General features: G+C 39.5%; 4 protein-coding genes and 1 long non-coding RNA gene across 5 annotated transcripts; 3 read left to right on the top strand and 2 right to left on the bottom strand.

Moving 5' to 3' along the window:
- Positions 1 to 35,132: 35,132 nt before the first annotated feature.
- Positions 35,133 to 57,278, bottom strand: LOC145450973 (uncharacterized). Its single transcript, XM_080329469.1, has 3 exons — positions 57,049 to 57,278; positions 36,850 to 36,977; positions 35,133 to 36,592 (listed from the first exon to the last, which is right to left on the bottom strand). The coding sequence occupies exons 1-3, from the start codon at positions 57,199 to 57,201 to the stop codon at positions 36,382 to 36,384; spliced, it is 492 nt and encodes a 163-aa protein (XP_080185595.1). The 5' UTR covers positions 57,202 to 57,278; the 3' UTR covers positions 35,133 to 36,381.
- A 7,863-nt stretch (positions 57,279 to 65,141) lies between these two features.
- Positions 65,142 to 73,390, bottom strand: LOC145450970 (splicing factor U2AF 35 kDa subunit-like). The gene is made up of 7 exons (XM_080329466.1): positions 73,257 to 73,390; positions 72,579 to 72,666; positions 71,728 to 71,788; positions 70,905 to 71,068; positions 67,914 to 68,047; positions 66,576 to 66,677; positions 65,142 to 65,423 (listed from the first exon to the last, which is right to left on the bottom strand). The coding sequence occupies exons 1-7, from the start codon at positions 73,298 to 73,300 to the stop codon at positions 65,375 to 65,377; spliced, it is 642 nt and encodes a 213-aa protein (XP_080185592.1). The 5' UTR covers positions 73,301 to 73,390; the 3' UTR covers positions 65,142 to 65,374.
- A 597-nt stretch (positions 73,391 to 73,987) lies between these two features.
- On the top strand, positions 73,988 to 79,374 carry LOC145450983 (uncharacterized). Its single transcript, XR_013918662.1, has 2 exons — positions 73,988 to 74,266; positions 74,321 to 79,374. It is a non-coding gene; the product is annotated as an uncharacterized LOC145450983 (long non-coding RNA).
- Positions 79,375 to 90,750: 11,376 nt separating this feature from the next.
- LOC145450962 (dynactin subunit 4-like) lies at positions 90,751 to 96,135 on the top strand. Its single transcript, XM_080329456.1, has 2 exons — positions 90,751 to 92,326; positions 93,264 to 96,135. Exons 1-2 carry the CDS (start codon positions 91,078 to 91,080, stop codon positions 93,422 to 93,424), a joined length of 1,410 nt encoding a protein of 469 aa, XP_080185582.1. The 5' UTR covers positions 90,751 to 91,077; the 3' UTR covers positions 93,425 to 96,135.
- LOC145449903 (uncharacterized) lies at positions 95,775 to 101,235 on the top strand. The gene is made up of 8 exons (XM_080328343.1): positions 95,775 to 95,908; positions 96,024 to 96,134; positions 96,202 to 96,261; positions 96,317 to 96,653; positions 97,106 to 97,386; positions 97,537 to 97,638; positions 97,693 to 97,767; positions 100,642 to 101,235. The coding sequence occupies exons 1-8, from the start codon at positions 95,802 to 95,804 to the stop codon at positions 100,982 to 100,984; spliced, it is 1,416 nt and encodes a 471-aa protein (XP_080184469.1). The 5' UTR covers positions 95,775 to 95,801; the 3' UTR covers positions 100,985 to 101,235.
- Positions 101,236 to 117,541: the final 16,306 nt, after the last annotated feature.

The raw sequence follows: 117,541 nt of genomic DNA, 5'->3' as shown, positions 1-117,541 counted from the left end.
ATGAACGACAGAAAATATAATTCAAGTCCACATGAACAATGATTATATTATCATTGAGTTTTAAAATAGGCAATCGCACAGTGCACCCTGCACATTCGTCAGTCATTACATGTTGGAATAGAAAGCGTAGATATCATCGTTGACTGGAAACTCCTATTATTTCAAAATAAGCTGATTGCAAGCTACAATTCCACATTCGCTGCAGATCTAAAGCTTACACAAGACTATGATCGATGATGAATTGATAATACGGAAAACATTCGAGATATCAACAACGTAACATTAATCTTCTAGTTCGGCTGTGATATTTCAAACAGAAATCACCGGCATTAATTTGGTCATGGACATTTACGATTCATATATATATATGTGTGTGGTGGATAATAATAATTCCCAAGACAGGAGGTACCGAGTCGCAAAAGTAAGTCTTTGATACTTAAATTTGACTGAAGTCATGCTCAGTTGTTTTAATGTGTCACAAATCACATGCGGTTCAATTCTTATGATTTTAATCTGGCGATATATAAGGAATCACCATGGACCCGATGTATTCAATACATATACCTCGTGATGACAAAGACAAATCAGACTGAAATACATAAAACGTTTTCATTTCGACATTTGCGAGCTTCGACGACAGTCGTGATATGAAAACCGTGATATGGAAATTACCAAGCTACCAAGATAATTTTTATTGTTATCCATTGTGAATTAGAACTAAAATATAAATATCTCAGATTCACTTGTTGGTATAACACAGGGGTCACCAACACGCGGCCCGGGACCTGATTTGAGATTTAGAAAGAACGATAAGTAAAGCATTTTTAAATTCTAAAATTGATTTATTGGCGCATTTTTGTTGCTGTTCAAGATAAGCTATTCTCTTGCGCCCAACATCGCTATTCGTCACTAGCTGATACGGTATGGTAATAGCACTCCATGGAGGGAGAATTATAGCTGATATGAATGGGGGTATTGCCTTGACGTGTAATGGCCCAAACAAGGCAATAACCAAGTCAACCAAGTCGCCTTGAAAGCAATAACTTGTGGCTTCCCCACAGAATCAAGCTTTGCCAGGAGATTGTTTTCCAGCAAGTAACGTATCTATCTAACCCCGATATCGATTATTTCGCCGCTGACAAGTGTTGTATCTGTGGTGTTATGAAATGCTTGATTGAGCATAGCGATGGGTTTCGTATTGTTTTGATGACAAACAAGCATGTGGTCTGCTGAGAATACACTTGGAGTTCGGCTTGTAAAGGTATCTGTCTAAGCTAAGTAGTCAGTCTTACAGCTAGAAGCTCGGTGTTAATACTACAGTATCCGGTGGTGGCCCTACGATTTGGGGGGGGGGGCTATAAGTATGTAATGGCAGCTACTGGGATGCTCCGCCCTCCAGACCCCCCTTTCACATCTATTTTTACAAACTTGAGATTAGTGCGCCGTATGGGACGGGATTACGTGATATGTATATGACACTATAACAAGGCTTTCAACCGGGCCGGAATGTTGAATTGCTCTAGCTGCCGAGCCTTCCTTTTTCATACATTGTCAAATTATAGAAGAAGTGAACCAGGTAAGTATACCCCATACCTTCATGTTGAAGATGTATGCCATGTAGCGTGAAACAATAGAATAGCGATACAACTGCTGCAGGCTAAATAGATGCACACTAATCTGGAAAGCTATCGGCTGACATTAGTAATGAGCCAGCACACCACGTCAAGGTTTGAGCCAGGCGTTGGATTAGGTCATATCTATTATTGCATGGTTGCAAGGATAGACTACATTAAAACTAAGTACCTCTACCGCATGCAGAGACTTGATGATTATCGGGATGTGGGACTTTTCTAACAAAAGCAGAGACTAGGGGGGCGGGCGACCGCCCACCTCGCCCACCCCCAAAGCCACCACTGGTTGTATCGTGTGCCGCTAATGGCCAAAATAAAATGAAAGTCATGAAAATAAAAATTTTTGGTGCATTTGTATTTATTTAATAAGATATTATTTCTATTGTGGTAACTATGCCCGTCGCCTATGTTAGAGAGCACAGCGTTGTACTGGCGTAAGGTTTTTAAAACGTCGTTATTAGTAGTCTATAGTCTATAGCAGGGGTTCTCAACCCGCGGCCCGCAGACGGTTATTTTGCGGCCCGCGACGTCTTTCATTATGAACGCAATTACTACTGTCACTGTATTGTTACATATTATCTGTATTTGTAATTGTAATTGCCAACTCATTCTTTGTTCTGTTCTAGTTTTTAATATATGCCCGAGTTGATTGTTATTGTCTTAAATCGGTATTCGGCTGGACTCTTGTTCCAAGAGAATCCCGCCGTAGTGTAGTACACTTTTAAAGAGTGATTCACTCACCGCGAATGGTTTGAAAAGAAACAAGAACAAGGAACGGGAAATTAAACAGCGAAAGCTGGGTTTGTGATGTAACTCTGCGTGGAGAAATGAATTTGCTTTCTCAGATATAAGTGGAATACCGATGTGTCATATTTGTCTAAGAACAGTTGTCGTAACGAAGCGTAGAAGCCTAAAATGATACCTCGGCGGTTTCTTCTGTATAGTTATACATAGACATATCGCCTGATCTTAGAAAAAGTTACCAACTAGGTGTCAAGCCTGAAATCCATATTTAGAGGCGTTGTTAAAATTGCGGACGATGTTACAGACACATCGTTCAAAATTGCTCGGTATATCGCGAAACTCAAATAAAATGCTAGAGAAGGTGTTATATAAAACTTTAACATACTCGGCGAATATATTCGCTGTTTCCGAATCTTAGCAGCAAGGACAACATCACCTGGCAAATTTCAAAGCTACAGTTATCCGATTCAACCGTGGCTAGAAGAGTAACAGCAATGTCAGACGATCTTTTATCGCATGTTCTAAAACACGTTGCCGCGTATAAACTCACTTTAGCCACCCAGCAGCCACCCGACAGTCGTCGAGCATGTCCGCATTCAAGTCGAAATACAAACAATTTCTTCTAAATGAATACTAGCCAGCCTTCAGGATTACCGGACCGCGATCTAACATCGACCTCGCCCTCCGCCACATGCCACCTCATTTTGTCGCTTGCGTCTTATATTCTCTGCATTACTTTTCATTCGATGTGCATGCCTCTTCTTTACTTCGTCTAGGCTAGGGTGGATGTCTGATCTTAACGGCTACTCCAAGTTGTTTCGACACCTTCCTATCTTTTCATAGTATCGCTCTCTTGTGATGTTTTGAAACGATGAAAATATTGATAAACCCGATTGATTGACAGCATTGGACAAATCCCCCGACTCCACTGACATTGCATAGCTAATTATATGGGTGCATTTTATCAGACTCGACATATTTGCAGAGGAATTGCTGGCAGGGCAAACATGGGGACGGGACCAGCGTAAATTATCAACTTGACCAAGCTGACTTCTGGAACTATTGGTGACGTCATATTTTGTGATACGATTGTTGATATACAATGTTCTTTCCAATTCTCTACTAGTTGCTGACGATTACCCCTGACGAGTGTCAGCCGAAAATATTCCGGTTCATTTCAATATGAATAGCCTATACCAGTGCTTTTCAACCTTTTTGAGCTCCATTCGCACTTTTTTTGTAAAATAAATTTCATTCGCACAGAGTAATCGGAAATTGTTTTACAAAAAGAAGATGAAGCTACTTCACAACATTTTGTTCAGGTGAAACAAATTGACTACTATGTAGCTTAAGCTATCAACTTTCTCATTAATAGGGCAACTTTTTTCGCTCGTTTTGCTTTCAAATATTTCACTAAAACCCTTCTCGGCCAATCCATGTTGTTGGGAATTTGTACAAGAACGTCTACTAGTGCTTGGATGGCCAGGTCTTAAAATCTGTTCTGCTTTACTATCCGAAATACAGTGTATTTTTCGCGAGTGAAAAATGCTTGCTGGCAAAAATCGTTTTTGAGAGCTAACACAAAGTTCCCGGAGGCTTCAAGTTGTCGAAAGGATGAAAACCTACATGTTTGTGTTGAGGCTTTTGCCTGATGTCTTGGAACACAAGGTGCAAAACGATCAAGGAGAGTATAGGCACGTTAGAGCTCGCTACCTGATGATACGTTGCTCCAACTTATGTCTCGCGAGTATATGAAAACAGCAAATTAACTCACGATACTGTGTGTTCTGCTCTTTAGCTCAATCTAATTTGAGAATTCATAACAGTTTAATAACGGTAAAACAGCATTTAGACTACCACCAAAATCTGAGTTTTTGTGGCATCTCGCGAGCGAAGCCTCACCCATGAAAAGAAATTTATTTTTAATATTCCAGTTGTATGCTGCGATTTTACGGGCATGTATGATATACTGAACGCGCAAACCACAATTCTACCCAACACAGCTCTACAAAACATGTCTGACGCACGTGATTGCAAATTAGGGCGAATGGCGAATTAAATTCCTCTGCGTATCGCAGTTGTAGCCAACTACTGTCTACTCAGATTGCAAGAACGGGACTATTCCGTGCCGACAACGGAGCATATCCATCTCGAAAGGTTTGGCCATTGAGCATCGGTCATTTTTATACCGAGATTTTGTCGCTGCTTATGTTTTTAGCACTGCATTTTATCAGCCATTTGTTCTCCGAAACTTCACGTCTTCATGTGCCCAGACGCAAAAGGGGTTGGCCTCGAAATCAATGAGTCTCATAGGCCTGAACTCACTCGTTGCTCACCCCTGCACTAATTCAATCAATCAATCAATCAGGTTTATTTCTATTTTCATCATTTCAAAACATCACAAAACTGCGATACAATGAAAAGATAGGAAGGTGTCGAAACAATTTGGAGTAGCCATTAAGATCAGACACCCATCTTAGCTTAGGCAAAGTAAATAAGAGGCATGCACACTAAATGAAAAGTAATGCAGAGACTATAAGACGCAAGCAAGTTCATCCCAACGGTATTCGACCATGTTTTCCAGAAAAAAAAGTCGGACAAATCTTATCATGAATTCTCATGATGAAGCCATATAGCCTAGTTTCTGAGTGTCTCGCTTATTGGCTACAGTACCCAACACAGCGACCTTGGATATGTAAAAAGTATCGTAGGATGTTTTGCAATAAATTCAATAAATATTACATACAGATGCTCTGGCACCTAATCCACAAAAAATTATACCCTTTGCGGTCCAAATTGACGTCATTTTTCAGCTTGTCGCAGGCTCAGACGGGCTGATATACTGTCTGCCACTGCACCAGCTTTTCGTTACGTAATAATGATAGTGCGAAAATATTAATTCACTACGGCTTGTGAGAGCTACGATTAGTGGTGCGTCGTAAGTTAAACAAGTTTTTTCAATTACGTCGCCACTATAAAAGTTACACTGACGTTAAATTCCCTATTAGGTTTATTTGAATTATTCCACGTCAGAACAATTAACAATTATGTACAATTTTCATTCGCACTTGATCCGGATTTTCATTCGCACTATTCGCACCACCTTCGTCATTCGCACTGCAATTTTTTTCATTCGCACAAGTGCGAATCGTCACACAGGTTGAAAAGCACTGGCCTATACTATTCAATTGTATAATGCCTTAAAATGCATAAAAGAAGTACTAAATGCCCGTATACGACTGGTAAATAGGCTACAGTAGCCTAAATTTATTAGTAGCCCATAAATACATGGTAATAATGTTCTGCGGCCCGCATCGTTTTTTGCTGTTGAAATGCGGCCCGTTATACAAGGGAAGTTGAGAACCCCTGGTCTATAGTCTTGAAGTCTTATAGTCTTATAGTCTATATGCGGACAATATTTTCTCGATACTGAATTCATGCGACCCGTGGACGGTACGAAATTGGAGAAGTGGCCCCCAACCCGTTTTGAGTTGTTGACCCCTTGTATAACATAAAAAAAATAGATCCAATATAGTAATGACAATCAAGTTTTTGTAACGCATTGTAGGAAAATATGCGAAATTGTAACGTTAGCGTACCGTGAAGTCGTATCAAGCAATGGACGCATAAGTGTATTCACCTAGACATGCTGTGATGTGTTTTAGTTCTTGATTAATTGGTACTGGGGTGTACCATAATTTGTAACAGATGTACCACTTTCTAAGGGTGCACTGGGGCGTACCAGATGCCGATGACTATATCACAATAAATAGACAGGTTTATTTTTCAGACCGGGCGGACGGGATGTACTTGAACAATATATGGTACAACCTTAATCTCAATGCAACCTATACGTAGCTTGTAAATTATTACATTATTTAATTTGAATAGTATATTTATATTGAAATGAACCCGAAGATTCTCGGCTGTATATTGAAGTTCTGTACGTCTAAGAAGCTCTTCAATTATTTTATTTGTGATGTCACAATAATCCTCTTGATATCTCCGTTGGAAATGGTTCCTATCGCAATAGAACTTGAGTTTACCTAGCGGCTTGTGTCTTCGATCAAGATCGAAGTACCATCACGAAGAACCGCGACTCTTCGGATAGGTAGCCTACCCGACGTTTGTAAATAGTGCAAACTAAGTTTAGGTTACAGCTTTCATTTAGTTGTTTGACGGCTCATATATAATATTAGAAATGCGTAAGTTCTTCAAGAAGTCCAGTGTTGGACTAGAAAATATTAAGAAATAGTATGCAAACTCAATTGGAAGTAACAGAGGATAGCGTACATGGCCGATCCTAACTACGGATTTAGGTGAGTTAGCCTAGCGGTGGCTACCTCTGTTATAGCTTAGCACAGAGGTCTCAAACTCAAATGTGCTTGCGGGCCATTTTTCCAGTTTTGACGACGCCGCGGGCTGCAGCATTTATAGGGATATTCTATGTCTTTCCAAGTAGGCCTTATTTGGCGGGAATGAATTTTCCTATTGAAAGTGAGCCGATCCAGCAGACTGACAGTAAACACACATCGTCAAAATGTGATTTATGTTTGTATCAATTTAGGCCTGGCACGAAAAGAATCATCACATTTATAACTATTTGAATAGAATTGTTGTTGTACTTGATATGCATTAACTATAAGATATAGACACCATATGGGCGGACAAATGTATGATGCCATCATAAAAGCTATCAGGTTATAATTTTCAGCTACTATGAATATTTTGAATCCAACAGACTGATGATAGAGACTGATCTGATATCAAAACATTTTTAAGTTGAGCATTGTAATTCCAATCCAGGATTCGTGTATACTTCTGATAGGTAAGCTATTAATCTCATGGCCAAATATCTTCAGATATAGGAGCAGAAAAATATATATAAATATAATATAAATATATTAATGAATGTGTCCAAGTGATTGAAATGTCGGAACGCCGAACGGCCCATTGCTGTTACATCGTTGGAGCGTACCACTACCGTACTCGGTACCTTTAAGTGGCCTTAATAACATGGTTTAGCGACCAAAGATGTAACTAACAGATTGCCAATGGTTGCCATAACTATACTTGCTTAGTTAGCGAAATACGAAGCTGCGACCTTCTGATATATTACTATTCCCCTGATACGCGATTAGTTTGTTGCGTCCATGGTTCTAACAAATTTACGGCATTCCGAGTCACTTCAAGTCCACTCGAGTCATTTTCATTTTGCCATCGAGTTAGCCCGAGTCTGAGTAATTCTAAGAAAGGTCGCGTCCAAGTCCAACTCACAAATTTCAGTCTAGAATCGTCTAAGGGTCCGGTTTTGTCATCATGAATTGGAAATTAGCGAAATAGTGAATGAGCACTGCATGGTAGCGTTGCAATTAATGTGATAGTGAAGTTTGATGAATGGTTTAAGGCTTTCGGAGCAATTAAAGAGGGAATTTTCACTTTATAACCTGAAAAGATATATGTGACACTTATATTTTGTAAAATTAATAAAAATCTAAAATGTCGTCGCGGGCCGCGTGTTTGAGACCTCTGGCTTAGCAGGTGGTCCAGGTTAGATTCACGCTGGTATAGCAGAAGCGTCGGGGGTTCATATGACTTCCTCGTCCCATTTGTCGCAGTTCTCACGACGTCATAAAAGCCCAGAGGAATATTGAATCGAATGGAAAAGAGCAAGGAAGATCCGTCTGAGAAGTATCAGTCACGAAAAAAATTAAGATCGACAGCAAATCGGGCATTTGGCAAAAGTTGGATGCCATATTGCTCGAACGAAACTTGTCGCTTCGGCATCCTCCCATCTGTTCATTACATCGCATTGTGTCTTGTATAACGCATTGCACAATGATGTGTGTGTCTCGATCGGATGAAAATATATAATCGAGCGCGTGAATGGTATTTCTGTGAAACCGTGACAACATTGTAACAAAGGCCAATGCATTAGATATGATCGAAAACGTGTCAAATTATCTTTATAAGGTGTAGAACTGACATATTTTCTTTATATGGTCGCATAAAGGTGCATATTTTAACTTTCCAAATCACCCTTACTCTGATTGCTGCATAATTGGTGATATTCGAATACTCGATTCGGCTCCCTGCCTGATACTCGATTCGAAATCGAATCACTCAGGCAGCCTACTCACTTTTGCTCAGCCTTATTAATATACGCTATGTGTCAATAAATAGAGGATATAATGCATTCGAAGGCTACGCGCCGCTACACCGCCCCTTAAGTCAATATAAAATTTGACATCCCAAAAACGCTTGTTTAATAGAATGAAACGATATCGAAAGTGCAGAAGTAGTTATGCTTGATAAAGAGGAGATGAGGAACCGATGGACCGAATAATGTAAAATACTCTTTAACCCCCAAACCTTCAACCGAGAATAGAAGATCATTTGGTTTCTCGGAACTCCGGTACAAGCGCTACCTCGCTTGAGCGTGCTCAGGTATCTCTGCTCCCTCAACGACCAGATAGTAGTATTATTATCCTTTTTATACGCAGGCCAATCAGAGAGCGCCACGTCATCCTAATTGCCACGCCCCTTTTCATGCCCAACCCTAATCACCACGCCTATATGACGCCCATTGCCACGCCTAGATATTCTAATGTTTTGTGAATTTCAATACCGATTTTCCATGTGTATTTTGCAATATGTATTGAATAACTTGCTTCCGAGAAATAAATATCATTCATTATACGTTAGAATTCAGCGCTTTTCATATCTTCTAACACTTTACTCAGTCTCCTTGAAATAGCATTGTATAGTGTACGAGTTCATTTTATTTCGAAAAAAGAGCATATCAATGATATCGTTGATCGTTATTGCGTCGATTCACTAGCTGAAATCCTCCAGATCGGTTGATGTTTCGAGGTACACCGCTTTGCTGCCGTCCGACACTGCGATCCGAGTTCTTGCGTTCGATCTGACCGTTTTGTTTGATGTAGCGATCACTGGCTTGTAGTATATACGATACGAGCGGAAGGTCGGGATTAGGAACAACTACGCTGGGCGAATAGATGACGAATTCATCAGCTCGCAGTATAACCGCTACCTGTATAATGTTTGCATGTCGAGTATAAGGGTATTTAACTCAGCACTAAAATGCCAACGGCTAGCCGCAGGGGTCCGTTTCTCGTTGCTATAATTAAACGGACAGCTTCGCCGCAGGTACGCGATCACCGACGTTATAATGATAGGGGCAAATTAGCCGCATGAAAGCGAGTCTAATGAATATAACGACAGACAACAAGTTAGTTGAAAAGTAAAACTAATCGTGACCGATGCAAGACGGCGTGAAACAGCGCTTTCGCTCGATTCTTGTAGTGACCACATTTCATACGATTCAGTCCTTTTCATGTCACTAGAATAAGGGTGATGAAGCAACTTTATTTAGGTGTTCCCCACACGCATCAAATGTAGGCCTACTCAAGTGTTTATGAGGTGGCGAATAGTTCGACGGTTGTTGGCATGCAAGGACGTCACATAGAATTGTGGAGTTTTCTGTAAACTATAATCCAGTGATCTATTTTCAATCACTATATTTTTCATTAATCTAAACTAAGTACTGTTAGTAGGCAAACCCTAGGAAAGTATATCCTCTGATAAAAGCAGGAGTAATTTGTTATCCGTGAAATAAATAGATGGTGCGACTCTAATGGACATAAAGAAATGAAAATTTTGTAAAGTAGATATTTTTCGGTATGCTAAATTCGGCTACGCGGTGCTAGACTTCTTGGCCGCATGAAATAGGATGTTTTAGCTTCAACCTCAACGCATTAGCACACCGAATTTAAATATAGGCGATAAATAATATACAGTAGCTCCAATTTTATTGAAAAAATAAAAATAAAAAAGCGTGAAAAATTGCATTTATCCTGGAACGCTCCAAGAAAAACCGTATGAATTTGTAAAGTAGTTAGAAAACTACACTATTCCGCTACACTAAAGACTTAAACAATCCGGATTTTGTATGGTGTATACTAATTTTACATTGCGGAGTATTCAGTAAAGTTCAATCCAGTGAATTCGCGTAGGCTATGCTACTAAGCTGTTACGACTTTAGAAAATTCGATAAATAATATACAGTAGCTCCAATTTTAATGAAAAAATAAAAATAAAAAAACGTGAAAAATTGCATTTATCCTGGAACGCACCAAGAAAAACCGTATGAATTTGTAAAGTAGTTAGAAAACTACACTATTCCGCTACACTAAAGACTTAAACAATCCGGATTTTGTATGGTGTATACTAATTTTACATTGCGGAGTATTCAGTAAAGTTCAATCCAGTGAATTCGCGTAGGCTATGCATACAAATGAGGAAAGTTACATCAGCGCGTGTTAACTAGTTGTATTATGTAGCTTGCAATTCATGCAAGTTTCGAAACTTCCACACTGAGTCTTTTAAAATAGATAGAAACGAAAAAAACTAATCGAAAAAATTTACGAAGTTTGGATGCGGCATATTTAGGTTTTCTAAAAATTATTCATACCCATGACTCGAAATATTGTTAACTAACTTATCATGTTCTGAAGTCTCATACATGCACCGACTCTGTGCATTCAATGTAGGGGTAGCTGACTTGGAGACAGAAAAACACACATATTTGACCGTAACATGGTCTTAGTATGAACCGCAATATATAACGTATAATATTTATTACTTGATTATTCGCTGTACGCTGTAGATTGAATATGTCAAAGATTACTGCTAATGATATATACGTAATAATGGATCGAATTGACCTGATGAACTGGTATAGGTTTGCACGCGAAAAACTTGAGCTATCTGACAATGAAATTACCGAATGTCAATACATGGATTGCTATAACTTAACCGAGCAACGATATCAAATGATACAGTTATGGATTCGTAAAAATGGTCGTTACGCCACAATGAACAAACTTGAAGAATTAGTTCACAGTTGTTAGATACTTTCAAATAGCAATTCAAATGCTCTGTTGAAAGACATAACGTACTAAGAGGGAAATTGCGTGGACTAGAGAATAATGACGATGCTCTCAGAAGACTTCAATATCGGTTTATTCGTAATCATATGCTCATGTATGCGAAACTGTTATTGCTTTTACATCGCAAATCAAAAAAGGGATTCTGATATCAAAAAAGTGTGTCAAGATCTCAAAGAAGCTCTATGCCTTGTTCTGAACGATTAGTAAATGTGCTTGTTCGTTATTAATAAACTACACATGTGTATTCGATTGTGTAAAATGTGTTATAAAAGCTACTTTGAAAATGAGTATCCTAGGATTTGCATAAGTTTCATCTATATCGTACAATGCGTTTTCGCGGTCCAGAATGACTTATGGCGATGAAAAATAGTAAAAATGGTCTCTTAAGCATTGACCACGGTTTTGTTTTCGAAAGATGTCGGGATGTCGGTATCATATTTTCTAAAACCTAAACTAGGACCCGGATCCGGATATCAACTCTGAATCGACAAACCAATGAACAATATTCAAACATGTTACACCCCCATGTTTCCATGAAAATAACAAGACATTACACATCCAGTATACTTCACGATTGTTCATAGATACCAAGTATTCGCGTAAACGAGGTGTGTGACATTACATACATCATGGATAACATCATGGTCGGCACTACAAGCATCATGGATTACAAATTCATGTTCTGAAGTCTCATACATGCACCGACTCTGTACATTCAATGTAGGGGTAGCTGACTTGGAGACAGAAAAACACACATATTTGACCGTGACATGGTCTTAGTATGAACCGACATGCATTCGACTTATGGAAAAATGTGTCGCACACTATTTCACCGAGATTACAACCTTTCACGGTTCACAACTTGATATATCAACTTCACAGGGTGGTTCGGATTCTCAGGTAGACTTGAATCGTGATCCGGATCTCGGAATATAGTAAAATCGGGGTATGTAGGATAATTACTCACTCCCTACTCTATATGTTGGTGGTGGTCATACCCTGCAAACTTTTTTGCTGCGAACGTAGTGTTTCACCTTACATCAGTTGGTTCAATGTATGTATCGGGTTGTGAAAACTGTCGCTGTTTTGACTATGTGTCACAATCAATACCAAATACGAGAATTCGTTACTCGTCGAAACGCCGCAGTCAGACATCGTTAACAGTATTTTTCCACAAGTCGAATGCATGTCGGTTCATACTAAGAGCATGTCACGGTCAAATATGTGTTTTTCTGTCTCCAAGTCAGGTACCCCCACATTGAATGTACAGAGTCGGTGCATGTATGAGACTTCAGAACATGAATTTGTAATCCATGATGCTTGTAGTGCCGACCATGATGTTATCCATGATGTATGTAATGTCACACACCTCGTTTACGCGAATACTTGGTATCTATGAACAATCGTGAAGTATACTGGATGTGTAATGCCTTGTTATTTTCATGGAAACATGGGGGTGTAACATGTTTGAATATTGTTCATTGGTTTGTCGATTCAGAGTTGATATCCGGATCCGGGTCCTAGTTTAAGTTTTAGAAAATATGATACCGACATCCCGACATCTTTCGAAAACAAAACCGTGGTCAATGCTTAAGAGACCATTTTTACTATTTTTCATCGCTATAAGTCATTCTGGACCGCGAAAACGCATTGTACGATATAGATGAAACTTATGCAAATCCTAGGATACTCATTTTCAAAGTAGCTTAGATCTCGACATGCTAAATTTCATCACACATCTAATGATGGAACACCTTTAAAACTAACGCAGTCGAATACCGACTTTTAGGCATATCTGTTTTGCGTGAACATAGCATATACCTATACATAGTCAATTTTAATAGCAGAATTAGCGTGTTAAACATCGAATTCCCACCTTGAAAGTTGGTACGCGGTTATAGGACATTATAAAAATGCACCATACCAAATCCCATCACACATTTCATGATGGAACAACTTTAAAACTAACGCGGCTCTACATCGACTTTTTGCGTACATCTGTTTTGCGGAAGCGTATAGCAAGTACCCATACATAGCCAACTTTAATACCGGAATCACCATGCTTAACATTGAATCCCAACTATAAACTTGACACGTAGTTGTAGAGCATTATGGCAATGCACCATGCTATATTTCATCACACATCTATTGATGGAACACCTTTGAAACTATCGCAGTCGAATACCGACTTTTGCGCATATCTGTTTTTCGTGAACATAGCATATACCCATACATAGTCAATTTTAATAACAGAATTAGCATGCTAAACATTAAATTCTCACCTTGAACGTTAGTACGCAGTTGTAGGACATAATAACAATGCACCATACCAAATTTCATCAGACATTTCATGATGTAACACCTTTAAAACCAACGCAGTTCTATACAGACTTTTGGCTAAATCTCTTCTTCCGTAGCGTAGCACGTACCTATACATAGTCAACTTTAATAACGGAATTACCATGTTAATATTCGACTCCCCACCTTGAAACTCGGTACGCAGTTGTAAGACATTATGACAATGCACCATGTCAAATTTTGTTACGCATTTCATGATTGAGCAAATTTAAACTAACGCAGTTCCATGCCGACTTTTGCGGGAGCGTAGCACGTACCTATGCATACTCAACTTTAATAACGGAATTAGCGAGCTAAACATTGAATGCGCAACTTGAAGATTGGTTCACAGGTGTAGGACATTATGACAATGGAACATATCAAATTTCATCACACATTTCATGATGGAACACCTTTAAAACTAACGCAGTTCCATACCAACTTAGCTTGAATCTTTTGCAGGAGCATAACACGTACCTATGCGTGATCAACTTTAGTGATGGAATTACATATGTAGGCCTAATTAAGTTGCAACACTCTTACAATGATTCGTCTTGCTTCCTATAACATACCACTCGATGCCCTCGTTATTAGGCTGTAATCTCAGCCTGAGCTATGTCTTGAAGCCGTCAGGACTCTGCAAATTGTTTCGATTTATTCTGTCCGTTTCAATTTAAGATAAGGAAGCCCATTTCACTTAATGAATCGATGCCTACGGTACTCTAAAAAAATTTCTGATTAATTCTCCCTATGCTTATTAATCAAAAGAAAGATGAGTTGACACCTAAAGTACGAAATACTTGTTCGCTTGAGCTAAGCCACAGCGCTTGGAGTGGAATTTACGAGGTATGTGGACTCATTTCGTAGGGCGCTATGCCATAGGAGCATACTTTACGCTTCAATTCGATTCCCACACATTCCATATAATTACTAACCGAACCATTGAGTACCAGCCTTGACCCGACAGTACGACGGAGACTATCAAAATATCGAGAGGAGCCCTCTATTCTTTTCTGAAATAATCAAGGTTTTGTCAGGACTTCCCTTCATATAAACTCCAGCAGAATCACTAATAACCTCTCAAGTTTACTCACCTCGTTTAATCTGATACTCGTGTACCAAATCCCTATTTTCCGCAAGTATGATAGAGGCTATCGCTCGACACTCAACGATTCGTAATTTTGCTGGAATACAAGTACAATTAGGGATTGAAAAGTAACTGATATAGGTGGTTATGTTTGTAGGATATTTACACTTCAACTTGCCGCTTTTTCAGGAGAAACTACCTACTTTTAGGACTTTATATTTCAAAGTAGTTTGAGGTTACGTTTGTATCACCTTGATAAGTGCTATTATCAAAAACTGCTTTTGCTAAACTCATACACTTTCACTGAACTTCAACACTGAATCTTGTAAAGTAGATAGAAAAGGAAAACTATCAACATAAGGTAAGTGAGAACCACACAAATTTTGATTGCTTACAAATGCCACAAACTGCGCTAACTTTCAGAGTTGTTAGGTATAGAAGTACTCGTACTTCTTGAGAATACCCAAGTAGGTTTTTTGCCTACATGCACCACATAGTCTCAAGTCCTTATGATATTGGAGTACATCAACTTCATGATAGCTAGAGTATTAAACAGTAATATACCTAGAGTACTAACGTTTTACTTACTCGGAAATGACTACTTCTACCTTATTTTAAAGGATACCTCGTTCGAAGCGAAATTGTATGTGGTTTTGGATAACATCCAAGATGTAGGCTCACTTTGAAGGTTACTTCGTAAAACTCAAATATTGCGCAGTGAGAGTTCGCAAATTCTCGAAGTATTTTTTGTTATTTTTATTGCGATAAGTCATTCTGCAGCGCGAAAATGCGTCGTAGGATATAGATGAAACTAGCACCACTCATCAAGACCACTGAAAACAGTACGTTTCAACATTTCGTAGCAGTAAATTTCTAGTAAAGTACAAGACGTGATGATTTCCGAGTGAGTTAAAAAGTAAGTATTGCAGGTATAGTTTACCTGAAAACCGAATACTCTGAAATAGAAGTAGATGCAGTGTAAATAGTTAATCACTTGATTAAGTTTAGCGCAAGCAGATAAAACCTATACTTGAGTAGTACAAAATGCACGAGTACTTCGCTATCACCTCCCTGCACGTAATAAGTGCTTTTACCGATACTCGTCGGTTTCAGTTTTAGATAGAATTCAGAAACCAAATAATTTCATAAACATAAGCTAATTTAATGAATTTACTCGAATGTACTATGCCGCGCTGATAAGATTAATTATAATATACTTATCATGTTACAGCGATTTTTCTAGCGTAGAAAATCTTTAAAATGTAGTAAGCAGACCAAATGAAGATATTCGTTGAGCTGAATAAACATAAAAAATACTCTAGACCACTTTATCGGTACTTTACAGTTTCAGTTTTAGATAAAAGTTGTCCCTTTCACCTATAATTACAACTCCTCGCTATCTAAACATGTTTAGAATATATTATTTGCGATGATACGAACCCGTGAAGTACTCAAGTAGCTTTTCGCAGGATATAGATGAAACTGACAACACTCACCAAGACCGCTGGTCCACTGAAAAAAGTACATTGTAGCAGTAAAGTCCTACTAAAGTACAAGAAGTAATGATTTCCCAGTTAGTTGAAAAGTAAGTATTGAAGGTATTGAAGTGGAGAGAATCTTTAAAATGTAGTAAGCAGGCCGATGGGTATTCGTTTAGTTGTATAGGCATAAAAAACATTCCCGCGCGCCTTAGTATTAGGTGGTAGGGTTAGGAAGTGTTTTGTTTAAGAGCGCGCGGGAATGTTTTTTATGCCTATACAACTAAACGAATACCCATCGGCCTGCTTACTACATTTTAAAGATTCTCTCCACTTCAATACCTTCAATACTTACTTTTCAACTAACTGGGAAATCATTACTTCTTGTACTTTAGTAGGACTTTACTGCTACAATGTACTTTTTTCAGTGGACCAGCGGTCTTGGTGAGTGTTGTCAGTTTCATCTATATCCTGCGAAAAGCTACTTGAGTACTTCACGGGTTCGTATCATCGCAAATAATATATTCTAAACATGTTTAGATAGCGAGGAGTTGTAATTATAGGTGAAAGGGACAACTTTTATCTAAAACTGAAACTGTAAAGTACCGATAAAGTGGTCTAGAGTATTTTTTATGTTTATTCAGCTCAACGAATATCTTCATTTGGTCTGCTTACTACATTTTAAAGATTTTCTACGCTAGAAAAATCGCTGTAACATGATAAGTATATTATAATTAATCTTATCAGCGCGGCATAGTACATTCGAGTAAATTCATTAAATTAGCTTATGTTTATGAAATTATTTGGTTTCTGAATTCTATCTAAAACTGAAACCGACGAGTATCGGTAAAAGCACTTATTACGTGCAGGGAGGTGATAGCGAAGTACTCGTGCATTTTGTACTACTCAAGTATAGGTTTTATCTGCTTGCGCTAAACTTAATCAAGTGATTAACTATTTACACTGCATCTACTTCTATTTCAGAGTATTCGGTTTTCAGGTAAACTATACCTGCAATACTTACTTTTTAACTCACTCGGAAATCATCACGTCTTGTACTTTACTAGAAATTTACTGCTACGAAATGTTGAAACGTACTGTTTTCAGTGGTCTTGATGAGTGGTGCTAGTTTCATCTATATCCTACGACGCATTTTCGCGCTGCAGAATGACTTATCGCAATAAAAATAACAAAAAATACTTCGAGAATTTGCGAACTCTCACTGCGCAATATTTGAGTTTTACGAAGTAACCTTCAAAGTGAGCCTACATCTTGGATGTTATCCAAAACCACATACAATTTCGCTTCGAACGAGGTATCCTTTAAAATAAGGTAGAAGTAGTCATTTCCGAGTAAGTAAAACGTTAGTACTCTAGGTATATTACTGTTTAATACTCTAGCTATCATGAAGTTGATGTACTCCAATATCATAAGGACTTGAGACTATGTGGTGCATGTAGGCAAAAAACCTACTTGGGTATTCTCAAGAAGTACGAGTACTTCTATACCTAACAACTCTGAAAGTTAGCGCAGTTTGTGGCATTTGTAAGCAATCGAAATTTGTGTGGTTCTCACTTACCTTATGTTGATAGTTTTCCTTTTCTATCTACTTTACAAGATTCAGTGTTGAAGTTCAGTGAAAGTGTATGAGTTTAGCAAAAGCAGTTTTTGATAATAGCACTTATCAAGGTGATACAAACGTAACCTCAAACTACTTTGAAATATAAAGTCCTAAAAGTAGGTAGTTTCTCCTGAAAAAGCGGCAAGTTGAAGTGTAAATATCCTACAAACATAACCACCTATATCAGTTACTTTTCAATCCCTAATTGTACTTGTATTCCAGCAAAATTACGAATCGTTGAGTGTCGAGCGATAGCCTCTATCATACTTGCGGAAAATAGGGATTTGGTACACGAGTATCAGATTAAACGAGGTGAGTAAACTTGAGAGGTTATTAGTGATTCTGCTGGAGTTTATATGAAGGGAAGTCCTGACAAAACCTTGATTATTTCAGAAAAGAATAGAGGGCTCCTCTCGATATTTTGATAGTCTCCGTCGTACTGTCGGGTCAAGGCTGGTACTCAATGGTTCGGTTAGTAATTATATGGAATGTGTGGGAATCGAATTGAAGCGTAAAGTATGCTCCTATGGCATAGCGCCCTACGAAATGAGTCCACATACCTCGTAAATTCCACTCCAAGCGCTGTGGCTTAGCTCAAGCGAACAAGTATTTCGTACTTTAGGTGTCAACTCATCTTTCTTTTGATTAATAAGCATAGGGAGAATTAATCAGAAATTTTTTTAGAGTACCGTAGGCATCGATTCATTGAGTGAAATGGGCTTCCTTATCTTAAATTGAAACGGACAGAATAAATCGAAACAATTTGCAGAGTCCTGACGGCTTCAAGACATAGCTCAGGCTGAGATTACAGCCTAATAACGAGGGCATCGAGTGGTATGTTATAGGAAGCAAGACGAATCATTGTAAGAGTGTTGCAACTTAATTAGGCCTACATATGTAATTCCATCACTAAAGTTGATCACGCATAGGTACGTGTTATGCTCCTGCAAAAGATTCAAGCTAAGTTGGTATGGAACTGCGTTAGTTTTAAAGGTGTTCCATCATGAAATGTGTGATGAAATTTGATATGTTCCATTGTCATAATGTCCTACACCTGTGAACCAATCTTCAAGTTGCGCATTCAATGTTTAGCTCGCTAATTCCGTTATTAAAGTTGAGTATGCATAGGTACGTGCTACGCTCCCGCAAAAGTCGGCATGGAACTGCGTTAGTTTAAAATTTGCTCAATCATGAAATGCGTAACAAAATTTGACATGGTGCATTGTCATAATGTCTTACAACTGCGTACCGAGTTTCAAGGTGGGGAGTCGAATATTAACATGGTAATTCCGTTATTAAAGTTGACTATGTATAGGTACGTGCTACGCTACGGAAGAAGAGATTTAGCCAAAAGTCTGTATAGAACTGCGTTGGTTTTAAAGGTGTTACATCATGAAATGTCTGATGAAATTTGGTATGGTGCATTGTTATTATGTCCTACAACTGCGTACTAACGTTCAAGGTGAGAATTTAATGTTTAGCATGCTAATTCTGTTATTAAAATTGACTATGTATGGGTATATGCTATGTTCACGAAAAACAGATATGCGCAAAAGTCGGTATTCGACTGCGATAGTTTCAAAGGTGTTCCATCAATAGATGTGTGATGAAATATAGCATGGTGCATTGCCATAATGCTCTACAACTACGTGTCAAGTTTATAGTTGGGATTCAATGTTAAGCATGGTGATTCCGGTATTAAAGTTGGCTATGTATGGGTACTTGCTATACGCTTCCGCAAAACAGATGTACGCAAAAAGTCGATGTAGAGCCGCGTTAGTTTTAAAGTTGTTCCATCATGAAATGTGTGATGGGATTTGGTATGGTGCATTTTTATAATGTCCTATAACCGCGTACCAACTTTCAAGGTGGGAATTCGATGTTTAACACGCTAATTCTGCTATTAAAATTGACTATGTATAGGTATATGCAATGTTCACGCAAAACAGATATGCCTAAAAGTCGGTATTCGACTGCGTTAGTTTTAAAGGTGTTCCATCATTAGATGTGTGATGAAATTTAGCATGTCGAGATCTAAGCTACTTTGAAAATGAGTATCCTAGGATTTGCATAAGTTTCATCTATATCGTACAATGCGTTTTCGCGGTCCAGAATGACTTATAGCGATGAAAAATAGTAAAAATGGTCTCTTAAGCATTGACCACGGTTTTGTTTTCGAAAGATGTCGGGATGTCGGTATCATATTTTCTAAAACTTAAACTAGGACCCGGATCCGGATATCAACTCTGAATCGACAAACCAATGAACAATATTCAAACATGTTACACCCCCATGTTTCCATGAAAATAACAAGGCATTACACATCCAGTATACTTCACGATTGTTCATAGATACCAAGTATTCGCGTAAACGAGGTGTGTGACATTACATACATCATGGATAACATCATGGTCGGCACTACAAGCATCATGGATTACAAATTCATGTTCTGAAGTCTCATACATGCACCGACTCTGTACATTCAATGTGGGGGTACCTGACTTGGAGACAGAAAAACACATATTTGACCGTGACATGCTCTTAGTATGAACCGACATGCATTCGACTTGTGGAAAAATACTGTTAACGATGTCTGACTGCGGCGTTTCGACGAGTAACGAATTCTCGTATTTGGTATTGATTGTGACACATAGTCAAAACAGCGACAGTTTTCACAACCCGATACATACATTGAACCAACTGATGTAAGGTGAAACACTACGTTCGCAGCAAAAAAGTTTGCAGGGTATGACCACCACCAACATATAGAGTAGGGAGTGAGTAATTATCCTACATACCCCGATTTTACTATATTCCGAGATCCGGATCACGATTCAAGTCTACCTGAGAATCCGAACCACCCTGTGAAGTTGATATATCAAGTTGTGAACCGTGAAAGGTTGTAATCTCGGTGAAATAGTGTGCGACACATTTTTCCATAAGTCGAATGCATGTCGGTTCATACTAAGACCATGTCACGGTCAAATATGTGTGTTTTTCTGTCTCCAAGTCAGCTACCCCTACATTGAATGTACAGAGTCGGTGCATGTATGAGACTTCAGAACATGAATTTGTAATCCATGATGCTTGTAGTGCCGACCATGATGTTATCCATGATGTATGTAATGTCACACACCTCGTTTACGCGAATACTTGGTATCTATGAACAATCGTGAAGTATACTGGATGTGTAATGTCTTGTTATTTTCATGGAAACATGGGGGTGTAACATGTTTGAATATTGTTCATTGGTTTGTCGATTCAGAGTTGATATCCGGATCCGGGTCCTAGTTTAGGTTTTAGAAAATATGATACCGACATCCCGACATCTTTCGAAAACAAAACCGTGGTCAATGCTTAAGAGACCATTTTTACTATTTTTCATCGCCATAAGTCATTTTGGACCGCGAAAACGCATTGTACGATATAGATGAAACTTATGCAAATCCTAGGATACTCATTTTCAAAGTAGCTTTTATAACACATTTTACACAATCGAATACACATGTGTAGTTTATTAATAACGAACAAGCACATTTACTAATCGTTCAGAACAAGGCATAGAGCTTCTTTGAGATCTTGACACACTTTTTTGATATCAGAATCCCTTTTTTGATTTGCGATGTAAAAGCAATAACAGTTTCGCATACATGAGCATATGATTACGAATAAACCGATATTGAAGTCTTCTGAGAGCATCGTCATTATTCTCTAGTCCACGCAATTTCCCTCTTAGTACGTTATGTCTTTCAACAGAGCATTTGAATTGCTATTTGAAAGTATCTAACAACTGTGAACTAATTCTTCAAGTTTGTTCATTGTGGCGTAACGACCATTTTTACGAATCCATAACTGTATCATTTGATATCGTTGCTCGGTTAAGTTATAGCAATCCATGTATTGACATTCGGTAATTTCATTGTCAGATAGCTCAAGTTTTTCGCGTGCAAACCTATACCAGTTCATCAGGTCAATTCGATCCATTATTACGTATATATCATTAGCAGTAATCTTTGACATATTCAATCTACAGCGTACAGCGAATAATCAAGTAATAAATATTATACGTTATATATTGCGGTTCATACTAAGACCATGTTACGGTCAAATATGTGTGTTTTTCTGTCTCCAAGTCAGCTACCCCTACATTGAATGCACAGAGTCGGTGCATGTATGAGACTTCAGAACATGATAAGTTAGTTAACAATATTTCGAGTCATGGGTATGAATAATTTTTAGAAAACCTAAATATGCCGCATCCAAACTTCGTAAATTTTTTCGATTAGTTTTTTTCGTTTCTATCTATTTTAAAAGACTCAGTGTGGAAGTTTCGAAACTTGCATGAATTGCAAGCTACATAATACAACTAGTTAACACGCGCTGATGTAACTTTCCTCATTTGTATGCATAGCCTACGCGAATTCACTGGATTGAACTTTACTGAATACTCCGCAATGTAAAATTAGTATACACCATACAAAATCCGGATTGTTTAAGTCTTTAGTGTAGCGGAATAGTGTAGTTTTCTAACTACTTTACAAATTCATACGGTTTTTCTTGGTGCGTTCCAGGATAAATGCAATTTTTCACGTTTTTTTATTTTTATTTTTTCATTAAAATTGGAGCTACTGTATATTATTTATCGAATTTTCTAAAGTCGTAACAGCTTAGTAGCATAGCCTACGCGAATTCACTGGATTGAACTTTACTGAATACTCCGCAATGTAAAATTAGTATACACCATACAAAATCCGGATTGTTTAAGTCTTTAGTGTAGCGGAATAGTGTAGTTTTCTAACTACTTTACAAATTCATACGGTTTTTCTTGGAGCGTTCCAGGATAAATGCAATTTTTCACGCTTTTTTATTTTTATTTTTTCAATAAAATTGGAGCTACTGTATATTATTTATCGCCTATATTTAAATTCGGTGTGCTAATGCGTTGAGGTTGAAGCTAAAACATCCTATTTCATGCGGCCAAGAAGTCTAGCACCGCGTAGCCGAATTTAGCATACCGAAAAATATCTACTTTACAAAATTTTCATTTCTTTATGTCCATTAGAGTCGCACCATCTATTTATTTCACGGATAACAAATTACTCCTGCTTTTATCAGAGGATATACTTTCCTAGGGTTTGCCTACTAACAGTACTTAGTTTAGATTAATGAAAAATATAGTGATTGAAAATAGATCACTGGATTATAGTTTACAGAAAACTCCACAATTCTATGTGACGTCCTTGCATGCCAACAACCGTCGAACTATTCGCCACCTCATAAACACTTGAGTAGGCCTACATTTGATGCGTGTGGGGAACACCTAAATAAAGTTGCTTCATCACCCTTATTCTAGTGACATGAAAAGGACTGAATCGTATGAAATGTGGTCACTACAAGAATCGAGCGAAAGCGCTGTTTCACGCCGTCTTGCATCGGTCACGATTAGTTTTACTTTTCAACTAACTTGTTGTCTGTCGTTATATTCATTAGACTCGCTTTCATGCGGCTAATTTGTCCCTATCATTATAACGTCGGTGATCGCGTACCTGCGGCGAAGCTGTTCGTTTAATTATAGCAACGAGAAACGGACCCCTGCGGCTAGCCGTTGGCATTTTAGTGCTGAGTTAAATACCCTTATACTCGACATGCAAACATTATACAGGTAGCGGTTATACTGCGAGCTGATGAATTCGTCATCTATTCGCCCAGCGTAGTTGTTCCTAATCCCGACCTTCCGCTCGTATCGTATATACTACAAGCCAGTGATCGCTACATCAAACAAAACGGTCAGATCGAACGCAAGAACTCGGATCGCAGTGTCGGACGGCAGCAAAGCGGTGTACCTCGAAACATCAACCGATCTGGAGGATTTCAGCTAGTGAATCGACGCAATAACGATCAACGATATCATTGATATGCTCTTTTTTCGAAATAAAATGAACTCGTACACTATACAATGCTATTTCAAGGAGACTGAGTAAAGTGTTAGAAGATATGAAAAGCGCTGAATTCTAACGTATAATGAATGATATTTATTTCTCGGAAGCAAGTTATTCAATACATATTGCAAAATACACATGGAAAATCGGTATTGAAATTCACAAAACATTAGAATATCTAGGCGTGGCAATGGGCGTCATATAGGCGTGGTGATTAGGGTTGGGCATGAAAAGGGGCGTGGCAATTAGGATGACGTGGCGCTCTCTGATTGGCCTGCGTATGAAAAGGATAATAATACTACTCCAGATGCGGTCAAAGATGTCCACAAATTTACTGAAGTCGAAGGAGTGACAATAATTTCTGTCCAAGTGCAAGTAGAAGCAATTATTTCGGAACGTTTCCAAACTATTTCCAGTAGAAGTAGCAGGTAGAAGTAGAAGTAGCAGGTTGACAACTTGAAAAATATTGATGATACAAAAATATAATTAGATTTCCAAACTCAGTGCCCCATACATCAACTAGCCAGACAATAACATTTTTCCATAGTTTAATCTATAAAATTTCGGACTATACTCGGAGTACTTCCAATTCTAATTAAAACATCTCGCCAATATCTGCTCTGATTCTGGTTCCATGTCCCGCTCTAGTATTAATTATTTGTTTATTTCACAACGGCGGATTTATATATTTTACACACGAATACGACAGTAAAATTATACATAACAGTTCGTATCTCTATCTGTCTAGCCCAGGGGTTCTCAAAGGGCGGGCCACAGGAGAATTTGAGGTGAGTCACAAAGCTATTTAGAAAATTTTAGAATTAATGTAAGTTTAGATATATTTGTTATATTAATCGTTAAAAGTATATTCATGTTATCTAATTATTATACGTAGGCTACGTAAAGATTTTCATCCGACTCTGATGAAACGTAGTGGCGCGTATGGAGTCAGCATGTTCAAGTAGAAAACGGGAGGGAGAAACGACGGCTTTTTCCATTGGCTATGACAACCTACGGCTAATAGCAACTAAAATAATTTCGAGTGGGCCTATATAATAACTGGAAGGTAATTCTGAAGTAACCAAGTATTCCGGCAGGGTCATATGTCGTATGCCGTTGAAAGGGGGTTGCAATAAACTAGGAATGGAGTGTAATTGAGGTATAGATTTACTGTACTTAGGCAAGTCGTATTATCGTAAGATAAAAATAGCCATAATTGCAAATTATTAGCAACTTCTAATGGAGGTATCTGCACCACCGCAACAAATCGTAATGGATTGGGGATTTAGCGGAGCGCATTAATCTTTGGAGTCGGTTTAAAATGTCCGCCCTGGAAATCATTGTACATAATGTAAGAGTCACATGAATTGATTGTATCATTGGATTGAATATTCTGACATCGCAACTGCAGTTGGTTTGGTGCAAGACATACAATGTGGATCGTACAGCATGCATATTAAATAAATCTTTCTCCACTTCTCTGTAGTACCCCATTCGCCAATGAATTGTTTGAAGCTGACCCAGAATGATTATAATATTCCCCGCAATAATGGAACCAAAAACCCAATCACAAAGCGGATGCGTGGATTTGATCATTGTGTTTCGCGACGTGAATGAAGCAGCGGACGATTATAATATATACCAGTGGTTCTCAACCGCCGGTCCGCGACGACTTTTTTGCCGGTCCTCGAGGTATACTAAAATTTGATACCTTAATTTTAAGATACAATATGTTGTAGGCTTGTCCATTGGTAAGGTAAATAAGGTAAATACAACAGAGAATTTCAAACTGATTAACTTCGTGAGGTGCGATTAGACTCGGAAACATGCTCAATTTGACATGCGAGCGACTCGCCATAGCGCGTAGTTTGTACGATCATTCGTTTTCGATTCATTGATTTTGTGGATTGCCGTAGGTATCGCTTTTGTCAGGTGTTTTCGTGCGGCGCATATTGTACTAATAGTACGTCTGGTAGAATTGGGAAATGAGCAATGTAGCTCGACAAGATGCTTGGTCTTACTCCAAAACGCTTCTTCTATGTATATTGTCGTGGAGAAAAGTATTGTCGGTTAATCCTTGGCATTCGGCGGGAAAGGATGTTTATCTGGACAAGGCAATTTTATGTCGACTCAGCACTCCACAGACCCACAGACACTGCTGTAAAATCACACGAATACAACATCATAAACATATTCAATTACGATCTAAACCCTCAAAATATCACTCTCTAGTACTGGGGTTCCCAAACTGTGGGCTATGGCCCACTGGTGGGCAACAATAGCATTTTGAGGTGGCAACGGAGCTATTTGCAAAATTGTAGAATTAGTGAAAGTTAAGTTATATTTGTTATGGTATTCGCTCAAAAATAGATCCATATTATCGAATTATACGGAGGCTACATTAAGCTTTTCATCCGACTCTGATGAGACGTGTAGTGGCACGCGTGCAGTCACAATGGACAAGTCGAAAATGGGAGGGGGAACGGCGGCTTTTATCGCTCTGGCTATGGCAACCTACGGTTTACAGCAACGAAAATAATGTAGACTGTATAATACCTGGAAGTTAATGCTTAAGTAACCAAGTATTCACGCGGGGTCATATGCCGTGTGCCGTTGAAAAGGGCGTTCTGCATTACACTGGAACGGAAGTGTATTCGATGTAGCTTTACTGTACTTCGGCAGGTCATATTATTGTAACATAGAAATACCCATAATTGCAACTTTTCGCCAATTCTCAACTTCCTGTGAAAGTTTAGGGCACCACCGCAACGAATCGTAATGGATTGGTGATTTAGCGCAGCACATCAATCTCCGGAGTCAGTTTAAAACGTCCGGCCTTGAAATCATTGTACGTAATGTAAGAGTAACCTGAATTGATTGAATCATTATCTTCCGACATTGCTACTTCAGTAGGTACTACAAGACATACTATGTACATTGTACTTTGTACATAATGCTTGCATATTAAAAAAATTCCTCTTCCACTTCTCGGCTGTAATCCATTCACCAAATAATTGTTTCAAGCTGGCCCAGAGTGGTTATATTAAATTCCCCATCAGAGTCGAAGTAAAACCCCAATCAAACAGTGGATGCGGGGATTAGATCATTGGGTTTCGCGACGTTAGTGGAACAGCGGATGGCCATATTGTCCACTAGAGACATACGATCTACCAAGGCCGTAACTTCCGCACCAAACCCACCCCCCAATTGGCGAGCTTCAAAGGGGCCAGAACTATTTCGATGGTCGTTTATGAGGAGATTTATTCAATTAAAATTTTCGTCGCGCTTCGCCAGCGGTTCAGACTTTGATATTATTCGTAGTAAAATAAAACAAAATGCAGATGTTTCATAGAAATATGCATGTCGACGCCGGCGATTACCGCGCATTGAACAGGACTATGACTCTCTAGCATAAGAGGTGGGCCACAGAACATTTTCAAACCAGAATTAGGGCCACGACCAAAGAAGGCTGAGAGCCCCTGTTCTAGTACCATACTTTCGGAAAAACGGCTTCATACATTACAAATGGACTTGATTTCCATTTTTAAGGTCTACCGGCCCGCCAAATATCTTTTGAAATTTTACCGGTCCGCGAAGTGAAAAAGGTTGAGAACGACTGATATACACTGAGTTTTAGCCTATGATCAACCAGGGCCGTAACTACTACACCCAAACCCGCAATTGCGGGAGCTCGAAGGGACCCAAGATTATTTCGTTGGTCGTATGTTGGAGGATATTAATTTCACATGAAAATTTTCGTCGCGCTTCGCGCGATTTCATGGGTCTAAAGGTCTGCATTTAAATATCATCAGTAAATTAAGAGAAAAATATGCATATTTTAGAGAAATAGGCATATCGGCGCCGTCGATAACCACGCATTGAACAGGATTATGACTCTAGGATAAGAGGTGGGCCACAGCACATTTTCAAATCGGAAAATGGGCCACGGCCAAGAAAGCGCTGAGAACCCATGGTCTAGCCAATAGCACGTTGCCATAAAGTCATACCAAATATAATTCGCGTCTTATCAACATATCTTACGGCAAGCACGGGATCCCATGAAATTCCTATCTGGTGTTCGTTTTTTGGGAATTGGTTATATGTCAAAATAACGTGTGGGAATCTTCGTGTGCTCTATTCCTTCATCGGACCTCGTTCCTGAGTGAGTCACACAATGGCGTCCTCGATATATATATTACGTTATGCTTTGGCCGCTATAATACCAAATCGCTTACTTTTTCGTATCAGCTAAAATCTGGAAACTTGCACTTAGCTCTACCGCTATTAATAATTATGCGCTAGTCGCGAAGATGGAACCTCCAATTTATTGTCCGCGGGTATCGTGTAAGAGTGAGCTACGACACCGCTTTCGCTGGCCGCCCGGGTCCAAGTCCCGCTGCCGTCGGAGGTTAATCTAGGCTCCTCTTCACCTGTATCGCTGTTCTCACGGAGACAAGAAAAGCCCAGAAATAGGCCCCATGAAAAGCATAAAAAGATAAGATCTAGAGTTTAGAAAGGTACACCTAATGAAGACTAACACCGAAAGACTGTGCTTTCGGGTACTAGGCCGTGGCGGATGCTCGATTAAGGGACTGCAACTGGTCGTTTGGGCTTCCTCCGATTTGTTCATTACGGTACATCGCATTGTGTCTTGTGTATCCCATTGTAGGTAGTGCGTGCCTTGATCGGATAATCCGGCAATGATTATTGATTGAAAAATCGGCAACCTCTCAATCCATCTCATCGAACTACTTGCTTGAGTCTACTTCTATATTTAGTTTGGCACTGGAGATATGATAAGCTCGACACTTATGCTTTTTAACTGCTATACTTCGAAATGCATATATATGCCTGCACTGATCCTTCAATGACTTCATACATGTTGCTTATACTCGCCATCGTCACCTTTCACGGCAGTTGGATGAATTATACTGAGTCCATTTAACCATATTTATCCAATATTTAAGTGTATCATTGGGAATTTGAAGAATTGTGTTTAAATAGGCGAAAATAATATTCACTGCAGAGCAAAACTCAAAGTAGCTCCACATTAATGTTACTTCTACTTTTTCTTAGTCAAATTATCTTCCCAGCATAGGGTGGATTTAGCCATAGTACTGCAATATATAGACGCTTTTCCACGTACATTTCACACGTTCGATAGAGAGTGTGAACAGAGTTTAACACGGTTTAAAGGATGCCCCCTATTCCGAAGTGATAATCTCGTACTGTGTAATGTGCGTATGTTTCAATTCGCTGTCGCAGATTCTGACAATAAAGTATCGTGCCGGTTGTTGATCAGCAAACGAAATTGTCGTTTCATCTTTAGTCTTGGTTACTGGAAACAATTACATTTGTAAAGTATTTTCCGATATCCGCGATACGCAGAGTGATTTGTACCAACGTGGAATAATTTTCCAATCAAGAACATTTCAGACACGCTAATCTAGTTTTACAACTCAATATGTTAATAACAATGCTGCTGATAAGTTTGTTGCTGTCATAATAACTTTTTACCACAACGCCGGGTCTAATTAACGTGAATAATTTATTAATCAAGTAATGATCAACTATTACAAAATCTCATATGTCAAATCAATGTGTAAATCCTTATGTTTACAGCATGATAACTTTCAATATAACGCCTGCGTTCGATTGTAAGAAATGAATTCTCAACTACATTGAACAGACATTGAAATCTCGTATACTCAAATATATTATGTCAATCTCAAATCGTGTGCACCGAGTTAATTACTTTATGTTACAGAACATAACGAGTAAAAGTAATTACTTTATCTCGCAGAATAGCAACGACTTTTACAGTTGAATAAAAAAGACGGGTCGTCGGGATATGAATACAACTAAACTTAATATGTTTGCGGTTGTAGTAATTACTGGCGTAGTCTTGTCTACTTTTCAGACGGATACTCTTTGATTTGGTTGGGTGAGTTACAAATGGACTTACTTGACAATGTTTTCGTGCTTAACTCTTTTGAGTATAGTAAGATGTTATAATGTCGAGATGCACTAGCAATTACTTTTCCAGAAACTCAGTTACAACAAAAATAAGTATAGATCACTGATAGAGTTGTAAGTCCAAGGTTTGTTTAAAATCAATGTGTGAATAATCAGACAAACACGAGATCAACATTTTCGATATTCTTGATATCAGGGCTTTGGAGCCGGAACCGGAGCCCGGAGCCGGAGCCCCGGAGCCGTGCATTTTTACCGGAGCTGGAGCCGGAGCCGGAGCTCTATATAAAATTCAGCCGGAGCCGGAGCTGGAGCTGGAGCCAGTTATTTGAGGGGTAGCTCCGGCTCCGACGTATTTCATAAGATGCTATCATATATGCAACAACCATATCTGCCGAGTTCACCGAATTCAACAGCAAACCTTCGCCGAATCAAGAATCTTTTCCTCTTTGGCGCTAACCATGTTCGTGGGGATTTAATAGTAGAGCAGTCGTATGTTCAATGTTGAATTTTCATACATGAGAGTCGAACCTCGATATGCGAAATATGCCTGTGAATATGGTGGGTATTCGGCATACCCGCAATTTCATCATCAGCACAAACTTGTTGGCCAATTGTATACGGTTCGAAAATAATTATCACTATGTATTACGCGAAAAGGGAGAGAATATAAAAACGTGATTTCGTTGCACATTTCGATATGACGAGCACGAGCCGAGAAATTCCATCTCATCGTTGCTATATATGAATCGGATAAGCAAATACTCGTTTTTTCGTGATAGTTCTTTAGTCGGGCCGCGAAAGTGGACAGTGTTATTGCGAGTATGCAATTATGCATGCTAATTGCAATTCATTACTGCGTATCATGGTCATTCAATCCAGTAAGGATTTTCGAGCTTAAATAGGGGATGACAATGACAGAAGAGTAGGCCAAAACCCCATGGTATTCTATGTTGGAGACAAACTACTAATTTGTAGGGATGGTGTGAACCTCTGAAAGGTTCAGGTTCGCGTGAACGCGAACCTTTTTAAAAGGTTCTGTGTGAACGCGAACGTGAACCTCATGACGTCACGTGACGTCATATTGCTAATTCCAGCCCTATATTTGAATGAAGTGATAGCCTATATTGACGTACACGATACATAGCGACGACTCGGGCCACCTGATGCCACAATGCTGAAGTACATATTGACGTCTTAATCGTCGCTAAATGTATCAACTGAGGCAATCAAATGATATAATAATCCCATAAATCAATATCTTCCGTCGCTTCGCCGACAATTTCGACGAGGACTTGCCAGGGAATATACGCTTACGGCTTAACGGTCCAGGCCAGACCGGAAAATGTATCCGTCGTATTGCTACACTAGCAGAGTGGAAAACGGGTTTCTGTAGTTGCTACCGATATTACCACTTTAACAAGTTATACAACAATAGCCAACACCCCAATCGCACGGATTTCGTTTTTATGATACAGTAAGCATATGAAGACAAGATTGACCACGTAAGCTTGCTAGATTTTTACATCAGAAAACAATATCAATTGAATAAGCATCATTCGCTATCTATACATGTAGTGTATTTCGCTCTTGATGTTGTGTGATTGATTGCCGGTCAAGCTCACAGCAGAGAGTCACTAAATATTCACAAACGGAAAGTTGGATATTTCGAGCAAACTTTTGTTAGAAAGCAAGTAAAATTGTTGAACGGTGTTGATTTTTTATGCTGCCAGTGACATGCATAGAGTGGTCCGCAGTTGAAATGCAATAAATTTGAACCAAATAAGTTATAATGCAGTGAAAATTGTAATCTATATGAAAAAGGTTCACAGTGCAGAACCTATCAAGGTTCTGTTGTGAACGCGTACCTCAAAATTTCCGAGGTTCACACACAGAACGCGAACGTGAACCTCACGTTCACACCATCCCTACTAATTTGATATGCGATTTCCAATTTGTAATCATCTGTTTCGTAAACTTGTAAATGTGCAAAGTGCATACTGCATAGTTTAATTCGTTATTGGCATGGCGCAATGTGCATGGCGCAGTGCTTATTTCGATTATTCGATTCATTTCAACGGGAAAATATTATTCCGATAAACTTGATCGACACCGGATGGACTGGTAACGAGTGCACCAATATCGAACGTCAAACCATAGGCCATTTGGTATAAATCGAATTTCTATCATCACGTTGTTATATCCGCCCATGTTGCCCCTACTACAGTTACAGTTGAATAATAATCGCACATTTGAAGATTGAATTGAGCTGTATGGCCTAATGGCAATGAGTACAGTGCCAGTGTTAAAACGTCGAATCAGAATTTTAATGTTGTGGCACGGAGTAAAGTGCTTTTTTAGTTTATTGTAATAGACGACGATTTACTAAAAATGTGACTGGACCCTGGATCTGCCAATGCGTCGAAACTGATATTTTAGTCCAGTCATCAACATCCCAAGTGCCGCGGCCAGACTAATCACATTTTTGGTTGGCCTAGCGACTTCACAATCTGAGCAATTCAATTTCGATAATATAACATAATTTCGATAATATAATGGGAAATTAGCTCGCGGGCTACTCAAAGCCTTCTCGCGGGCCACATATGGTCCGCAGGCCGCGGGTTGCTCACCCCTGATATAGACAGACACCTTCGATAGTTGTCAGAGCCGGAGCCGGAGCTGGAGCCGGAGCAGTGGTAATAATGCTGCTCCGGAGCTGGAGCCGGAGCAGATGTATGGTAGAAGAAAGCTCCGGAGCCGGAGCTGGAGCAATGCAAATTTACGGCTGCTCCGAAGCCCTGGTTGATATAAATCATTACCATGTTTACAGACTTTGAATAATATTATCCTGATGTCAAGGTGGTAAATTAACATATTCGGATACAATTCAACTTCACTTGTAGCGCGAGTGAAATTTCTAGTTGGTAAATTAACACATTGATTGAATATTTTCATGATTCTCATGACGCAACTAAAGTCAATCCTATTCTAGAAGCGTGAAAACATATAGCGACTGTGTGAAAAATCGAAAACGGAGCTGAAAGTTGGTCAAGTCAAGTACTATTCGGTTGCAAAAGGATTAAACTTCTAAAAAAAGATTAGAGTTATACAGGCGAGTGACAATTTGTTGGTATTCAAGTCGCCGCCGGTGTGGTTCTGTTATTCGTTACCCTTGTGAGCGATCTGAAGCTGAAGCATTATCCTGTGAGCGATCGTAGTATTTTACAATTATTTCACACCTTTTAGAATAAGCGTTAACTTCACAAAGGATTAGGGTTAGATCAGAAATAAGTGACAATTTGTTGGTAGTCATGTGGCGGTTCTGTTATTTGTTTATAGACTTCGAACATAAAGCATCAAGTTGTTGTTGTTTTCGAATCCTGATGTCGAGGTGATAAATTTACGCATTCGGATACGGTTCAACTTCAGTTGTGTAGTGAGCGAGAGTTCGCTATATGTCTGGGACATTATCTTGTCAGCAAGCGTTAGATTTGCAATCTATTTCACACCTACTTGAAGTGTTAGTTTGTGAGCGCGGTTATTGTTGGTTTTCGAATCGCCGTCTGCGACGACTCTGTGACAAACTAATTACCAAAATATTACAATGCGAGGGATTCCTAGATTTAGCCAACTATTTCACACCTTTTTGGAGTGTTAGTTTGCGAGCGCGGGTATTGTTGGTTTTCGAATCGCCGTCTGCGACGACTCTGTGGTAAACTAATTACCATGCGACTGATTTTTTGATTTAGCAAACTATTTCACACCTCGATGTTGGAACCATGTGAGCGATCCCTATACCTGTAACACTATCATGCCGCCGCGCCTATATCAGCTACGTTAACATGTCACCGACTCCATAAGAATAACGATATAATGATGTCACAATCACCGTAAACGTTAGGATTAACTCGAATCGGTCATATATAGCAATTTGGAATATTCACGTTACCTAAGGATCAATCACGTGATCAATATACTTGAAACATATTCGACACCACCTCATGACCGCAGCCGGTACCTGAAAGCACGTCTTGCCACCACCGGTTCTCGCGACACCACGCGAGAGATGCCCATAACCGAAAGGGCTACCATGCGAGAAGGCCCATGAGGACACACAGCGCCGCATGCGAGCGACAGCGGGGTCAATAAGGGGTGGTCATGCGAACACGAGTTTTCGAAGCCGCTTGCGAGCGGGCCCATAAGAGCCCCTGTCAGGTCACGACTGATCTATACTACTACTAATCGCACTTCCACATTTGCATCGAATATCTATTTACTACGTGTGGATTCATTTCGCAATGACGAGCAAAGCTATAATACCTGTGATGTAACAATGCGCAGTGGCATTTGAAAGTCCGCCATTTCGTCATTCAATAACCTGGTTTAATATACACTCTTCCTTTTTCGCGAATGTTTAGTTTATATCACAGTCCTTGTACAAATAAAAAGCAATCGTTCTTTCACAATGAAATCGATCAGATATATGAAATAATCTATTGCGATTGCGATTAATTGAAAATGCGGTGATTGTCGTAATCGATTACGATTACGAATCACTAGGGCAAGTTTTTGCAAATTTTGCAACTATTTTTTAGAAATTCCGACAGCTTTCTAAATGCTCAGACTTTATGTAGTATGGTGATTTACGCTGCATGGAGGAATCTTATATTGCAACTTTTTGCAACTTTTACGATTTTTCATGCAACTTTTACAACTGTTTTCGATTTTTCGTGCAATTTTTTGCAAGTTTTTTCGATTTCTTATACGACTAACTTTTTACTTAGATTATTTGGCACTATATGTAAATAAACCACTTGGTAATTTCACTATCGTTTATATTTGAGGTCTTCCTGAATTGACGTACATTCAGGCTGGAGCGCCGATAATCATATTTTCACTTAGTCAACTTTTCCAAGCTATTTATATTTATTACCTACAATTTTTATGAAAAATAAATGCAACTTTCCACGAATTTGAGTGCACCAAAAACTTGCCCTACTAATCACTATAGGGCAAGTTTTTGCAACTTTTGCAACGTTTTTTTACAGCTTCCGGAAGCTTCTTAAATACCCAGAATATACGTAGCTTGATGTTTTAAGCTTGTTGGAGGAATCTTATAGTGCCACTTTTTGCACCTTTTTCTATTTTTTCATGCAACTTTTTAGTGCAATTTTTATCAAGTATTGCGCGAAATGTAATGGAGTAATTTAAAAACCATGATATCAAACTATCTAGCATGGTTCTCTCTCTGATTTGCTTAAGAAAGAGCTATGTGTTGGGTTGGATGCATCTCAATGTTATCTAGGCAAGCTAGAAGTTCAACAATTCCAGTCAGGCACGACATCACATGTACTATGTGTAAAACGATCATTTGATTTATTCACGGTCGTTTAAATTTGAGGTCCCATCCCATTTACGGAAGCCCGGGCGAGACCGCCGAAAATAACATTTTAACCGGGTTGTTGTGTTCTTGATCTAGTTTGAACATACGACGAGGTTGCAATATGAAATCAGGATATTATACAGCAGAGTAACTTTAAAACAGGCGACACGATCCAGAGTGCAGTTAAACGAAAGACCAGTAGACTACAGAACATAGGTTATAAATACGAAGCACGACACACGAGGAAATAATGATTGGCGGTAATTACTAATCCTAGACAAATAAGTGACAAACGATACCAACGTAAAATGCACGAACATAACACGGGTCACCTTTTCAGGTCATTGATTTTGTTAAAGTAGCCAGCACTGAGTTTTGCTGCAATGCCTTCTGCCAAGTTTTCATACCTAGGATTTTGGATTATGGTGCTTGACTTTTTTTATGGACTGACTAAGTTATGTCCACATTGCGTTATTTTCATGCTACGTACCAGAAAAAATGTAATTTTCGGCGGTCCCGCCAGACCGTCCGTGAAATGGAGAAGTACCGAGTTTGACAGCTTTACGGGAGCTGACAGGGAAACGCTGTCATGTAGGTTTGAAACCTGAAGAACATACAAATGTATGCATTATCGATTGAATAGCGCAGAAGGAAACGAAACATGCAGATATGCTGCACAAATCTTAAACTGTTCAGTTATACAACGTAACCTTTCGAGTATTTCATACCTTAATTATTCGAAAGAATTATAAATGCAACTTTTTACTGCAACTTTTCTTATGATCAAGTGCAACTTTTTCACGATTTTAGTGCAACAAAAACTTGTCCTACTAATCACGATTACCCCGTGTCTGGTAAGAGTCAAAATATATTGTAGAGGCCACATTGTATATCTCACGAAGATGTGTAGTTTGTTATGTTCGTGCATTTTACGTTGGTAGCGTTTGTTTCTCATTTGTCTAGGATTAGTAATTACCGCCAATCATTATTTCCTAGTGTGCGGTGCTTCGTATTCATACCCTGTGTTCTGTTGTCTACTGGTCTTGTCGTTTACCTGTACTCTGGATCTGTATCGCTGCCGTAAAGTTATTCTGCTGTATAATATACTGATTTCATATTGCAACCTCGTCGTATGAGTTATTGTTCAAACAAGATCAAGAACATAATATAGTTGAACAACTTGCAAATTTGGATCTTCTTGATCGAAAGGATATTTTCAGAGCTTCATCGCCAACAGTGTCGTGGAATAATGAGGTTCCCTCATGCCCGCCAATGCCTTTTGGTCGGTATAAGCATCCACATACTCGTCGTAGAGTACTTCGCGAATGCGATAGAAACCAATGTTTTCGACAGCTCTTCTTGAGTAAACACTGGTGCAGGCAATCGTTACATACTGGCATTCCAACTGCCTTGCCCGTTGTACACTCCTGAAACAGAGAAAGGGGTTGAATTTCTGTCATTATCAAGGAATCATTGCGATTGCTTTCTTTCCACTCTTAGATCAAATAGATACGGAAAGACTCCATATGCGGCATATGCAGCATGGTTAGAATACCGAACGGTTTTGATACATACAATTTGGCTTGGGGTGATCCGTCATGCAAATATTGTGATGATATGCCATGCATGAAATTAAGATGGCGTTCGCCAGTCACGTGTGACGCTGATAGTCTTCTGAACATACTTTAAACACAGCTGAGTTGCAATGCCCCGTTTGCCATATTCTTCGCCTACTCCCAACAGGGATATCTCCAAATAATGTTTCGTTCCCACGTCTGCGTCGATGCCTTTTGGATATGCTTGTTTCATAAACTGAAAGAATATGGAAGGTGCGTCATCAGCACTCGTGCATTTAAAAATTTAACTCTATATTCGTTCATCGGTTCAAAATCAATGACCACTCAATCTGTATTTCCGACAGCTAGCAAAATGCAATGACGTAATCATGCCTCGTACTTCAAAATGGCAACTTGACTTGAATTTTGACTTGACTCGTGACTCGACTTGACTCGAGTCACCTCCAAAAATTGAGTGACTTGACTTGACTCAAGTCACATTTCAAAATCGATTGACTTGACTTGACTCGAGTCAAAATGTGCAATGACTTGAAATGACTCGTGACTCGAAGGTAGTGACTTGATCCCAACACTGGGTGGAAGTGAGGCGCAAACTGTTTGCAGACAAGGCGTTACGACCAGGACCGTAACTATACCACACCCCCTCTCCCAATTGATGAAGTGATATAGAATTAGACATGTCCTACAATTTCAAAGTCATCACCTTTACTAGATTTACCGCTAAGTCTGTAACATGGACGAAAAAAGGATAAAAATTTCATAGTAATATACGGAACCCATATTACTGAAAGAATTCATTCATGAACTGAGAAAATTTTCGCGTAAATATTGCGTTCACTTTTTCTGGCTCGGATTTGAATTGCTAAATACCAGACTTGTTTCACTGCGGAAAGATTCTAGTTTTGTTTTTACTATAAAAGTGAAGTGAATAATGAACTGTAGGAGAACACAACCACAAAACTGCACCGACCTAAGCCATTGTTTGCTGCGTTACGATTCATTGTTACGTCATAAAGGGCAATATCTCGCTCTATTCAGGATACATAAATGAGAGGACATCGGCTAATATAATGTCCGACTTGACTCTCGAAATACCCTCTTTCGCCGTATATTAGCGGTGTTGACTAAAAAAGGTCAATTTACCTATATCTTGACTCCTGAAATACCCGTTAGGTCGTATTTTTCGTCCTATTTTATATCGCATTTTTACACATTTTATAGTAAAAGAGGAGAAATTATAAATAAACAGGACATTTGGGCAACCTCAGAGGACAATTTCAATTTATTGAACACGGAGGACAAATCCAATTAAAAGAGGAGATATGGTAACCCCAGGTAATAGCTGAAGGCCTCATATGTAGGCATAGGTGGTCAGTAACGAAGTACTTTTTCGAAGTGCTCAAGTAGTTTTCCTCTACTTCTAGTACTTATTCAAGTAGATCTTTCTTTCGCTACTTCTACTTTTACTTCGAAATATTTTGTGAACTACTAACTTACTTTTCGCTATTTTCAGTTTGTCAAGTAGAAGTAGTTTAATCCCCATATAAGAAAGATAGCCTAAGAAGTTTCGCGGCTGTTTTCATGCAGAAAATCGACTGACTTTACTTGACTCGACTCAAAATCTGCAATGACTCAAGATGACTCGTGACTCGAAGGTAGTGACTTGATCCCAACACAGCCACTCACTATATGGCATTTTTACGATCTGCCATATTTTCAATTAACGTATACTAATCGCGCAAAGTGTTAAAGCCGTATCCGACACAACTTCTCCGTATTGCTCTTCGACTGAACTAGCGGCCTCATGATTTGGGGATGGATGCCATGCCATGAAATCTCTAAAACAGGGGTCGCCAACTCAAAATGGGCCGCGGGCCACTTTTCAAAATTCCAAGAGGCCGCGGGCCGCATGACTTCATTATCGAGATTAACATAGCTAACGCAGCTTAACAACCACGTGTGATAACTCTACGTAAGTACAATGCTATGCTCTTTTACATGGGCGATGGGCATAGCCACCACAAAATGAATAATATTTTATTGTACAAACACAAATACAACAAAAAATATCATGCTCATCAATTTCATTATATTTTAAACTATGAGCTTCGCACGATACCTGACAACAATATGTAGCAACTAAACAGGGGTGACAGGTGACCAACCTTTTTGCTATTCACGGCCGCATTTTGATTACTCATGTAGCCCACAGCCGCATTGCGGTACATGCTGGTAATAAACAAACTGGGGCCAAATATCCACGTTAAACTCATCATGTCAATTGCTGGTACACTCCGGACAAATCTATTTACTCATAACGGCTTACTACGGGTACCGAGATCGTGAATATAGTCATGTTGCGAATAGCGATAGGGATTCGTACTGTAGTCGCGCGAAGCGTTCATGAGAGAATTTCGTTATTAGATATTAGTATAGTTTCATATATTACTATCAAATATTCATCGTTTCTCGGCCCATGTGATCAGATTCCCCCGTAGAGTTTATGAAGGGGGTGTCTTCAAAAACTTAAAGAAGTTAATGCTGTGGTGCATCTCTGGGAGGGTCAATTCTCATTAGTCCCCTATGTTGCATGCAGTGATTTCTTGACCTCTCATTAGAATTGTCGTTATAATGGAAATATATTGGATTCGCCCAAACGCAGGACAACCAGAAAAAAAAAATCGGAATGAGGACAACACGATTACAAATTGGTATTTCTTTATGGGGCGCATAATTTTTCTCTGCTGTTGGCATTTGTATTGTGGGACTCAGATTACAAAGGAAACTGCTGTATTTAAATCCAAAATCAACTTGCATTGAAGCGCGCCTAGCGCGAATTCAAGAATAATTGTAACCTCTTATTAATTAGGGAGTCAATTCGAAATTTCAATTTGCATAATATTGACAGCCGCCAACACATCCTCATTCAATTGAGTATCAACGGCCGCATAATTTTTCTTCTACTGCCGCAGATTGGCCGCCCCGGGATTAAAGTATCGATATTGTGGTTATATAGTTATAGACACGGTAGCCTATTTGCTCGAAAACTATCTCCTCGTAAAGCATGGTCTCTTGGTGAGCCCAAAGTCGTTTATTAAGCCTCCCGGTCTTGGCAGTGGTGGGCCATTGCTAGGCAAAGCAATATACCCATTCATATCAGCAAATTATTCCTCAATAGAATGATATTACCATGCCGAACCGAAGGAATAGTGATATTGGGGGCAGAGGAATGGCTTACCTTGAACAACAACAACAGCAACAATATGTTTCAACTGAAATCAATATCGGCATGGTTTACTGAGCGTTATTCTTTCAAAATTTCTCCAAATCAAGCCGCGGGCCGCAAAATATGACCTCGCGGGCCGCATGCGGCCCGCGGGCCGCGTGTTGGTGACCCCTGCTCTAAAACGGGGTGTTCGAGTAAACAGAGGATTAGTTTCGCACTTCCATATCTATACCAGAGTTGGATCAATTGTAATTTGTAATTGATCTGAATGTAATTAATTACATTTTTCAAGTAATTGTAATTATAATTGAAGCATTTCTATTTTGTGTAATTGTAATTGTAATTTGATGAAAATTTTGCTCAATTACAATTTCAATTACTTTGTTATGGAAACCTGACAATCACAACATAAAATAATCTATCAATCAATCATTTATTCGTCACACCAGTGAAAATCCGGTACGGACCAGGATGACGACGAGGGGCCGCAAGGCCTTGCTTAAGGCCTTAGTACACAGTCGTCACCAGTAATATTTAGCCTATTTACATCGGTGTTCTATGCGTGCCTCGCTTTATAAGTAGATAATTCAGCCATGCTATACTGTTTCCCATACTTCAGTAGCAACAGAAAACTTGGTGAATTACATTATAGGCTAAACCAGTGGTTCTGAAACTGGGGGGTCGTGCCCCCCCCCCCCCCTGGGTGGCGTGAAGCTCCGGTGAACTGAAATTTTGATCCGCGCTTGGCGCGATTCACCTCCATTTCATAGCTATTGCTCTGTGTATAGTCCGAATTTTATAATGGAGAATTCTCTCATCAACAATCATAACCTTCCATATCATCAAACTATCTGCCAGGATTGCTAACATTCTGGTTTCATTGTGTTATATGACGATAAGTGGGGCACGAAATATTGTACTGTCATAAAGGGGAGCGTGTCTAAAAAAGTTAGAGAATCAGTGGGCTAAACTAAATCTTAACATTTCAAAAGTGAATGAACAACAAATAAACTCTTCTGAAACCTGTGCTCAACCATTTCCTACACCACGGTCATAGTTTTATTTTTAAATCTCTGACCAGTACCGAGGCATTTGCAAAAGGAAATTCAAGTTTCCAACCAAGGCTTCATCAAACTTGATCACGCATTTGTTGTGATGTTATCCCAATCTTACCTCCAATCTTGACCGAATCTACTGGGGCCAGAAATTTTCGCACCCTGATGTTCATCAAATTCAATCTAACAGATTCGTAATTCGTAGTTATCAGGAGGTTCTTTCCTTTTGCATTTATTTGCATTTTACACATCTTATCGGTATCATCCTTATCGCTGACGCATTACCAATTACATTTCATTATCCTCACTCAGCTCTGAGTAGCCTAATCGTTTGATTACATTTCATTGACTGTCCTGTAGCCTATTCGCTGTTAGGCGCTCAAACTTTTGGTTTTGTAGTGTTCAGTACTCATGATTAGGAATAGTTCGAATACGTTCGAGTTTTTGTTAATAAAATGGTATTCTACATCATGAATGAAACATGAATAGCTTGAGATTGTTGCTAATTACGTCGCTAAGGTTGTCAAAGAACACCTCTCTACCGAATCAATTACGTGTTTAATAGTAATTGTAATTGTAATTATAATTGTAAATAATTACTTGTTTAACAGTAATTGTAATTGTAATTGTAATTTGATATTTTTAGCATTGAGTAATTAGGTTCCTTGTGGTACAGAATTTGAATATTGCAACGAACAACACATTCATATTCGCAATTTATTCACTATAAGCTTTTCAACTGACCCTCGTCGGTAGTGGCCGTCAGTATAATACGGAGATTGCAATTCGAAATATAAAGATGAAATAGGTAGTGTGACGTAAGAATGGTATAACAACAACAACAACGAGAGAAATCACAAAACGAGAGCGTTAAGCAAAAATGCAATTACTTCAATACAAATTGGCTATAATATATAGCCAGAGACGCAACACTAGTGAAATACACGGAGAGAATAGAGTCGGTCCTTTTGCCGACACAGAATCGGTTGCTCGAGTTTTATTATAGTCGACTCGAGAACCTTTAAATGGAACAGACTACGTCCACGAGCAAGAATTGAAGATCTGCTATCTTTATACGATTTTGCACACTCTGGATGCGTAAGAAGGTGCTGACCTATTGCAGAGTTACATGCCATGGTCTGGTCATAGTCGCGCAAGAAAGGGTTACTTGTCTGCGATTGACTGTCTGAAATAGCATTGACGTCAGGTTTTCTAATCTGCTTGGGCACATGTTGGTTGATTCTTTGTTGCAAACGAAGTGAAGTACGACCCACATACCGACTGTCGCAGTGGCACGTATAATTGTAAATAATACTACTCTGTTTTGTGGCAGGTAGTACATCCTTCTGTGTTGCAGGAAAGAGAGATTTTGTGGTGAAAACAATCCTAGGTTGTACCCACATGAAACATTGACTAACAGACGACATGATGTGCTTCTCAAATCTACCAGAGACTTTACCAATCCATGGTAAATGTAAATATACTGGACATTTACTGGGTCCAATGAATTTTGTGGCTCTGAAGTCAATTAGTTTTTTGTCAATGGTGGACTTCACAATGTGATCCGGGTATCCATTAGACTGGAAGATTTTCCGTATGAAATCTAATTCAGATTCAAGTTCCGACTTACTACAAATCATTAGAGCCCTGTGAACAAGCGTTCGCATGAGATTAGTTTTGCGCTTTGTCGGACAAAATGAATTCCAAGCGATGTATTGGCCAGTGAAAGTGGCTTTCCGAAAGACTGACGTTAGAAACCTCTTATTGAACTTTTTTACTAGGACATCAAGGAATGCAAGAGAATTGTTATGCTCTTTTCCCATAGTAAATTTGAGAGACGGATGAAGCTGATTTAAATGGCTCAAAAATAAATCACATTCCGATTCTTTGTTAAAGACCACGAAAGTGTCATCAACGTACCGAAGGTACATCAGTGGTTTATCAATGTTCCGAAATAAGTTTTGCTCGTGATAACCTACGAAAATATTAGCAAGTATAGGACCAAGAGGTGATCCCATAGCCACTCCGTCGATCTGTTTGTATATGACTTCATTGAAGCTAAATTCCACGTTACATGTTGCCATGCGCATTAGTTTGACGAACATGTCTCTCGAAAATGGCGGGGATCGCAAAGAACCACCGTATAACTCATTAGCACAGATTTGTATGGTCTCTTCAACTGGGACGTTGGTAAACAGACTTGAGATGTCGTAAGAGCACATAAAAATTTGAGCAGGATCGAGCTTAGAACTTCTTATGGCATCAGCAAACGTGAACGAGTCACGGATGCCATGGATACCATAAAGAGAACTTACTGGTTCAAGAAAGCGTACAATCCAGTTAGCGAGTTTGTGATATGACGAGCCAACCATTCTCTCCGTGTATTTCACTAGTGTTGCGTCTCTGGCTATATATCAGAGATGAGCATGGATTAGGATTAGGTTTTGAAAAAACAGGATTTGTGAAATTTTGTCGGATTTGGATTGGATTTGGATTAGACATTTTTTTCAGAACGGATTAGGATTTGGATTGGATTGACATATTTTCTGGGAGATTGAAATGTCGTGTGGCGAATGGCGACAAACTTTATTCACATCAGCTATTAATGTACTTATGGTTACTAAGTTATCTTGAATCAAGTGAATCGTTGGTTGTGAAAGAAAATTTTCGAATCCCTCCATTGCATAAATTAGTATTTTTTCTGAATTTCCAGTTGGAATCGGATTAGGATTGGACATGGACTTGAATATGTAAAAGTTATGGATTAGGTTTTGGATTTGGATTTGAAGGTTCGGATTTGGATTGGATTAGGACATAGAAATTTCAAATCCGCTCATCTCTGCTATATATTATAGCCAATTTGTATTGCAGTAATTGCATTTTTGCTTAACGCTCTCGTTTTGTGATTTCTCTCGTTGTTGTTGTTATACCATTCTTACGTCACACTACCTATTTCATCTTTATATTTCGAATTGCAATCTCCGTATTATACTGACGGCCACTACCGACGAGGGTCAGTTGAAAAGCTTATAGTGAATAAATTGCGAATATGAATGTGTTGTTCGTTGCAACATTGAGTAATTGTAATTGTAAGGTAATTGAAACATGCAAGGAAGTAATTGTAATTGTAATTAAACTGAATTATTGTAATTGATCCAACTCTGATCTATACTATCATTTTCATCCCATGATGGGGACGAATGCTTATGCTGTCATAAATTTACACTTCCTGGGATGCATCAATATGATTCAAGCTCCCTACACCTTCTGCATAGCTCCATTTGCAGCTTTTGACAGTTCATGTGAACGAATTACGATAGTTTTCACAACTACTTACTTACTTGAGGAGATTTAAAGCCAGTCAATTCTACTTATACTTCAAGTATAGTTACAAAATAGACAAACAGGCAAAGTGATTTAGTAATTTCAACCTGCATGTCAACGGCCACCAGCACATACTAATTGAATTACGTGACGACGGCCGCACAAATTCCCTTCTACGGCCACATGCGGCCGTACGGCCTCAGGTTGCCCACCCTTGTACTAGAACTAGAACTAGAACTACTCACTTCTAAAATCTGCATTTAGAACTAGAACTAATCATTTTTTAAACTCGCAACTAGCACTAGAACTACAACTACTCAATTTTCAAAATCCGCAACTCTAACTATAACTATAGGCTACTCACTTTGCAATTAGAAATGTAACTAGAACTACTCACATTTTAAAATCTGCAACTGGAACTGGAACTAGTCAATTTCCAAAATCCGCAACTAGAACTTAAGCTAGAACTACTCATTTTTTAAACTCGGAACTAACACTAGAACTCATGGTTACCATACGTCCTCCTTTAAGAGGATTTTTCCTTCTTTTTCAGGTTTTTGAAAATTTCCTCCGAGGACACCTAAATGTCCTCCTTTTTGGGAATTCATCCTCCTTTGCTAAGATAGTGGATAGATTCGAGTGAAAATGGGCATAAACGCAGCGCCAAATAGGAATTTCGTTGATCGAACGAAAGTGACGACCTTCTTTTTAGTCAACCAACCACAAAGCCGGGAAAAATTTACCATTTTTTCAAGATTTTACATCCAGTATAATAAGTTTGAACATTTTGAAAAAGCATCCTCCTTTCCCGAGTCCAAAACATGGTAACCCTACTAGAACTAGAAATACTCAATTGGCAAAATCCGCAACAACAACTATAACTACTCACATTTCTAAATTCGCAACTAGAACTAGAAATATAACTACTCAAAAAACCGTTAGTTAGTTGACCTTCAACTAACGAAATGGGTAGTTTGTACAAGTCTGTCGCTTTACCATTATGTCGTCACCAGGGCTGGATACAATGATTCGAGAACTCGAATCTGAATCGAGTATTAATTTTAATGATTTGAGTCGAGTAATGAGATATGAAATTGTATGCTCATTGCTAGGGATGGTGTGAACCTCTGAAAGGTTCGGGTTCGTGTGAACGCAAACCTTTTCGAAAGGTTCTGTGTGAACCCGAACTTGAACCTCGTGACGTCTCGTGACGTCCTATTGCTAATTTCAACCCTACATTTCAGTGAAGTGATATATATTAATGTACACGATACCTAGCGACGACTCGGGCCACATAATGCCACGGTGCTGAAGTATATAATGACCTTTTAAACGTCGCCAAATGTATCAACTGGAGCAGTCAAATGATATAATAATCCCATAAAATCAATATCTTCCGTCGCTTTGCCAACAATTTCGACGAGGACTTGCAAGGGTATAAGCCATAACGGTCTAGGCCAGACCGTACAATTTATTCGACGTTTGAGTGTCGCTACGATAATGTTGATGATGAGCATAAGTGCAAAACGGGTTTTACTCCATTAACCAGTCATACAGCAGTAGCCTATAAGCCTACACCCCTATCGCACGGATACGGTTAAATGATACAATAAACATATGATATCGAGATGGACCCCGTACGCTTGTTAGATTTTTTTTTACGTCAGACAACGGTATCAATTTCATTTATTGGTTGAAAGAGCATCATTCGCTGACTCCTCACATGTAGCGTATTACGCTCTTGATGTTGTGTGATTGCGGGTCAAGCTCACACCAGAGAGTCACCAAATATTCACGAACAGAAAGCTGGATATTTAGAGCAAACAGTTGGAACAAAACAGGTAAAATTTTTGAGATTGTCAAGGTGCATGCCCGTTTAATCATGATTTTTTATGCTGCCAGCGCCATTCATACATAGAGTGGCCCGAAGTTGAAATGCAATAAATATGAACCAAAGATGTTATGATGATGTTGAAATTGTAATATATGAAAAAGGTTCACAGTGCAGAACCTACCAAGGTTCGTTTGTGAACGTGAACCTCTAAATTTCCGAGGTTCACACATAGAACGCGAACGTGAACCTCGCGTTCATACTATCCGTCCCTCCCTACTCATTGCCACTGATAGTATCGATCAGAATTATAGTTCCGATGCTATTTTCCACTGCGGAAGGCTGTAAATCTCGATTGGGCGTATCACAGTATACGAAACATGTCGTACAAAGCTTCGCACGTTAGTGAAATGAAATATCTGTGAAGTCATAAGCAAACCACAACACTGCCACAAGTGAAATGCAATAGACATAATCGAAAAATTCCGAATAATCTCCAATGTGATATAGGCCTAGATGGTAGATACGCAATAATAATCTTTGCGGTCGCATAAAACGCACACTCTCCGTATAATTCATACTGTTGCGACGCGGTAATGAGCGATAATCAACTCGATCCCTAACACTCGAATCAGAATCGAGTCGCTCAATTACTCGATCTTGATAAGTCCGCGGGTCGCCACGTTTCACATGCGACGGTGTTCGATAATCCGGTTGCATTGATAGTTAAATAATCTCGGTCATTCACCCATACTTGCAAAAACACTTTGCTGTCTGTCCATTTTGCGAACCAGTAATCCATAGTAATTTATTGAATGCGCAGTTAGATGTTCGGTTGGGTTTTTAGCAATTTTATCAGTTCAATACACCTAGGCTTACCATATTTTGGAAATATAAAAAGAGGACACTTTTTCAGAAATTTCAGACTTGCAAATCCGGAGAAGAATTCTCAAAAACCGGTGAATTTTTCCCACTTTGTGATCGGTTGACTAAAAAAAAGAAAAAAAAACGTCATCTTTTCGCTCAGAGCTAAAATCACCGTTTTTCACTCCGAAATACCCGCCGGAGCGTCACTTCTGTGCTAATTTGCGGCATATCACTCGCAATTTGCTCTAAATCTGACCTAAATTTTCAAAAAAGAGGACAAAATCTCAAAAAAGAGGACAAAAGGGCGTCCTCCCCAAGACACTTTCAAAAAAGTAAAAAAAGAGGACAAGTCCTCTTAAAAGAGGACGTATGGTAAGCCTAAATACACCATAAAAGTGCGACACAATGAAAAGATAGGAAGGTGTCGAAACGACTTGGAGTAGTCTTCGAAATCAGACACCCACCTTGACCTAGGCTATCTAAATAGGAGGCATGCACAATTGTACACTGAATGAAGAGTAAAAGAATATATTTTAAAAAGCAAGCGCCAAAATGAGGTGGTATGTCACGGAAGGCGAGATCGAAAGTTCTGGTCGTGGTCTGGTAATCTAGAAGACGGACTATAGTTTTTATCTAGTAGAAGTTGCTTTATTTCGAATTGAATGTGGACATTACGGTTGTTCAAAATTTGGAAAATGTTTGGAATTCTGCGTGTCCATCGCTTATTCTGTAGATTATTGTTAAAAAACAATAATGGGCTTGAAAGAAGCTCGCAGGAAAGCCGGTAATATTTGTCTAAATGCGTTTGAAAGTAGCCGTCGGCGAGTGGGCGGGGAATCGATGAAGTGGGCGGGCAAAGAGAAGCCATTAATCCTGATTGGTTGAAGCCGGTAATAATAAGCAAATGATTGGCTGAAAGACCGACTTTGTGAACACTGCTGGTAACGATTTTTGCGTGCTGTTGTGCAGTCGTTTCTGTTGGTGTCATTACAGACATGATATATTGCCTTTGTTAATGTTGTCATCAAGAGTCCATAGTACAACATTGCAACCGCCTAAGTTAATATCTACCTGCAGAATGTGTATAAGTTCTATGTATTGCACAGGTGCTCTCGCTAGTTGAGATACGAATTAACTAGATGCATGCATCTTGCTACCTTCAACCTTTCCAAAAGTTACTGACAGTGAGTGAAACTCAAAAATTTACCACCAGGAGTCAACATCTCAGCAGTACTTGTTATGACTAGTCGACGTCTCACCCATAAACGAACGCATATTACACTTTTTATTCACAATTGAATGAAAGCGAAAAGCACTATTTACAAAAGACATTAAAAAAGTACGTTGCAGATTAGTGTTGCATTGTTAGGCACAAGTTGCAGATTACAGGCTTTTGATTAGAGTTGACTTCCTGCTGTCTCCAACTGTCTTCCTATGCTGTTCCACAGCTAGAAGCAGACTGTCTCTTTGTTGTTCATTGTCAGACAAGATTGCAGCATAGTCTGTGCTTAGCTTTACACCTCGTTCTGCGGCATCATTAACGACTTTGACAGAACTGATGTAGGAGCTCATTCTGCTGTAGGAATCTGACAAGTGCCAAACATCAACCGGTCGAGCTAGCCACGCCCCAGAGCATTCAAAAACATCAAATATGTACCACGACTGTGGCCCAATAAAATCAGACAAAGTAGTGTCCTTGTTGATGTGTGAAGTTGCATTCAACGAGGGCGGGCCTCTCCTGAAACTTGAAGTTCGCTCTACCTGCAGGAGCGTCTTTGCCATATTTTCTCGGGTTTCATTGCTTTCACTCGGCGAAAACAAGGCATATACAGCGGTTTCCTCCACGATATACCAGTCGTGCTTTAAAAGCTTCTGTGAAGCAGCTTTGGAAACTTGTTCATCATGTTCCTTGTAACTCAACATGTCTTGGATGAATCTCAAGTCATTACCGGCTGCATCACGACCGATGCTGGAAGCAACCCAGGCAGAGATATAAAAGAGAACTAAAAATAAATTAAAGCATATAGGAATAGTCAGAGTCTTGAATTGCTGTTTTCTGTCAAGACTGCTCCAGCTCTTCTTAAGGTGGGCAAACCATGTGTTCTCAAGTCCGGTTGTTGCTTTTCCAAATAAACATTTCCAGACGTCTTTGACTACTAGCTCATACACATGGTAAAAAACCTTCTTTCCTAGAAGGTCCTCAAGGATCTTCGCTGCACCCTTCTTCCAGCCGCTGTTGCTTGCTGTGGTGTCAAAAACCAAAGCTGTTACAGCATCTTGTATCCCACTTTTTAATTATGTCGAAAGTAGTTTCAGCTTGTGTCTGACCTGCCGCATTTTGTATCTTCTGAATTCCAAGTAGTTTTTCTTCCGAGTATTGAGGTTGACAAGATAGAACAATTGACAAAGCTTCATATCGATTTCCTAATCTATCCTCTGTGAGCTTTCCATCCCAATGAATGGCAACATGCCGTGGTCTATTTTTGGCAAATTTTTCCAAAATGTCCTGAGATATTTCCAGGCGATTTGTTTCCCTGGCTCTCTTCGTTGAAGATCTTGACAGGGAGAACATGGCTATATCTCCTCCACAAGCCTTAATAAATGCTCCCATCGGCATCGTTGTCAGTTACTTGCAATCGATCCAGAGCTTGGGACACATGCGTATTTTTCAAAATATTTTTAGGTGCCATCAGTTTAATGGATTGGGTCGAGGTGCCAAGTCCAACATCAGCATCATAGTCAGAACTTGAACTCAAACTGTCACCCTCTTTTGAAGATGGCGAAGATGCTAAAACAACATAGTCACAACTTGAGTCGTGTGAAACGTTTTCAACAGTTTGATCTGCAATGGCTGCTGTTTTCTTTTTGAGGTCTTTAGCCAGAATTTTGTCTCTTCCCAACATTATTGACTGGCGAGATTGCCGTTGATCTTCATAAAATGCAATGTCTTCAAGCTTTCTTTCATGTGATAGATAAATGTCATTTTCTATTGTTGTTATGGCATCTCTACTTCCAATATCCCACAGCTTGTCCAAATTATCAGTGAATTTTCTCCTCATACCCTTGGGATCACTTTCCTGTTTCGGATTGTTTTTCAGATCACGTCATCTTTCGTGCAGGTTTTGAAGTGATCGCAGCACATGTGATTTCTGCATTGTCGCAATTCTCGCCATTTTCCACACTGTCATTACATCATCCACCACCACAGTACATATAGTTCATGATTAGGGGTTGACTGAGGACAATGCTCTTTCAGATGCAGCAAGTAACTCATTACTTCTCGTATAGTAGGTAATCTCGAGCCACAGATGTAATCGCAAGTATATCCGACCAAGTACTGCTCAGATTTGGATCTTGTTCTTCGCTGCGGCATGTGTGCAATCTTTCGCCGTTTTGCCTCTGCCATGACTGCACTATTGTTGCTCCAAATCATAAACTAGTGCTATCGACTCTGAAGCATTCAAAGAACACGTGTTACAGTACTACTAATGACTCATCAACCCACAACGCGCTTGTACAGAACCACAACCGCTACTAACAGACTCTACCTCAGCATAACAGACTTTCAATTTAGTAAAGCCAAGCTCCCGAATCCGAGTCAGCTGTTGCAGTAATCAGTGAAGCTTATGTAGCAGCCCAAGTGCTGCTGTTAACCTTGTTGTTATTGTATCTGTGGTCATGAACTGTGCACGTGGTTTCTTGTAATCATGAGATTCTCTTTTTCTGGTTTGGACGTCGTGCCGGCCGGTCGTGTGACCGCCAGCGTAAGACCGTATTATGTTGTGGTGTCGATACGTTGCAGTTTGCATGTGAAGCTCCGTAATAAAGCATTACCAATCCAAAGACCGGGCCGTTACAGTGGCGAGCACGCCAGGACTTGGGTTGGAATGCTGCGGACGTTATGGAGCTGCAGTTGGTAGGAAGACTTGGCGATCGTTTGAAGAATACCGGTAGTGTGCGGGGACAAGTTTCGAACGTACGTGATGAAGTTGGTGACGCTGATGCAGGTGATATGGGCTATGTCGGTGGACGTGATGCTTGCAGTGACCAGTGAAAGATATAGGACTCTTGGGACGGATATCAGCAGTGTTTTGTATGTGTGACATTCGTTGAAGGAAGACATTAAAAGGGCGCTCCCGGGTGAGGACGATCTCGGTCGATCAGAATCATAGCGTTGGACTCTTGACGTTTGGGATGGCTTTGTCCTTCGTCGACGCTTCATGTGTTGAGTGTGTTGGAGTTATCCCTGTAAGGATGGGATTGACTGAACTGTGTTTATGGTAGGGTATCCCTGTAAGGATGGGATTTATGGGCCGTGTATTGGATTTTAGTTGTTCCTGTGGATGGAATTGGTGGCGGCCTAGAGTGTGTATTGAGTTAGCTGTTGGTAGTGGAAGAAGTCCTAGATCGGGTTATGTAACTTTTCGCTGATTGCTGTGTTGTGTCTGGTTGTTTCTGGCAGAATCCAGGTTCCATGAGTTGTGGTATCATTGACATCTCGTGCTTTCATCCGTGCGCTTTGTTCTTGTTTATGATTAATATGCGGTATATTCATTATAATTTTACATGTTCGAGAGCGCTTTGGTAGCGTCTCACTGATTTAGGGGAAGGTGATGTAGCAGCCCAAGTGCTGCTGTTAACCTTGTTGTTATTGTATCTGTGGTCATGAACTGTGCACGTGGTTTCTTGTAATCATGAGATTCTCTCTTTCTGGTCTGGCCGTCGTGCTGGTCGGTCGTGTGACCGCCGGCTTGGCCGTATTATGTTGTGGTGTCGATACGTTGCAGTTGCATGTGAAGCTCCGTAATAAAGCATTACCAATCCAAAGACCGGGCCGTTACACTTAGCCGATTACCCAATCAAGAACCGTGGTTTCGTGATTGCCCGCCTCTGCTGTCGGTTGCCCGCCCACTCTTCAACAACGACTTTCAAACGCATTTAGACAAATGTTAGCGGCTTTCCTGCGAGCTTCTTTCAAGCCCATTATTGTTTTTTAACAATAATCTACAGAATAAGCGATGGACACGCAGAATTCCAAACATTTTCCAAATTTTGAACAACCCTAGTGGACATGTTCGTCGACTGTCGGATAGCCGGCGAAATACTATTCCGCACGTCAGGTCTGGCATATTTGATAGAGAGATGATCTTTCAGGTCAACTATATGAAAATTAGACGCGCGTGTGTCGTATTTATGTTCTTTTGATTCCGAGGTAAAGAAGTCATTGAAATGTCCGAGGCAATGACCGCAGTGGAACTGATGCATAAGCTTGGCGATTTCTAGTTTCCGCATATCTTTCATGTTTAGGACACCGAATATCATTAGCAGCGACTTGTTGAATGGACAACCAGGCTCCTTTGGGGCCCTAGCTAAAATACGGAGTACCTTATATGTTGTAGTTTTTGCAGTGGCTTGAGTGCAATTTTACTGGCAGCCCCCAACAGAGGATGCCATATTGTAACTTCGATTGGATTAAGGATTTATAGAGTATCAGAAAAACCCAGACTATCATTCAGCGTCTAAGGCCGTAGAACATGCCACAATTCGGTGTCCGAATGTATTTTGCATTTTTCGCGTTGGAAATGAGCTGACCATCGATTTGATGGATTTTTGTTTTTGTGACTCGTAGAAATTAGGGGTTCCCCGAAGACTTGTGGATTTGTGTCAGTGTTCCCAGGTCATTACGGGTTAAGATCCTTACTGACCCGAAGCAACTCATTCATTAATATTTCATCTGAAATAGTAGACATAGAATCACCCTTTCCAAGGGACGCGGTTTCAAGTTATAAGTTATTGGTTTCGTCCCTAAAAACCCACCAGCTGGCTACACCGCTGGAAGCATTGATAACTCTGGGCTAGCAATGGCTGCTAAATTGTCATAGAACAAGACACCGGTATCACGATGGAAGCCATACAACGACATGTGTTTTCTAGTTATTATTGTTCTGCAACTAATATACTTTTTACAAATGCGCAACTAGTACTATAACTAAAACTAATAATTTTTTCAAAATCCGCAACTAAATCTAGAACTAGAAGTATACTCATTTTTCAAAATTAGCAATTATAACTAGAACTGGAACTACTCGCTGTTCATAATCCTCCACTAAAACTAGAGCTACTCGTTAGTTAGTTGACCGTCAACTAACTAAACGGGTAGTTCGTAGAAGTCTGCAAATGAGAATACCAACCCTAGCAGAGAGATCGCGAGATTCCAAATCACAGATGGCCTAATAGGCTAGTGAAATCGCGACAAGACGTTCAAAAATCCACTCCGGTATACAATGGATAGGCAACGCATTCCTAGTAGTGCGGAGCGTATCGAAAAAATTCTCTGGCCCGGCTCCGATCCGGCTCCGGCCGTATCAGGAAAAAGTACTGATCCAGCTCCGATCCGGCTCCGGCCAAAAATGAAAAAGTCCTGCCGGAAATCCGGCCCAACATGGTACGGTGGTTCCGTGAATTTAAAAATATTGCTCGTTTCTTTTCGCACTGGCTTGGCGGTTACCTGCGTGTTGTTTGTTGGTAGTTATTTAGTTACAAACGCCATGCTTATCCGTAAAGATTCTGGCCTTATATAAAAAAAAAAGTACTGATCCGGCTCCGATCCGGTCCGGCCGAATTTGAAAAAATCCGGCCGGATATTCAATCGGGCTCCGATCCGGTCCGGCCGAATTTGAAAAAATCCGGCCGGATATTCAATCGGGCTCCGGACCATGTTCCGCACTAGTTCCTAGTGTGATCTTATTATCGACACTAATGGGTACTAAAGAGTGTCCAAAATTTGGACCACGAAAATATGGTAATCCTAATAGCAGTGGTCGGGAACCTTTTTGGTTGAGAGTAATGTAGACCATATATTTACAATTATAATTCCCAAAGAGCCAAACGTCACAATCGAATATTGGAGACGTCAGTGGTTCACGAAATCGAAGTTCACCATATCGGATTCATCATGCTATAGCAACCGCACTAATCAAGCTGTTTGCCCGGCATTTTAGCACGCGACACAATAAAAAGCGGCAGTTGAGCAATGATCTCGGGAGCCTTTTGCAGCTACATTATAAATTCGGATTCCGTGAGAGCCAAATGATATTTTTTTAAATTTAAGGCAATTACCATGTACATTTTAACGCAAAATGAACATTTTTTGACAGGAATAACAGTGCAAATCAACTGTTTATTCTTCGGTACCAGGTTAATTATATTAAAACCACTTTCAAAGCAATCCGTTGGAAACCAACTTCAGTCGCTGCACTGGCAGTCATGCTCGATTCATTGAGTTCCCATAAACCTGGATAATAACACTTGCTAACTAACATCATTTAGTTGACTTGACTACTTATTCTCAAATACTTTGGTGGATACATAACGATACACTACAAGCCTACATTTTAACAGCATGTTACAACGATCGATAGTGTGGATGGCTAAATTGGCTATGCTTGCAATTTGAATTTGTAATTCAAAATATCACTTGACGGGATCTCATTTCGCACCACGGGATCTAAAACTGCATTGTCGTTTCCTTTGCATGCGTCGTTATGCCTGCTATTCTCTCTGATCAATCAGCGAATCGTGCAATGGACCAATCCGTAATTCCAAGGCGTGCGATGTCGTATACATCTGATTCACGATTGATATCGTATGCCGGCGTGAAATAAACTTTGCTTTAGAAATTACGCATACGTCGTGTCAAAATAGACTTATTGGATTTGTGCAATGTATGCCCCGAGATAACTTGAAGGTACCATTTTTGCCCTATAATAGAATATAATTATTACATTGGACTGATAAATGAGCATTAAGCATTAATATTTAAAAATATGGTTGGCGGTACTGAACTTGAATATTGCTTTCACAACTACATTCATTGCAGTAAAGAATTTATTAACTCGGTGACTTTTCGTGTGCCCCTTATCGAGAGTTGACGGCACAATAATAAGCATACAGAAATAGATTCAAACGAAAACCAAATTGGCAAAGTATGACGTAATAATACAATAATAAAAAATGACTTTACCTAGCGTTAATTTTTTTAATATTGTGTTATTACGTCATACTTTGCCAATTTGGTTTTCGTTTGAATCTATTTCTGTATGCTCGTTATTGTGACGTCAACTCTTGATAAGGGGCACACGAAAAGTCGTCGAGTTGATAAATTCTTTACTGCAATGAATGTAGTTGTGAAAGCAATACTAAGCATTAATAGAAATTATTAGCAGGCAATATTTGATATAAATTTTAGAAACTTGAAGGCTTGAAAACTTAACCTCACATAGACTTATGTCATCTAAGGCTGCGTTCATCGTTCGGTTTCGCCACGAGTGATTGTGAAAACCAGGTACCAAAACCAGCAATGTGAACGCAAGCGAACTTCGCAACGTGACCGTGAACGCATTGGTTTCGACATCGACGTCACAATTGACGGCTAAATGAACGCACTGGTTTTGAGGAGAAAATTTTGACGCCGTTTGGTGTGACGCTTCCCCGTTCATATTAAAGTATTGGAAGGATGAACTCTATGAATGCAGGAAAGTGCCAATATGGTATAGCGCAGTTGTGCGAACCTGATGAGTGCTCTGCTCACGTCTGTTTGTTGATCAATAGGCCTGTATGGATGCTAGCGTAAGGAACCTCTTCTTGATTGCTTCGAAGCAATGAATCATAACGTAACGTACTTGCAGTATTTATGATTGATCAAAGCTTATAGCAACCCCCGTAGCCCCTCTGAGGAATATTTCAACAAGGTAGATACAAACCTGATATGTTGTTGTTTCATTAGGCTAAAATCTAAAGTCTATTTTCAGAAATTATGTTCTGCAAGACGAGTAGTGGAGCAGACATTTGGTCGGCTGAAGCACCGTTAACGATGTTTGTTGAAGAGGTGTGGTGCTTCGCCCGAGAATGCGCTGTTGCAGATAGCATCATGCACCACATTGCACAACTTTTGTGAAGAGAACATGGACTAAGCAGAGTTGCCACCTACAGAAGTACAGATGTAGTGGATGACGAAATTGAAGCTACCAACACTGAAAGTAATCTGGAGTCTGGTATTTGAGAACGCGACATGCTTAAATATGCTTTGTGTTGATTTGACACGACAGTCATTCAGCTTTCTGCTAAGAGCAGTTTATCCTAATAAATAAACGATGAAACGTTCTTTTTTCGTCACTGGCTAAATAGGACTTTACCATATCAGACATAAGCAAGAGCGGAGAATGTAATGGGGCTAGTCAAGTAGCCTTAATGATAAGCAGATGACACTGGTTCTGGTAGTTAACTAATCCGAGGTCTTCAGTCGGCTACACTTATTAGCATTAGCTCATTGACTGATTCATTATACAGTCAATGTAGGTGAGGCCAGTAACGTTACATGCCAATTTAAGCCTAAATGAACGCTGCATTTGGCATGCTCATGCTCAATTTTCTGTTGCTTGTCACATAAACTCCAAGGACGCTGTTGATGAAATTCGTCAGTGCCAGAAAAGCAGAGCTGATCGCGTACCCCTGAAAACTCTGACGCAACCCGATTTGAGAGCCCATGCCATATAGACTTCGGAGTTACGGCAATATTATAAAATAAAATGCGAACTAGGTGCCGAATTGAAAATTTAGCAGAGAGTCATATCATATCCTCAAAAGAGCCATATATGCCTCGCGAGCCATTGCCTCCCGACCCCTGCCTTATAGCATGCATAACACGATGCAACTGCGTAATGCGTATCTTCAAGAGTGCGTAACGAGACTATGATAGCGGGTATGCAATCATGCATCGCAGCTGTGCATCATAGATGTAACGAGGAGTTATTCACATTGCATGTGGTACATGTGGTCTTACTACACAGAAAAAAACAAATAGGATAACAGATCTTGCACTGTCGCCTTCCCAACGAGAATCAAATGGTACGAAATGTGACAATGTGGCTTACCGTTCTATTTGCACGATGCTAGGCTAACAAATAAATATTCTCGACAGCACATTGGCATCCAATATCATTACCTCCACTATATGTTCGCAGGATTCCCAACTTTCTTGCGGCGGAGGCTTGATGTGAGCGTAAACAGGTTCTCTGACGAGAAAGTCTTCTTTAAAAAACTCTTCGACGTGGCATTTATCAGTCAATGTCAAGAGACGGATTTCGATATAATCCATTTTCCAAAATGCGATATACTAATGCAATATATAGATCTAATAGCGGGAATACAGGACTGTGGTTCACCAGGAATGTAATCGAGTGTATAGTTGAATGATGAATGTAGACTGTAGAGCAGGGGTGGCCAACCGTTTTGCCATTCATGGCCGCATTTCGACTACTGATATAGCCTACGGCCGCATTCCAGGCATGGTCGCAACGAACTAGCTAGACGCCGAATACTCATGTTAAAGTGCGGGTTGCCATTTCTGGTGAACTCCAGACTAAGCTATTTAATCATATAGGCTTATTATACGTACCCAAGTCGCGCGTGGTGACTGCGTGGGCATGTCACGAAACTAAGCGAAGTCGCGCGAAGCGCGAAAATTTGTTCAGTATCACAAGTGAATTTCGTCATTAATATTAGACGCTTTATATATTACTATCAAGCATTTATCCTTTCTTAGCATTTGTGATCATAGTCACTGGTGAAGTTGATGGAAGGGGTGTTTTCTAAAATTTAGGGCAAGTTATAAATGATTATGCGTCTTCCGGTCTTCACGTGGGCCAATTGTTATTAGTCACTTAGTTGCATGTCGTTATTTCATGACCTCCCATCAGGTTTGTCGATATAGTGTGGAGCATACGATTACGAGTTTGTAATTCAATATGGGGCGCATCCTTTTCCTCTGCTGTTCGAATATGTGCTGTGGGTGCTGATTGGAAAGAACGCTAATATATATTAATATCCAATAATTGCAGCACGAAAAAATTTCAAGATCAGTCAAAATCTCTCATGAAATCGGGAGTCAATTCTTAAATTCAAATGGCATGTCGACGGCCGCCAACGCATACTAATTGGATCACAATTCCACGGCCGCACAAATTTCCTTCTACGGCAGCAGGTTGGCCACCCCTGCTGTAGAGTGTAGACCAGTGGTTCTTAACCTTGCCTCCAGCGCCCCCCAAGGGGCGCTGGGCTCAGGGGGCGATATGGGGGGCGCTGAAGAAAAATGGCTTTGTAGTAGATGATATAGTAGTAGGACATATCCTTAATGAGTATTCAGAGCAAATTAACATTCCACAAAACATGTCAAATCCCGAAATTTTTGGTCGCGCGGCGCGACGATGTTTGCTACAATTAATGTGTAATGAATTGCGCGTACTTTAAAATCGCCAATTTCACGTTAAAACACTGCCGTCACGCTTGCTAGGGTTATTTTCAAGAAAATGTTCCGAACTAGGTAATATATCCTGCAGCGCACAGCGTGTGGAAATCGAAGAAGGAGGCACTGTATATCACCTTTGATAGTGAGAGCTCCTTGTACATCAAATATGTTTTGATTCTTTGTACACGAAATGAATAACTCAATATACTTGTATTTGAGAGCTACACAATTAAATCGTTAGAATATTTCTTCATCGTATCATAAAGTATGATACTATATCTAGTGTTGAAGTCCACAACCTCACATGGAAGTCATATAAAATGAGTTGCTTTGTTTGGAATACATTCAAAGTAAAATAATTAACTGGGTGTAGTACTAAATTCTATGTTAGCAGATATATTCATCCCATTCTCAGTTGACTTACCTAGTCACATAAAGCACTAAAACAAAATCCAATATCACTAATTTCTCCGTATTGCCAATCGCTGATGTGGATTCGGGATGGTTCGAACCACAGGGTATGACACCGTACCCGATTGTTGTTATAACAACCTTGATTTGACCCCGAATATACCTCATATAATTATTATATGGTTAATTATAGTCGAGTGGTCCTCGAGCGCGATCAAAGCGCGAAATATTTCCAATACTAAAGTCCCGAAAAGACCGACTAGACTATGACCTCTTTTCAGGACCGAAACTGCTGCAACCCAAACCCTCAATCGGCGGGAGGGTGAGCTCGAGGGGTGCGCTAAATTAGTTCGGTGAATGAACCTAAATTACACATCATGTTTTGACGACTCCCCCAAGAAAAAAGACGCATAATTATAGAAAATAGAAATAGGCATTTCAGCGTCGGCCATTATCGTGCCACGATGCACGAAGACATATGAAGTTCCGGTCAATATGGGACTCCAAGAAGTGTACCAAAAAGATCTTCAGCGAGAAAACCTTAGCCGAAGAGGATTGCCCTTATGTTGATCGTAAACTTCGATGTCTAATTGTCCATAGGTGCTTAAATCACTCGTGCCGAATTATCATGCCGTCGCAATATGCACCCGACATGACAAATAACATCTATCAGAGAAAAATTATTTGCCAGTGAAGAAATACCAGTTTTAAATCGTGTGCTTACTTTAGTTTAATACGTTTATGCGTTGCAATATCTTTTGAATATATAGCGGACAAGAGGTAACAAAATATCAACATGTATAACGAAGTAATTGTACCTACGGGCACGCCCGAACATGTTCATTTAATAATTACGTGGCCTTCATTTTCCAAGACACCAGCTCACTCAGCGCTATTGGTAAATCTGATTACGTAGGCTGAGAGGATAAAAAGTTTATATCGACATATATATGCAATTACCACCTATTCATTCATGCATTATTCAAAACTTTGCGGACCATCGAAATCACGCGACGGTGTTCTTGGGGGTGAAGCCTCCAGAAGTTTGGTTTATCACGCTATGGGTGCGCAAGACAATCGTTTTAGAGGGGGCTGACGAAGTGATGTTACGACCCTCCCTCCTACCCATTGTCTTTATTACATTCCTTACAATTAGGGGTGGGGGGCGCTAGAGCACGATAATTTTTGAAAGGGGGCGCTGGAGGAAAAAAGGTTAAGAACCACTGGTGTAGACCTATGGTGTATGAGACTAATATATTTGCTAGAGATAGAATAGAGATGATAGGTTTATATCCGCGGGCATGGATATCATTATGCGTATCATGACATGACCGTCGGAGTACTACGTCGGTTCACTTTACCACCGATTCCTACTCCAGACATTTTCAATACACCGACTCTGACTCTGAATTCGACTCCTGAAACTTTAAACACGTCGACTCTGACTGCAGCTCGGACACCTAATATTGTCTTCATAGAGCCCTGACTCTCGCATTGCTGTGAATGCACTCACAAAATTATGTGTTTATTATATTATTTTATTTAATATTATTGCCCAGTTATCAACCTAATTTTGAACCATTGTTCCTAATAGCAGCGATTCGTCCTATAGCTGATTTGTGTATCAGGCACTAATACCTTGCTTGTTGCGACTTTATCAGTAGAAATACCATTTCCACTAAAATCTCAACGAATTGCGCTCGCATAAAGAAATTAAGTCCGTTGAGGGTCGTCTGCTCGAATAAATTACACCTTCAGTAACCGCAACGATACGTTTTAGTATCATTTCATAACATTGGTTAGAGTTTCAATTAGTCGGAGTCAGAACATCAAACTGCGCCTCTCTACCTAGAGAAAATTCAACAAATTTGCGAATCAACAACACTGAATCCGCAATCCAACGCCATGATCATGACAATAAGAATATAAGATTACAGTAGAAGGTGATCTGGCCATGTATGTTCGTTGGAGAATCCGTTGATCTCACTGGCTTATTTACGCCGAAAACACCATCGCAAAGATCGAAAGGAAGATATACATCACCGGCTTCTTATTTCCATGCGAAATAGTTGTATAACAGATATGCGAGTATATCAACGCTGTCGTATCACAGAAGCCATGCATGTACGAACTATCACAAAACCAACATGCCAGTTCGATTGATTCTTTAATGATTGTATCCGTTCAGCAACCCGGGTGATCGATATTTTGGAGCAACTGGCAGACTCCATTCGTCAATATTCAACCATGCGTTTTATGTATGGTTCTCGCAGTGTAACTGATTCAATATTAAATCCGCTCGCGAGAAGAAAATCGTCAACCTACCAAACTCGACTCCGATCCTATAGACTCTATTGATATCGCAAGTCCATTCACGAAAGTATAGCTGAGAGAAGCTATTGATATTTGTGCTGACGCGGTGTAGGCCTGCCAGACCAGGGCAAACCGCAACGCGCGGAGTGATTCTGAGCGGCCGGCGATATGTTTCTCGGATTCAAAACATAAAAACTACTTCAGAATGGTGCTGCGTGGACTGTGTCAACTGAACAGGAAATTCGCTCACTTTAATGCCTGTTCAATGTTCATTAATATGCCACCATTACGCAGCCTAATCACCTCGCATGTGTAATTCAGATTCATAATAAAGACAATGTAGCCAAGGGTTGCCATACGTCTGGAATTTCCCGGACATGTCCGTAATTTCATCATTAAAACTGCCTCCGGGAGGAAATTCTAAAATACACCTATATGTCCGGAATTATGAAGGCGTTAAATAGGATCAATTTATTTCTCGTAAACTTTTTTTTTTTAAACGGTATTATTTTGGGGCAGATTTCTGTCACTTGATTTAGTGTCACATTCATTGATTCTAGTATGTGAACCATCACCATCGCTAAACATGCAATCAAAAATGAACAAATTAACATCATTTACTGAAATAAGTCTAATTGTAATCGCAAATACAGGAGAACGGTCTATTCCTATAGTCGGTTAACGCCGTTTAGATGCTTTAGTCAAAGAAAGTGGCGTCGAACCTGGGGTTGTTTGCCTTTATTCTGGGGTTCGCCAAGATATCGAACGTAATCAGCTTCAAAAATACGCCCTGAGTAGGTCTGACAAAGGGTGTTGACCGTTTTTCAGTAAACAGTGTTGGGATGACTCGAGTCATGACTTGACTCGAGTCAGACTCGAGTCACCTTTTTTAAATGACTTGACTTGACTCGAGTCACTTTGCAAAAATGACTTGACTTGACTTGACTCGACGTATCAGAAATGTGGATTGACTCGTGACTCGGAGCAAAATTCACGAGTCAATTTCAAGTCATCAATCAATCGATGTAGATAAAAATCATTGTGTCTTGCATTGTGAGAGCGACCAATCATTCAATGATCGTGCGATTTACTGAGCCTCCATTGTTCTCGCACAAATAAATTGATCGCAAACGAAGTGATCCAAGCTTACGCTGTCGTAAACTAGTATAGTCAAGTAATTTTATAGCAAAATGTTTGTTTCTGTTCTCTGTTCTTAACTTAACCGAACCTCTTGTGTTATTGAAATTGAATTCCAATGTAGTTTATATAGTCCTTAACCAATAGCGCAGGCTGGAATTGTATCATATCAATTTGTAACTGGGTATTGTATTGCATCTTATCAATTCGTTTCTCTATTTTCTATTTTGGCTGGTAACTATAATCCGGGGCTATGCTATTTACTTACGTAGTTTAGCATTTCTACGTTTATGTGAGCATAAGCGCCTTCTTGCGTTTATATTTAACTCTTTATTCGCTCATGAGTCCAGAATCAATGACCACTCAATCTGTATTTCTGACAGCTAGCAAAATGAAATGACGTAAGCATGCTTCATAATTCGAAAAGGCAACTTGACTTGAATTGTGACTTGACTCGTGACTTGACTTGACTTGACTCGACTTGACTCGAGTCACCTCCAAAAATCGAGTGACTTGACTTGACTCGAGTCACCTTCGAAAATCGATTGACTTGACTCGAGTCAAAATGTGCAATGACTCGAAATGACTCGTGACTCGAAGGTAGTGACTTGATCCCAACACTGACTATTAGATCAGGGATGGGTAACCTGCGGCCGTGATAGAAGGGAATTTGTGCGGCCGTCGACACCTAATTCAATTAGTATGTGTTGGCGGCCGTCGACATGCAATTGAAATTACGAATTCGCTCCCAAATTTTGGGCAGATTTTAATTAATCGTGAAATTTTCTTCGCGCTCCGCGCAATTTAACATAGCTTCATCTTTCGATTTTTATATAGTAGCGCCCTTCTTAATCTGAACTGGAATCGGAATCGTGTGCTCCTCACGAAAGATATTTGTTTATGGTACATTTGGGCGATTATTTCCACTATTTTCACTACCCATACAATCGACAATCGGGATGGGGGTCAAGAAATAACAGCATGCAACAAAACGAATATTAATAATTGGCGCACCCGATGATGCATTATTACTTATTAGCATTTATAACTTGCCCTAAATTTTTGAAAGCACTCCCTCCAGGAACCCTACCGGTGAATCTGATCACATGGGCTGAGAAAGGAAAAATATTTGAAAGTAATATGTGATACTGCTATACTAAAAGAATTCTTTCGAGAATATGAAAATTTTTTCGCGCCGCGCGACAATATGCAATCCTAGCAACTATCCATAACATTGACACGCGCGATTTCAGCGCGTACAATATGCCGTTGTAAAAAGTAGAATAGTCCGGAGTTCACCGGGAATGGATATGGACTGGACAGACTAAGATAGATATTTTTCGTTCAGTTAGTTCATTACGGCCATGCCCTGAAATGCGGCCTTAGGCTACACAAGCAGACTTGGACAACTAGACAATTTTCAGCTTTACCGAATTAGATTAGAATTAGAATTAGAGCTAGACAGTTTTTTTCAAATTAGATTAGAATTAGAATTAGAGATACACGGTTTTTCCAAAGTAGATTAGAATTAGAGATACACAGCGTTTTCCAAATTAGATTAGAATTAGAATTAGAGCTGTACAGTTTTTTCCAAATTAGATTAGAATTACTTAATTTGCAAAAACTTGGAAATTGAATGAATTGTGAATGAGAAAGAAATACAGCAAAAAGTTCATATCAAATAACAGTGCATTTCTATAACGATGAGAATGGTTTACGTCTGTGCAAAGCTTGGCTCGTTTTGCAATATACCAGGGGTCAGCAACACGCGGCCCGCGAGGTCATGTTGCTTGACGTGCAATGACCCAGACACTACCAAGACCGATACGCTTAGAAAACGGCCTGTGATAACCTCTTTTTCTCTTTGCTGATGTTGTTTGTGATCGAAACTAGAATGTTGTTCGCAGACTACAAGCTACTATGCCAGCATGGATATTATTCGTTGCACAGTAACTACTATGACTGCATGGTGTAAGCAGGCCTACTGCGATAGCGGCTTGGCACTGGATTTCACTGTGCGAGAGGGATATTCTTGTAACTCGCAGGAAAATGCCGCGGACAAAGAGGCATTTTCAGGAAAACAATAAATTAGATTAGAATTAAAATTAGAGGATAGGAACATTTCACGAACTAGATTAGAATTAGATTATTGGCATTTCGCTCTAATTTAGCGAAATTAGACAACTAGATTTACCTAGTTGTCCAAGTCTGTACATAAGTAATCGAAATATGGCCGTGATTAGCAAAAAAGTTGCCTACCTCTGTATTAGATGATGTGCTCTTTTGAACATGACGATAAGTGCAAGGGGGGGCGCAATTTTTTTGACCATCGCCAAGGGGGGCGCATATCCAAAAAGGTTGGGAACCGCTGCTGTAAAGAGTGGATACTATAGGCCATTTATGCCCTGAAAAAGCCATATCCAGGCTGTTTTGATGGTATTGATGGTGCGAACTCCCGAAAGGTTCAGGTTCGTATAAATGCGAACATTTTATTCAGGTTCTATGTGAACGCGAACCTATGATGTCATACTGCTAATTCCAGCCACACATTCAAGTAAAGTGACATATTAATGTAGCCTACTTGTACACGTAACCATATTGCCCTACGGTGGCGTAGGCCCAAGCAAATCTCGCGGCTCACTGCGATTGGGTTACGTCATTCTTTCCGTCCAACCAAAGGCAATTTACGACATTACTTAAACTGGCTTTAAGTCCGCGAAATTTGATAAAATTTGTATCAATCTAAAGCTACCGCTATTGGCCCTGGTCTGACCCGCCAAACGGTCCACCATCACGCTATCTTGTCATTGACGCACAAACCGTCCTATGTCTAACGGAACCTTGGCTGATTTGCACAGTCGAGAGCTATCCCCCTACACTCCACTGCCCAGAGCTGAAACAACTGCAAAAACATACGCGCACAGTCCAAAACGAGTCAAAGGATACCTATATTGTAGCAACGTACTCCCGGGGAGTTACCAATCATGTAAACAGGCGGACCTCTCGGTAACCCGAACCGCATCATTAAAAAAGTTCATCCGTGCGGTCAAAGCGGGTGGCAGCAGTCACAATTCAACGGCCAAGTACATTTACAAAATCTCGGTGACAAGAAGCATTGGATCCAGACGCGCTGACATCTCGTAGCATCGGCCAACTATCCGTGTTAATATCTTTCTCGACTTCTACGTCGTCTTGTCGGTGGAGAACGGGATCTGGGAATGAGCAGAAGATGACGGGTATGCGAAATTAAAGAATGTTTTTTCTGGCTATGTGACATGGCACACATTTCGGAACAGAACATTCTCATGGTTTCGATTTGATGATCACGGCCTAAATTTCAATATGAAAACGTTACCTGGCCTACATATAAATTCGGTATTCTGATTACTTGAAACTAGGTCAGTACCTTCGCAAAGACATGCTGATTACTAAAAAAGCAGCACCACTCGGGGCCTATTCGGCAAGCTAATTACTAGGGCACGTTTTTGTTGCAGTCAAATTCGTGGGAAGTTGCACTTATTTTTCACAAAAGTTACAGTTACAAGTTGCATTAATTTTTCACCAAATTTGCACTAAAAAGTTGCATTTATGGACAAGTTCCTAGAAATTATTAGGGTATGATATACTCGAATGGTTCCATATCCAAGGCACTGTAGAGAAACTCAATGTTGGCGACTTCAACAAAATAAATAGCCTGAAAAAATTGGTCGAGTGAAAATATCATTTTCGGAGTTCTAGCCTGAATGTATGTCAATTTAAAAAGAACCTCATATTTAACTGATAGTGAATTTATCAAGTGCTTTATTTACATATAGTGCGAAATATTTAGAGTAAAAAGTTTGTTGCATAAAAAATCGAAGAAACTAGCAAAAAGTTGCATGAAAATTGAAAACAGTTGCATAAAATTGCATGAAAATTCGTAAAAACAGGAAAAAGTTGCAAGAAAAAATGAAGAAAAGTTGCAATATAAGATTCCTCCGTGCAGCATAAATCACCATACTACATAACGTCTGAGGTCTGAGTATTTAGAAAGCTGTCGGAATTTGTAAAAAATAACTGCAAAAACTTGCCCTATTAATTACCAAACCAACTATATGGGTCATGGCCTATAGGTTGAAAACCTCAGAACTAGTATGTCAAGAGAGATGAATGCAAGGACGACCAACAGAACGATAAATATCGGAATCAGTCCTGCTTCTGACGTTACGATCACGGAACCACAAAAATTCGGTCAGAAATCAACAAGTAACCAGAGACACATTCACACACTTGGGTTAAAAAATCGTACCTTGGACAGAGCAGAAACAAACACTAAAACAGCGCTTCCATTGATCACAGATAATAAGTTGAGAATTGAAACAAACCTTCTCTTCTTCTCTTTTCTGCGTCCGTACAGTTTCCGTCTCAAGTCGCGAGATATCGGTTTGAGATGCATGAAATTGCAAAATCCACCGCGAGTGCACTCTCTGTAACAGACACCTTCTGGGTAATGATTCGAGGCAAAGCACCAGTCACGAAAATGGATCTAATATTCCCAAATCGGAGGTCAGGCAAACTGTGCGACTTGTTTATTCCCATTACTCGGCTACCTTGGACAGACTTGTACAAACTACCTGATTTTACAAATGAGCAACAAGAGCTAAAGCTAATCGCTAGGGTGGTTGTTTTTGACATGACAAAATAAGTCAAAATTTTGTCAAAATTGTTCATAAAGTCAAAAATCTTTTGCAACCTGCATTTCGTTTGTATTGTAGATGTTTGAACTGTAGGTGAACTTGTCATTTGACATTTCACAGCTTGTAGCCTACTTAATGTGCCTACCATTGTGAATCGTAAACGGTCAAATGAGACAAATAGCTTGAAATGGTGGTATGCTCAACGTACCGCAATGTCCTGACAGAAGCAAGACTGCGTGGTCATTGGTTCTTATATCAAGAAGCGCATGATGTAAGATGTGATGTAGATAACAGTGTCAGAGAGAAGCAACAGGGTGTGTCACCAGCAGTGTACGCACAACTTCAGTGTTGTCAGCCAACAACTGCTGCTGTTGAACGTTCTCCATCTAGGCAAGCTACTTAGTAAGCAGAGATACTTTCTACCCGTGAATAAGGAAAGTATCTTTCGCTGTACTACAACAAATTTTAATTATTCCTATCATAATGCGTGATGTAATAACTGGAATTCTTCATAGGTCCAGATTTCGTTAAAATAAAGTTTTTTCATGCAAAAATTTGTCAGTTTTCGAGTCCAAAAAGTTTTTTCAGGTCAACTACTTCGTAAGGACAGACAATTCCAACCAGAAATGAAGATAAGTAGCAAAATTCTAACATCATGTGCGAAATTCGCAACTTAAATTGGATCTGTAACTACTAACATTTTAAAATCCGCAACTACAACTGGAACTACTCGCTTTTCAAGATCCGGAGCTGCGCATGCACAACTACACCAAATAATAGTAGTCAGCTGACCGTCAACTAATTAGAATGGTAGTCTGTAGAAGTCTCTCAAGGAAGTCATTGAATAAGAAATTTGGTAACATCGTCCCAAGGTCAGCACAGAAACACAAGAGTACGCGAGAGGATCGAGTCACAACATAGAAAGCCAATGTCGGCACCACAATGCCAGCGGGGAGGGTATTCAAACAACACGTCAAACTATGCCCTAGAAATCGGAATGAAACATCGACACAATATTCCACGCACCCCATCTCGTATTGACGGCAGCACGCTTCCCTGAAATCCGTTACCGGGCTGAGTTCGGCGTGTATCGGCTGTCCGTTGAACCATCTGTTGTTGAGGTCGTTCACAGCCTTCTCCGCGTCTTCTTCTTTGTGAAACTAAAAGCAAATACTGCCATGTCTTCAGATTGCACACAGTTTCACCAACAGTAGCTAGGAAATTGCACTTGTCACTAATCGCCAGGGTTGTAATGACTTGAGTAATGACTCGACTCGAGTCACAATTTTCTGATGACTCGACTTGACTTGAGTTATTTTCTCAAAATACGGGAATGACTAGACTCGAGTCAATCTGTGTACTCACTCGACTTGGACTCGAGTCATTGCGCACGACTCGTACCAAGTCATATGACTCGAGATTCAGACGGCCAAGACCGACATTTCATTGAGATTTCGAAGAATAGTAAAGTAACCACTCTCCTGGGATTACGTCTATTGGTACTGGTACTTGAAAATGCGACCAGAAACTGCTAAAAGTGAGGAAATTAGTATATTATAAATACGAACCATTCGATATCACCAAACAGAGTTATAAAAAGTGGATTTAACAAGACTTTAACTGAAAACTGATAAATCAACACAATGACTTGGAATCGACTCTCTGTTCGCTGACTTGGACTCGGACTTGAATCGGTGATGAAATGAAAATGACTCGACTTGACTCGAGTCAAAATTATATAAGTGAGATTGACTTGTGACTTGGTTACAACCCTGCTAAAAGCACACAAAAATCCCACACTAACGAGTTAAAGTCTTTAAATCCCAGAGTACAAGTAGAATCTATTTCCAACCATAGACCGATATACAATAAAATTTGGGAGCTGCAAAATATGGAAACTATTTGACGAGTAAATATCAAAACAACTGTCACTAAAAATGCTACCTAGTTCCGACAATCGAATACTTGAGTGATTACATTCTGAGTTGAGTATTGATCGTTGAGTCGCGTATTCGGGTAGGCCTATCACTCATTATTAAGTAAAGAGTTGAAATATGTACCTTATATGCAACCACAAAGAATGTGTTGCCAGTTCTACATAACATGAAAGGTCATTCAGAATTTTTTCGACCATAACCATATCATTGCACATTGTGACAATGCCGCGAGATAACCATGCCCTCACAAAAAGGTCATTTCTGCAAACGTGCGCACTGCGCAGCTCTCTGCTACATGTTTCACACGCCGTCATACCACCAAGCGAGGTTTCAAGGATTACACAGTGGAATATAGTTTCGAAACTATAGTTCTCGTTGATAAATGTAAGGAGGGCATAATTCCAGTAGGCTACCCCAAAAATCATCTCCCACTACTGAATTGAATCTATTCCGATTGGACAACTCGAATCTTTGTGCCCCACCCTACCAAAGAGCAGGGTTGTAATGACTCGAGTCTCGATTTTTTGGCGACTCGACTTGACTCGAGTCATTTTTTCAAATGCGTAATATGACTAGACTCGAGTCAATTTTTGTTTTGACATGTACTCAGTCATTGTGTATGACTCGGGACCAGGATGGGTAAGTCGGACATTTCAATGTGACTTCAAAGAACAGTAAAGTTACCATATTATTAGTAGGCCGATTTCGTCTGCCAGTCCTGATACGGGGAAATAGGGCCTGAAACTGTGAAGACTGAGGAAAATTACTATATTATGAACGCGAGCAATGCTATATCACTCGAGCAGAGTCGAAAAAAGTGTCTTGAACAGGATTGAACTGAAAACGGAACAGTGGACACAATGACTTGGACTCGAGTCAAAACAATATGACTGAGACTCGACCCTCTACTCACTGACTTGGACTTGACACGGTGGTGAATTGAAAATGACTCGACTTGACTCGAGTCAAAACTATAAAAGTGAGATTGACTTGTGACTCGGAACCTTGTGACTAACGCATAACAAGTAATGACCCCTCGAATTCGTACAATATCGGAAAATATATCCAGTCACCATGATACATACGCTATTTCAAGCGGTTATTCAAAAATTCCATTCATAAAAGTGATGCAAAGTTATCCCCAAACTTTTCAAAAACCAAAGTATCAAAAGTTGTCATCTGAAAATTGTGTAAATAAAAACGGAAGTAGTCTAAACACAAAATTACATGAGTAGATAGTGCAAGTATTAAAAACCTAAGTCAGTAGGCTACTATAAAATGTTTTGAGTACTTCTTTAAATACTGATGAGGCAATGACCATCTCTGCCTAACTATTAGCCAACTTCTACAATGCCGGACAGTAAGGTCTTACCCACAAGCCTCGGTTCAAAATTTGGCCAATCAACTAGGAAGTTACCACTCATGAAAATGCCGCCAGCATTAGGGCTGTTCAAAAATAACTTTTTTTTACCGATTCAAGCGTTTCACCTCTCAAATCGTCAGGTTGCAGTAGAAAACCTTGCTCACAAAATTTCACTTGATTCCAACCAGTCAAGGCCTCCGCAGACCCAATTAAAATTTTTAATTTATTATGGAAAATTTAAAAAAAAAATTCTAAATTTTTCTGCCAACCCCATGAAATTGTTGAGCTGTCTTCAAAGACGTTGCAAAACAAATTTATGTCAATTCCGACCAGTAGAAGCGGAGTTATGTAAGTTTTACGTTGATAAATCGTGGATTATCACCGATTAAGGATAATCCGAGGATTATCATCGAAAAACTCACATAACTCCGCTTCTACTGGTCGGAATTGACTCAAATTTGTTTTGCAACGTCTTTGAAGACAGCTCAACAATTTCATGGGGCTGGCAGAAAAATTTAGAATTTTTTTTTTAAATTTTCCATAATAAATTAAAAATTTTAATTGGGTCTGCGGAGGCCTTGACTGGTTGGAATCAAGTGAAATTTTGTGAGCAAGGTTTTCTACTGCAACCTGACGATTTGAGAGGTGAAACGCTTGAATCGGGAAAAAAAAGATATTTTTGAACAGCCCTAGCCAGCATTCATTAGATCACTGCACCTTGATATACACATTTCCGACGAGATGATCTCCCAAGTTGTCGCACACGTTCATTTCCTCGATCTCTCCGTACTTTTCCTCCAACTCGGTAAAAACCTCCTCAAAGAACTCGTCGTAATGTTCCTGCATTTCGACGTCACTCACTTCGCCGGTGGGCGGGAATACTGGAAGAAAATACAAATAGCATTGACTCATTCCATTATAATTTAGCAATTTTTTTGTAATTTGTAATGCATGCCCTCAGAATTGTCCAATATTTACAAATGTTGTTCTGTTTGGAATTCTAAGTAGATTGAAAAAAAAAATTGTAAAATTTCCAACGGTTCAAAAGATAATGCAATTCAAAATTCTTTTGTCACTAGGTGACATTGCATGCAAAAATCTTTATTTAAAAATTTTTTGCTTCATTGATGGTGGAGAACCAATTAAAATGTCTAATTATACAATTCTGGGGCAAAGGAATTGGACAAAATCAACTTTTTTGCTCTAAACTCGATGAAAAGAAGTTATGGATGAAAAATATTGGGGGAGGGCCGGACGTGAAAATCCATGTGGTGTTCTGTTTCCACAAAAAAACATTATTGCAAAATGTACCTCGAAGCAGTATGGTTGATATAAAATTGGAATTTTAAAGTGCAATCTATTCCTCCATGAAATCTAAAAAAATAATTGTAATTGTAATTATTTTGGATTAGTACCGAACACAATATCGAAATACTTCTGTCAAGTGTTGACTAGAAAGGCACTTAGATAGTTGCACACAATCAAGGGCACATATCGTTAAAGTGGACGTAAGCTGATAATTGAATAATTATAATCTTACCATTTGGCACCGAGCAGTTGGTTATTTGAGGATTCTGGTACAGCCCTTGCAGCATGATCGTCTGAAAGAAATAAGCGACATGCATCACATATATATATACGACCAACTGGTAAAAACAACACAAAGCGACCAAAGTAATTTTCATCTGTCATTCATACGGGAGTTGAACTACTTGAAAATTTTAAGCTTTTCCAAATTAAGCTAGAATTAGAATTACAGCTGCACAGCTTTTTCCCCAATTCCATTAGAAATAGCATTGTTGAATTCCCAAAAACTTGGAAATTGAATAAAATTCCAAATCAGATAAAATATAACAAAAACCAAGTTCAGTTCATATCAAATCAGAAATAAATCTCCTAAGCATAAGAATAGCAAATGTCTGTAGGCTACATCATGTTTGGCTTGTTTTGCACTATAGAGTTCAGCTGCAGCATTTTCAGGAAAACCTGAAATTAGATTAGAATTTCAATTAGAGCATAGAAAAAGTTCACAAATTAAATTAGAATCATCTGCATTTTTCTGGAATTACTCCAACTAGACATATCTAGTTTTCAAGTATTGATTCATACTATAATCATCAGTAATGGATAGGCCTACATTGTATATGAAATCAAGGGTTATGCATGTCATTAAACATTGGAAATATTGAAACATAGTAAGCACACAACGTACAAGATAGGCAACCTGTTCGGGAAAATCCAGAACAAAACACATATCACGGATATTACCACCACACAAACACAAATCAACACATATGAAATAATTTGCGAAAACAAACTCAATTTATTTTCAATGACATTAGGCACGAGACTAGAAAATAGTAGTGGTGCACTACTCAGAGCTTGACAAACCTGACTGAAAGTGGGCTTGTTGTGTAAGCGAGAACAACGATCTCCATGACGACATGCACCAATCTTGAAGTAAAATGAGCAGTTGACTCTGCAAGAAAAAAACAAAGATGCCTTGAAAGGTTTCAGAATAAAACATATCAATCCTTACTCGCACAAAATCATGGATGTGGGCTACAGTTAAATCTTGCAAACGATAAATTTACAGAAATGAAATACCGTACTTTAGTTTTTTACATTGACTTGTCATAAATTCATCATTGCTATTTAACCCTATAACTAATATAAGTGAAAGTGCCGTTATAGAAAATGTTGGAATTCAAGACCGGTATCAGATAACACAATCAATAACACAGAATTGCGCTTAACAACTATATACTGTAACAAGTGTAACCCTAGCAATAAAATGGTGCCCACTTGCACACCCCAGCACAATAATCCATATAAATTGAACAATAAATCGAGATTTAAGGTTTAATTTGACATATTCGTTATTAATTGCATCACTTGACAGATGCAAAAGGCATGAGCAACGACGAAGCGGAAAGCTCATTGTGCGCAAACCCGCCAGCCAATGCGCCATACCGGCCCATGGGCCATACGGGTGACGCTACACCTACACGCAAAACAAATCACGTTAACACCAAACGAATGTTTTGAAAACGAGGTAGGTACACTCACTTGTCTTTCTCTGTCCCGAAAATAGAAGCAAGATACTCCGCCATCACGAAGAACTACGTAGTTCTAATATGATTGTCAGCAACTCAACGGCACTCGTTCGTAAAACTTCGTATATCGCTGATATCGGACTGCATGTAGAAAGCGGTACGCTGAATATATATACCCACTAGACTGGAACGTTATTTGTCTCGACCATCGAGAATCTCAATTCCCCACTTGTCAACTCGGCAGTTTTTAAAATATGTCAATGATTATTCCATTAATAAATATTCCACAATCATATGGGTTACAGTAAGATATACAGTATTTGAAATCGTCTATGATCGTCTCTGAGAAATCGTCTTCACATTTTCGTTCGTGAGTTCAATCATTCAAAATATATATAATCGAATATATCATAGCCTCAATCAATCAATCAATCAATCAGGTTTATTATCATCATCATCATCATCATCATTGGTTTATTAGCAATTTTATCAGTTCAATACACCACAAAAATGCGATACAATGAAAAGACAGGAAGATGTCGAAGCGACAAGGAGTAGTCTATGGAATCTGACACCCACCTTGGCCTAGGCGATGTAAAGAGGAGGCATGCACACTGAATGAAAGTAAAGAAGATAGTATAGAAGAAGAATGCGACAAGAAATAGGGCGGCATGTCATGGGAAGCGAGATCGATAGGTCAGTCGTGGTCCGGTAATCTTGAGGATGGACTGTATTTATTTAGTAGTGTGGGACGCCCTGCGCCCTCTTACGGTTCATACACCCTGTAATATAAAACACGCCATTATATAACATTGTACCACGCTGTATATCACGTGACCACGCCCTTCTTCTTGTATCGCGCCATATATAAACGCGCACATTCAGATATCCCACATGGGACTCATACGCTACTACTGTTCATATTCATTCGACCAATACATCTATCTGAGGCAATTGTCGTCGCATGCATCGTTGAGCTGTCAGATCAAGGACTAACGCAGGGCCAGGCGTTCGCCACGGCTAGTTAAGTATTTACGTAAGTCACAACCTACGTTGGACTCAGGCTTACGGCTCTAGCAGGTTATCCGACAACGCTACGTTCTCTACATGGTGCATCTCGTGAGATGATTTCGGCTTCAACGAAAGACGCATCGCCGCCTCAATATCGGATTTAATTCGTCGACCACAATGGACACTCCAGAAACCGCACTCGGACTCCCAAACCTTACGGTACAGTTTTTTGCATATACGAATTGTCGAACGAAAGCAGTTTTGCATTTACAGTTCCATTTAATTCGTGTGTTATTGCTCGCTACATGTACTATGGTTTTTATATCTGCCGCTGCAATACGTAGCAACGATCCGGCCATGTTTCTGGTTTTAGTAAATCAATATAATTTTCCTAACGTTCGAAACCAACATTCGATTCACTACTTCGACGATACCTCGAAATTTCCGCGCTCTAACCGCATATTTGAAGTGCAGAGTTTACTTATAAACGCCGTCATAAGCGCGTTTACGGCTGTGATGTAAAATCCACGTTCGTTCTGCATTTTTTAAACAACCCAACAAAATTTCGAATTTTGATTCGTTATTCCACCATTTTGTTTCGGATTCATGACTTTAACATAAGTCCGCACTGCCTTGATATTACTGGTTCCCACCTTGTTATTGACCAGGTGATATCTTCTTCATTTCAACTTTCGAGTACTCTATAAGTCTATATACTCGGACTATACATTTATTAACAATCAATAGAATTGCCTATTAATTCAAATACGGACTTACGGGATTACTACTCCATCAATTGCTTTGGAGATTTATTCCCCGCGTGCTTTTGGGATTCGCGCTTAGATTGTCCGCTGCTAATTTCAACAGTCATAGTGCACAACTGTCATTTGCTAACAGACGTGTATTATTCCGTCATGTTGTTCTAATTCATTCTCAATTTATAACAGTAATTTCAACTGTTCTAACGTACCGTCACAATCTGGCTCGTATATGACCTCATTGTCGGCACGGAACCATTTTTAATTTGCTACGCGTTGCCTAAGCGCTAGTTAGTACTTAATTCGTTACCGTACATGTGTGTCTGTTTTGATAAACAATAGATTCACAACGAAATATCTTCAGCCATTTTTCCCGCAGATTTAAACGCTATTTAAAGCTAATGTCTGTGGTTATTATCGGTCACTAAACCAAGGTCTAAACTTTGGTTTTTAACTACGCATTTCAATATAGCATTACCATTCTTTCTGTGTAGCGCAGATAAAAAAAATTCAACTCATTCATTCTCCTTAACGCGAAATAAACTTAAAAGTTAAACGCGTTCTAATCACCATGCTTACTTGATATATTTCTACCACAATGGTGATATCATTTTAATTACAATACAGCGTTACTGGAACATATCGTTAAGTATCGTTATTCCCCTTATCTTACCTCAACATTGAGCTTGTATTTATATGAATACGGAAGTTATTTTCCCCTTTTATAACATCCGAGACATCTTATGCCAGGAGGATTCGATACCTTTACACTCCTTGTTTAATATTAACATACAAAACTCGGAAGTTTACCAACAGTTTGTTGAATTTCGGTTCGTTCTTATATATTACGCACCGCTCATTATTTCCCATAACGTTCAACAACTTCACTATTTTCCGCGCAAATGCGATTAGCGCGTACATTATGTCCTTACCAAATTCCCTATTCAAGGAATGTGCTAAATTCACGGACGCAGCTTTATACTAGGTCTTTGACATATTCGCTTACTTCTATTTACCTTTACCTAAATAAGGGCGCTTTAACACGTTGGAATTTTTTTCGCAATACTATGTCCTTTTATCCGCGATACCGTCAACCTAGTCACATGCGATACATATATATTTTACCTGCAATGCCATTCGGACGCAGTAATATCATTTAAACACCCCGTGATATTTGATCACGGACATTCCCGTTTCATATATGCTACTCCGACCTAGGAAATCAAGAATCGCTTCAGTTTTGTGTTGGGATCCAAGGCACTTATTCCGACCCGGGGGTATCCGAGCCTGTTCTAAGAGCGTTGACCACGGGATTGCATATCTGGTCCTGGATTACCGCCCTGATCAAGCGGTTGGACAGAGTCAGTGTTGTAATTAGACTCGTGGTCTCCAGCGCTCAGACTCGCGATACTTACGAAATCTGATGCTGACGTTCGCATCGCAATCTGTTGCATTCTTTGATCAACTAGGAAGTCCGTACTTACAAAAGCGTTACAGTCAATGTATATGATATATATACTTTTAATGTGAAGCACGATTCTTACTTACGCATTTGTGCATTTCCTGTCGCGGCGTGTTTAACGGCACACGTCAATTTATTTCCGGAAACCTTTTTATATCTGGATAGCATATGGCGCGCAGATTCAGCGATATGTCTGGATTTGTGGTATACCATGAGGCGTACATCGCTAGGGACTTTTTTGACATGACTGCGTGTTCGCAGCACTAAATTCGTACATGCCATTAGGCTACCTAACAATACACACATTTTTCATGACTTCAGCTATTGTTATTACATTATCTTTACAATTTTTACACTCTACTTTCTCGACTTACTTCGTTATATAATTAAATGACGAATTCCCCGCGTTACGCTACAATTGCATTCATCTTTCTATGTGAATATTTCTTTACTATACTTTTGAGCTTGTCAACACACCCGGAATATCCGGCATAACTTCTATCGACTTCTAGATTGGGAACTATATTCAACCCGGTTACAAAGTAGCGACGACGTACCGTTATCACCAAGAGGTCGTATTACTTGTCTCTTAATTGACGCTACTCATAACATTATATATAACGCTTCAATGCCTTCGTATAAGCATATTAAGCACTGCGCGTCCGGGAATAATATTCATTATCACATGACACGACATATTCTACGCGCAATGTCTCTTCTTTGTTCACTCGAATAATTGTTGTAACAAATATTAAAAACCTTCGAGTTTGTCAAAATACCCGGAATCTCCGGTATGATTTTCATGTCCCAGCCGCATTATAGTAGTTCTTATTACGCAATGCACGTGGTCTTTACGTCACGCCAGCGCGTCACGAGACATTTTCAGATACAATTGGTATTCCCAACCAAAACATATCTGGTCGCGGCTACGTAAGGCTTCCTTATCATATTGCATTTGCGATTTGCCTGATTTTACACGTCCTGTTATTTCGTGTGTAGGCTTGGTATTAAATGCATATTTTTTTCGCAAATACTGCTTTCGTCTCGTTTTAGATTCGTATATTCGAAAAAACGTATCACTCCGCCGGGGATCGCCGAATGCCGACATGCTCATGCTCATACAAGGACTATTCACTCGCCGCTCCGGTAAAATATACGCCGGACACTAGGAACTGGTACACTATTTTTGCTGCGCGACCCATAAAGGCCTCATTACTCGGGGAATACATGTACCATGTACTGTACGACATCAGCTACGCCTATCGCGCTTTGGTACGATTAAACCCGTCGTAATCGTGAAGCACAACGCGAATTTTTCGTTGTTCGCGTGTATACCAAATATACCAGAATTCCGCGGCAGAGTCACTCTGGACAAAGTGGCCTTATAAAATATATCAAGGAGCACTAACTTTACCGCTTAACCGGCATTTTCGCGATCCCACGGCTAATTTATATATAGCTCTCGCTGTCATACACAGCGGACGAACTGATTTTACTGTCGCAGCCACATGGCAAAGCTGTTATAATCATTGTTCGGTCTTTGCATAAGACACATTCGCATTTTACAACGCAGCGAATTTCGTAATACTTGAAATATTATGATTCAGGACCTTTTCTATATATATCCCTTTGCTGGGGTATTATTATATTATTCCTCGGCCATTGCACGTGGAAAGTACATTTATCTTGTACGACCGATTATCGCGGGAACCATCCTATACCCGGAATGGATTTTGATTGACAGCCATTTCTTGGAACATATTCGGGGTTTCTTTTTCCCTACATCTCAATATACTTGCTACTTAATTTTGTATAATTTTCTCCGCTTCCGTATCGTATCATGTGATAATCGTTCCCGCAGCTGTTATCGTCATGGCATTTCTAGCGGCATACAATAAACACACATCTGGTTGTCCTATTTTCGTTCGTAAATAGGGTTACCAGATTCTTCCCACACTAATTATCACTTCGTCGCAGTGGATAAGTATTGAGAACACAGTGCCGGTTGTTGCCCTATATTAGATCGATTGGCGGCAATTTGAATCCCCTTGTCGGTGCTCGCCGTCCGTTTCCCTTTTTCTCTTTCATTTTAATAAAGCAACAATACAAATTTGCCTTTTTCTTAACCCTAATGCCGTAATGCAAATGCTATCTTGAACCACGTGTTTCGGCTATCACACTTTAGGAATACGGTATTCCCAACATACACATTATTACACACTTGTTATATTGCAATTATTGCCGCTACCTATCCAATTGACCATACGATTGCCCATCGCCATACTCCATACATGTACCCAAATCTGCCCGGCATTTTAGTTCGGTCTCCAATAGGGATGTTGTTTTTACGATATAACGGACACTGCGTACATAATGCCGTTTCCTTTCCGCACATTTATTTTTCGTTTTCGTCCGGTATTGTCCTTCTAATAAAATACAAAATTTTGCCTCAGATACGCAATTCGCTGTCCTTTTCATTTTGATTAGGTTATATTCAATCCAACCCATAACGTGTTAGTTCATTCACTAACTCATACCGTTTCATTGCTACCATGGTGTATAAATATTGCATCATTACATTATTTCATCTTTCGATTGCTGTTATCGCATTCATTCATTTGAATATTATGATATCCACTTTCCTATATATTGGGATTGTCGCTAAAATTAGCTCTTTTTAGAAGAGGACGATGTGGGACGCCCTGCGCCCTCTTACGGTTCATACACCCTGTAATATAAAACACGCCATTATATAACATTGTACCACGCTGTATATCACGTGACCACGCCCTTCTTCTTGTATCGCGCCATATATAAACGCGCACATTCAGATATCCCACATGGGACTCATACGCTACTACTGTTCATATTCATTCGACCAATACATCTATCTGAGGCAATTGTCGTCGCATGCATCGTTGAGCTGTCAGATCAAGGACTAACGCAGGGCCAGGCGTTCGCCACGGCTAGTTAAGTATTTACGTAAGTCACAACCTACGTTGGACTCAGGCTTACGGCTCTAGCAGGTTATCCGACAACGCTACGTTCTCTACAGTAGTAATTGCTTGTATTTCGACTTGAATGTGGACATGCTCGTCGACTGTCGGATGGCCGGCGGGATACTGTTCCACACATCAGGTCCGGCATATTTGATGGAGCGATGATCTTTTCGGTCGATCATATGATATTTGGATATTTGGATATTTGGATATTAATATTTTCATCGTTTCAAAACATCACAAGACTGCGATACAATGAAACGGTAGGAAGGTGTCGAAACAACTTGGAGTAGCCTTTAATATCAGACACCCACCTTAGCCTAGGCGAAGTAAAGAAGAGGTATGCACAGAGCACACTGAGTGAAAAGTAATGCAGAGAATATAAGACGCAAGCGACAGTCACTTACTCGGTTCCTTTTACATTTTCGGCACCGTTGCATTTTTTCATTATATCACAATCGGCTTATGTTTTCATTTCATAGACTTAGCCTTATAAAGGCTATGATCTTTCGACCTGATCTAAAGTCCAATGAAATGAGTGACTGACTACAGTGACCAGTGAGCAGTGACCACTGACTGGTTCGCCTGGTCCGCATTTCCGTCGTTTAGTGTTACGTGGTTCGCTGTTGTGCGGTCCGCCGAAATCGTTTGAGTCTTGAGTCGCTGTGTGCATTTCTGTAATTCAGTGCTTATTATCATTCAATCCGTCCTGTATATGATTCTTGAATAACCGTACAGTCGTTAATTAAGCTGCGCTTATTTATTATTATAAAGTTTTCAGACAAAAGCGGGCTACTTCATTGAAATGAAGGCTAATCACGCTATATTGTTTGGTTTCCGAGTGTTTGTCAGCATTACGAATGAAGGGAGGGTGTCGCGGACAGAGTTTGATAAACCTTTACCCTGAAATCTTACAGAGGTTACAAAATAAACGTAAATATATAGGCAGACGAACATTTGTTAATTACGGTAGCTTGGCATAAACGATCTTAAATTGACACAGTACGGTATGGACTCCTTAATCGCTTTCAAGCTTTGCCACGATTACCAGAGAACCCGGCCCCTGGAGAACCCGGCCCTACCAACTCGGCCCTCGGAGAACCCGGCCCTTGGAGCAGTGTTGCCACTCTGAGTTCCCGGAAAAACACAAGATTATGTCGTGAAAAAACACTAGATTGGCGAAAAAAACACTAGATTAGTAAATTGCAGGAAAAATATGTCGTTGCCATGGATAAGAAGTGTTCCACACATGAATTTGATACATTTGCATGATATAGGCCTACTGCATGATTATTCAACGAAAATTAATGAAACGAATTGATATGCTGCATAATTATTCGACAAAAATGAATGAAAATAATTCAATAGCGCAAAAAAGTATCAAATATTGTCGCTTTCGAATTGTACGGCGTCATAAAAACTGTTTTTCGATTTACACCACCCATCAAACATATAAGTATCTTTTGTGTGGCATCTTGCTCACTACCGTACATCTTCAACCAAACAATGGGGAGGTGTCTATGTGCACTTGTGCAGCATACTTCATTTCCACGAATGCAGTGAAATATGGCAATGCCAAGAGATTCGTCATGAGCTTTCCCAGTAAAGGGAATTTTGATTCACCGAATCAATTGTGCACAGATTTCAAATTTTGCAAAAATTCTGGTGGAGGGCATTGACTGATAATCTGCAGCTCATTTTGCGATCTTGCCAAAGCAGCCCATTCTTCCGACAAATCATCAAGTTCATCAAATAATATCACAGAGGGAAATTGCACAGCTAGAGGAAGGATTGATTTTACTATTCTGTGTGTTGATACGCTGTTAATGGATTCAATACACTCAAGTATGCGGTCCTCGGCAAATGAAAATCTTGCATGAATCTGCAGACTGAGTTCAACAAGAAACGACTGAGCATCAGAGCGAAATCGCTCTTAATTTTTCAGAGTCTTTCGCTCATAAGTAGGGCTGGACAAAATCGAGTGCCTGAGTGATTCGAATCTGAATCAGGTAATGTGCTTCGAGTCGAGTCGAGTAATCGAGTATCACTCATTATGACGTCATAACAGAATGTAGTACCTCAAAGTTCAAATATGTACCGTTTATGTCACGACAAAGAATATAATGCCTGCTATCCATCTCATAAATGATAATTTTATTTTGATAATGATAATAAATGATAATTTTATTTTTTATTATTAGTTATCGACTGTGAAAATTGCTCCTGTCCCGGGTGGCTCGGCTGTAAAGACTATGTCATATCGAGCCTCCCGTCTACCTTGCATGTCGCATTTCAATGTTACGTTTTTGTATTGTTTTTGTTTTGGGGTATTCATGGTGTTTGTCGACTACTATGGTCATTTACACCAGGCCGACATGTAATGCATATGAATAAAGACTCTCTCTCTCTCTCTCTCTCTCTCTCTTTGGTATTTTTTCGACCATACCGAATTCATTGCTCTTGGTGACATGTTGGGGGATGATAATGACTTCGGAAATGGGCTACGTCCAGTAACCTTCGTAGCTTTGTACTATATGTTTTGTATGTTACGATACCGCCAATCAAGGTTTCAAGTCTTCAACAGTGAAAATGAGTATCAAAACTATAATTCTTGTTGATAAATTAACTTTCGGTGGTGACAAGCGTATAATTTCAGTACTCGATAAAATCGTATTTTGCTACTCGACTCGAATCATTAAAATTATTACTCGATTCAGATTCGAGTGCTCGACTCATTGTGCCCAGCCCTACTCATAAGTATGGATTCACAACGCACTGTGTTACGTAATAATTGCTTGTTACTGCATCACTACATACAATTATTGAAAACAAACACAGCCAGGAACTGTCAGCCTGTCGCCTTATCAGCGAGGAATTTTAGCGTATAATTTAGTAGTCTAACATTAGAATATTCATTGTTCGCACGATTGCAGAAAAACACTAGATTAGCATAATTTTGCGAAAAAAAACACTAGAACACTAGGACGATCGAAAAAACACTAGATCTAGTGTTAAAACACTAGGAGTGGCACCACTGCCTTGGAGAACCCGGGGCACTTCTTCGATGGCAGTCAGAGATCAGAAAGTGTTCACCATGATCACCAATGAATGCTTTCCATGAACACGAACAAAAATTTATAAACGTCAAAATAAATTGTTTTTGTGTGTCTTTGGAGAGACGGATATTAGGGTGGGGGAAAGGGAGATTGGAGGTGGATTAGGGTCAAGTTGGGGTTAGGTATCCCAAGATCAGGGTTGGGGGATGTTAGGGAAGGAGGATATTAGGGTGGGGGAAAGGAGGATTGGAGGTGGGTTAGGGTCAAATTTGGGGTTTGGGTATTAGGGTGGAGTGAAAATGACTTTTTTTTTCAAATCAAAAAAGGCCTTCCTCAATCCTGACAAATGACCTAAAACTTCAATCAAAAGTGACTTCAGGGTGTTGCCCCCATTTTCCAGCCGGCAACCCCCCAATTTCTGCGCGTGGGGGGGTAAAATGGCCCATCTCGGCGACCGCTGGTCGTAGAGTCATGATATATAGCTCAAAATCTGCGGAAGCATCATGTTTCTATCTGTCTTCTGAAGAAAGTTTTCTCTATTGTGAACACAAAATGAGTTATAGCCAAAAAACTATATATACGCACATTTTTGTTGAAATTCAGCATTTATTCTGACGAATTGTGATCTGTCATTAGTTTTTTTTTAAAGTAAAGTAACACACTGGCAATACCGAATATTGGGCCCATATTACAAATATATTCACAACACAGTCCTTTTAAAATCGGTTCAAAACATCATAATGAAACATTCACATTGAACGTCTTATAATAAAAATGCATTCTTTTGTCAAGTTTTTTCATCAGTTTACGAGACTTAATTTTTCCGCGAATGAGGCCATCTCGTCTTTGAAATCCCGAAACGTGCCCTGATGCTTCTGTTACGACCTTTACATGATGTTCCATGCACTGTTTGATTGCGGCATGGATGAAACAAAATCAGAGGCTTCTCGCGGCATTCTTCTAACTCTGCATCAGTTAAGTGCTCAATCGCTGGAGAAAGTTGTTGATATAAGGTTCAATATCAACCAACTCGTGGTATACCTTTGCTTCCAAGTTCAACTTTGAGACGCAGAATAAACGAACAGGACCGCAGTTCAATTGGTTGGAACCGCTATGACTCTCAATGTCCAGGAGTGAATTTTATTCAGCGGCATGTTTTCGAATCGCCAGCACCTTGGTCACATCCAATTGAAAAAAACAACGTGGAAGTGTATCTTGTTGGCCAGTTACTCAATTCAAAAAGCTCTCGCCACCACTTATGGCCTTTCAAAAGCTCCCATAGGAAATTGTTAGTGACTTAAGTGAGGACCAGTTATATGCTTATAAATGTGCTGGGCAATTATTCAAGGAAATGCTGATGATGATCTGGCTTACTTGGAGGTTGGACCACCGGTTGCGCATTCAAGATGGCTAACTTTAGGATGCAGTGCAGAGTTTTACGGTATTATGTAACAGTTAATGAACCGCCTTTAAACCTGGAGATTCTGGTTCGTTTTTGCCTTGAAGTATATTTTCAACTTGGTTTGAAATCAAGGGAAACAAACATATAACACATGGACCCAGAAACATCTGCAACTTGATTAAACAGGTTTTGAATTTCTCTGACCGAAACGTTCGAAAAATTGCTCCGAATGTGGTGATAAGAAACGGTTATTCCGCACACCCCGAAAATATTATGATTGCAATGCTGGTAGATGATAATGAAGACATACGAAATAAGGGTGTGACCAAGGTGCTTGCGTTTCGAAAACATGCCGCTGAATAAAATTCACTTAAGGACATTGAAAGTCATAGCAGTTCCAACCAATTGAACTGGGGTCCTATTCGTTTATTCTGTGTCCCAAAGCCAAGGCATACCACGAATTGGTTGATATTGAACCTTATCAACAACTTCCTCCAACGATTGAGCACTTAACTGATGCAGAGTTAGAAGAATGCCGCGAGAAGCCTCTGATTTTGTTTCATCCATGCCACAATCAAACAGTGGAACGACATGTAAAGCTCGTAACAGAAGCATCAGCACTAGTTTCGGGATTTCAAAGACGAGATGGCCTCATTCGCCGAAAAATTAAGTCTCGTAAACTGATGAAACAACTTGACAAAAGAATGCATTTTTAATAAAAGTCGTTAAATGTGAGTGTTTCATTATGATGTTTTGAACCGATTTTAAAAGGACTGTGTTGTGAATATATTTGTAATATGGGCCCAATATTCGGTATTGCCACTGTGTTACTTTACTTTATACAAAAACTAATGACAGATCACAATTCGTCAGAATAAATGCTGAATTTCAACAAAAATGTGCGTATATATAGTTTTTTGGCTATAACTCATTTTGTGTTCACAATAGAGAAAACTTTCTTCAGAAGACAGATAGAAACATGATGCTTCCGCAGATTTTGAGCTATATATCATGACTCTACGACCAGCGGTTGCCAAGATGGGCCATTTTACCCCCCACGCGCAGAAATTGGGGGGTTGCCGGCTGGAAAATAGGGGCAACACCCTGAAGTCACTTTTAATTGAAGTTTTAGGTCATTTGTCAGGATTGAGGAAGGCCTTTTTTGATTTGAAAAAAAAAGTCATTTTCACTCCACCCTATTGGGTATCCCAAGATTATGGTTGGGTTGATATTAGTGTTGCAGGAGGGGGGATATTAGGGTTGTGGGAAGGGGGATATTAGGGTTGGGGTTAGGGGGATATTAGGGTTGCAGGAGGGGGGTTATTAGGGTTGTGGGAAGGGGGATATTAGGGTTGGGGTTAGGGGGATATTAGGGTTGCGGGAGGGGGGTATTAGGGTTGTGGGACGGGGGATATTAGGGATGGGGGAGGAGAGGTGGGCTAGGGACAAAGTTGGGGTTGGGGTATCCCAAGATTAGGGTTGGGGAAGGGTGATATTAGGGTTGGGGGAAGGGGATATTAGGGTTGGGGTAAGGGGGATTGCAGGTGGGTTAGGGTATCCCAATATTAGGGTTGGGGAAGGGGTATATTAGGGTTGGGGGAAAGGGGATATTAGGGTTGGGGTTAGGGGGCTATTAGGGTTGCGGGAGGGGGGTATTAGGGTTGTGGGACGGGGGAGGAAAGGTGGGTTAGGGACAAAGTTGGGGTTAGGGTATCCCAAGATTAGGGTTGGGGAAGGGTGATATTAGGGTTGGGGGAAGGGGATATTAGGGTTGGGGGAAGGGGGATTGCAGGTGGGTTAGGGTATCCCAATATTAGGGTTGGGGAAGGGGTATATTAGGGTTGGGGGAAAGGGAGATGGGTTAAACCCCGGTTAGGGGTAATCTAACCCGAACTTTGAACATAATCCACCTCCAACCCCCTTTCCCCCAACCCTAATATCCCCCTTTTCCCTAACCCTAATATCCCCCCTCCCCAACCCTAATATCCCCGTCCCTAACCCTAATATCCCCTACCCTAACCCTAATATCCTCCCTCCCGCAACCCTAACATCCCCCCTAATGCCAACCCTAATATCCCCCTCCCACAACCCTAATATCCCCCTTACCCGAACCCCAATATCCCCCCAACCCAACCCTAATATCCCCCTCCCACAACCCTAACATCCCCCAACCCTAATATCACCCTAACATCCCCCAACCCTAATGTCCCCCTCCCGCAACCCTAATATCCCCCTTTCCCCCAACCCTAATATCCCCCTCCCCAATTGTAATATCCCCTTCCCTAACCCTAATACCCCCTACCCTAACCCTAATATCCCCCTCCCGCAACCCTAATACCCCCCTCCCACAATCCTAATATCCCCCCTCCCACAACCCTAATAACCCTCTCCCGCAACCCTAATATCCCCCCTAACCCTCTCCAAACGCAAAAACAATAATTTTGACGTTTATAAATGTTTATTCGTGTTCATGGAAAACATTCATTGGCGATCATGGTGAACACTTTTCGATCTCTGACTGCCATCGAAGAAGTGCCGAACCCGGCCCTCGGAGAACCCGGTCCTCGACGAACTCGGCCCTCGGGAAATTTTGTATATCAAGCACGCGTGGTCGACTTGTTGTGGTATTCACGGTGTTTTTCGACTACTCTGGACCTCGGTGAATGCGGCCCTCGAACAATTTTGAATTAAAAATGCATTAAATGTGTACCCGGCCCTCGGGAAATTTTGTATTCACCGGCAATCCTAATATCCCACCTCCAGCAACCCTAATATCCTAACCCTACACTACAAAAAATAATTAGACAAATTTGGTCTTATGGTCTTAAAGTGACTTTTTAGAAAAAAAATGTCTTAAAGACCAATCGGTCTTAAAGACTGATCGGTCTTAACAATGATTTTTCGTCTCAAAATTAAGACTGAAAATGCTGAAAAATAAGACCATTGTCGCCCACGAGTGCTGTGTGGGTTTTCATGTCAGTATTAGGCTCTGCATGAAGGGAAGCATAACATATATACCTGAAGTCGTAGTTCATTATATAGCCTACCCATTATCTATCATTATCATTCTATATAACACTTACCAATTTGTATACAATCCTCCAAACAATATATAGTGTAGTTTGAGTATATAATAGTATTTGTGGTGAGTGCAACGTGCCAACACCATTGTGTCAGTGAAAAGTGACAAGGTACGGTACTTTGAATTTTTGTTCTGGTGCAAATGCATCCTGTATTTGACTTATTTGAAGTGTGACATGTGATCAACGAGAAATGGACAAACATGGCACCACCAAATACGTTTTGGCTCTCTGCTCTCAAGTCACCGCTACATTGTATTTGCAATGACCTTTGATGGATCAAAATTTGTCAAATAAACCTAACTACGTCTTGTGCTGCGGGCTCATGACAATTTCCATTCTGATTTATAAGACTACGGACCATGATGTTTCTTGATTAGCAAAGTTCGTCAAAAAACAAGACCAGAAAAACTGATGCATCATAAACTGTCTCAATATGCTAGACATCATAAACTGTCTCAATAAGCTAGTTATGTCTTAGAACTCCTGGCCCATGTCAACTTTCCGGTCTCATTTTTAAGACCACAAATCATGTCGTTTCTTGATTAGCGAAATTTGTCTTAAAAACAAGACCAAAAATACTGACACATCAAAAATTATCTCAATAAGCTAGTTATGTCTTACAGCTCCTGGCCCATGTCAACTTTCCGGTCTCATTTTTAAGACCACAAATCATGTCGTTTCTTGATTAGCGAAATTTGTCTTAAAAACAAGACCAAAAATACTGACACAGCAAAAACTGTCGTAATAAGCACAATATGTCTTATACGATGCGTTTTATTGGTCTTGATGCGTTTTATTGGTCTTCTTTTTAAGACCAAATAATTGTGACAATTATATTTGGTCTTAAAAAGCTGAATCGGTCTCAATTTTAAGACCAAAAATACTGACACAGCAAAAATTGTCTTAATAAGCACAATATGTCTTATAAGATGCGTTTTATTGGTCTTGATGCGTTTTATTGGTCTTATTTTTAAGACCAAATAATTGTGACAATTATATATGGTCTTAAAAAGCTGAATCGGTCTCAATTTTAAGACCTCAATTCATCAGTGAGACCAAAATTGCTGAAAATGAGACCAAATCATCCTCATTTCTTAAATTTGAGACCAAATTTGTCTAATTTTTTTTTGTAGTGTACCCCTAATATCCCACCTCCGGCAACCCTAATATCCTAACCCTACCCCTAATATCCCACCCCGGCAACCCTAACCCTACCCCTAATATCCCACCTCCGGCAACCCTAATATCCTAACCCTACCCCTAATATCCCACCTCCGGCAACCCTAATATCCTAACCCTACCCCTAATATCCCACCCCGGCAACCCTAACCCGACCCCTAATATCCCACCCCCGGCAACCCTAATATCCCACCCCCGGCAACCCTAATATCCCACCTCCGGCAACCCTAATATCCTAACCCTACCCCTAATATCCCACCCCGGCAACCCTAACCCTACCCCTAATATCCCACCCCCGGCAACCCTAATATCCTAACCCTAATATCCCACCACCGGCAACCCTAATATCCTAACCCTACCCCTAATATCCCACGCCGGCAACCCTAACCCTACCCCTAATATCCCACCCCCGGCAACCCTAATATCCCACCCCCGGCAACCCTAATATCCTAACCCTAATATCCCACCCCGGCAACCCTAACCCTACCCCTAATATCCCACCCCCGGCAACCCTAATATCCTAACCCTACCCCTAATATCCCACCCCGGCAACCCTAACCCGACCCCTAATATCCCACCCCCGGCAACCCTAATATCCCACCCCCGGCAACCCTAATATTTCCCCCTCCGGCAACCCTAATATCCCACCCCGGCAACCCTAATATCCCACCTCCGGCAACCCTAATGTCCCACTCCCCGAACCCTAATGTCTCCTTTCCCAACTACCCTACCCAACCCTAACACCCCACCTCAACCTACAGTTGCAATAACGAGCAGACCACGCGTGGTTGATATGTGAGCAATAACAATCGTTGGGATATATTTTTCATCTGAACAATTCACACACAATGTACAATGCGATAAGACCCAATGCGATGTCATGAACAGATACGAGTATGTCGAACGTCGCACATTCGCCCCTCGCCAAGCAGGGTTGTCAGACATCTTTTGAGAAAAAGGGCCAAACAGCGCCGCAAAAGGGGCCAAAAAGGGCCAAATTGTTCAATAATGTTAATACCGCTTCAAAATTACCGACAGAGCTTTTGTCAATCACCTGGAATTCCAGTATTGTATTGCTGATACTGTTGTAGGACACCAAATCAACAATCTACGATTACACTGGATCCAACTACAATAATTGCTATTATTTCAAGCCTTTTCCAACTGAATATAAAATCGCAAAAGAAAACTTTTTGTGCAATAATATGACAGTGATTAAATTTTATGAATTTTAATTAAAAATTGAGAGAATAGTTTCTTTACATTTGAAACTTATCCAACTTATATACTCAAATTCTAGGTTTTTCACCAAAAACTCTCCGGTTATGTTGAAGTTTATTTTCTTTGAAATCTATATCAATCATTAAGTGCTATAAGGGTACTCTTCTTCAGACTTTTTCTGCTACTTAGCTTCTAACCATGTTCGATGCTTTTACGTCCACCTGTTCACAAATATGTATTTACACTTCCGACACAGTCTACATTCTACAAAAACAAATCCAAATCTTCATCTTCTACAGTGTTTCCACTGAATCTTTGACATTGGCATAAACATTGTCAGCTCAATTCTCGAGAAACATTTTTTTGAATAGCTAGTTTGATGGTATGTCTCAACTGCTTCCAAAAAGGGCCAAATATTGAAAATAAGGGGCCAAGGGGCCAAATTAATTTTTTGGGGCCAACTGCCTCTAAAAAGGGCCAAATTTGTTGAATTTGGCCCCAAAAGGGCCAATCTGGCAACCCTGTCGCCAAGTCAATTCAACACTGAGCCGACCAGGCAAGCGTGATCACGTGATCTGATCACTCCGTGACTGCGTGACCTACGCATGCCCTGACCTCCTTACAAGACCGACAAATCAGTTGATAATAACATTATTACTTTATTAATTCATATTAATACTTGTGAATACACTTAATTTCAAAATTTCCCGAGGAATTCACCGAGGGCCGGGTTCTCCAAGGGCCGGGTTCTCCGAGGGCCGAGTTGGTAGGGCCGGGTTCTCCGGCAACCTTTGCCACACATCAGGTGTGTCTCATTATACAAAATTGAAAATAGAGTGCTCATATTCATGATATAGATATAGCTACGATATTTGTTGATTTTTGTCCGTGTTTCTTCAATCTAAATAGGAAGTAAATACGCCCATTGCAAGAGCTAAACGGTTTGTGCTGAGTAACAACTGATATCGTAGAGTTATAGAGCCTATACCAAGTCAAAGTGTATCGAACTTGTTTACTCGAAATTTATGTTGTAAATTCCATATTCTAATATCGCCCACCTCATCTTCATCATCTTATTAAAACTTTTATCAAATCCAAATCAATACACCACAATATTGCGATACACGGTAATGAAAAGATATAGGAGAGCGGCGAAACAACTTGGAGTAGTTGGGCACCCACCTTGGCCTAGCATGTAAATAAGAGGCATGCATACTGGATAAAAGCCTGCATGGAATCGGAGTCTTGTGCTCACACTTATGTTTTTTTAATTAAATTACTTCAACTTGGAGAATCATCCCTGCTCACATGTTATGTAAGGCAAAACATAGCCTACCAAGATTCCAGTAGGGGATAAAAGAAAGGAAGCGAGTAAAAAGAATGCTACCTATAGCCTTTTAGCGTACCTAAGTTGGAGCAGATACAAGTATGGAGTTGTATGCATGCAGATTGCAGTCTTTTCTGTTCTTGGATGTTTAGATAAGTCTATTAATATATAGAATATACATGGTTGGTTGGCTATAATTGTGACACGTTATTTGTGATTACATGAAGAATTTTGTTTTATAAATTGATCATCTTAGTTTATACCACTCTCGGTACCTGAATTGTCAGACATTAGGCGTATTTCTTTAATTTTCCTGCTAACCTTCAACGCGGCATAATGGTTGATCTACTCCGTGTAAACCGAGTGCAGTACGTTTGGAATGAGGAGACAGGGGACAGACTTCCTTTGTGTTACCTATACTTCTGTAAATACTGTCTCGACATCAGGTCCTCGGACAACTTACTACACGAAGTAGATTCTCATTATTGCCCGCAAACGCAAGACGCCGTTTCCACGACGGAAGCCGCCGCCAAAAAGAACAAGTCAGCGACATGTTGGCAGTGTCCTGCGTGTCCGAATCTGCTTACTACAAAAGGGAGTACGATCACTCTGCCTGACCCGGATGACCCTACTAAGAAGACGGTGAAAAAGACCCATCAACTTCACTGTACTTTTTGCAGATGGTCTACCCGTGATGTGGGAATCGAAGACAAGGCTACCACTACGGGTGGGTGGACAGAAAGAGAAATACCAAATTTTGAAAGGATACATAAAGTTTTTGACTACTATAAGCAAATAGCGCAGAAGGAAATCCTGGATGCTAAAAGCGCGAAAAAACGAGGTAACAAAACTTTAGCGATGCAGTTACAGCAAAAATACGCATCCACAAAATCGTACGGGCGCAAGCCACATCCGGCAAGTCCGTTAAATGCGGTCGTTTCACGATCCAAAGAATTTCAAGATACGAAGGCAATGGATTTGGCCCCATCTCCCACATTATCTCTTCAAGACGTTGAAGCTATTTCGGAAGATGCATACAGTAAAGAAATTGACTTTTCAAAGCTGTCGTCAATCAGTCAAAGATTAAGTCAACCTGAACATCAAACCGTCGATATTTCTGATTTTATGCCTAAAAAGGCGATCATGTTCGTTAAAAGATCTCTCCGATGTAAAGAGTGTCAACACAATCTAATCAAGCCAGAGTATCACCCGACTTCTATAAAATTTAAGATGGAATTGGTGGCGATTCAGTATGTTCCGGAGATCAGAATCGTAAAGCAGCCTGTCTTGAAATCTGGTGAGCGCAAACGCATTACTCTAGTCGCCATTAACAGAACGGACCACACATCGCATATCACACTCAGTCGGATGCACCAGGAAAACTTGAATTACTCGACTGCAAAGTCTTTGTGTGAATTGCCCTCAAACGAGCTGGTGGTTCCGGTGTCGCAGTTTCATGTTCCCGAGTTTGGAATGAATGATGACGAGAATCGTACTGCTGATGATTCGAACGAAATAGCGTTTCGCGACGGTAACAAAGTCGGATTCTATGTTTGGGTGACTCCAGATGAGACCCTGAATGATGGTAAGTCAACTATGTCGGTATATAATTTTTTTCGATTTTATTGCAATAGCTTAAGGCTACTCAGATAGCGAATGGCGGTCCATGTGAGTACCTTTTCAGCATAAAATCTGAACCTTATCTGTCTTCGTATTTTTAGTTTTTTAGCAACACCAAATCCAGTACTGTTGATTTGAGTCTACTTACAGCTGCGAGACAGCGTTTTCGAACATGAACTTGATAAAGAATAGATTTCGCTTCTGTATGGCCAGTTAATAGATTCACCACTGCCTTCGACTCATTACCTCAACTTTAGAAGCAATATACTGCTTTGCTGGATTTGATGCAAAGTAATACCGCATTAACATCTGTGTGACTGTCTATTATTTCATATGAGTTATACTTATAACAGACCTAACAAATTTTTAACTCGACCTTTCATTAAAAAGTAGTCAGATAGCAATGCTGTAGCTGGTGATTATTTGATTTTAATTCTGTGATGATGAGGACACAAGCTAGATAAAAACCTTCACACTAAAAATGGCCAGAGTTGGTCGAAATGGTCAGCATTGCTACTCAAGTAGAAGTAGAGATTTTGAAGACATTCTAAAACTAATTCCAAGTAGAAGTATTAATGAAAAGCCTGAAATATTCTCAATTTGGAAGTAGTTGTTACTGCTTTTACTCGACTAAATTTCTTCAAACCATCAATGACCTAAGATTAGCGGTCTCGTTGCGAAGTAAAATTACTTTGTGTGCTGTGTATGTACACGATCTGATTTTATTACACTCTTGATATAGTATCAGTTAGAATTGATGATATTTTCCAATTCATCCATTTGCATGCCGATTTAGGCCTTGGCATCCTGAAATGGAACTGTGCTTGGTAGTTACTATAATTCCACTAACACTACCTTATCATTTGGGTGCGCTATTTCTTATGCTGCATTTTGTCCTACAGGTGACGATGTGTGGATATCATTCAACATGAAGTACGATTATCACAGCACCCTGGCCTTACTGCTTCAGTCGAAGAATGATGACAAGCCTGCCGAGCCTGAAGTAAACTGGCTTTGCCATCGGATATTTGTTAATCTCGGAAAATTAGGGACAAGTAACTGACTTGGAACAGGACTGCACCAAGCATCGCGGATTTCTCCCCCTATTGTGAACATCCCAGAATCGTTGGACTGTGCACTTTTGTATGGACCGATGATGAACTGAAGAATATGTGCTAGTCAAGTGTTGCTCCTATAAAAGATTGGTGGATTGTATGTGCCGCTGTTGCTTCTAATGTTCTGTGTATTCTATATCAATAGTAAACTTATATTTTGCATATCGTGGCACTCAACAATCTACATATGATTTAGGAATTGACTTTGAGGAATAATGAATGTTGCATGCCATGTCTGCTGTTGCATATATTTTAAATTGGAAGTCGAGGTTGTTATAGACTAGCAACTTGGGAGATATATTGTATACCTTGAAACTAATTGACATAGTACTTGCTCAATATTGCATGAATTAATTAATTCATAATTCAGTCCTTGCCTGTGGGAGTTTCTGTTGTTCGGGTGTGATAATAAAGCTAATCAATGAAACAATCAGTCTCGACTACCGGTAATCCTGTTTCATGCCGATTTGGAACTTCTGTCTGTTTTCAGCAGTTTGTATATAATCTTAGACTAAAACTAGCTAAAGTTGGATCAAATCAAGCTTCCGAATGTGGATTTTAAGGCATCAAGTCTCTCTCTCTCGCCATTACCTCAGGTCGCCTTGAACAAAGTAGCTTACTACCAACTCAAGTCGGTGGTCAAGTATGTTATCTCCCATTGCAATGGCAGGACTGTCTTAGTATATGCATTATTGCATGTATGGGATTTCGAATGTGTACTGCGCTCTAAATATGACATGGTCACAAATTAGGGATCAGACTGGGAAGTAGTTTTTGGCCGCAGCCATATTCTTCGGAAAGTCACACTTATTGGAGTATAGAAAAAAGATTATTGAAATTATCTCCATTGCACTCTAGCTGCATAAATTTATCTACATGGTGTCGCTGCTGCGTGTGGTCGCTTCTTAGTTCTTACCCATTTGCAAAGGTTCTGGCACGATTTCTTCACTGTTGCACTTGTTCGAACCATTTTCTCGGCGCGACCCCCACTCTATAAATCAGGGGTGGCCAACCTGCGGCTTTAGTAGAAAATTTGTGCGTCCGTGGACACGTAATTTAATTAGAATGTGTTGGCGGCCGTCGATATGCAATTTAAATTTACGAATTGACTCCCGATTTCCTGAGAGATTGTAACTGATCTTGATATTTTCTTTGCGCTGCGCGCGATTCAATGATACTTCATTTTTGGATTTTAATATATAGTAACGCCCTTTCCAATCAGCGCCCACATTACAGATTCGCCCCATATTGAAATTCAAACTCGCAATCTTCATTATACCGACAATTCTGATGGGAGGTCAAGAAATAACGGCATGCAACAAAGTGACTAATAACAATTGGCCCACCGAAGACGCATCATCATTTAGGCTATAACTTGCCGTAAATTTTAGAAAACATCCCGTCCATCAACTTACCAGTGAATGTGATCGCATGGGCTAAGAAGGAATCAATGTTTGATAGCAATATATAAAGTATTAATATTAATGACGAAATTCATTAGAGAAACTATGGGCAGTCCCATGACATGACCATGCAGTCGCCACTCGTGACTTTGATGCGTATAGTAAGCCTATATGATAAAATAGCTTAGTCCGGAGTTCACCGGAAATGGCCACAGACACTTTAACATAGGCATCTGGCGTCCAGCTAGCTCATTACGAGTATGCCCTGGAATGCGGCCGTAAGCTGCATCGGAAGTCGAAATGCGGCCTCAGTGCCAAATAGGTTGGCCACCCCTGCTATAAATCCATTCCTTCTGTTATTACGTGGACAATGAACATGGACAACATATGATCTGCCTCTCTCTCTCTTTGCTTCCAAATGATGCGACAGCACGGACTGTAGTTGCCCGATTTTATCTTTAATTCGAGGCTACATCATACTTAGAGCACAGTGCCCCTTCAAGTGCCGCTGAAATAAAAAGCTAACGTTCGATATGTTGTGTAAATGTTAATTGGAAGATGGCATTCAAATTGTGCAGTGAAAATAGTAGCACGAGTTGGAAAAGGATCTTGATAGATGTGCTTGAAGAGTGGACGTTAGATGTGCAGTTAAATAGTACCACTAGTTGGAATATGGCCTTCTTTCATTACACTCGAACCTTGGTTTCTTCAGAAAGATGATCTTGGCAGATGTGCGACTGTGCGTTGTATGCGAAAGCTGCCTGGCGGCTGGCCAGTTCACATCAGTGAACACTAGGATTGGGCACAACGATCTAACCACTCGAACCCGAATTGGTGATGATTCGACCCGAGCAGTGACAGACGACTTTTTCGATTACTGATATTATACGATCCACGATCACTATTACCAGAATTGAAGTAAATGTACCGAATGATAACGGCTAGTCTAACCAACCGACTTGCGTTGTTGATGCCAAGACATTCGTGGATTCGAGGAATGAAATCGGATGTACGAATAACGGATTTCAGGTCAGTAATCGACTGCTGCTTTCGCGGTATTGAATGCTATTTTCGTACAGGCACAGTGGTCAACTGGGCATCCCTATCTTGCCGTGGCCAGGTCATGCACGATTCTGCTTTACAGATTCTATCTACCACTGCAGACGCGTGCTCTTGACAGCGACTTCAACAATCACATCAACAATTCGGTTTACACAGCATTCTGGAACTCGATGCTACAGACATTTCTGCACAGGTTCCCGACTTGTAGAAGCCTCCCCACCATGCGATCGCCGCTAATAATATGCGACGTTAATTTTTAGGCATTGTCCCGCTGGAAACCAATACAGTGGAGTATTTTCATCTGCGTCGAATGATTTTCTGTAAGATTACGATCAATTATGGCCGACTTTCGTTGACCGATATAATGTCCTGCAGGAGATCAGCGACATTCCCGGATGTTTTGCTCGGCGGTATGAAGATTACTGATATCGACAGCTGCTCTATCACGTTGCACTACGCCATTTTCTCTCCCAACGTGAACGTAGCGTCAGATGAAAAATTGGAAAAGAATCATGATCAACTCGGCAGTGGAGGGTTCCTTTTCCACGATGAAGATTGGAGAAGATCTGTCATTGAAAACTTTGAACAATCCCCTTGCATGGTCGCTAATTCTAAATATATGTTCACGGACAGAGTCACGGAATTGCCCAAAAATATCAGTAGAGATTTATTGAAACAATTGGAAGTTATCTGTGATAGAAAGAATAAATTGTAAATCATATACTGTTCATCATTACATATCCCGTCTATTCAACTGATTCGACATTATTACTAGGGCTGGGCAAAATCGAGTACCTGAGTGATTCGATTCTGAATCACGTAATATGCTTCGAGTCGAGTCGAGTAATCGAGTATCACTCATTATGACGTCATAGCGGAACGTGATATGTTAGAGTTCAAATATGTACCATTTATGCCACCACAAAGAATAAAAGGCCTGTTCTCCATCATATTAAAGATACTTTGGTATTTTTTCGACCATACCGATTTTATTGGACTTGGTGACAATGTTGTGGGACGATCATGACTTCGAAAATGTGCTAGTTCCAGTAACGTTCGTAGCTTTGTACTGAATGTTTCGTATGCTACGATACGGCCAATAAAGGTTTCAAGGCTTCAACAGTGAAATTACTGTCGAAAATATTATTCTCGTTGAAAAATTAACTTCCAGTGCCGAGGAGCGTAAAATTTCAATACTCGAAAAAATCGTATTTTACTACTCGACTCGAATCATTACAATTAATACTCGATTCAGATTCGAGTACTCGAATCATTGTGCCCAGCCCTAATTATTACTTGATTATTCCTAAAATGTTAACGTTGTGTATTCAGATGAATTTTTTTAATCAATCATACAGGCTTATAAGATCTTGTCATTGCATTTCCCATCGACGCATGTCTTCAATGGACTCCTTACCACCCGGCGACCCAATCACCAAGTATAGGTAGGTTATTTTCATAATCCGTCTTTAAATAAGATTATGCGGTGTGTTAAAATATGAAATATGGACAATCGATACTTATGACGAGCTGTTTTCCAAGGACTTGATAGCTAAATCGACAAAACAACCAATAACTATTCGGTTGACTTTCAGATATTTCGTGCCAATTCAAACGAGGGTAGCGGACTCGGTTTCAGATACCGGAATGCTGTTTTACCAATACGCCGACACGATCGTCAACAACTTCTTATTCTGGTACGCATTTTGACATTACCCATCGCAATTAGTTATCGCCTTTCTAACGCGCAGGCACTGCGACTTCATTAAAAAGATGGCGTCTGGGGAAGTAAGACACATGATAGTTCATACGGAACATAACTTCAGGTTTGTAGCGAAACACGCAATATGTCACATTAGACTTGAAATAACTTTACGTGAACGTGGACAATTTTATGTTCTATTACTGAGCTCTGTTACATGTATCAGGCCCACCTGAAACCTTTCTACCCACTTATAACTTAGTGTATGTAAGGTTACATTTAAAACAAATGGTGGTTGAAAACAATTTGCTTAAAACATTTTTTGACCATAGTGTTTTAAAAATTCCTTTAGAAAAACATAAATTATTTTTCAAAGTTGTATATGCAGTGGCGGCTCGTGACAATATCGGGTAGTAGGGCAAGGGCTGCGAGCGACTTTTATCAAGATGACGTCACAATGGCGTTTTCCAACGTAAAAAAGTAACTTTATGATGGTCACATGAATTTCCCGACAACAGTGATTTTAACGTAGGTGCCGCGAGAGGTTTGCCGGTGAGCCGTGACTTGAAGTGTGGTAACAAATGTTTTATTCATTTATTTTTAATCAAAGGATTATTTTACAAAATGTACGTGAACTAAGAATCGTCCCTATGCCACGAATCAAGTATCAGGTCATCCTTAGTAGCATGCGTTTTGATTTCATGGTAGAGTTATAGATTACGCAAATCGATAGACCCTAAAATCCGACCGTCACCCCAAATTCGAAATCCGGATCCAGTCCGGCCAGGTAAAAAAACATTGAAATCCTGCTCCTGCTCCTGAACCGGACTGTGGCCATCTCTGGTTACGACCAGGTGATAATAGGCAACCAAAGCGGAGGCACCCGGCGTACGATTGGATCAATAGACTGGACAACTTCTAGACCTCTCATTTTCGCTCTAAAGGCAACTGCGTAAACTACGTACGGAATAAAGATTCAATACGATTCATGTTCGCACTTGACTTGACCTGACTAATTCCAATGACTAGAACTCGAGAGATTGCGTAAGCCTAACTGGAAAGGTCAACGAGTTCGGACACATACGCAATTGTTATCTCATAGATTGGGCCTGTCATATTGAATCCAGAACATCAATTTGAATGGTCTTTGAAGAACTAAGGACAGCAGCCTCGGAACTTCGGTCTCGGAACAACGTAGGACATTTTGGCCTTGAAACTGGAGACTGTGACACAACACATACGGCTCACTGTCTATAAGTCTGCTGCGAAATCGCCGTTGGAAAATATATTAATATATAAATACATGAATAAAAGCCGTAACTTAGTATACTGTTACAAGAAATCATCGAGAAGTAGCATACGTAATCTCATAACCCATTCCGGTATGGTACACTGTCAAAATCAATGCAAACAGACGAACACCGAACTTTGAGTAAAATAGATCGAGGAATAGGCTGATCGAATGATCAGCTGTTAGCCGACATCGAAAATGAAATAGCTATCGCAATTGACAGGGGATTGTAAGCAAATGGTTTGAAGGCCACAATTTCACAGTGAAAAGGACATTGGCGAACATAAAATTATGCGAATACTTGAATGCAAACCGAGAATCTTGGTTAGCTGTTTCATGCGATCATCGAGATATACCATTGGAAATATCATCACCGATCTCGTTATGGAACGCAGACTATAGATTAGCACAGACCGACACCGGCTTTTGCGTGAGATCCGCAATGACGTAGGTAGGCTAAGTATCAGATCAGCGCGCATCTCTACCATACTCGACCTCGAAAACGAAATAACTGCCTCAATCATTGAGTGTCAACTTTAAGACTTGGCACCGCGTTCGATACTAAAATCAAGACATACCGTGTGAAAGCTCATGACAGATCTAGGTATGGAACATCGTTAAAATCAATAGAGACCAATAACGGCTTTTGCGTAAATTTGTTGGCGATAAATGAAGAGTCAGCTCTTACTCGACTTTGGAAACGAAATTACCACCCACATAGTTCAGTGACAAACTTAAAACTTGTTACATCGGTCGATACTAACACTTACCGTGCCAAATGTCATGACCGATCTCGGTATAGAACATCGTCAAAATCAATGGAGACCAATACCGGCTTTTGAGTAAAATCCGTTTGCTGTACTATGTACATGATAGATCAGCACACACTGAACTTCGGAAACGGAATTACTACCATTATCTTTAAGTAGCAAGCCTAAAACTTGGAGCAGTGTTAAATACTACCTTCACGACATATCATACCAAGTTTCAAGAATTATCATGGTGCGAAACACCGTCAAAATCGACCTATACCAGCAAAGGTCGACTCAACGCATATTATGGTAACCGAGTTCAGATATAGATACGATTGTTACATCACACCTTAGGGGCGAGTAGGCATATTTGCCCCGGTTGCTCGGCCATTTTACGAATAGGAGAGAGTAAATCACCGTTTCTTTATTGTGCGCGGCTTTGAGAGAATAGATAGTGAAAGCTTGTTATGAGCGCTACCGGGGCAAGCCCCGGCTAGGCATTCACAAAGCGAAAACACAGAAGAGAATTCGATTTTCGCAGAGACTTCGCTATGTATGGGCGTTTGCAAGCGAAAGCACAAGAAGAACGCGGGTTTCGCTGTGATCTCGGTATATATTGATTGCTGTGCGTCTATAAATGGTTAAATTGTTATTGAACAGAATTTTAGGTGGGGCAATGCCCCAGTTGCCCTATAGGACGAGCCGCCACTGTGTATATGCCATAATTGTGTAAACATATGCTATGAGCCTACGGACGATTTGCACTTGATATAGTCGACGTATACGATATGGAGTGGCTGGAACCCTAGAAATCGTCGCTCGGTTAAGCAGTTATAGCATATAAATATAGATCATTGGTACGGAATGGGTATTCTGATGGTAAACCACCGACCGTAAAAATGTTGCATAACGATGTAGGCTAGTTCCGGTTAAAGTTAACAATCTCATTAAATAGGGCAAAGACCAATTACCCTCAAGTTCTTCTTGGTGCGGCTAGAGTCGACAGACTGGGGAACTCGAGCGTCACATACTCCGTAGCACTCTATTCTCCTGTAACTCACTACGAACCTGCTGAACGTGTGGACATTTTAACAGAGATGGGAATCTCAATGTACGGAAAAGTAATAAATCAAACGGAAGCGTTGGAAGAACTGCAAAGCAAATTCAATGCGGAACCGAGCTCATTTGGCAAACTCGTCCATGCCTTTTTAGATACGAATAATAGGCCTTTGAAGGCTTTGCCCCAGTACGTCGCTACTGGGATGTCCGAAAGTCTCATTACAAAATCGAACCTATAGCATATGTTTTCACAGACACGAAATTATAGCAAGTCAAACGCAGCTGTTGTCTTGGTTAGTTGGTTACTGCTTAGTATTTCCAACCGGGGTTTTCAATGATCGGAAACCCGGGTTTTTATGGAATATTCTGTTGTATACTATGAGTAGGCTAATGTTCGTTGGTATCCCATGTGTCTAGCGGCAATACCTAATTCTGATACATATTGTCATGGATTGCCTTCAGATACCGAAATATAAATAGCGCCAAGATACAGAGTCTGTATTCGCTATTGCACCACGAAACGACGTCGACACAGCATAAACGTTTATTGCAGGAGAGACGGCGCATCAAAATAAAGAGAACCGGCCTGGTGTAAATGATCAAGTTGTCGACAGTCACCATGAATACCTCGGACAAATCTTATGAATTCAAACCAATTTGTGTTATAAAAAGTTTGTCACGTTTTCATGATCAAGCCATATTTTATGCGTGTCTCTCTTATTGGATACTGCACCCAACACAGTGACCTTGGATACGTAAAAACTATGAAGAATTTTTTGCACGAAATCCATCAAATATTGCATACCTGCTAACAGTACGGTTACCATACGTCCTCCTTAAAGAGGATTTTGTCCTCCTTTTTCGGGTTTTTGAATATGTCCTCCGAGGACGCTTAAATATCCTCCTGTTTGGAATTCGTCCTCCTTTACAGCTTTTAGAGCTAAGATGTGGCTAGATCCGAGTGAAAATGGCAGGGTTGTAATTACTCAAGTCATGACTCGAGTCACGATTTCTGATGACTCGACTCCTTTTCTTAAAATACGGAAGTGAATCGACTCCACTCAAGTCAATCTGTGTATTGACTGGACTTGGACTCGAGTCATTGCGCATGACTCGAACCAAGAGTCATATACGACTCGAGACTCAGACGGCCAATGACCGACATTTCATTGTAATTTTGAAGAATAGTAGGCTTAAACTAGCTATACGATTGGGATTTCGTCTGTTGGTGCTGGTAGGCCTACTTGAAAATGCGACCAGAAACTGCTAAAAGTAAGGAAAATTAGTATATTATAAATAGGGATGGTGTGAACGTGAGGTTCACGTTCGCGTTCTGTGTGTGAACCTCGGAAATTTATAGGTTCGCGTTCACAACAGAACCTTCGTAGGTTCTACACTGTGAACCTTTTTCATACATTACAATTTTCACTTCATCATCACCATCTTTGGTTCATATTTATTGCATTTCACTTGCTGGGCCACTCTATGCATGGCGCTGGCAGCATTGAAAATCAACACTAAACGAGCACGCACCTTGACAATCTCAAATGTTTTACTTGCTTTGTTACAAAAGTTTGCTCGAAATATCCAGGTTTCCGTTTGTGAATATTTAGTGACTCTCTGTTGTGAGTTTGACCCGCAATCAAAAACATCACGAGCGAATGATGCTTATTCAACCAATCAATGAAATTGATATCGCTTTCTGATGAAAAAAATCTAGCAGGCGTACGGGGTCAATCTTGACTTCGTATCTTTACTGCATCATTAAAACCAAATCCGTGCGATTGAGGTGTTGGCCACTGCTGTATAGTGTATAACTTGTTAATGCTTTACACTCAGCTCAATATCAATGTAGCGATACTCAGACGCCGAATACATTGTCCGGTCTGGTCTCGATCCTCGTCGAAGTTGTTGCCAAAGCGACAGAAAATATTGATTTTATGGGAGTATTATATCCTTTAATTGCCTCAGTTGATACATTGGGCGAAGATAATAAAGTTGGATTAGCAATAAAGTCGATTAGCGCGTTCGTCAGGATTTATCAACCCAGGATTAAGGAAACCCGTTGATCGCGGCGCATAAAGTGAGTGTTAATCTCATGATTTAACAAACTGGAACAACTATAGATTTCTAGTTATCTATAGAAACTGCATACCATTCCTACGTCTAATTATTCCCGATAAGGACCGTGCCGATTGTCTCCTAGATCAGTGGTTCTTAACCTGGGGGTAATTACCCCCAAAGGGGTAATTTACCAATTTCTGTAGGTAATTCAAATTTTTATACTTGTAACGCTGCACTGAAGTATTTTCAAACGTAAATATGAATGTAGGCTAACATGTGGTTTTGCGAGCTTGTAGGCCTATATATTTCGTTTCACTTAATACACCATGCCTGCTGTGATATCATAGTAACCATTAGTGATTATGAATAACAGGGCCGAAAAGTAGTATGGGTAGCTGGCTTTATTGCAGGCCCTCAGGCTATTTAGAATGTAAACACTCTCATAATATAATTAACGTCGGACTATGGCCGGTCCATGCTTCCGAGAAATAAATAACATTCATTATACGTTAGATGATACTTTCCTTAGATAATAGAGTATGTGTATTTAGGACTAATATTCTAATATGTGTATTTAGGACTAATGCGACTACTTCGAAAACGCGTACTGATCTGTTTTTGGGAATATGAATTCTCGCTTATTCTTATGTGAATTTAGAACTTTGTATTTTCGCGGATCGCTCAATAATTAATTAATGTTCATTTATAAACGCGTAACAGAAATCACGCAAAAGTCGATATTACTTTGTGATGATTTTGATGTTGTTCCATACCGATTGGGAAGATAGCACACGCAATTTCGTAACCAACTACATAATCCCTAGTTACGTAGTCAGACGCATAACGGCATTTACGCAAAATCGGTATTGCTTAGCGATAATTTTGATCACTATGTTTTATCGTTCGCCGCCAGACTATTGCCGTTTGTATTTATGAACAAATTTCGAAAACTATGATGTCTACGCAAGACTATAGTCGCAAGATATTCTATTATGTGTATTTAGGACTGTGTATTTTCGCGGATAGTATGAGCTCTCAGATAACACTCATCCACGTTGAACTATAGGCGTGGTTATTTGATGATGTATTAAAATTCTACGCACATTTCGCGCGATCAACATAATATTAATACCTAGTAACGATTCAACTTCATGAAAATGACTTTGTATTTTCGCGGATATTATGAGCTCTCAGATAACACTCATCAACGTTAATCTAAGCGCGGTTTTTTATGATAGTATATTAAAATTCTACGGACATTTCGCGGATTTGAACTAACTATTGCTCAAAACTGACATACTAAACTGTTTTGTGAATTTCAATACCGATTCTCCATGTGTATTTAGCAATATGTATTGATAATAACTTACTTCCGCGCAGGGCTTTATTTATACAAACTCTATCGATGCCTGTACGCGAACCCCAGCGTTAAAACGATTAGGTCTAATTAACACGTTCTGAAGCCGAAAATTTAGTCAACATCATTGAGATAGCCATGATTTGAAGATGGTGATCGAGTGTGACAATAGCACTCGCCAAGGTTAGACAAACATAACCTTAAACTACTCTCTACTTCACAAAATATAAAGTTATAAAAGTAAGCAGATTTTGTCGATATTGCTTTGTGATGATTTTGATGTTGTTCCATACCGATTGGGAAGATAGGACTCCTAATTCCTTAACTAACTACATAATCCCTAGTAACGTAGTCAGACGCATAACGGAATTTACGCAAATCGATATTGCTCTGCGATAATTTTGACCACTATGTTTTGATAATAACTTGCTTCCGAGAAATAGATAACATTCATTATACGTTAGATGATACTTTTCCTTTATATTCTATTATGTGTATTTAGGGCTAATGCGACATCACTATGTTGGCGACAGGCCTGATTTGAACACGCTAATTTTGCAAATTAAACTTATCACCCAACACGAACACTCAATGAAGAGCACCCCGGAGCACCCACATAAATGCTCCACAATTTGTGACGTATAATATACTGAGCATATAATAAGCTGACAAAACTGATACTTGAGTACTCCGAAATGTACAAGTACTTTACCTTTACACGACGTTTTTGTAAAATGAATACTAATGGTACGCGAATGATCATAGACTAAGCTTGCTTTCAGAGTTGGAAACTAAATGCATATGAAAATTTAACTATGTTTTCCCCTCACGCATCAGATGTAGGCCTACTCAAGTGTTTATGAGGCGGCGAATAGTTCGAAGGTTGTTGGTATGCAAGGACGTCACATAGAATTGTGGAGTTTTCTGTAAACTATATTCCAGTGATCTATTTTCAATCACTATACTTTTATTAATCTAAACTAAGTACTGTTAGTAGGCAAATCCTAGAAAAGTATCCTCTGATAAAAGCAGGAGTAATTCGTTATCTCTGAAATAAATAGATAGCGCGCAATATGAGCGGTGTTACGATGACTGACAAATACTTTGAATTAATGCATAGAAGTAGCGATTTCGAACTACGTAAAAAGTTAGTCGAGCTCACGCATTTTCCATTAAGTTTCGAAGATGCGTTTTATAATTGCTCTAGGTGTGAAATAGACATCGCACTCTTGCGGGGAAACAACATGAATTCAGTCTTCACACCGCAGAAACACAGCCGCTTGGTTAACATCACAAAACCGCAATTGAACTCAAGATTGCCATACACGGAATCGCTGTTAACGATGTCTGACTGCGGCGTTTCGACGAGTAACGAATTCTCGTATTTAGTATTGATTGTGACACATAGTCAAAACAGCGACAGTTTTCACAACCCGGTACATACATTGAACCAACTGATGTAAGGTGAAACACTACGTTCGCAACAAAAAAAAAAAGTTTGCAGGGTATGACCACCACCAACATATAGAGTAGTGAGTGAGTAATTAAACTACATACCCCGATTTTACTATATTCCGAGATCCGGATCACGATTCAAGTCTACCTGAGAATCCGAACTACCCTGTGAAGTTGATATATCAAGTTGTGAACCGTGAAAGGGTTGTAATCTCGGTGAAATAGTGTGCGACACATTTTTCCACAAGTCGAATGCATGTCGGTTCATACTAAGACCATTAGGAATTTGCACAATGACAGGTTATTGAAACCGATGCCAAAACTCAGTATAATAGATTGATATTGACCGCGTGTATGTTTGACATATATGCAGCATCTTGGATCGGCGGTGGAGCACTGAATGGCACTGCAGAAGTCATCTACTCTCCTAAGCTTGGACTGATCTGGGCTATTGCGCCACTGTGTTACGGGTTTAGTGTTCAAGTACTTTATCTTTACACGACGTTTTTTGTAAAATGAATACTAATTTTATTGAAAAAATAAAAAATAAAAAAGAGCGAAAAATTACATTATATCCCGGAACGCAACAAGAAAAATCGTATGAATTTGTAAACTACTTGTTCATGACATAATAATAATTCTACTTGTACACTTTTTCACATTTTATAACACTTTAAGTAATACTTAACAGTTTCAGTTTTAAATAAAATACAGAATATAAACTAATCGAAAAATTCGGTAACCAATTTCGCGTAGGCTATGCATGCATACAAATGAGGAAAGTTACATCAACGCGTGTTAAAGTAGCTGTATCGAGTTATCGAATGATTTTCTCCTTACATCAAAACAACTAGAATGTATACCTAAATTAAAAAACGTATCTAAATGAGCTCCAGGGCATTGTGATTATGCTGCATACCAAATTTCATCACACATTTCATGATGGAACAACTTTAAAACTAACGCAGTTCTATAGCAACTTTTGCCTAAATCTGTTTTCGGTAGCGTGTACATATACATAGTCAGATTTAATAACAGAATTATCATGCTAATATGTGACTCCTCACCTTGAAACTTGGTACGTCGTTGTAGGACATTGTGATTATGCAGCATACCAAATTTCCTCATGCATTTCATAATGGAACAACTTTAAAACTAACGCGGTTCTACATCGACTTTTTGCGTACATCTGTTTTGCGTGAGGGGCGTATAGCACGTACCTATACATAGTCAACTTTAACAACGGAATTACCATGCTTAACATTGAATCCCAACTCGAAACTTGATACGTAGTTGTAGGACATTATGGTAATGCACCATGCTAAATTTCATCACACATCTAATGATGGAACACCTTTAAAACTAACGCAGTCGAATACCGACTTTTACGCATATCTGTTTTGCGTGAACATAGCATATACCTATACATAGTCAATTTTAATAGCAGAATTACCGTGTTAAACATTGAATTCCCACCTTGAAAGTTGGTACGCGGTTATAGGAGATTATAACAATGCACCATACCAAATCCCATCACACATTTCACGATGGAACAACTTTAAAACTAACGCGGCTCTACATCGACTTTTTGCGTACATCTGTTTTGTGGGAGCGTATAGCACGTAGCCTACTCATACATAGCCAACTTTAATAACGGAATTACCATGCTTAACATTGAATCCCAACTCGAAACTTGATACGTAGTTATAGAACATTATGGCAATTCACCATGCTAAATTTCATCACACATCTAATGATGGAACACCTTTGAAACTATCGCAGTCGAATACCAACTTTTACGCATATCTGTTTTTCGTGAACATAGCATATACCCATACATAGTCAATTTTAATAACAGAATTAGCATGCTAAACATTAAATTCTCACCTTGAACGTTGATACGCGGTTGTGGGACATAATAACAATGCACCATACCAAATTTCGTCAGACATTTCATGATGTAACACCTTTAAAACCAACGCAGTTCTATACAGACTTTTGGCTAAATCTGTTTTTCCGTAGCGTAGCACGTACCTATACATAGTCAACTTTAATAACGGATTTAGCATGTTAATAATCGACTCCCCGCCTTGAAACTCGGTACGCAGTTGTAAGACATTATGACAATGCACCATGTCAAATTTTGTTACGCATTTCATGATTGAACAACTTTAAAACTAACGCAGTTCCATACCGACTTTTGCGAGTGCGTAGCACGTACCTATATGCATACTCAACTTTCATAACGGAATTACCGAGCTAAACATTGAATGCGCAACTTGAAGATTGGTTCACAGGTGTAGGGCAGTATGACAATGGAACACATCAAATTTCATCACACATTTCATGATGGAACACCTTTAAAACTAACGCAGTTCTATACCAACTTCGCGTGAATCTGTTTGCGGGAGCGTAGCACGTACCTATGCGTGATCAACTTTAGTGATGGAATTACATATGTAATTAAGTTTCAACACTTTTACAATGATTCGTCTTGCTTCCTATAACACCCCACTCGAGAAAATGCGTCGTAGGATATAGATGAAACTAGCACCACTCATCAAGACCGCTGAAAACAGTACATTTCAACATTTAGTAGCAGTAAATTTCTAGTAAAGTACAAGACGTGATGATTTCCGAGTGAGTTAAAAAGTAAGTATTGCAGGTATAGTTTACCTGAAAACCGAATACTCTGAAATAGAAGTAGATGCAGTGTAAATAGTTAATCACTTGATTAAGTTTAGTGCAAGCAGATAAAACCTATACTTGAGTAGTACAAAATGCACGAGTACTTCGCTATCGCCTCCCTCCACGTAATAAGTGTCTACGGTTTAAGACTGCTTTTACCGATACTCGTCGGTTTCAGTTTTAGATAGAATTCGGAAACCAAATAATTTCATAAACATAAGCTAATTTAATGAATTTACTCGAATGTACTATGCCGCGCTGATAAGATTAATTATAATATACTTATCATGTTACAGTGATTTTTCTAGCGTAGAAATCTTTAAAATGTAGTAAGCAGACCAAATGAAGATATTCGTTGAGCTGAATAAACATAAAAATACTCTAGACTACTTTATCGGTACTTTACAGTTACAGTTTTAGATGAAATTTGTCCCTTTCACCTATAATTACAACTCCTCGCTATCTAAACATGTTTAGAATATATTATTTGCGATGATACGAACCCGTGAAGTACTCAAGTTGCTTTTCGTAGGATATAGATGAAACTGACAACACTCACCAAGACCAGTGATCCACTGAAAAAAAGTACATTGTAGCAGTAAAGTCCTACTAAAGTACAAGAAGTAATGATTTCCCAGTTAGTTAAAAAGTAAGTATTGAGGTATAGTTTGCTCGAAAAAGCGAAAAACTCTGAAATAGAAGTAGATGCAGTGTAAATAGGTAATCACTTCATTAAGTATAGCGCAAGCAGGCCAAACCTATACTTAAGTACTGCAAATGTACAAGTACTTCGCTATGTTCTCCCTCCACGTAAAAAGTGACTAGGTTTTAGAGTACTTTATCGGTACTCGACAGTTTCAGTGTTAGATAAAATTTGGTAAGACTTTAAATTTTAAAGTAGTTTGAGCTTACGTTTGTATCACCCTGACAAGTAACATTATCAGACATGAAAATGATACTATCACCGAATATAGAAGTTAACACGCGTCAATGTGCTTCGGAATTCACGAGAAATTGCTTACTAAGAGAAGTATATTGTTGTATACACAATAGTGGAGAGAATATTTAAAATGTAGTAAGCAGGCCGATGGGTATTCGTTTAGTTGTATAGACATAAAAAACATTCCCGCGCGCGTCTTAGTATTAGGTGATTGGGTTAGGAAGTGTTTGATGTAGAGCCGCGTTAGTTATAAAGTTGTTCCATCATGAAATGTGTGATGGGATTTGGTATGGTGCATTGTTATAATCTCCTATAACCGTGTACCAACTTTCAAGGTCGCAAAACAGATATGCGTAAAAGTCGGTATTCGACTGCGTTAGTTTTAAAGGTGTTCCATCATTAGATGTGTGATGAAATTTAGCATGGTGCATTACCATAATGTCCTACAACTACGTATCAAGTTTCGAGTTGGGATTCAATGTTAAGCATGGTAATTCCGTTGTTAAAGTTGACTATGTATAGGTACGTGCTATACGCCCCTCACGCAAAACAGATGTACGCAAAAAGTCGATGTAGAACCGCGTTAGTTTTAAAGTTGTTCCATTATGAAATGCATGAGGAAATTTGGTATGCTGCATAATCACAATGTCCTACAACGACGTACCAAGTTTCAAGGTGAGGAGTCACATATTAGCATGATAATTCTGTTATTAAATCTGACTATGTATATGTACACGCTACCGAAAACAGATTTAGGCAAAAGTTGCTATAGAACTGCGTTAGTTTTAAAGTTGTTCCATCATGAAATGTGTGATGAAATTTGGTATGCAGCATAATCACAATGCCCTGGAGCTCATTTAGATACGTTTTTTAATTTAGGTATACATTCTAGTTGTTTTGATGTAAGGAGAAAATCATTCGATAACTCGATACAGCTACTTTAACACGCGTTGATGTAACTTTCCTCATTTGTATGCATGCATAGCCTACGCGAAATTGGTTACCGAATTTTTCGATTAGTTTATATTCTGTATTTTATTTAAAACTGAAACTGTTAAGTATTACTTAAAGTGTTATAAAATGTGAAAAAGTGTACAAGTAGAATTATTATTATGTCATGAACAAGTAGTTTACAAATTCATACGATTTTTCTTGTTGCGTTCCGGGATATAATGTAATTTTTCGCTCTTTTTTATTTTTTATTTTTTCAATAAAATTAGTATTCATTTTACAAAAAACGTCGTGTAAAGATAAAGTACTTGAACACTAAACCCGTAACACAGTGGCGCAATAGCCCAGATCAGTCCAAGCTTAGGAGAGTAGATGACTTCTGCAGTGCCATTCAGTGCTCCACCGCCGATCCAAGATGCTGCATATATGTCAAACATACACGCGGTCAATATCAATCTATTATACTGAGTTTTGGCATCGGTTTCAATAACCTGTCATTGTGCAAATTCCTAATGGTCTTAGTATGAACCGACATGCATTCGACTTGTGGAAAAATGTGTCGCACACTATTTCACCGAGATTACAACCCTTTCACGGTTCACAACTTGATATATCAACTTCACAGGGTAGTTCGGATTCTCAGGTAGACTTGAATCGTGATCCGGATCTCGGAATATAGTAAAATCGGGGTATGTAGTTTAATTACTCACTCACTACTCTATATGTTGGTGGTGGTCATACCCTGCAAACTTTTTTTTTTGTTGCGAACGTAGTGTTTCACCTTACATCAGTTGGTTCAATGTATGTACCGGGTTGTGAAAACTGTCGCTGTTTTGACTATGTGTCACAATCAATACTAAATACGAGAATTCGTTACTCGTCGAAACGCCGCAGTCAGACATCGTTAACAGCGATTCCGTGTATGGCAATCTTGAGTTCAATTGCGGTTTTGTGATGTTAACCAAGCGGCTGTGTTTCTGCGGTGTGAAGACTGAATTCATGTTGTTTCCCCGCAAGAGTGCGATGTCTATTTCACACCTAGAGCAATTATAAAACGCATCTTCGAAACTTAATGGAAAATGCGTGAGCTCGACTAACTTTTTACGTAGTTCGAAATCGCTACTTCTATGCATTAATTCAAAGTATTTGTCAGTCATCGTAACACCGCTCATATTGCGCGCTATCTATTTATTTCAGAGATAACGAATTACTCCTGCTTTTATCAGAGGATACTTTTCTAGGATTTGCCTACTAACAGTACTTAGTTTAGATTAATAAAAGTATAGTGATTGAAAATAGATCACTGGAATATAGTTTACAGAAAACTCCACAATTCTATGTGACGTCCTTGCATACCAACAACCTTCGAACTATTCGCCGCCTCATAAACACTTGAGTAGGCCTACATCTGATGCGTGAGGGGAAAACATAGTTAAATTTTCATATGCATTTAGTTTCCAACTCTGAAAGCAAGCTTAGTCTATGATCATTCGCGTACCATTAGTATTCATTTTACAAAAACGTCGTGTAAAGGTAAAGTACTTGTACATTTCGGAGTACTCAAGTATCAGTTTTGTCAGCTTATTATATGCTCAGTATATTATACGTCACAAATTGTGGAGCATTTATGTGGGTGCTCCGGGGTGCTCTTCATTGAGTGTTCGTGTTGGGTGATAAGTTTAATTTGCAAAATTAGCGTGTTCAAATCAGGCCTGTCGCCAACATAGTGATGTCGCATTAGCCCTAAATACACATAATAGAATATAAAGGAAAAGTATCATCTAACGTATAATGAATGTTATCTATTTCTCGGAAGCAAGTTATTATCAAAACATAGTGGTCAAAATTATCGCAGAGCAATATCGATTTGCGTAAATTCCGTTATGCGTCTGACTACGTTACTAGGGATTATGTAGTTAGTTAAGGAATTAGGAGTCCTATCTTCCCAATCGGTATGGAACAACATCAAAATCATCACAAAGCAATATCGACAAAATCTGCTTACTTTTATAACTTTATATTTTGTGAAGTAGAGAGTAGTTTAAGGTTATGTTTGTCTAACCTTGGCGAGTGCTATTGTCACACTCGATCACCATCTTCAAATCATGGCTATCTCAATGATGTTGACTAAATTTTCGGCTTCAGAACGTGTTAATTAGACCTAATCGTTTTAACGCTGGGGTTCGCGTACAGGCATCGATAGAGTTTGTATAAATAAAGCCCTGCGCGGAAGTAAGTTATTATCAATACATATTGCTAAATACACATGGAGAATCGGTATTGAAATTCACAAAACAGTTTAGTATGTCAGTTTTGAGCAATAGTTAGTTCAAATCCGCGAAATGTCCGTAGAATTTTAATATACTATCATAAAAAACCGCGCTTAGATTAACGTTGATGAGTGTTATCTGAGAGCTCATAATATCCGCGAAAATACAAAGTCATTTTCATGAAGTTGAATCGTTACTAGGTATTAATATTATGTTGATCGCGCGAAATGTGCGTAGAATTTTAATACATCATCAAATAACCACGCCTATAGTTCAACGTGGATGAGTGTTATCTGAGAGCTCATACTATCCGCGAAAATACACAGTCCTAAATACACATAATAGAATATCTTGCGACTATAGTCTTGCGTAGACATCATAGTTTTCGAAATTTGTTCATAAATACAAACGGCAATAGTCTGGCGGCGAGCGATAAAACATAGTGATCAAAATTATCGCTAAGCAATACCGATTTTGCGTAAATGCCGTTATGCGTCTGACTACGTAACTAGGGATTATGTAGTTGGTTACGAAATTGAGTGTGCTATCTTCCCAATCGGTATGGAACAACATCAAAATCATCACAAAGTAATATCGACTTTTGCGTGATTTCTGTTACGCGTTTATAAATGAACATTAATTAATTATTGAGCGATCCGCGAAAATACAAAGTTCTAAATTCACATAAGAATAAGCGAGAATTCATATTCCCAAAAACAGATCAGTACGCGTTTTCGAAGTAGTCGCATTAGTCCTAAATACACATATTAGAATATTAGTCCTAAATACACATACTCTATTATCTAAGGAAAGTATCATCTAACGTATAATGAATGTTATTTATTTCTCGGAAGCATGGACCGGCCATAGTCCGACGTTAATTATATTATGAGAGTGTTTACATTCTAAATAGCCTGAGGGCCTGCAATAAAGCCAGCTACCCATACTACTCCGAACGTAGTTCAGTATAGTGCTAGGTAATTCTAATTTATTTTACAGTAGTGCGGATCATATATTGTTGCGCATGCTGACAAATTGAAAGACAACAAGGGGCGTCTAAGTTTAGCTTTACACCTATAATGCTGTAACAATATCGTAGAAATATAGTTGTTAGTATTGAAAAGTGTAGTGGTGGTCTAGTCTAGTCAGTAAAATTAAGTTTGAAATCATCAACATGCCTTTGAAGAAACGAGGGGAAGATTTTGGAAACTTCTGGGTTCTCCTTCAAAAATGAATAACCAATCTTCGTCATAATGGCATTGAACCTTCTGATTGAATTTCCTTCAACTTATTGCTGTGAAGGAGGGTTTTCTATCAAAACTGAATGATTTTGCGATTGACAATTACATGAGAGATGCTGTCGATTATTATCATACCCTTTGTTTATATTTGACCACTGGATAACACGAAAACAGCATCAGCCTTCGCATGGACTTGATATTTTTAACAGTGTAACAGACGTATTATATACTGTTGGAAAAATAATTTTATCAGCTTTTCAATGATGGGTTTTGTCATTTTTTTTACCTTGGGGAAAAAAAATTATGACCAAAAACGTGCCAGGGGATAAAACACTACTTTGCCTAACATTAAAATACAATTATAAGCTAAAATACGATACCTTCGTAACAGAATACAACAGCATGAATTGTAATATCACGATCAGCAAAGCAAACTAACAATCGAACAGCAAAAAAATGAAACATAACTTTATTAAAAGGTATATATCATACGTTAAGGGGGCAAAAGTTGACCGAGATGGAGATAACACTGGTTACAAATTTCGAAAAAAATTAGCGTCAAAAATTTTAATGATTGATGTAGGCTAATTTATGGTTGCTGAATCCGATTCTCTGCAAATAATTTCTCCATCACGTCAGATTTTTTCCGTAATAATTCTTCTCATTTTCAGAAATTAATCAAATTTTAGCTTTCGTTAGTGACATCACGGTTAGCATACAATAGCATCAGATCAAATATTGTTATTGAAATCATCTATTACGAAACGTGGGTTGTTGTAATACAGCATGAGTGAGTTTTCGGTGAACTTGAATACAGTGATTCTCTATCATCGTACAAACAGAAGCCGTTTTCGACCCATCAAATTACACTGGTCAACAAATTCAAAAATCCACACCAAATACCATACTGGAACAGAGGCAGAGATGTTTTTAAATGGTATCGAGGTACCCCCCCCCCTCACCGAAGTTTAAGTCCAGATTTAGCTCAATGATCGTACAATCGTCATCTGTCTTATGCAAATGATGACTGTAGGCTAGTGATAAACAGCAACGAAATTATTTTTCTTGAAAATAACAGCATTCTATGTATGCAGAAACTGGGTTGACTTTTATTATTTCAAAGCTATAATTATTTAACTGCATTTTTTGAAATACGTGGTCGTGTCTTTAAAATCTGCGCCTTCGATTTCATATCCACGAGTGCTGAAAATCCATTTAGACAAAGAAAGGTTGTGGCGAATGTAATAATAGGGCATAAAGCTTCCGACGACACATTTGGGTATGATCGCAACAATGATGACACCAAAATTGACAAACAAATATTTTTATTGAACATATAACGTCAAGCCTGTTAATTTATATCTAGCAGCTCACCTTGGAGATATTAGGGAAAATGGTTATGTAGGCCTATATCACTGGAGAAAACGGATTTTTGCGAACATTGCGAAGTCTTGCTGATTGACTTTACTAATCCAACCATTTATTTTTACACAATGCCCAACAAAACACGTCTATACAGCCAAATATTTGTATCAGTGGGCAATTGGCAATTTAGCAACTAAAATGAGTCCATACAGCAGGATATTCCATCTCAAACGGCCATCCTGTTGATGTGAGTTCTACTGTAATGAAGCAAAACTGCCGCCTCGTGATTTTCCTAATTTGAAAAAATAAACATTAGGTTATCAACTATTTTGTAAATTTAGAGGCTTCGCGGACCCCCTGAAAACGCGGACCCCCGGTGGAGAACCACTGAACTAGAGTTTGTAGAAGTGATTGGTGTTGCTACTCAAGTAGCACAATTACCGACCTATATTTTCTACTCAATTAACAGTTTAAGTAGTAATTTCTAACACACGTGAAAACTACTCAAGTGGCAGAAATATCCAAGTATATTTGGTCCGGGGGAGAGTTGTCGCATACTTTCGACAGTTAGTCGGAGGTGGCTATATACGAAATCGCAACATGTATCTTCTCGGCTAACGCAAAATGTTCATAATGACACAATACCCATGCATTGGTAGAATATTCGAAAATATATTCAGTTACCGTGCTTTAGGGGCTGTTAAGGCTACTACATTTAAGAAATCATATGCAGTCAACATCGTCGCGGACCGGAGCTTTGTTTGGAATACATTCGTGTTAAAATTAATAACTGGGTGCAGTACCAAATTCAATGTGGGCAGATATCTCCATGACATTCCCAGTTGATTTACTATAGTCACACAAAGCACTAAATCAAAACCCAATACATTTAATTTCCCGTATTGCCCATCACAGATGGGAATTCGGATTGCGTACATCTGATTCGAAGCACATGGTATGAGCCCGACCCCGATGGCTGTTATAACAACCTTGATTTGACCCCGAATATACCGCATGCAAATAATATATATATATGCGATTGAAGCGCAAAATATTTTCAATAGTAAAATCTCAACCAGAAAACAGCGACCGGACTTTGACTTCTTACCAGGACCGTAACTGCCGCACCCCAAATTGTCCAATTGGGGGTCCCGAGATCGAAGGGGGCCCGAAATTATGTCGGCGAATGAACATAAATTATTTATACATCACTTATTGACAATTTATAAAACTCTTTTCAATTTTTTAGCGCTGGACGCGATTTTATGTTGCCAAATTTTTGATTAATGAGTACCCTTCCCCCACGAAAAAAGCATGATTTATAGAAAATAAAAATAGGCATTTCGACGTCGACCATTACCACGCCGCAATGCACGAAAACATACGAAGTATTCGCCAATATAGTAATCCGAAAAGTGTGCCAATAGATCGCCGGCGAGAAAACCTTAGCCGAAAAGGATTGCCCTTATGTTGACCGTGAACTTCGAAATAAATATAAGCCTATCTAATTGTCCATAGCTGCCTAAATGGCTCGTGTCTAATTATTTTATCGTGGCAATCTGAACCCCACAGGTCAAATAACATTTCTCATAGAAAAATTATTTGCAAGTGAAGAAATACCAATTTTCGATAAAGCCACCACAAACGTTTCTTGGATCTCGCATGGTTTCCCAATAAATTACGGCATGGTGTGTGGATGTACGTAATATGGCCATTTTCTTAATTTTTAAATCAGCGTTTCACAATCCAGTTTCAAAGAATAACCAATTATAGTGTCCAAAGTACGGTTGCATTTAAAAGAAACGCTGTTTTAAAACAATTTGTTCAAAAAATATTTTAAACAAAAGCCTTATTAAAAAAACAAAATTGTATTTTTTAAAGTTATAAAATTATGCCATAATTGTGTAAATACTTCCCAAAAACCTATTGTATGAGCACACGGACAATTACCACCCAATTTAGCCGCCGTATATCGTTATGGGATGGTTGGAAGTTGGAACCCTCAAAATAGTCGGTTCAACAGTTGTAGAACAGATATTTCGTCAAAGAGGCTATATTTACCTTATATTTTCAATGGTCAATTTCAATCCATGACGTCACAATTGAATATTCGTGACGTCATGTTTTAAAATAATAAAAAAAACATGTTTTAAATTAGGGCCTTGTTTTAAACATGTTTGTTTTTAATTGATTTTTGTTTCAAATGCAAACATAGTCTAAAGCAGAGGTCTCAAACTCAAATGTGCTCGCGGGCCAGTTTTCCAGCTTTGACGACGCCGCGGGCCGCAGCATTTATAGGGGTATTCTGTCTTTTCAAGTAGGCCAAAATTGGCGGGAATGAAATGTCCTATTGAAAGTGATCCAGCAGACTGACAGTAAACACACATCTTTAAAATGTGATTTACTCTTGTATCAAGTTAGGCCTGGCACGAAAAGAATCTTCATATTTATAACTATGTGAATAG

Source organism: Botryllus schlosseri, chromosome 11, assembly GCF_051294905.1.
Source record: "Botryllus schlosseri isolate E-star chromosome 11, Bs_hap1, whole genome shotgun sequence".
NCBI lineage: Eukaryota > Metazoa > Chordata > Ascidiacea > Stolidobranchia > Styelidae > Botryllus > Botryllus schlosseri.
This window is presented reverse-complemented; position numbering and strand designations above follow the sequence as displayed.

Excerpts from the sequence above, each read along its gene's own strand:
- LOC145450973 (XM_080329469.1), bottom strand. The coding sequence starts at position 57,201 with ATGGATTATATCGAAATCCGTCTCTTGACATTGACTGATAAATGCCAC. Across the intron at positions 36,978-57,048 it reads CCTGCGAACATATAGTGGAG|TTTATGAAACAAGCATATCC; the intron begins GTAATGATATTG and ends ATATTCTTTCAG. Across the intron at positions 36,593-36,849 it reads GCAACTCAGCTGTGTTTAAA|GAGTGTACAACGGGCAAGGC; the intron begins GTATGTTCAGAA and ends TCTCTGTTTCAG.
- LOC145450970 (XM_080329466.1), bottom strand. The coding sequence starts at position 73,300 with ATGGCGGAGTATCTTGCTTCTATTTTCGGGACAGAGAAAGACAA. Across the intron at positions 71,789-72,578 it reads ACAAGCCCACTTTCAGTCAG|ACGATCATGCTGCAAGGGCT; the intron begins GTTTGTCAAGCT and ends TATTTCTTTCAG. Across the intron at positions 71,069-71,727 it reads CAACTGCTCGGTGCCAAATG|TATTCCCGCCCACCGGCGAA; the intron begins GTAAGATTATAA and ends ATTTTCTTCCAG.
- LOC145450962 (XM_080329456.1), top strand. The coding sequence starts at position 91,078 with ATGGTTGATCTACTCCGTGTAAACCGAGTGCAGTACGTTTGGAATGAG. Across the intron at positions 92,327-93,263 it reads AGATGAGACCCTGAATGATG|GTGACGATGTGTGGATATCA; the intron begins GTAAGTCAACTA and ends TTTGTCCTACAG.
- LOC145449903 (XM_080328343.1), top strand. The coding sequence starts at position 95,802 with ATGTACCGAATGATAACGGCTAGTCTAACCAACCGACTTGCGTTGTTG. Across the intron at positions 95,909-96,023 it reads GTACGAATAACGGATTTCAG|ATTCTATCTACCACTGCAGA; the intron begins GTCAGTAATCGA and ends TCTGCTTTACAG. Across the intron at positions 96,654-97,105 it reads GTGATAGAAAGAATAAATTG|CTTCCAGTGCCGAGGAGCGT; the intron begins TAAATCATATAC and ends TTGAAAAATTAA.